This window comes from Streptopelia decaocto, assembly GCF_964273445.1.
Source record: "Streptopelia decaocto genome assembly, chromosome: 3".
Classification (NCBI taxonomy): domain Eukaryota; kingdom Metazoa; phylum Chordata; class Aves; order Columbiformes; family Columbidae; genus Streptopelia; species Streptopelia decaocto.
Genome location: NC_138656.1, coordinates 50,538,332 through 50,681,584, shown reverse-complemented (window position 1 = coordinate 50,681,584; position 143,253 = coordinate 50,538,332). Strand labels below are relative to the sequence as shown.

At 42.5% G+C, this 143,253-nt stretch overlaps 4 protein-coding genes across 4 annotated transcripts; 3 read left to right on the top strand and 1 right to left on the bottom strand.

Annotated features, from left to right (window-relative positions):
• Positions 1-21,138: 21,138 nt before the first annotated feature.
• MAS1 (MAS1 proto-oncogene, G protein-coupled receptor) lies at positions 21,139-22,255 on the top strand (the record flags this gene model as incomplete). Its single annotated transcript, XM_082049013.1, has 1 exon — positions 21,139-22,255. One exon carries the CDS (start codon positions 21,139-21,141, stop codon positions 22,126-22,128), a length of 990 nt encoding a protein of 329 aa, XP_081905139.1. The 3' UTR covers positions 22,129-22,255.
• Positions 22,256-36,403: 14,148 nt separating this feature from the next.
• Positions 36,404-95,041, top strand: IGF2R (insulin like growth factor 2 receptor; the record flags this gene model as incomplete). Its single annotated transcript, XM_082049867.1, is given in 49 exon segments — positions 36,404-36,471; positions 36,473-36,622; positions 44,325-44,458; positions 50,281-50,405; positions 52,058-52,156; positions 52,558-52,687; positions 53,784-53,904; positions 55,762-55,876; positions 57,361-57,523; positions 57,676-57,856; positions 58,674-58,777; positions 59,273-59,437; positions 59,779-59,919; positions 60,285-60,431; positions 61,295-61,426; positions 61,827-61,974; positions 63,164-63,341; positions 63,924-64,039; positions 64,441-64,603; positions 66,144-66,323; positions 67,302-67,403; positions 68,106-68,207; positions 68,835-69,009; positions 70,188-70,355; positions 70,818-70,961; positions 71,670-71,848; positions 72,208-72,295; positions 73,765-73,971; positions 74,359-74,489; positions 75,207-75,304; positions 76,140-76,276; positions 76,850-77,040; positions 77,631-77,757; positions 78,124-78,246; positions 78,698-78,960; positions 80,536-80,748; positions 82,155-82,304; positions 83,494-83,655; positions 84,239-84,446; positions 84,848-84,994; positions 85,428-85,662; positions 86,649-86,785; positions 87,813-87,927; positions 88,830-88,976; positions 90,189-90,373; positions 90,874-91,060; positions 92,095-92,259; positions 92,870-92,939; positions 93,367-95,041. Coding segments are annotated over 49 exon segments (7,518 nt in total). The 3' UTR covers positions 93,769-95,041.
• Positions 95,042-95,179: 138 nt separating this feature from the next.
• Positions 95,180-106,583, top strand: LOC309438467 (solute carrier family 22 member 2-like). The gene is made up of 11 exons (XM_082049868.1): positions 95,180-97,855; positions 98,948-99,051; positions 99,998-100,152; positions 102,232-102,400; positions 103,391-103,505; positions 103,607-103,713; positions 103,826-104,040; positions 104,471-104,579; positions 104,934-105,046; positions 106,084-106,183; positions 106,463-106,583. The coding sequence occupies exons 1-11, from the start codon at positions 97,445-97,447 to the stop codon at positions 106,527-106,529; spliced, it is 1,665 nt and encodes a 554-aa protein (XP_081905994.1). The 5' UTR covers positions 95,180-97,444; the 3' UTR covers positions 106,530-106,583.
• An 870-nt stretch (positions 106,584-107,453) lies between these two features.
• Positions 107,454-126,509, bottom strand: LOC309438232 (solute carrier family 22 member 2-like; the record flags this gene model as incomplete). The annotated part of the gene is given in 15 exon segments (XM_082049308.1): positions 107,454-107,734; positions 107,737-107,792; positions 110,951-110,954; positions 110,957-111,012; positions 112,391-112,490; positions 113,455-113,567; positions 114,217-114,325; positions 116,193-116,407; positions 116,574-116,680; positions 117,235-117,349; positions 117,993-118,161; positions 118,973-119,127; positions 122,258-122,361; positions 123,865-124,206; positions 126,441-126,509. Coding segments are annotated over 15 exon segments (1,923 nt in total). The 3' UTR covers positions 107,454-107,525.
• Positions 126,510-143,253: the final 16,744 nt, after the last annotated feature.

Below are 143,253 nucleotides of genomic sequence, written 5' to 3'. Positions count from 1 at the left end.
TGAGGACAGATACAGATAAGTGGAATTTATCAGCTTCCAATTTGTGGAATATACACAGGTCGGGTGAGTTGGCACACATTTGTTTCTAGCGCACAGCACATGAGCAGTCCTTTATCCAAAACTATCACGAGAGAGGCTTTGTTGATGTGTTTCTCTGATATAGCTGGATTATTTGTCAGTCCAGGAACTGTGGTCTTTATTAATTTCATTCTCTTCTTGAAAACGACCTGCCAATTCATGGTTTCCATATAATGGTCCCTAGATTTCGTCAGTCAGAGTTGGATGGGGCCCTGATCATCCAATACATAGAATCTGCCTTTTAATCGACTGTAAAATCATAGAATGAGCATAGCTGCAGGGGATGAGCAGCAGCAGGAGGACATGGCGGTGTGCCTGGAGGTCACGTGCGCTCTGCTGCCAACAGCTCGTGCTTTGCTGCTCTTCAGGAGAGATGGGCAGCCTCCCTTCAGATGTGGTTCTTGAGATCTGCACAGCTTGTGGTTTACAGCTCTTACTTCATGAGCCACCTCCTAGCCAGACAAATAACTGACTTCTTGATGCCTTTTTTTTTTTTTTATAACCCTTCAGTGACAGGGTTCTCTGTCACAGTGTTTCTTCAAACACCAGTGTAAGTATATCCCTATTTATTCTGTAGTGGTGGGGTTTTTTTGTCATTTGGCATCATTAGACACCCCCCTTGTGTCAAGGAGAGCACAGGCTCTGTGTGTTGTGTAGATTTGGGAAAGCTTTCACTGAGTGTTACACATAGGAGCATTCATTTTCCCATAAAAAGCACTCTTCTTGGTTTATGATCTGGGAAATGTTATACCCTTGTTCTCTGGGGTCCGGATTCAGCTAGCTGCTTAGACATGGGGAAATGCAGCATGCACTTTGAAGGAACAAATAAATTGTTTGTTCTGTGTTAAATTTTTCTCCTTTCCTCCTGTGTTTTTGTCAGAGTGGCACACAGACAAATAATGAATTAGTTCCCTGCAGTACTATTCTCTCTCTCCTGTTTCACCATCTAGAGAAACATACTTGCCTGTGGAAGAAAGCAGAGATCCTTTCACCCCTTTCTGAGAAATTGCCCATGGGTCTGACCGTGCCTTCTCCCTCTCCAAGGGACAGATGTACCTCATGGAGCAACATAGTGTAGCGAATCTGGAGACTATATTAGAGATGGGACAACTTATAAATAGTAATTTCCGTAGATCTACTAGATATTTCTACTATAAATCAGTTAAGTGTATATGTAAATGCATGAAGAAGAAATGAGAGCAGGTTGAGTATATTCTGATGTCTTTCCTAGGGGAGAATTTACAGAAACAAGTTGCTTGTCTGTAATAACCCAGGGTCACTGCTCAGAGCCTTTTAAAGACATCAATGAGATGTACTAGCAGTCAGTTCCCATGAAATGGGTTAGCTGGGGGCTATTCTAACAAATCAGCAACTTTTAGCTATGGGAATAGATTTACAAGTTTTCCTGAGTGGCTGAAGATCAAGACAAAATCTCCCTGAACATGCCAATCTGGCCATTCTGACCTCAGCTATTGCTTTCGCTCCAGACTAGGGAACTATTATTAATTGAAGTTGAAAGTATCAAAAGTAGTTCAGGTGTGCCTGTTCCTGTGTGGCTCCCGCAAGGAGTAAGGCATACTTTTGATTCTTGTGAAGCCAATTCGAAGTGGTGCAACCTGCCTCATTACTCTGGCTCTGAAGAGGTGCCTGTCAAAGTTGCTGAGTGGCCCTGAGGGCTCGCAGCTCAGAAAATCAAAACCATCTTCCTAAGACAGTGATAAAACCACAGCCAAGTCCTAGCAGCAGTTATAGTACATCTGCTTCTCAGCGGTATGAGAAACTTGTACTTTAGCTGTAAGGATTGAAAGGATAATTCCAACCCCCAATGAAAGAAGATCTTAGAATTCAAGTTGTGAAGGTGTGCAGTAAAAGTATAGCCCTGCAAATGGAGCATTGCAGATCAAGATATCAAGAACAATTAGATTTTTGATATATTGGTTTTTGGGTTTTCGTTTGGTTTTTTTTCACATGTTAAAGATTAAATTTGTCTTTTTAAGGTAACATCTCTACTCTGGTGGGAAACCTCTCAGAGCACCTCCTGTTGCTGAACACCCAGAGTGCAAGTCTTGCCGTGGAGGAGCTCAGCATTGTCTCAGATGCCCAGTCCCCTCGGTAAGGCAGGTGTGTTAAGGAGATACAGAGCAGCAATGCTGGGCAGAGCACAAATCTCTCTATCTCTTGGTTTGCTGGAGGTGCCCAAAAGCACCGAATTAGAGCTGCGCTGGAGGTGTGGCATGTCTCCTGGTGGGGATGGCTGACAGCTGAGATGTCTGGCTTGCAGAACCACCACAGTGGCCAGCCCAAACCCCCCCAAGAGTGCTGGTGGAGAGCCACCCATATCAGAACACATAAGCACTGCCTGTTTTGTTATAAAGGCTGTGGCTGAGCAGCAGGGAGGGAGGAAAGCCCTCTCCAAGCCCTACCTGTGCTCCCAGAGACATGGAGCTCACGGGGCAGAAGATGGCTGAGGGTGGCTGTGGGGCACAGGCTGGGGCAGGCAGAAGGGGGAGGCTCAGCAAGGATGGAGACTGGAAGGAGAACATGTGCAGGCAGAGGTGATGGAAAAGGAAGATTTTCTTCCAGATGTCCCCAAGGAGCTGTGAGTTTGTTGCAAGGCAGAAGGCCAGGAAAAGTGGAGGATGCATGGGAGACAAGAGAGGCTTTATGCCCAGTGTCTCACCCAGCTCATCTCTGCTTTCTCTTGCTGCCTTGTTCAAGTTTGTGGTTTTAACCAGTTTCACCAAAACCAGTACTTTAATTGTGTGAGCACCTTTGGACTCAGCTTTAGGGAAAAAACATGGGGCAGTCCCAGCTCTGAGGGGTACCTGGGCTGGGGTTGTTCACTTTTAACAGAGACACTGCAGCCACAAGTGCTCCTGCCTGACATTCAGCCGGATCCTTGGCATGAGAGGATTCTAATGTGCCTTTTGGTATCCTAACACACAGGCAAGTAGTCGAATCTTCTTGCAACTTCTTCCCAGCCAGGTGAGCATATAGAGATGAACAGATGTCTTACCAAAGGCAGTATGAATATGGGCTACTGTGCCCCCTTCTCCCTGTGTAGGACAGCCAAGGACCCCCTCTACTCACAGGAGTGATTGACACTGGTTCTCCTGTTTGTGGAGCAAGTGTGCTCACCCACAGACCTCTACAAGACCTTCTGTAGCCAAGCTTTAAAAGAAAATGGCAATCAGGAAATCAGTTGGCAAAGAACTTAATACCAATGCTGTAAGCTAGGCTTGCTTTTAAAATACCTGTGCGATGGAAATCTGCAAGAGGTAATGGTTACAATACAGGAGAAACACATGACGTCCTAGCAGAAACACATCCAGTTGAAAAAAAGCACTATTTAAAACATGAAAACGTGTTACTCAACACCACCTAGGCACACACAAACTGAGGAAATCCTAAAGTAGTTCTAAGTCTGGACCTGGTCCAACTCACTGACACCCCTGGAGTTCACCTGGGTTTCAAAACAGTGGAAGAATAATCAGTAATCCTTATTCTGTATTTTGAAGTAATACAAAGCTATTTGACTTGTCCCATAAAACCTGGCACTAGAGATTGGACAGAGCTGTGGCATGTTCTGAGTTTGCTCTGAAAGACGCTGCTAGAAATTTCTGCTTTGTGTCCGGCTTTTGGTTACCAAAGGTCACTCTGTCTATAATTTCCCATTGTTTAACAAGCTGCTTGCTTACAATCACAGCCAGCATAACCAAAACAGGCAGTTGTTCACTTACCCACCAGAACTCATCTGTCCTCTGCATGTAACACATACAACAGACTTTGCCATTTCTACATAAATTTAAGGATTTGCAAACCCACAGGCTCCCACAGCTGCCTGCAGTGCTCAAAACTTGCCCCCTCCCCTGGGATGTGGGACTGAAGCAGCCTGATGCAATTGTTCCATAGGGCCATTGGGTCATGGGAACTGATGCCACAGGAGACGTGCTGGGCTCCTGGACCTCCCCTGCGGTCCGGCAGCCTCCAGCAGCTGGCCGGCCTCCAGGGGATGGGCTGGGGCTGGCTGCTCAGCAAGGGGTGTCTGGGGGTTGTCTGCAGCCAGGGACATCCCTGTGGAGGGGGGATGCTCTTTTTCACAGCTTGTATGGATGAATACCCTATGTGTACTGTAACTTAGCACAAGAAAAGAGCATGGTGATGGGGGCAGAAATGCAACCAGGCCTCTTCCTAATCCCATAGGCACCTGTCACCATCTTTAGACTCCAAAATGCTTTGACAGTGTGGCAGACACCTCTGACTCCACACCTGCTCGCTACTGAACAGAAATGTAGGGTAGTGATGTAGAAGTCTGTGTTCCACAGTGCTTGCCAGCCTGACAGGCACAGGAAAGATGACAGCTGCCATCATGGTGACGATGATGGCAAGTTCAAGCCTCATCTGGGGGCCCTGCTGTGGAGAGCTGTTTTGGACAGTGATGAACAAGATCAAACTGGAAAGAACAACAAGAGGGGTAAAAATAAGGTAATTAACGATAGAAGTAAAGATAATTATTGCATTGCTGTTCCTAGAACCCTTGGCAAGCAGAGCCTTTGAGTCCCTCATGTGGTGAAATCCCCCATTCCACTGAGCAGGCAGGACAGGTGCCGAAGAAGAGTATATGTGCAGGATGAGAGGGGCTCAGGCTGACTGTGCTGGTGATGTGTGGGGGACAGGACCCTCAGGCACTGTGCTGCACTGGCAGTTACCAAAAAGAAGGGACCAGCATTGTTCCCAGTGGAGAAAACAATGCCCAGCACCAAGCTCAGATAGCTGAGAAGCCCCTCTGAAACTGCAGGTGACTGCAGGTCCATTAGTATTGCCATGGAAGTCACTTCAGCGATGGCCATATTTAGGACATGCACAGTAACTTTGCTCCTCTTCATCCTGAAGCACAGAAACCAGGTGGTGACACTATTCCCACTTATCCTCAAAGTGGCATTGAAAAGCACTCACCTGACAAAAACTGCCTTCAGAAATAACACACTGTCTTCTCAGCCCTTGGATTCAGTTCATTTGGTTTTGCTGGGTCTGTAATGAGGGATAACACAGTGTTTGACTCTGTTATGGCATCACTTGAATCAAGAGCTGTTTTCTCTGTCAGCAAGCGGGAGATGTTTTGCTATCAGTTTGCATTACTGAAGCTGACTGAAAAATATCGTCATATTATTAAATAGTTTAAAAGTTCACAGGTATTATAATTCAGAGAGATTGCAAACAATTTAATTTGTCATGAGTCCAATGTATTAGGAACAGTATAGTCTCTGAATGTTACTTTTAATAAACAAATTACTTTTACAAATTACTTTGGGTTTATCAAACACCCTAGAGTTAAAGCTGATACACGTTTTGTACTGCATATTCTACTCCAGCTGTTTTACTGAGTGATTCCCAATTCCCCCTTACAGCAGGTTTACAAAGATCCCAGCTCAGGCAGGGAAAGCGGAAGGTAAAAATAGCTTCTTGCTGAGACAAAGATGCCTGTTGGTGAGGGCTTCTGCAAAGGTTAGAAATAAAATTCTGCAAGTTATGCAAACGTCCAAGCGGACAGTGTTGAGCTGATGGCACAGCAGAGATTCTCTTTTAAATAGCACTGCATGCAAAGAAATAACTAGGAAAAAAAAAAATCCAGAGCCCCAAAGCAATGCTTCTCTTATGATAAAGACCCAGCAAATGTGACTATGTTAGCAAATTATCTGCATTAGAATACGCTTCATCAGCTACTAAGTCCTTTTCATGAAAACTAATCTGATAAAATCATAAATACAATGAAAGAAAAAAATCACCACAGCTTGATCAAGTCTTGCTTACGTAACTGAAAAGTTTGTAATTTTTTAGAGCATACTAAGTCATTCATCAAAATTATTTTTTGTCCCTCTGTGTTAAAATGACAATTAATGCATTGTGTTAATAAATAAATATACATAAATATATATACATAGCTCACGATATAATTAGATCTTGCGCCTTTTGCTATCTAGTGTAGTTTGCTCATATTTATATAGGCTTGGAAAAAAAGTACAAAGTAAAAGTACTGAGCACAAAGTACCAAGCATCTTTTACCCCATTTATGCTAATAACAGCTGATGATGTTCAGTGCTTTGTGGGACCAGGGCCTACGTTTTCCACGAGTCCTGAGCTTCATTGTAATTTGTCTCCCAGGATCTAACCAGGGGTGCAATGCCGATCACTCCAGCTCTGGTGTGCTGAGTTCTATTGTTCTCTATGTCCAACAGAAAAGGGGAGAGCTTGTTTGTGGTTTGTTTTTTTTTTTTTATAGCCTTGTGCTCCCTGGGGCTGCGTCTCCATGCTCTGAGACACGGCCTCAATATGTCTGTTGTGAGGAAGGGCTGGGTACTCAGCCCTGTCACCCTGACCTTCCACAGAGAGTGCTGGGTTATCTCCTGTCCACAAAGGCAAAGCACCACCAGATCAGTCTGCTTTTAGAGAGATAACAGGGAATACCCAGGACATCTTAAATAAGAACAAAATCCTACCATCGCTCTTTAAAACCAAGACCATGAAAACTGGGAAAAAAAAATTAAGTTCAGGATGAAATCTTTATTCTAATGCATTTGATCTCTCAGTTTTGAATTAAAATGGCAAAACCCCTTCAGGCTGTTTAAATACTTCTTTGTATACTCCATTAAATAAAAAGAGTCAGAAAAATTTTAGTCCTAAATGGCATTGATTTAAAACAGTAAGACAACCAGTATTACAAGTCAAATTACTTCTTTCGTAAGTAAAGTAGGCAAGGAGGCATGTGCCATAAGGAGTCTTATTTTATGTTTGCTGTGCCCACACCTACCATCCCCATGTCTTCCTTGCTGGGGCAGGACATGGGCCTTGTGGCAGCCTCACTTGCTTTTTCAGCTCCCTTGAAGGAGGAACTGTGGGCACGGTGGCGTACACTGGCTATTGAAATTGTTAAAGGCTGCTCTGGTCTCCAGGGAATGGTAGGAGATGGCCGCCTTCATTCTCAGACAACGCTCTTGTTTGCAAGGCTTGCTAAACAAAGCAAATGGGATGCTGAAGGTTCCACTGGTCATACAGGAATAGGAAGTCCCAGACATACCAATGAACTAGATTAAAGCTAAATAAGCAGACTTTATTAGTACCACTGCTGCAGACACAGCACTTGAATACAGAATTCCCAAGAGCAGAACGTGCAAAGGAAAATATACAGATTTTTTTTTTTTTTTCCCTAAACTGAAGTAAGATCATTAATGTGCTGAAGTAGGTGGGAATTCAGGAGTAGATCAGAGCTCTTACTTTCCAAAGCCCAATTTCTCGAAATTACATTAAAAAAAAAAAAAAAAAATCCCATATTTAAGCTGACCATACTCTTTCCTAAAAATACTCAGGATTTTCTGCCTGTTCTTCTCCCAGCTTGCCGGGAACTGCAGTCCTGTGACAACCAGATCTGTTTCCAGTCCAGATGCACTATCATGCTAGAGGTGATACAATCTTGTCAGCCAGGCCAGGGCACTCTGACACTTTAGGTAACGTTTGACATGAGTAACCATGTAATTTCCTAACTGGAGGGAAAAAAAATGTGCTTCACAGGCAGTTTTCCTCAGTTTTTCAGAACAAAAATATAAATCAGGATTCAAGCAAGTTTCAGGCTTGGGGCCTGTTCCCAGTCAAGCCAAGGGGGGAGCTGTGCTGGAGGTTTTGATGGGAGTTGCTGTGGTAATTAAAATGTTTAAGATACATGCTTAAAAATAATTACTTTTATATTGAATAATGCCAGCATGCTAACTTTTGCAGAAAATGGGTAGTTGTGCATGTGAAGAATTGAACACGTTCAGTGGCAGCCACCACAGTCGTGGCAAAGGGGACCCCGGCTAATGCAGCTCATGACTTCTTTGCCAGGAAGGTTAGTGATGTCCCGTGGTCAGTAGATGAGCTGTATGGGAGGAAAAGCAAAAGGCAAAGCCAAAGCAGGTCACCGTATGTGCTCGAACCAGCTCCAGGGTTGGCATTGTAACTGGAGGGACAGCACAAAGCTTCCAAGCAGGTAACGTTTCCTCAATGCTCAGTGTATCTCAAAGGTTAAGATTAAAGAGAAGGGTTTCTGCCTAAATTAGGAAAGCAAAGAAACTTCTGACATTCCCTGTTTCATGTGTATGTCTGTGTCCTGGAAGACCTCTACCAAATAAAGACTTCGTGTAAACAATTGGACAAAAATAAACCGTCTGTCTGAGGTAGAAGGAGCACATTGTAAGCGGGAGTGATTTTGGAATGAGTGTGTAGAGAGACAAGAGGTTTTATTGATGGTGGTGTGACAGGAGAAAGGCATGAAGCAGGGTATGATGAGACCTGCTGGGTAGAAGTGCAATGATGGGATGTCGCAGGGAGATACTGAAGATGCATGCTCTCCATACTCGTTTTACTTGTGCTTCAAGGGCTCTGTCTGCACTGAAGTAAAAAGTAATATTTTTTTCCTTAGAGTTGTTTTCCTTTCCATCATTCTTCTCTTTTCATTTTTGCAATCTGTCAAGCCTTGTCTGCACTTCAAGTGGCCACAAGAAGGAAGTGAACATCTCAAGGGAGGGCTGCAGAGCATGTAGGTGGTGAGAGAAAGGGCAGAGCAAAAAAAAAATCAAGAAACAGGCATAAAGAATAACAGAGGAAATTAAAAAACAAAAGCTATGGACATTGGAGTGATATGGAGGACACAACAATCATTTTAGCGCTGCTTATTCAGCGTGGTCCAAATCAACTCAGGGCTGAAAGTTTGAAACCAATGCAATGGCAGAAATACTATTTTAAGGTTTGTTTGTTTTCAGATCAGTTGTCAAATAGACTATTTGGCAGATCAGGCCTTTGCCTAGCCCCAGGAGGGTATCTCTGGCTTCTACGTCTATCAGATTGTAAAGTTATCCAAGAGTAAAAGGGACCAGGGCAGAGGCCCAAAAAGGAAATGCTTCCCTTCTTTTCCCCAGTAGTGTTTCCAAATCCTCATCTGAGAGAAACAGCTTGGCTTTGACATATGAGAAAGAAATGACCCTAGAAGGGAGGGGCCACCTGTGCCCATTCCAGAAGGATTTTGACTCTTATGCAACGTTTTGTAAGGAAAGAAAGGCTTTTCAAAGCACAAACACATCATTCACCTTGGTGTTAAAACAGCCATGTCTGAAAGTGACACAAAGGCCTGATCTGCTTGTGATACAAGGGTGTATTTGAGATATGTGAGGAACAAGTGAAAATATGAGTGTTGGTGCTCTGGAAGATAGTGCTGGTTACTGCAGTCAGGGAGTGCTCTCAGCTGTGAATTAGGGCAGAGAATGTATCTCCTGTTGCATTAATGTAAAGGGCTGTTCTTGGAAGCCAGAAGGTGTAATTAGGCTTACTCAATCACATTTCCACCAGGGAAGTCTGTTTCACCACTGACACATGATGCTTGAAAAGCCCGGCCTTGTTTTGCCTGGCACGACATGCCTTCAGGAAACCCACACCTACAGTTTAATGATCATCATGAGAAAGATTTGCAATTGCAATTATGGGACAGACAGTGCTACCCCCTCAGCTCTTTCTTCACAGCTGATGAAAATGTGAAGACTGAAGCATTTCAGCCTTGATTGAATACAGTGCCTGAGCACAGGCTCGAATTTTGGTGATGTAAGTCATGTGCTTACACCATGCTGAATTGAGCTTTCCTTTCAGAGGAGTTAGTGGTTTGTATACCATACAAAGCCTTTGTATTCAGAGGCTCCACCCTGATCCCATCCTCAGGTACACATACCAGCTTGCTTAAGTAGCTGAGAAGATGCAAGAAACCCCTGTAAAACTAGTTAGCTGGGATTGGGAATCACTCCATAGCCTGGGGCTCATTCCCTTTTGTTGGGCTCACAAATTCTGTACTGTTAACTGTGCCAAAACAGCATTAGTAGATGCACATGGAGACTATCACAGGTGACAGGAACAGAAAATGCATGTTTACAGGTCCTGGTCAGCATCCTCCTGTTTTGCCTCCTTTGTCACAGTGCAGTCATTAAACCGATGGTCGTAATCCATAGGACACAAGGACTCCAGTGACTTGTCTGCCACATGAGGGATGAACCCCACTGCCTCATCCTTCTGACATGGTGCTGCATTTAGCTCTCGGGGTAACCAGTTGCTGTCTCCACAGCTCTCCTGGAGATCCCCTTTACGCACAGATCATTGCTGATGTATGGAGGCAGGAGAGCGTAAGTGCCATGACCTCCCTCATCAACACTCTGCAGGGGTATGACTGCTGGTAGACCCTTTAGCACCAGCTTCAGGAATTAATTCATCTGCCCGGTCGCTGGCACCACAGCAAGGCATGGCAGGAGCAAGTAGGGCAGGTGTGCACACAAGGGATGATGCCACAGAGGTTCTGTGTGGGTGATGGACCTCTGCACCCTGTCTGCAGGGTCCATGGGCTGCTGCTGGCCTGGAACCGTGGTGACCTGCCAGCCACTGACAGCTTTGAGACCATTTTTGTGCTCTGTCCCTTTTCAGCTCTGCTCCTCCCCTATTAATTCTAGTATGTAATTTATTTGTAAAGGAGGGGGCAGCCTGTCACCCCTCTAGTGCCTGTTTCAGGGCTCTGTCCGTGGAGTCACCTGGCAGCTCTGAAGAATGGCCCTTGATTTCTACCTGGCGTGAAAAGATAGCTCTGGTTTTGGTCTGCAGCTATCACAATGCCTCCAAAACTTTCCCATGAAAGAGATACCATCCATCTAGTTATTTCACTAACCTATTTACCTGCTTTTTTTTTCTTCTGACCAATATGGTTTCTACACAGTCAGCTGTATTCTAGTCTCTTACTGATTCTTCCTTCCCCCATCCCTGTCCCCAAAAAAGCAACAACTAAGCCTTTCTTCACCTGGGAGAGTAGTAAGTTTAATTGTGGCAAGATGTGTGTATGTGTATAAATACTATGCAAATTATATATTATACAGTCATCAGGACTATTGTTACATTCAGCCTGACAAGGAGGCCCTGTCTGGCTCTGTGACTGACACCCTGTTATCTCCTTCCATCAATCCATATTTGGAGGACTATTAAGGAAATAACTTTGCTGAGAATATATCTCAGATCAGAATCCAGTTTCTTTGTACTACAGCGGAACAGTCCACATGACAACGTAGGCGGAGAAAACTCAGTCTTTTGTGGATATTAAGCATGCCTTGAGTCATGCGTGTAAACTCTGCTCCTAAATGAGAATGCATATTCCCATCAGTGGGAACGTGGGTGCATGTAAACCACAACAAGGTATTAAAAGATTAGGCCAGGAACTGGGAGAAAAAATATAGGACAGTGAGGCAGAGAAACAGGACGGATGAAGCAGAGCTGCCAGCCTTCTGGCTTTTTAACCTAAGTGCCTTGTGAGCAGTTAAAGTGCAGTTAAGTGCTTCCTTGCTAGGGCTATGTCCTGTGATTTTTCTGAGACTCTGTTGGCTAGGTGGCTGGTGGTAACCTCAGCATTTCTGTGCTACCCTGGCTCTCCTCTGCACAGCCAGCCCAGCCCCATTCCATCCCACCCTGGGTGCACAAGCAGACCGCCCACCTGGGCCATGCGCTGGGACCCGACCTGCAGCTGGCAACGCTGTGGCCAGCAGCAGCTATTGCGTGGCCAAGAGCCGCACAGAAATGCTGGTGTGCTGCTCAAAGGGCAAGAAAAATCCTGTGTCCTTGACATCAAAAGATAGAGGGAAAGCATGACAAAGAAGAAAAAGTACAGTTCTAGAAAATGTGTTCAGCAGGAAACAGAGGCAGCAATAGTCCCTGGAGCATCTAAATTCTGAAGAAAATATTTTTTATTAACAAAAGACTGAGACTTCAAGTGCTGGAGGTCCCTGTTAAGGGAAGGGAGAATGCAGTGGTGTCTTTAAATTATCCACCTCAGATGAAGAAGGAATCTGATGTTTTCATGCAGGAAGAAGTGGAATTCCTAAAAAATGCAGAACTTCAGTTTCTTTCTCTCCAGCTGCACTTTGGTTGCTTGTTGTTCACAACCTAACCTCACTGTACCTAACTTATTTTGCATTATCTCAACTCTGCAGAGCAAATGCTGTTATCAAACCAACCTATGAATAGAAGAGAACAATCAATACTGTTTCTGGAAGGAAGAGATGCCACAGCCAATATAGATCTTCATGCTGAAGCTTTGACAAGATGTAGCACCACATCACTATGGGAGCTAGAAATCCTGAACCTGGAGTCCTCAAGATCAGCCTTTCTTCATGTGCAGGGGCTGAATTGCTCCCTGGTTTACTGATACTTATTTCCCTGACTTGGTGATGACTTAAAACAGCTGAGCATCTTGTCCCATTTCTGTCACAGGTACAAAGGAGAAGGCTAGAAAAGGTGGAAACGTAAGAAAAGCCAAGCCACTTGTTTTTACTGTAATAGAATCAAACTCTCTTCTTATTGTGTTAGTGGGGTTGAAGTAGTAGGTGAATTCCTTTTATTTTTAATATTTATATTAATATGCTAATTAAGCATCTCACAGATTTGAAGTTATCCTCTGAGTGCTCCCATTTTGCAGAGGAGGAATTTTGATGAGGAAGTCTGAGACAGAGTAAACAGAGGCCTCATGAGTTTTACCCTCAGAATCATTGGTTTGTACTGTTACTACATTTATCCTTTTGCATAAAATATCATGGCATTTTTTAAATATATTTTAGGATTCTATATCTACTTGAGTCATACACACTTGATAGAAGAGAGAGACAGTTCAGTGTTTTCATTCAGTGACCTTCTGGCTTTACGCGGTAAACCTACTGCATGAGTTTGTTTTGCACTTGTTTTCAAGTTGGATCACCTTGAAAAGTACAAATTATCTCTGAGTCTATATTTTGTCTTTGAAAAGAGACTAGTATTAGAAGCAGTTTAAAATAACAGAAAAACTTTACTCATGGGAAAATGTTTGGCTACTTGAGATTCTTAATTTTAAAAATTCAACATTTGGGAAAAATCCTAGAGCAGAAAGAAGTATTTTCCTTCTGAAATGACGTTTTGATGCACTGTGCTCTGGTTCATCTCTGTCAGCCAGGCTCCCAAATCGGATGGCAAGAGAAAAGAGGATTGTATTACAAAGTCCTATTCCATGGTACATTGTGGAAGGTTCAATCCAATAAAGGAGAAATGAGACATGGGAAAACTGGATTACAGTTTCCCTGCAGAACCACAACGTGGTATCCACAATGAAATTTTGATTTTAAAATACTGAATGAATCCACGGAGTTTTAGACCACTTTCACACAGTTCAGATGGAAATTCCTTTTTTAAATCCCAGCATCATACAGCAATACACAGCTCTTTCAGTCATGTCACTACAAAACTCTTTCTGTTTATTGCTTATTATCTAATTACATCTATACAGAGTAATTACATTTGCAAATATGCTGTTGGATAACTTGTATAGGTGTTGCCCTGAGGAGTCACAGACCTATCCTGGCTGAGTCCAAAGAGTGTTCAGAAAAGGCTGTCAACAATTCCTATGTTGTCTACCTTGATTTTTAGAAGTACAACAGCTTTCATCCTTTTAAATAATTTTCCAATACAAGGCATCCTTAGCACTGTAGCTGTTTCTCTTGTGTGTAGTGACAGAGTGCAGAAAGATAGGTGGACCACCAAACTGTGGCTGAAAAATCATGAATGTTCAGTGAATCCAACCAAAGAAACTAAGGTTTCACGGTAACAAACATCAAGGGTCTTACTTAACCACGTATTCCTGCAGTGCAGAGAGCAAATAAAGAATAATGGCTAACTTCTGTGATGGGTTAGAAATGCATGTATATATGTGATACAGAATAAAAATAAAAAGAGGTGTAAGAGAAAGAAGACAGGCAGACTAGTGCAATCAGGAGTAAAGATTATTTCAGGGCGGTCTTTCTTACTATGGCAGGCACTTCACATAACATAGTCTGACCAGCAACTCTGTTTCAAGAAGGATTTGGACATCTGTTGGCTGGAACCTCCAGAAACAACACAGGTTGAGGGACAGAGCACCATGGCACCAGACCCTTCTTTCTTTATCGGTAATACACGATTTCTTAGCCAATATGAGGCAACTGGATAAAACCAGACCATCTTATCTCAACCTAAACAAAGTAAAAGCTAAGTTTACTGACTACTTGGCACTCAAAGTTTTCCTTCCAACCTTTTATCGTGGAAAGGTCTGACTCACCACTGTCACGAGCCTCATATTTTCTAATCCTGTAACTTCTGCTTTGCACAGCTAAATGTAAAATGATCTAAACTGTCTATACCGGTTAATCATATATGCCAAGTTATTACTTTAATTCTCCTCCTATTCTCTCCCCAATGGGTTCCTGTATTGTCTTACACATTGAAAATGTAGAATGAAAATACTGCTTCCTGTATTGTCTTAACACTGCATAGCACTGGTGGCCCTAATGCTTGGTAGCTGGTGGGGCTGTCAGCAGGCAGGTGACGTGTATTTTCTCTTTTGATGTGTTTGTCTTCTTGGTTTGGTGCTAGCGTTTGTGCCATCAGTGATCGGCCCAAGAGAGAAATAAGACACGGAATGATTTTAGTAAGGGTAGATTTCTACTGGGGACAAACCTCACCATTGCAAGGTAAGAACGACTACCTGCTACACATTAAGACTAAAGGGTAGGTCTACAGAGAAGCTGAAGAGCCTCTGAAACCCAAGGATAGAGGAGACCTCACATTCAGTGTAGCTGAAGATAGCAGCTGTGTCAATAAGCAATGTTTTGTGCGGGTCTCACTGTGATTTTTCATTAAGAGGGAGACAGGGAACAAAATGTTGGTGAGGCTCTGCAGGAGACTGACTGCTACCAACCAAAGTCTCAGACAAAGCATGACCAAGAGTGGATCAGAGTACAGAAAGCTGTGAGGCTGGTTTGTGAAGAAAGAGACGGCTGCTCTGCACTTTATTAAGGCCCAGGTTCCCCCTCTGCATGACACGGTGCGAGGCAGGCAGAGAGTGGGAACACATTTCCACTTGCAAAGGATATTTCTTCTAAACCAATAGATACAGAAATATGTTACAGAAATTCTTTGAGAGGCGAACACCTGTTGGTTTTAGTAAAGATACATATACTCTTTTTCTTGCCCAGGAATACCTTTTCCATTTATAACTTAAAAAATATATATTTTTTCTATTCCCCCCCAAAAACAACAGAGGAAGATGGGCAACAGGAAACCTTATTATTTTATATTTGTTTCTCCCAAGGTCAGAGCATCACTAAGAGCTCGTTGCTTCCCGGTACTCTCCCTCTGCTCCCCACCCCTCTCTGATTTGGGTAACTTCCTGCAATTTCCGTCTGGCTGCTTCCTCACCAGCACCATGACAGGAGACAGGGGTACCAGCTCAGATCCAGAAAATCATGTGTGCTGCACCCAGGCAGGTAAACGCAGCCACCTGGTATGGTGTGGATGCATCTGTACAGCTTCTGTACCCGAACTGGCCGATTTCCCTTCTGGTTGTGGGGCTGAGGGAGCCTGGGGTTGTCCTCCCCTCCAGGATGGCTCACACCTCCCGCTGGCCCTGGGAGCTGGAGCTCTGCCCCTCCAGCCACACACGTGGCCGCTGAGGGCCTTGGCACCTCACCCGAGCTGTGAAAGGGAAAGGAAGGGGCAACTCAAGTCAGGAGCAGGAACATCTCCACATCCTCCCACACTCACACGACAGTCAGTCCATGAAGTTACATGTGAAAAATTCCCCTAACCTGCCACATGTCTGGGCAATGCAGTAACAGGGCAGACACCTCACTTTGCTTCCAAAGATTTCCAGAGCCCTGCACACCGTTTTTGGGCCCATCTACCCCCCAGCTTTCTATCCACTATTAACTACTCTCTTCTCATCAGCCATTTCAGAGAAGAACCTAAAATGCATTAATCATCCAAAACCAGCTCTGACAAAGAGTAGAAAAGTAACCTGAAAACAACTTTACCAAACTATTTTAGTGGCCTTTGTGGTCTCAACAGTAACCATGAACTGCCCATCTCTCACTAGCTGCCTTATTCTTGCCTCAGATAAAGTTCTTCACAGGGTCTCAGAGCACACTTAGTTTTCAGCCCCCCTGCTACAGGCCCTAAATCCACTTTCACAAACAGGCAGCAGGTCTTATCCACCCAGAAAAAAATATGCTTAATTCACCCCTATCAACTTTAGTTGCCAAAATCTCTCAGTAGGGCTTCAGGATTAAGCAGTAATCCTTGTTTTTGGAGTCTCCTATTCCATACCATTCTCATAAAAACACAATCCTATGATTACCATTAACCGGATTATAACAACCGAGCAGCCACCAAGGAGTCTTCATCCTAACCCTGATTCTGTACTTAGTCTTAGTCTTTATCTTCTGTTTTCATGAATCTTAACTTGTACCGTAACCTCACATTTAACTATGAAGAGAGGATCCCTGCTGGCCTCAAAACTAGCTGGTGACATCTCCTTTCACCTTGCTTTGCAGAACCCAGCAATAAATCCAGGTCTCATGCCTGTTGCCTATAAAACACAACCCACCAGCTACCACCTTTTCAGGGAACTGGGCATATGCTAGGTTGATGGCTAATACGAGTGGGATAAAAGATGTCTAGCAAGGTCGGTAGTGTGTTTTGGATTTGGGTTACCTTAACTCTGAGGTTTACCCTAAGCTTAACTGCTACTTGAACAATATTCCAGTATCACCTGTTGAGGAGCAACCATAAGTTATTCTGGCTCTTCTAGTATCTGTTAGTCTTGATGGATCTTAGGAAAGTTAGGTCCTGTGTATTTGTCCCCAGTGTTCCCCAGAGTCCTCTGTTTGCTCTCCATGGCACCACAGAGCGCTCTGGGCTTTGGTCATCTTACAACCCCTCTGTTTTTCAGTGTGCCCCTCAGCCCTCCGTCAGTTTTTTGAGCCCAGCTTCTCCATCCACACGCCTCAACCTAAACCCAACTCCTAACCTTTGTTTGAGTTGAATAATTACGGAATTATTTTCAGCTGGAAAATGGTAATGACTGAATGACCAGCAAGAAAAATTGCACTGCCTGAAAGTGCTGCCAATGCTCGTGCCTTAGGGGTTTTTGTCATGGCTCGTGTAAATGTATAATTAGGAGATCTGACTCTCAGGTGCACAGACTCTTTATATACTGGCACCTGTATCAACCACATAAATCCCTCTAATTTGGTTTATAAATCCTAGGTTGTTGAGTTTTGTTTAATGAATGGATTGTGAGTTCTGTTCAGGTTCCCTTCTGCTTCTGGGAACTGGAGATATAAGAACATGTTATTATTCAAAGACTCAAAGCAAAATGATAAAAAGGTAACACTGCTAGCTTCATATCTGCAAGATACTTGAAAGTGTTACAACATTCAATTTACACCCACTGCAAGGCTGCTCTTGCAGTGCATATACATTGACAAGGCTGTCCCACCAGGTTAGTGTATGACAGAAAGTTTTTAGGATAAAACTTAATTTGTGTCACATCTTGCTGCATTTTCAGTTTAGATTGAAATTAACAGAGTATCCATACTCTCTGTCATGTCTTTACTGTCTATACTATTTTCTAGTCCAAGATCTATTGGGGTTCCATGCTTTGTTATCATAGTCCCCTTGTTCAATCTGTGAATAGTTAAACTGATTCAGAAACAGCCACTCCATCTCTTGGCAGCATCTGATGTAAACACTACAAGGGTCAGTGGGCATGGGGTCCCCCTGTGCTATTCATCTTTCCTGTTATTCCTGAAGTCACCAAAGACAAGCTGTGTCCATGACCTATTCCCCTCAAGACCACATTTAACGCTGCTGCCCAGGCCATGTAGATGATGACTGATGGTGGCCCAGGGAGCAGGCATGAAGGAAACGCTGTGTACATGTGAGAGAGGTGTCACAAGCCACCTGCACCATGGAGACACAGAGGCCAGGGCATCCCCAGTTTTGGGTTATGCTTGCACAGCAGACTGAGTAGGCTACCAACCCAGGTACCTAGTCAATCTTGAAATGTTAACATGTTCCTAGAATGACCCTTGTCATTACTCATATGCACACCTGATTTTATGGGAAAAGAAGAGGTTTTTTTGTTTTTCCAAGGTAGCTTGTAATTTGTGGTCCCATAGCTGTTGAACGTAAGGTGTATTACAGCTTAAGCAAATGAAAAGCAATTAGAAGTTGTTTTTATTTCTTTCCTAACTTTATTCTGACCCTCCCTTTGGGGTCATTTATTTCTCACATTGGTCAGTAGTTTCTCCCATTTGGGGATTTGATAGTTCTAGTGAAACATCTAAAGGAGAAGACCAAGCAAACGGTCTCCTTTTTTGGCTAAGAATGTTTGTTCTGCTAATATCTGAATACAAAAACAACCTAATACTTAGGGCAAAAGCAGGGGACATCCTCATGGGACTTTTCAAAGAGTCTATCTGCTCCTAGGCCTGTTTGAACTTTTCAGGGGAGACTGTTTAAATCTCAAGAACAGATTTTCACTTCATGTGTGTAAAGTTTTTTTGGTAGAAAAATCTCAACATATAGTTTTTACCAAGAGGAATGGATGTATGAGACTAACACAATGGTGTGGCTATCTTCTTTGCTCTGTGGTTTCCCTCCTTCCTTCCTTCCTTCCTTCCTTCCTTCCTTCCTTCCTTCCTTCCTTCCTTCCTTCCTTCCTTCCTTCCTTCCTTCCTTCCTTCCTTCCTTCCTTCCTTCCTTCCTTCCTTCCTTCCTTCCTTCCTTCCTTCCTCCCTCTCTATCTCTTTCCTTCTATTTCTTTTTCTCACCTTCTATCGTTTTTCTCTTTCTTTCTCTTTCTCCCTGTTTTTCTTGCTTTCTTTTCTCATATTAAAAAATAAAAGACAAATTTACGAATCGACTTGTATTTTTTTAGATGCCATTTGGTGGTACAGTTCTAAATTGAGATTTTTCCTTCAGATCTTCTCAGCCCCAAATAGATTCCCTACTCACTTCACATTTGTTTGTTTAAACTATGTCTCTTGGTATTGTAGCAGCTCAGGACTTTCCATATATTGCCATTCAGTTCCCACAAGAGTTAACTCCCCGGCTCTCAGCTAGATGACTTGCCAGTTACTGAGTGATGCCATTTGAAGCACAGCCTCAGTGGATGAGCCTGGGGCCCTTTGCTTGGCATGCCTCAGACATCTGGAGCAATGGGAGAACTGCACACTTCTTTTTGAGGGAGTCATGGCACTGTTTGCTCCCCCTCTTACCAAAGGCAAATGGTTGGAAAGGTAACCTGCAGCTTCTTCAAGAAGTTCTTCAACAACTTGGGGAAATCTGAATAGGCCATGGATGTATCTGGAAGCAGAGGATTTTTTCCATTCTCATCTCTGAATGCTCTCACTTGGGAATGACCTTGGTAAGTCCAGAACGTTTTCCTCTGTTTTACTCTCCAGAGAGAAATGCTCCATTTATACAGATATACGAATCAAGAACTTTTTTGAGTCTTTTCATACTTTGAGTCTTTCTGTCATACTTGAGTCTTTTAATTTTTTTTTTCCTTTCCTATTTGTTTTAACTCTTGAAGCAGATAGCTTCTCCTTTTCTCCTGTGAAGCTTTACTACACTATCCAGCAGCACAGTGTTTGAGCACCTTCCCTCTGCACTTTTTGCAGAACACCGCTTTTGGGAAGCTTGCCACTCACTCTGGTCACTGCATTCATTTGATGCATTCACACTCTTCTCTACCACTTTTTCAGCTATGTTGTTTGTTCCCTCTGACTGTGTCTCTGATGGTGGCGTGGTCAACATGCAGGTGGGATCATCATTAGCATTTTTGTGCAGGTTTAAATGCCAGCAAGGCCTGAGGCTTCCCAGGTTGTTTACTGAATGCTCTTTTTCAGACTGTGATATCCTGTCTTAAGAGGTTGTTGTGAACCCCAGAAACACAGGGTTCATGAGAGAAAATTTATGACTGGGGTCAATGGCTCTGTTTAAATAATCATTGCAAAAGTTGCCTCAGTAAAATTTATTTTATTTTCTTAGGTGCTTGAGGATATGGGTGAATTCTCATTATGGCATGTTAATGGACAGGGCTGCTTATGTGGATGAACCAAGTCAGCTGGGCAAGCTTATTGCCACCAGTCAGTCCCTGCTAACATCAGTAAATCAACAAAGGTCCTGAATGCGACTCTGCATCATCACAGGGGCAGCTGGGAAGTTAACAGGGAGGAGCGCATGAAGTATTTGTCTGAAAGTCAGCTGAAGCCAATGCTGCTAATTCTCTGTTATGATATAAAAAGAGACATACAAAGGATAACTTGTTCTATAACTCGGCAAAATAACAGTTAAAACCATTATAACAATGGCAAGAAACCCAAACAACTAGTTATCCTTGTGATGGGTTGGATTTGTAATGTTTGCAGGATATTTGCAGTTGTGCTAAGTGTTCTGAGTGTGTAAACATGGTTAAATTATATTATGCTATGATAAATGACTCTTAAAACTGGTAAAAATGACTGTCTCAAAATAGTAGCATTTCACCTTTCTTCCACCTCTGTACTTGGAGAGAATAAAATGCTGAGTAACTACATATCATTTTCACTGACTTAAAGACTTTCCTTGAAAAGTGACACTGGTATCAATTTTTTTTTTTAAAGTAAAAATTTATTAGTCAAATTAACTTGAAATACATACATTTAACTTAAATTTGATGTCATTAGCTTCAATGGGAGCTGAATAGACTTGTCTGAGAACAATCTAGGGCTCTAACAAGAGCCACTAATGCTATCTGTGACCAGTAGATCATTAAACTTTGCAATGTGATGGAGGCTTTACTTGTCCAAGAGCTCCTTGAGGGCATCTCTTTAGCTGTGGTTTAGCAGTCATATGCTGAACCCCATAGAGATGAAAGCTCAGGATTCTTGTAGCATGATGAGCTTGGTGATCTTGAACATTGCCAAGAGTAGTTCTAACTGGGTTTCAGCTAGTGTCAGTATATCAAAGCTGATGTTCTTTTTTCTAAGGCTTTCAGATACGACCAGAAATTGAGGGTCCACAGAACAGAAAGAAAAGGGGGAGGGGAGGAGCACACAATGCTCACAGTATATTTTTATACATATTTACAGAAGGAAGAGCTGTGCTATCCAAACTTGAGCTTTCCCCATGGATGAGCCAAACATAACGTTTCATCCCAGTGAAGGCACAGAGAACATCTCAATGCACAGAAACTTTTCAACACAGGAAAGAGTCTGGGAGATATTGACCCCACTTTGGGTAATTATGGTCATCTCCTTCCTGGGTTTTTGTGAAAATGGAATTGTCCTCTGGTGCCTCTGCTTCCAGATCAAAAGAAATCCATTCACTGCGTACATCACACACCTGTCCATTGCTGACATCTCCTTACTGCTTTGTACATTTATTCTGTCCATTGAGTACATTGCTGGCTTTGGATTTGCATATGGTTTTTACTATTATATAACCACCACACTGTCTATTGTCTTCCTTCTCGGATATAATACTGGTCTCTATCTCCTGACAGCCATCAGTATTGAGAGGTGTCTTTCTATTGTTTACCCCATCTGGTACCGATGCCACCGGTCACAGCACCAATCAGCAATTGTGTGTGCAATTCTGTGGACTCTGTCTTTTCTGATGACAGTAGCCGAATACATAACATGCAAAGATGATTCAACAAAGGAACAATTTGACGATGGCAACCATTGCAAAGCACTGCTCATCTTCACATGGATCCTGACTTTCATGATCTTCATTCCTCTAATGATTCTGTCCAGCCTGATCTTAGTTATCAGGATTCACCGTAACTCCCTGAGACCTCATTCGTCAAAGCTCTACATCATCATTGTGGCCACAGTCATTGTCTTCCTCATTTTTGCCATGCCTATGAGGCTGCTGTATCTTCTGAATTACCACCACTGGTCATCTTTGCTCAGCCAGAAGAACCATGTCACCATTGTTCTCTCCACTGTTAATAGTAGCATCAACCCCCTTGTTTACTTCTTCGTAGGAAGCAGCAAGAAGAAGAGATTCAAGGAGAGTCTCAAAGTGGTTCTTAGTCGAGCACTTGCTGATGGGTTGCGGCCGAGAAGCCAGGAAGTTGGCATGAGTTTGGATATAGCTGAAACAATTTTTTAAAGCTTGGGGTGTATGTGTGGGGGGAACTCTAGGGGCAAATAATTGGACTTCGACGGTTTAATAAGCCACTGCAAAGCTAAAAGTATTTTTCTTCCATAGAATGCAAAAAGCAGTGGTGAAATGGTACTGTCATCTTCGGTGACTGAGCAATGGAAAAATATGGACTAGAATAACGATAACTTTTATTTGTATTTTCTTAATTATTCAAACACATGCTACATCCTGATGTGACTATGTCAATCAAAGATACCACAGTGGAAAACAAATGGGCCAACAGAGAATATAAAAAAAGGACACAGAAATATGTTATAAATAGTGTGACATTTATACAAGCACTGAGCACCCATAAATGTTATTGAAGTCATCAGGGCCTGTGTGTATTTGCATTTTTGAAAGTCAAATCCACTAAATGCAGGATTCGCGTTACATACTGGGATTTAGTTTCAATTGTTTCCAGCTTGCTTAAGTGCGCAAAAGAGTTGCTCCCTGGGGGAAACAGAGGAAGAAAACCCTGTATGAGAGTAAGTACCCATACATACCCACAAACATATGGTCTAGTTTTTGTCTAGCAAAACATTTAGGTACATACTAAATAGTCAAGTTCCTCTGTTGTTAAGAGTGTTTTCAAAGTGTGTGTTGCGTAAATTCCAGTGACATCAACATTTCTCTGGGTCCTTGGATAATTCGGTACCTGACACACAGGAGCAGCTGGCAACATAGAGATGTTGTCAAGTCACAGAGGGTTTCTGCCCTAATTATGAAGGGTGGGGCTGGCTTATCCCCAAAATGTCAGTGTTCCTGTAGGTTTTGTTATTGAAGGAGCCTATGAGAAAGTCAGTCCCAACACTTGCTGTCCCAGCCACCTAGTATTTCGTGGTTCCCTGGAGAATATATATTCCCTGTGTGGTCTCCTTGTTTTATAACAGTCAGTTTTAGACAAATAGAAAAAAAGAAAGGTGCTTCACACAACGCATGACTGGGGCTCCACCCCAGCCACACCGTTCCAGCTGACTCCCTCCAGCTGTTGAATGCCAGGGTACCAGGGCTAGTATTTTGTGTCATTTAATTCCCAGGGCCACTTGACGAACTATAGCCAAGCTGCAGAGCACAGAGGAAGACAATAGAAAGGAGAGAGTCTGGACAGAGATCTGTGGCACTTCCAAAGTGATGTCTGGGAGATGCATTTGCTTCTGGCCCCCACGGAGCTCCAAATTCAGCAGGAACTGAGACCTCCTGCCACAGGCAGAAGCAGCATCTTCAGCTTCCCGCCAAGTTTCCATTGGCACACTTAATAGCTAACTGGGGAAAGAAAAATACAACCTACCCCTCCTTTGCTGAAAGATTGCCAGTCCTGGAATAAGGAAGACGGTAGGTTAAGACTGAGGATTGGATGAGAATTCACATAGAGAAGAGATCTCAGAGGGAGAAATATTCCTTCTACGCAAGCGCCCCTTTCTCCTTACATTGAAGTGTTGTAGTATGTCACTGCAGAAAACTCAGGAAAAGGAAGAGGTTACCCTTGTATCTTCCCAATTCCCTCACTCCATCAAAACCTTATCTGTGACAGCCCTTCTGCTTGTCCCAGTTTTTGTCTTTGAAATTCTAGTCCCAGGCTCATCACCTCATCTATCACCTGAATGGTGGCAGATTAGTGCAGTCTGCTCCTCTCCAAGGGCAGTGATCTACTGTACTGCTGGAATGACAAATGAGCAGAGCAGCTCCCCATTGCCAATGGTGAGTGCAAGACATGGCAAGCAGGTCTGTGGACACCCTGTCGGGTCAGAGAGAATGGGTGTGTGTGATGTCCACATGTGGCATCTGTGTGCATGCACCTGCTGGGCGACTGTTGAGGAAACTGTCGACACCGACAAATGCCATAAACTTGAATACTAGGGTAGATCTAGCCCAGAAAAACAAACAAACAAACAAACCAAACCAACTCTTTTCTCTAAGGCCATTCCCTACCCTTACCTCAAGTCTCTTTATAATAATCACATGGAGAGGGGCAGAGTTGCAGTTGCTGTAACCACGCATGTAACCTACTACTCTCAAAGTGATTCAAGTGACATAAGGCATATTATTTACAGTGCTTAAACATACCCAGATTATTTTAACAGGTTGGGGTTGGGGATCACTATGCATGCAGCCAGGGCAGTACATCTGAAGAGGCAATGATATGCATCAGGGCAATCTGGGTACATGTGAGCTGAATAGGTGCTTTAGGACTTTTAGCTTCTTACCCCTTTTCGCTTGTGCCTGGCCACGCCCTCAAATGTTTCAGAGTTTGGACTGCTGCCCATAGATCAGTTCAAAGAGTAGAAAAAATTAACATTCAGCACGAGATGAACATCTAGAAGGGTGAATGAGAATGAACAGTTAACAACTGAAAAATGATTAATATTTCCCAGTCCACAGATAAAAATATCTCAGGACGGTTCTTTCTCCTTTATCACGGCACCTGATGACTCGTCTTCTGCATCAGGCAGACAAGCTGCAGTACAAGCGGAACTTATCAGCACATTATTCCATTATTCAAAAAAAAAAAAAAAAAAAAGGAAAAAAAAACCTCAGGGAAAATGTGACACTTCATTTGTTGCACAACAGGAATGTGATTCTCCAGAAGCTTGCAGTTTAAAAAATTATTTGTATCTGTGGGAAAGGGTGAAATAACCCTGTGCAGATCAGGTGGTGTTAATAAGCACTTTGCAGTGGTGCAGAGCTGGAAAGATTGTCTTGTAAGTAAAGTACTAGCCATGGAGTTTAGAGATGTGGGTTCTGTTTTAAAGCAGTCTTGGCACGTAATTTTTCTGTTCCTCCCTTTCCTGCCTATAAAATGAGGATTATATTATTTTGTTTCCAGTGTTGTGCCTTCACATTTAAACTATAGACATTTCAGAACTGCAGCTATCTCTTGGTTATGTCTTTTAATGCGCAGGCCAATAAGGATTCAATTTCGCTGTGCGGTAAGATGAGGAATCATTCAGGGAAGAAATGCCCAGGATAGTGCTTACTTTATTAAAATTCTCTTTACCAAACTTCTGTTCTACTTGATACTACTGAGTGTTGTGGGATATAAAAGTGTCATCAGAAATGCAGAGAGAAGCGCAGAAATGCACTTCCCTTGGGACTGCACATAGTTTTTTGCTGTGGTAGCTACTCCCTGGCTGGAGAGGACAACATGGGGCAGGTTGCTGTACAGGTTCAGGTCCAAAACTATGCAATCAGTTTATGCAGCAGCTTTCTTCTGTAACTCACAGACTTTGTGAATGATCCTTGTGACAGCAAGGGCAGAGGGGTGAGGAAGAGCTAAGGGAAATTGAAATACTTCCCAGTTGTACTGGTTGCTGATGTAGGGTTTTGCGAACAGAGAGGTTCAGTACAAGGGATCACGTATCACTCCTTGAGTTCCCCGTATCATGGATGCCTGATGAGACAGTGCCCAGAGAGGCCGTTTGAATCTTTAGCTGACTTTCATCTTCCACATTCTGCTGTTCTTTCCCCACACTGCTTTCTGGACCTGCAAATACCCACCGCTCTCAGTCTGTTATGCTAGACCTGGACTGTGTACTCTTGTCCTGGTGGTGGGGTGTCCACCCCTTTGGTAGCCCCAGTGGGTATCAGGGTGGAATCTAGCTGTGTGCCCACCTCTCCTTCCCCGGCACTGCCTGGTTTGCAGCAGAAAGCACAGCTGCTGCCTGTGGCTTGCAGCTACTCCTTTAGTTCAAGCAGTGGCATTCCTGGCTTGCTGATGCTGTAGCAATGATACTGGTCAGCAGAGGTACCATTCTAAGATGGTACCTAGGTCAAGAGAAAGTGGAAAATTGGTGTGAGCTTGTGTGTAGCTGCCATAATATGCTGACTGCCATGTCTGTACTTTGCTGCTTATCTTCCTAACTGCATGCAGAAATCATCTGTTAAGATTCACTACTGGGGGCTTCTAGCTACTTATGCAACAGGAAGGCCACTTTGCTTTCCATTTGGTTGGCCAGGTGCTTTCGTGATATCCACATGGGGTTATTTTGCTTTTCCAGTTGGCTCCTACAAGCCTAAAAGATGAAGCACCAGGGTCCACATTGAAATAAAAGAATTGTAGGTGCAAAATTCAAATAAGAGGTACTGAGATGAGGTGGCATGCATGATCCTAATACTTTTGCCTTGCATGTAGTAATTCCATTTTTAATTATATGACTACAACCTATTTTTTTCAAAACTGGACTCTTACCTTATTATGTACACAGACTGGACCTGCTGCTGGTATAGTTAGTATTTCTAGAAACCTTGCTTCACTTATTCCAGAAAAATGGAGGGTAGGAAAGAAGAGGGAGTGGACATGGCATTGTCCCTCTGGTCCCAAATGCTATCTTCAGCAGTGGTCACAAGCAAATGCCTACAGAGAAGAAGAAACAGGGCAAACACATATCACACTTCCTTCTCATCCCCTCCAAGCCTTCAAGAGCTATTAGCTCAGAAACTTCTCGGACTAGAAATCTTTGTATTTGGTAACTTTCAATAGATTCCCTTCAACAATTACATCTGACCTCCACTGGAGGCCATACAAGTATTTTATGCCATCAACACTGTTTCACAGCTTAATTAAATGTTTCCTGAAAAATATCCTCCTTCAGGTTGTTTTGATCTGCCACTTCCTAGACCTTTTAAGGCCCCTAATTCCTGTATTTGAACAAAAATGTTAACAATCTGTTCCGACCAACCTGTCTGTGTTGCTTGTGATCGAACAGATATCTTTGTACCTCCCAACAGCTATTTCTCCTTTGACTTCTTTATTTTTTTTTTTTTAAAAAAAACCTCTCCTCGCTTTTAAGGAGCTCCTTTCTTGACAATGAGTGCAACTGTCCACAATTTTGTTACTCCTGCAAAGATCTGGCTGTATTATAGTGGCCACTGCACAGCGATGTTTTGACAGTGGCATTTTGAACCAGGTTCTATATGTTACTTAGAAGTCAGAGGATGCTTTCCTCCTCACCAGCCCCTGTGCCAGTTGCTCCTTGGAGAGTTGGTGACTACCTGAACCAGTGTCCTTGGCCCCACGCTCTGATGTGGCCATCACGCTGCCATGGGACAGCTGCTGCCCCGCATCGCTGCCCCATGCTCTGCCTTCACAGCAGCTACAGTCCCCCTCAGCACCTTGGCTGGGCAGCCAGTGAGACAGAAAATAGAAAAAAAGTATTTTTAAAATTCCAACTGGAATTTTAGTCCACAGGTTTGAAATCTAGACTAACATGTTCATCTGTAACAGTGATTTTTATCCTAAACTTTCTCCAATTTGCTGCAATTATTCCATCACTAACACTGTCTATGTATCTTTCCTCTATAGTTTGTACCTTAGTATTTCATGGTCACCCTGAAGATGTGTTCTCAAGAGTAGAAATAAATTCTCACTTGGATTCTATCATTCTAACACCATTAAGCAAGAAATGACACTACACAACTATTTTTTTTTTTTAGAATAGGAATAACTTTAAATTAGGTATTTATCCGCTTAAGAATTTGCTTTTATGACAAATATGGACCTTGAAAATTGGACTTTATAGCAAATAAACATATGATAAAAGGTAAAAGATTGTTGAGGTAAAGAATAAATTAAAATATCTCTAGAAACAAGTATTTTTATGTATAAAGAGTCTACAAAGAGATATAAAACATTTAATAGCTATCTGCAGAAGATGGAGTGAACATCCTGATGTCACTGTTCTATCTCACAAGTAAAAAAACATTTGCTTAAATGTATTGGGGAAGGGTGTTTTATGTTCTATGTTGTCTTTGATCTATCTGGATTTATTTTTTGACTCAAAGAACGACATGTGTTTCAGATATAACTTTAAAATATTATTTATAGGACAAAAGTTCTCTTTATTACAAGCGAAGATTTTCAGATGAACGCATACTCCAAGCTCGCTGAAGATACTCAATTACATACTACAACAAAGTGTAATTATTTTGGTGAAAATAAAGATGAACAACCAGCAATTTTTGTTTTGGCTATTTTTTATATTTTTTTTCCTTGGGTTTGGCCTGGAAGGGACCTGCCTTGAAGAAGGGGACAGGCTGGGCCAGTCAGACCAGTGTCGGAGCAATGAATGATACCTCTATCGCTAACCTTGGCATGGCTGAGGTCCTCTGTAAATATATCTCTATTTACTAACTATATTCTTTGTTATAAGCTCTCTTTTGGTTCATTTATCAGTTACCATGTATCTTTTTGAGCACAAGACTGGCCTCTGTTTCTTAGCAGCCTTCAGTGCTGAGAAACTTTTATCTGTACTTTTCCCCATCTGGATTTGATGTCACCTCCCAAAGCATCATTCAACCATTCCGTGTGCCATCCCGTGGATTCCTCCTTGCCTAATCCTTAGAGCAGAAGACTTCTAAGCCTACAGCACAGCTATTTTAAGTTCTTGGGCAGTCACAGAGAAACATATATACCATGTATCTGTCATCTTTCTATCCATCCCGAGTTTTCCTACTCATACTTCCCTCCAGTTTGATCCTTAGCATAAAACTTATAAAATTCTGCAGAGGTTGGATGACTCCTACCTTGTCTACTCAGAGTCACTGCAGCTATGACCTTCTTCTCTTGGCCATGAGATCATGTACCTCCTGTACCATTAGAGAGACAAAACACTGCCAAGAGGATTGAACAAGCTTTCAGTACCACAGCCTATCATCAAACACAGTGTCAGTCTCCATGTTATTGCTTTGTGTGCAGCAGCAAGAACAAAAGATGAAGAAAATCCCTCCAAGTAGTTTTACCAAAGGTTTCAAATACGAACTACTGCTCGCATATCAAAGCAGCAGCTCCTCCAACACCTGTTTCAGAGCGCAAGCTCTGAGGATGGAGCGCACATTAGAACACTGTGAAGGTGAAAGTTATGCCAAATAATATACAGAGAAAAGTATTTTCTTTCCTGTGTGACGCAAACATTCCATCCTATTTTGGGAGAGAACGTACATGGTATGTCCTAATATTAGTGTATTTCAGCTGCTAAGGAAATAACTGTCTGGAAATATCAATATTTATCACTAGTAAATTTTCCACCGCAGTTTTTATTCACTTCAGTAAGAGTGAACTATAAGATTTTCTTCCCCATGATTGCATTTATCTTATCTGTAAATTTCATGTCAGTACATAAGAAAATACCACAAAACTCTTCAAGACAGTTGTCATTCCATGTTGATCTGATGCATACTTCTTAGCACATTCAGTATCATATTTACATGTGTTCTGTTCACTTAACTGAAAAAAGGTAAGGAAAACCTGGATTACTTTCACTGACTCAGGTGGAGTTATTACAGATTCAAAACAGTGCAGTTTGTAGATCTCTCGTCTTGTGATTGACATGTGCAATATATTATAATCTAATGTGGATCTTTAACTGAACCATTTATACAATCTTTTTATTTGTCATTAATCCTGGAATGGCTTAATTGGGTCTTTGCATGTACATTGCTATTGATATTTTTTCTTTTACCCTAGCTCCTTCAACAACTTGTGAATATAAAACATACAGGTGAACACGACATCTATTATTAAAGAAAAGGATTGTCACTTTTCTTCTAAATGAGTTTATATGTAACCTTATTTCTTATTCTTCTACTTCAGATATCTTAAATGTTTTACAGACAAATGTAATGGAAATAAAATGCATACCGAGAAGACATTTAATATAGGCCTAAACAGATTTATGAATGTGGGTATGAAAACAAATATGGATACATGGACAGAGTATATAAATATACTCTAACAAGACAGGGCAACAGAAGAATCAACTGAATGAATTATACCACATATTTTAGTCCTCCACAAATAGCACATTATGCAAGAAATGTCTTGCATAGCTTCTTTCCCCTGAGAGGAATATGAAGAAAGAAAATGTAGGTTGAGCCTTAATGATTTAAACAAAACTGATCTGTTAATTTTTAAGTGTGATGCTGAAGATGGTGTTTTCATTTTAGTATTCTTCATTTACAAGGGAAAGAAGTCACAGTACACTGAGCCAGGAAAAATGAAATGAAATAAAAAATTATCAGCTGTCTTGCGACAATCAAGGTGGAACAAATGACAACTTATTGCCATGCATAGTACTAATCAATTAGGTGAAGTGACTCCTGAATTAGAAAAAGTTGCTTATTGTGTCAGAATAAAAATACAGCATGATGGGGCAGTAAGTCTTCCAGATGTAAGAAGTTTCATTTATTAACTTCAGCTCCACAAGAGATACCTGCAGGTTTTTGCTGTGGCAAGTGGTCTTTATGTATCTTGTAGCAGCTTGCACTTCTCACAGCAGAGGAACCACCACTGTTTTCAGCTACTGTAGGTGAGGGAGCAGGAGGTTATCTTTTCCCATTATCACATCCTTCTGTCCTGAGCGGCAACTTACACTGAGATAATCATATTACAGATCAGGTCCCAGATACAGGAAAGAGAAACACTTCACCTCTGGAAGTTAAGAAGTGATGGGAAAAATGAAATTACTGGAGAGTAAAAACGATAGGTTATCATATTTGGAAAGAGATGGTGATATTTTTGGAGTACACAGTTAATGGCAACAGATAACAGCCTGGGAGATTGCTGACAAATGTCAGTTGGGAAGGGGATAGAGGGAACTGTCAGAAAATACTTCTGAAATAGTAAATACATTTAGGGACATTTTCATTTCCAAGGCCTGCCTCACAAGTGGGGTCTGTGTTTGCTACCAGCATGCTTACCTCTGCTTGTCTGACAGAATGCTCTCTGGGAACACAGCAAGCTTGGCAAGAGCAGGTTTACGTTGCATGCCCATCTGGTATCAGCATAGGTCACAGAACCAAAGGATGGTGGCCAGCTCAAAGATGGCTGTCAGCAAGAGACCACTGAGACAAAAGCTCCCGGGAGAAGAGCAGACAAAAGTGTGAAGAGTGACACTGAAAGAAGGAGCCCAGGACTGGGTAATGAGGTTTAAAACACTGAAGAGTCTTCCACTCTACATTTACTGCCTCGGTAAGGTGCTCTGAGGTTAAATTTTTTGTGATAAATTTCTAGTGTGTGCTTCAAATGAAAGACGATTAGCAGAGAAATCAAATCGTATTCCTCTAACATAAAAAACTAGGGCCAGTGACATTTCATTGAGTACCAATGAAATACCATAGGTTTACCCTGGTGAAGTAGTTTGTATTTTACAGGTCTTGCTCTGCTTGGTGAAAATCTGCCAAGTAACCTAGGCCCTAGCTGGTGAATCAGATTCTTTGTCACTATAAAATATCGAGTTCTCACCCAAGCATAAATAGCCAAGAGTCATATTCCTACAGCTAGACCAAACATGTGAAAAGAGATGGAGAAATACAGAAAAGCTCTTAAAGATTTGCTCAGGCAATGACCGAAGACTGGCCTTGACTAGTGCCATCTTCTAATCTTCTAAGCCATGGTACGAACCAGTGCCCTTCTCAGCACAAACACCGAGTACAGTATCTAAAGACTTTCTCAAGAAGACAAAGATTTCAAATAAAATCAACACATTTAGACAATGCTGACATTCTTTTACAGTTTCATTAAACAATAACAGCTAGATTAGGAAATGTCATTAATTATCTCTCTAACTTCATGGGCAGCCTAAACCTAAGTTTGTGAAACAAGGTCATCAGTCACAGTTTTCCTCAACAGTCTTATTTTACATTGTTATAAAGCAGGGTAATTCATCATAACAAATCAGGCGGTAACTCTTGTTTTGCTTGCCTTTCAAAAATGCTAAAGAAACAGGGAAGAGTAGAAGTGCAACACAAAAGGAAGGAAAAGGAGTAGAAAGAATTAGAGAAATGGTGAAAGACTGAACAAGCTGCCAAAAGAACAAGGAGCATTCAGAAATAATGGCAATGTTTGTAAGATTGGGAAGACTAAAGTTTAGGTGTAGCGAGCAAGAAAAAGGCAAAAAAGAGAGAAAAACTTGGTGAGTGCTGCCTCTGTGCTTTCTGAAGATCAGCACAGGTCCATGGAAGACCCTTATGAAGAGTTTTCACAAAGCACAAAAATCATTATTTTATTACAGTGTAGCTTATAGACAGCTAGAAATAAACTGTCTAAATGTCACTGAAGAAAGAATTCCCACAATCAAATGTAAAACCAGCTCTGGATTCTGAAAGTTTTTGTTCCTATTTGCTGAAAAGACAGAGATCAGATACGAGGGTTAAAGGGAACTGAGATGGTAACAGTAGAAGCAAGCTGCCTCTCAGCCAGCCTGTGCTGCACAGCAGATACTGGCCACATGAAGCAAGAGTGGGAATCAGAAGAACATTAAATGATGTGACATTTGATACCCGGCAAGCTGCAAGGAAGAATCCTAGAGGACCTGTGTATTCATCACCTATTGATGATACCCTGACTACTGAAAACCACACATAACTTGGAAGTTTCAGCATGAGTTTCAAGTACCCTGGGATTTAGTTCAACATAACTAGCAGTAATTGTGCTGAATCTCCTGAGGAAAAGGAAAAGGTAAGATTATGAGATCACATTTCAGAATATTTTAACACTGTCCCACAGTATCCAGTTAAATGAGATGCCAATATAATTAAACATGGGTGGTAAATATTTAAATTATAATTTATATATTATATTCAGGATGAAACACTCCTGCCTATTTGTAAAACATAGTTTAGGATACAAAAATGACTGACACATAGTTCACATCATTTTTTACGCATGTACTTAGCCTTAAACATGGGAGAAATTCCATGGACCTTCAGAGAACCACTGGATCCCTCAGATTATAAAAGTTAAGGAAAATATACAGGAAATGGAAACAGTCATAGGATTGGAATCTGCAAACTTTTGCTTTATATTTTTACTTTAAAAGTATTTGTATTTACAATGTATATTTCATTATTTATGCAGCTCCATAGCTATCCAGCTTTAATTCACTGTTATGAATATGTAGTAGTACTTCAGATGAAAGTAGAATTCCTGTTTTTCTCCTTTCTAACTGGTATTTTTTCCTGATGTTTCAATTTCTTCCCTTCTTGTAGGGTAGCTGCTCACATACTTTTCTCTGTATGCAAAGAATCCGCTCTGTATTATCTGAGCCTTGTGTAAATATAGGGGCCTACGCATGCAAAGCAGTATGCAGAATGAGAACGTAACTCCGATAAACTTCTTCATTCTTTTGTCAGTAAGCATCTTTGAATTAGCTCTTATCAGATAACTGAAATTAGCTGTTTATACACTGCCAGGGTCTGAAACTGCAGCTCTTTATATGTATTCCTAATGTTAGCAAGGTGAACAGTAAAGTCACTCACATGCTTAAATGTACACAAAGATAATTTCAGGAATAACACTCTATTTGCAGAAAGTCAGGTAGCTAATCAGATGCAAAGTTACAGTATGTCTGCCTGCACTGCTGTCTGCAGTGAGTTTCATCATCAATACATTTTTAATTCAACTTGGTAAGCACAGACAGAATTTACCGGTAAGTCTTACATATTTGCTCTGCTCTGTCTAGTGTGATGCTGGAACTGACAGCAGAGCAGCAAAGTTTAAGAAACATAACCACTGAAACAATAGACTTGGTATTCCTTTTGTTTACTGCTTTTGTCCTCTTTTGAGCCTTTGAGTTCATGCCATCAAGCTCATCTTTAAACTAGACAGGCTGGAGTCTTAAAAGTAGATAACTGGGATTCTTGGATAATCAGATTTGGAGCTTTAAGGAATCCACTGAAGGCTAAAACAAAAGAGCAAGAGTTGGCAATAATTCATCATATAGTAATAGAAAGCTGCCAAGGATAACAGCATTTACGCAGTCCTTTTCATTAATGTTTTTCTTAGGTTCTGAGCCAAGATAGATTGATTATCGCTTAATGTCACAACTCTCTAGCATAAAGATTGAAACGTCTTCCTCTCTTCATCAGCTGAGGACATTGCTATTAGGTTAGGTTGTGATAACTCCAGAAGCTAAGTTGCTACTACAGCTGAACTGACCTACCATTGTGGTCCTCTTTCTGTTTTACCTGCCTCCTCTTCTTCCTCTGCCCTTATACCAGGATTCATCACTTCACTGAGCTGCTAAAAGTGCTGAGCTGGCAGAAAACTATTCCTTTTATTTTTTTTTTTCAGCAGGTGATTTTTTTCTGTTGGACTCATGAGTTAATTCATGAGTTGAGTGGCTTTACACAAGGACCAGCACATCTTGTGCAAGCAGACAGGCAGAGGGGTCTTGGGAGCTGAGGCCACATGTGGCAGTGGAGAACAAATGGCTAGACTTGAGCTGTAACTTCTGGCTGCCCTGGCTGGTTGAAATTTCACGGCAGTTGAAGCTGATATTACTTGGGGCCTCCTTCCCCTGCAGCGCTAGCTTCGCCCTCCTGTCCCCATCTTGAGCTGCTGCCAGTGTTTGTGCAGATACACAGTGAATCACAGAAGTCAGGCAACGGATATTGCTGAAAACTTGAGCAGAATAAGCAAAACTGTCTGATAGCTTTCAGCCAGAGCAGCATCTCTAACCAGCTGACTGCCTTGCTACACAAGAACTGATGTTATGGAAAAGGAGGGAAGTGGAATACGTAACTGAGAGAAAGGAGGAGAAAAGGAGGAGGAAAGGAGCAGATCACGGCAGCTTGGAAGAGGGTTAAACCACCATAGAGGCAGATCTTCAGAGCTGTCTTATTCCTTTGGATGCCAGAGTACGGGGCAAGAAAAATAGAAACAATTTCACTCATAGGCCTGTTACATTTCTTTGTGCAAATGGCTTTTGGAAGGCATTTATCATCAGTGAACAGAATTTCTTCACACAAGTAAGACAGCTATTTAATGAGTGTTTATTTTTCTTTCACTCTCCCTTCCTTTATGCCTCTTACCACACTCAAAGGTGCTTCTTCTCAACAGCAGTTTCATAAAAAATTAAAAGCTATGTCTCTCTTTTGAATCATAAACATCCTAGTTAAAATTTGCTAAATCCTGGAAATGATCTATTGTACAAGCTCTGGGCTGGCTGTCTCTTCTCATTGAGGCAGAGGTGGTAGGAGAACATCTCTTCCACTTCTTCTGGCTAGGCTGCTGCCCAGTGCAAGCCTGCCCTCCCGCACACGGTTTGAAATGGGGGATTCATTTCCACACCAGCTTCCCTTCTGTAGCAACAATTCTTGCAGCCACATAACCAACCACGTTGCTGCTATTGCCTCCTCAGTCTCCATCCCTCACGGGTTTAGTTTTCTCGTCTCTCCCAAGATGTCATGGCACGTTTTGAGCAATCCCATGTCACTTCTCCCAGTGTGTCTCCAACTCAGCCACTATGCCACCCACAGTGCCTTTCACAGGGTGGCTCCCCGCAGACCTACCCCCACCTACAAGCTGGCCAGCAGCCGGCACAGCGCAACACCTCAGGTCCCCCTCCCAACAGCACAAAGTGTGCTGGCCACCCGTCCCCCCTGCGCCCGGTGCTCCGCAAGAGGGATAACTTGTCCCTGGAGCTGCCAGTGGCCGTTATGCACCCGGCCCGGCCCGGCCCGGCCTGACAGATAGACAGACTGACAGACTGACTGCAGTCTGGAATATTGTGTCCGGTTCTGGGCCTCTCAGCTCAAGAAGGACAGGGAACTGCTGGAGAGGGTCCAGCACAGGGCAACAAAGATGATTAAGGGAGTGAAGCATCTCCCTTATGAGGAAAGGCTGAGGGAGCTGGGGCTCTTTAGCTTGGAGAAGACTGAGGGGTGACTTTATTAATGTTTACAAATATATAAAGGGTGAGTGTCACGAGGATGGAGCCAGGCTCTTCTAGGTGACAACCAATGATAGGACAAGCGGAAATGGGTATAAACTGGAACACAGGAGGTTCAATTTAAATTTGAGAAAAAATTTCTCAGGGTAACAGAGCACTGAAACAGGCTGCCCAAGGGAGTTGTGGAGTCTCCTACTCTGGAGACATTCAAAACCTGCCTGGACGCCTTCCTGTGTAACCTCATCTAGGTGTTCCTGCTCCAGCAGGGGGATTGGACTAGATGATCTTTTGAGGTCCCTTCCAATCCCTAACATTCTGAGATTCTGTGACTCACTGCCCACCCGGGCCGCGCCGCAGCGCCAATGCCGCGTAACCGCCACCCCCACGCGCACCGCTGCGAGCCAGTGGCACGCGCTCAGCGCCCACCACGTGCAGGTTCAGAAGGGGGACGGGACGGGGCGCGGCCGCCGGAGTCTCCACCCACTCCACGGCAGGGGAAGGGGCGCATCATGTGAGCGGCGCGCCCGCACATGACGGCGATCACATGACCGGGGAAGTGGGCGGGCAGGAGTCACATGACGTACCGCTGGTCGCCGGCGCCGCCTGACGTCCCGGGGCAGCCGCGTCCGCCCGGCCCGGCCCATGGCACCCGCCGCCCCCCGCATGGCGCCGTCGCGGCTCCGCCACGCCGTGCTCGCCCCGCTCCTCCTCGTCCTCTTGTCGCTGCCCCTGCGGCCGGAGGGAGGCGGCGGGGTCGCTGCGGCCCTGAGCGACAGCTACCGGGACCTGTGCAGGTGGGCAAGCGGGGGGTGGCCAGTGGGACGGGACGGGCGACGGCTCGGGAAGGTCTTCCCGCCGGGAAGGGCTGTAGCCGGCGGGGTGCCGGGCGAGGCGGGTCTCCCGGTGCCCGTGCTTGGTCCTGCACTGCGTGGGGCCGTGTGTGAGCGAGCGGGAAATGCGGGGGCTCGGTGTGTGTGGGGGGCTGTCCCCGGGGCCACCCGAGAGGGTCTTTTGGTTGCCCCTTTCGGTGGGGGTCAGGCCGGGGAGCGCTGGGGGAAGCTGCGGCTGGGCGTGCAGGTATTCCGGGCACAAGAGCAAGCTCGGTCCGTGCCGAAGGCACCGCGGTACTGGTGTGTTAGTGAGGCTGCGGGAGCCGCTGCAGGGCGGACGCCGGGGGTGTCAGTTGGGGCGGGGAGCAGCCCCCGGTGGGACCTCGTCCCGTGGCTCTGTACTTGCAGGTGGGAAGGTGCGGAGACTTGCTCTGTTCAAGTCGCCTGCGGTCAGGGCTGCTGGTTTATGTCGCTGCATCCGTTCTAGCGTGAAAAAAAACAAACCAACCACATACTGTGATACTGTGAAAAAAACCCAAACCAAACTTAAAAGTGGTTTGAAAGTGGAGTCACTTGATAGTCGTCTTTTGACTAAGGGTATTGTCAGATTCCATTAAGTTACTTGCCGGGGAGTAAAGAAAGCTTTGAGAAATGAGATCTACCATGTGGAAATGGCACTATTCATAGTGTTTTGGTGTGTTCCTACTCTGAATTCAGCCATGAATTTATCCTGGGAGCAGCATCTTGCTAGTCTTCATTTCTTCGTTTATTAGCCAGAATATGCAGTGGCACTTACAGGAATACATTATCTCAATCAACGCTACTGGGCAGGCACTGATGTACACAGTAAATGTAGCGCTGAGAGCAGAGGCTGAGTCACTGGAGAGAATGGGGTCTCCGGAGAGAATCTGGGCTATGGTACTGCTAAATGATGAAACAGAGAAAAAGTAGGTTTGTTTGCAAGATTAACCCATGAGGGGGCAAAAATTGGTTTTGTCAGATGACCGCCCTAAGTGTAGAATTGAAACAGAAATGAGAAACTGTTTTTTGGTTGCTGGAGGGAATTTAACTCCTCTGACTCTAACGATTTTTGGAAAAAAAAAAACCCTCTACCCTGAATGACCTGACTCTCAAGTGGTTCCTATTCTGAGAATGGTGTTAAGTCCTATCAATGTCTGTCTTGGTTTTGTTGCATGTCTGTGGCTAGAGGCATATTTGGGAGTGCCATTGGGAGACCTGCAGTCTCTTTTTGGATGCAAATTACTGAAGCTAGTTTCCTTTTATTGCTGGCAAGTGAAAAAGAAGTTGCGAACAGATATCATAATTAGCACTTTTCCTTTTAAGATGGACTGCTTCAGAAATCTGCTCACTGTTGTGCCATGGGAAAAACTGCTTTGAAGGACTCATGCCTAATAATTTAGAATGGGTAAAGGATGAAACAAGAACTTGCAGTCTGGCAGGTGGGAAGACCCCATGGAGGTTGGTGGTGAAGTGTCATCTCAGGCACAGTTGCAGAAAAGATACCAAGTGAGGGATGATGCGTTTAGGTAATGCAAACACTTAAAGTACTGGCTGATGTTTCAGCCAAAAGATACAACATGGGTGTGCAGGGCTAGTTCCTGACCAACCTATTTTTGTACTGCCTTAAGATGAGGTTTTGATTTCTTTTACAACAGTTAAGAAAACTGTCCTGACTTTTGTGTGGCACAACAGGGCTGATGAAGCTGCAGTAGAAGCTCCAGTAGGATCTGTGTCTGGTGTGTGAATGACAGAAGGTGGGCAAGGAAAGAAAATGTTGGGGATTAGAAGAGGCACTGACTCTTCTTTAAGTAAGAGTAGATAGAGTGATACTCAGGTTAGGAAGGTGATCTTTAATGAGGAGGAAGGGTGTCAAAACTGTTTCGCGCAAGAACTGCGGCAAGGGGCCACTTAAAATTGAGCTAGTGGTTTTTATTGTTTGTTTCGTGTAGCCTTAGTGCTGATAAGCTTGGACAGCGTGGGGAAAGAAAAGCTTTAATTCTCTGAAACCTTGTCAAATGTCATGGCTTGTAGTGACTGATTTCATCATGCTTTCGCCTTTGTTCTTGTATGCTCTGATAGCTGACTGTGCTGTCGTGTGACTTGCAATTTGAGTTCTCTTTTTATCCTCTGTGTAGAGATGTCACCAGGACTGCTGCAGTATGAGCACCTGGGAAAGAATATAGGGAGCTGGTTGGATACAGGAAGTTAGTAGCCAGTTTGGTCTGTTTTGCTGTTATTTCCTCTTCCTCTTATCTTTCATGTGACGACACAGCAGAAACAAATTCTGTGAACTGTTCTTTAAATCCATCTGCTTTAAAAACAAAAGAAAACTTGACAGTTTGGCTTCACCTTCTATGTAACATTGGAGAAGTTGCTGTAAAACTTTCCTTCACTTCTGAAAAAAAGAAATGCAAGAAATGTTTATAGTTTTAATGAAGGGCAGCAAATACAAACTGCTTCCTCTATATGTTGTTTTGCCTGATGATCTACCCTGGATGAGAGATGATTTGGTGACAGATTTAATCTCCTGTGCAAAGATAGGAGTTAGTGCATAAATTCTGTAACTTTTAGACTTGTGAGTGAAGGAAAACTCCTTAAACTGCTGTACATCACAGGAGTGCTATTATGCAGAATTTCCAGTTTTGGGGTTGTAACTCAATTCTACTTTACATTTAATGTTATAGTTCTTAATAATGCAACTCCTACACTTTACGTACAGTACTGTTAATTCAGACACTGTCTTTTCAGTTTTTGTTGTGAAACTACAACTCTGCTCTTGTGTGCCACTGAAAGCCCTGGGTTTGGTGTTCAGCTTAGCCTTGGTGAAACAGTGAGTGCTGAGTACAGAGATGTGACCTTTAGGTGAACTTGCTCAGCTCTATTAAGTACTGTGACATATTTAAGTGGGAGATGTCATAAATAAGTAATTACTGGACTTATTTGCATATGAGCATGGTTGCTTCACATGTCTGGGAAGCTACCATTATAATGGCTTAAATATGATTTCTCAGCACATAAGCTTCCTATTGCTCTTGCGTACTTGAACTTCAAATTGCTATACCTTTTCTTATGCATTCTGTAACATGATGTAGTAGATGGAGTTTAGAGTATGGCATGAAAGACCAAATGTCTTTCAGATGGAGAAAGCTGAACAGCTTGTGGTGCAACTGTGAGGCTATGATGCATATGCAAGAAAACTTGCCTGAAGACAAGTACTGTGCATGATGGTTGGAAAAAGTGACAGGTAAGGTAGAGCAGCGCTAAGCATGAGTTGGGATGCATTGAAAAGCTCTTGTGGCAGTGATAGCTTTGTACTGTGTGCCATTCAATGTTTAATTTTCTGTGAGGAGAACTTGCTTTGATATAGAAACAAGTTTCTTTACCATAGATACTTGTGCTAAAATGTTGACCATGTGTAATTAATGGTCATTTCTATGGCAAGTAGTGGATCTGATGTGCTAGCTTCAGATTTGAAATGATCACACTGGAAATAATTCCTGGGCTTGTGTGTCTGCGATCATGCTGGTTGAACCTGCTTGTAAAGAGCTTCAGATACTGGTTTCAACTCTGTGATGTTTTCATGGGTGAGGAGCTGCTGAGCATGAAATTGTGTAGATGCATAATCATGTATTGATCAGCTCTCCAGCTCTGGTTATAGGTTGCCTCGTCTCTCTGTGCCGGGTTGTCCATGTAACACCCCTTCAGCAAAATGAGCCACTTGTGTGCGTTCAACAGAGAGCAAGCATGTGTTTCCTTGTTAACTGTTTTATAGCTGTTAGGAGCAGGGTGTGCTCCTCTTTCTAGTGGTCATCCTCTAGGTCAGAGTTGGGAACCAAAAACTTCAGTGTGGTTAGGAGAACAGTTGCAATGGTCTTGCTGGTGCTCTGTTGGCTTTGAAGTGGTTGAGTAGTGCTGAGACCTCAAAGTGGCTCTGGCATGGGGACGCACGTGCTGTGACAGTTGTTTACCATCTGCGCCTTGTCTGACTTCAATGCCTGGGCTACTGATCTGCAAGGTAAACTAGACTTGCTTTTCCCTTTCTCATTTTTTTCGATCAGCTACTGCTTTGCTTTGTCAAGAAAATGCAGAGCTCTCTTTTGATCTTACACCTTTCTGGAAAGTAGTTTGATTTTCTTTTTTATGCCTTCACTTGAGTGTCTTAAAAACAAAGCTAGGTAGCTGGAAAGGCTGACCTGCAAGGAAGGTTATTCAATATAACTTGCTTGGACCTTGCTTGCACAACTGCTTTCAGCAGTGGCCGGGGTTGGCACTGCCTTCAGAAGGGGATCCTGCCTGCTGCTGCCACTGGTGCACAGCCAGACACCACAGCCAGCCAGAGCGGGAACTGGCTGAGCTCAATCCTCTTTCTGCACACATGCACACACACCTGTTGTTTTTGCAGAGTTAATTTTGAGATAGGGCGGTCCCTGGGTTCAGCTTGTGTCTTGTGCTGGGGCCAGCAACTTGGAGGGGACAGAGAGGAGGAGAGCCTGCGTTTGGGGGTTGGTGAGGGGGTATGCTTCAGAGCTCTAACTGGGTTTATCTAGAAACAGGCATCATGTGATTTCAGCATAAATACTGGACAGTTTTCATCAAGGCAGATGCCAGGTTTGAGCCCAGCTCTTGAACTGCACCAGAAATGGCTGCTGGAATGATGGCATCTGCGAGGCAGCAGCTGTACTGAGCCCCCAGGACAGAGGGTGCATCCACCCCACCTCATCAGCAAAGCTGTTGCTTTTTAAAGCTGTTGGTGTAACAGCTCCCTAAACCAGATCAACTGCATTGAGTCCAGGATAGCTTAAGCCCTTCAAATGAGATAACTTTGGCAGGCCCTGGTGAGGGGGTAATTACATGAGGCATTGTGGCTGGTGGAGGTGAGTGCCAGGCTGGAGGAAGCCTGTCTGCCTGGCTCAGCTGTGGTCAGGATGGGCGATGTGATTGCTAACAGATTGTTTCCATTACGGGATGCAGTGGAGAGGTCAGCTTGTGTCTTATTGGAAAGTAGAGCACATGCAACTTGAAACTATTCCCAGGCACAGATTTACTGCCAGGAGTGTTGTGAGAGAAATAATTCTGGCTTTTACAGTGAAAGTGTGTTTTGCATATCTCTGGTGAGAACAGCTGCTTAGGCTGCATCCAGCCTGCTGTTACTCCCAATGAATAAATCCTGCCCTGCTCCTCCCACCCATTAAAAAAAAAAATCCCTTGAACTTCCTTGAAAGTAATACTACTCTGAAACTGCATTACATTTTCTTTTTTTTTTTTTTTTTTTTTTTTTTTTTTTTTTGCAGCACAGAAGGTGCGGTTTGGAGCATGATCAGGGGCCTGTAAAACGGTGGAGGGAAAGGCTGGCTTCAGTGACAGCTTTGCTTCTGTTCTGTCAGCTGCTCATCTTGTTTCTCTTTTGCTTCTGGCATGTGGGTGAACTGACTTGAAGATGTTGATTTTCTCTGTTTCATAACATGGAACTGGGAAAGCAAAACCCTTAATCTCTCAGAGTGATAATTCTGTTGTGTGAACAGCTTAGATTCTCGTTCAGTTCACAAACAGATTTTAACTTTCACATTCTTAAAAAAAAAAAATCCCACACTGAAGATCACTTTAGCTTGATCAAAAACTTCATGCTTCATGCCTTAGTGATGTATGTTACCTCTATGTTGTCTTCCAAAATCAGTCGAAAAAGAGTACTGGAGCCCTTGGGAATTTTTCAGTGTAGTGGTAACTTTCTGGGTCTTCATTGTGAAGAAATTGAACTTTGATTGAAGTGCATTTCCTTCTGGAGGTAAAACCAGCTTTAGTCTTAATCAAAAGCCAAAAACCTTATAGTCAGTAATTAAATGGAAAAGTATGTGATAACTTACTGCTGAATCTTTGATTAGAGATGGGATGCATTAAATTTGAGAGGAGTTATCATAGGATTTAAAATGTAAAGTAGCTGAACTGCTGTTTACCCTCCTTCACGTAAGGACTGGGCTTCCGAGTGGAACAAGAATGAGTTTTCCTCCTGTGGGATCTGGAGTATGGTAACATCAAGTGGTGAAACACCTATGAGCTAGAGATTAAGGCAGACAAACCTTGTGGCTGAAGCTTTTGGTCAACTTGTAATTTCTTGATAGCTGAGAGGAGGGAGTTGAGCTCCCTTGCTGGATTTGGTACTAATCTGGAGATGAAGACAAATGCTTCTATGAGTCAGACAGATGCATTAAACCCTGTATGAGTTGTAAATAATGGGAATACCTACTAAGTCACTGTGCTGTCCTCAGTTTTCTGATGTGATAACTCTGTATTAAATCCTACTGAAGTTGCCCCTTGTGACAGAGTGGAAGCTGAGGAATCTCTTGTGTTGCAAAAATCAACCCTGTACAGAGGATGCAGGCTGCTACCAGCATCAGAAGAGCTGTAGCTGAGCTAAGCTGACAGCAAATGTTTACTGAACTGTGCCTTTTTAATAGAGCTTGGGCAGAGCACTGTGCCAGCAAGCCAGGCTGCCCTAAGAGCTCCTGACTCCAGACAAGCTGACCTGGGCCTGCCTGGAGACTGGTGCTGTGGTGTCACATCTCGCTGCAGCCCGGTGCTGAGGGAAACGAGGCCTTGCTTTACCCCTGAACTACACTGTGCTTAGTTGCTTTCTTCTGTTGCTCTCATTTATTCCCCATTGTATTTAACCAGAGCTTCATGTTCCTTTACCAGTTTTTAGAGAGCTGAATTTCTGCTATGGCTGTAGCTAGCTGGTGTGTTCTTTCACTGAGTCTCTTGTGGATTACTCTGCTTGTTTTCATAGAGTGGTTTGGGTTGGAAGGGACCTTCAAAGGTCATCTAGTCCACCCCCGCATTGTGATGAACAGGGACATCTTCAACTGGATCAGATTGCTCAGAGCCTCATCCAGCCTAGACTTGAATGTTTCCAGGGTTGGGGCATCTACTACCTCTCTGGGCAACCTGTTCCAGTGTTTCACCACCCTCATCTTCTTAATGTCTAACCTGAATCTCCCCTCTTCTAGTTTAAAACCATTATCCCAGTTTTCCAGCTTTGGACACCACCCTTCAGAAACTGTCCTTTCAATATTGAGATATATATGTATCTAAAATGTATAAATGTGTAGCTAGGCCCTCATAAGCATTATTAGCATCTTGTAGTCTGAATGCTGTGAGAATCTCAACCCCCATTTTGACTCTGAAGCTAGGTGGCTCAGCTGCTGGCAGACAGGGTGAGACTGGCTGCTCTGTTCCTCTTAGACTTAGCACTTCTGCTGCAGTTATTGGGTATTGCTACAGTGCAGTAGTGTGCAGCCTGCCGAAGAGGTTTGAGAAATTTATCAGTCTCTCAAGGGAAAAGGCTCGCCACTTGTCATATGCCTAGTCAGAGGGGCCTTCACAGAGATTTGATGGGCAAGAATGGGCAGTTAGGTGTTCAAGAAAGGGGAAAATGGACCCTATATATGGTCCTTAGGTGGTTAAACCTGTTTTGTTATTGACCCCGACACAATAACAATTATTTCTGGTATTTACAGATATAGAACACAAATAAGAAACTTGAGTTAGTGGTGCTGTCTGCTTTATAACTTGGTTATTTCAGGGACTGACATCTGGATGATGGCAGTGCAGGCAATATGAATACCAAATGATGTGTGTTTTTCCTTTTCAGTTACACATGGGAAGCAATTGATGCAGACAAACAAGTGCTTTATAAAATAAACTTCTGTTTTGGTGTTGAAGAGTGTGGACGATCAAGTGCAGTCTGTGCATATGACATCAATAAGAAGACCTATCTGTCTGTAGGTAAGTAAACAAGAGTCCTTCCTTGTAAGTAGTTCAGAGTAGTCACGTTAATGGATGCACGGATGCAAACTTTGACGTGTTAGCAAAGACTTTTTTTGTCTCAGAACAATGTAAAACTTTATTCTGTCCTAGATTTACCAGGGAAATTTGGGTAAACCTGATCTGATTGCAGATAATCACTTCACAGGACAGTGAAACTTATCTTAAGGTCTAATTAACTGTAATCTAGTGTGAAACCATGCAAGACTATCTCAAGTAGAAATAAGTGCATCTACCCTGTGGTAGGCTATGCTCTGTGCACATTGTTGTTTGGAGCTCGATACTGAACACAGGATAAAATTTGAGTTAGAGCTCTAAACTATACCACAGCCTAGTGTGATGTAACATCAGCTCTTGGTTCAGAGTCAGGTTACTCTCTGTAATGCAGTCTTGGAGTATTGCTGTCTTTAAGTTGTTACACACAGAAAGGAAGTCAATTACATGTGGTCCTCTGTTGTCAGTTACACTTGTCTAATCTGGTGGCTGCTTCAGTAGTTCACAGATGTCCTTGGTATCCTGAGGAGTGATGAATTTCTGCATGCTGATCTAAATATGAAACTGGCCTATTTTTTATACGCATGCTTGCACCTTTTCATCAATCAGAAGCAGCTTGTGCTCTGAACAGTATTTCTGTGCTTATTTTCATGGATGCTTTTTATTTTCAAAGTTGCTTCTGTGCTTCAGCTAATGAAACAGTAATATATGAATACTGATAAAGAGGTTTTCTGGTAGTTGACTGTTACTTCTAATGGAATAAAGCAGTAGCTTTCTGAAGAGTTACATCTCTTCAGACTGCCTCGTAGTCCTGCAGATCTGAAGTCTGAATGCCTGCCAGTCTTGCTTTCCACTGACAGACAGCAGATATGAGAAGCTGTGAGTCTTCAGTAAAAGTGTTTGAGCTTGAAATGCTGGAAGATAGTGAGGAGAAAGATGATTCTTGCCTGTATGCAGACGCACAGCATCTAGTTAGCCTCCATTCTCCCCACCCTTATCCATTAAGTGTAGAGATACTTTGGTTTCAGGCTGTGGTCAGTCAGTGCTTTTCAAACAAATGACCAGTGTTGTGACCCAGGCTTGTAAAATCACCAGGCGCGTGAATAAAGGGTATATCTCAGTTCATGGCTGCACGTGGGTTTTTTTTATGTAGTGTGGTATATGCAAGCTCTGGAATTATCTGGGATGACTGGTTAGGTTGTATTTGAGTTCAGGCTGCAATTGCATGTAGTAGCATCTTCTGCTTTGAGGAAGATGACATCTCAGACAACTTGGTGTGTTTCATTCCTAAAATGGTACAGGAAGAATTTTATTTCCTGCTGATGTGTCTCAACTCATGCGGTTCACACATCAGTTGCCTGTGGATTACCAAAGGAAGCAGCATCTGGGCTCCTGTTCTAACTTGCTTTTTGAGTGAGACTGGAACGGAGTAGGTTGAATGAGCCTAAGGAAGCCTGTTTTCTCCAGGGAAGTGTGAGACCTAGAGGCTTCTGTAGGTTTTGTTCCACCTGTGGAAAGAAGAAGAGAGAACAGAGCTGGGTGATGACTGTGAGCAGTATCGAATATTCCACTGTATGCGAACCTTGAGTGTCTTACTGCCTGACTGCTACTAGATAGAAGAGGATTAGGCAACAATTGTAACTTGGTCTTGGTAGATGCTGTTTGAACCGGCTCTTGAGGGTTAAGCCACAAATCCTGTACAATTAAGATAGGTTTTTAACCATTTTGCAATAAATTGAGCAATCAAGGCAGTGCAGTTAACAAAATTCAATGTCAATGGTTTATTGGTCAAGTTGTCTCTTCTATTCTTGTTCATGGGTAGTCTGAGACTTATTAGTGATCCCTGCTATGCTTCATCATACTGCGTCGAGTTGCATTGGAGCTTCAGCACCATCACAATGAGTTGAGATTGTGCTAATAGGTTATCAAGCTTCTTTATGTTTAAAAAAACAAAAAACAAACAAACAAAACAAACCAAAAAACAAACAAAACCCCACTCTTAATGAGAAAAGAAGAATCTCTTTGATCCAAGTCTAGGCAGGTGTAGACTCCCAGTTTAGATTCCAGTTACTTAAAGCAGCTAAGCTGCATGCTTGTCTTCAAGCTATCAGGCTGATATGAGATTACTTGTATGCCAAAGCTGAGTGCAGCTGAATGGCTTTGATTTGGGGAAAGAAGGGCAATTTGCTGCCTGATAAACTTTGCTAAGTTGTAAGCTTTCTTCAAATATGGGCTTAATCAGATCTCTTCTTCATTCTTTCAGAAAAAAAAAAAAAATCACTGCAAACAATCTTTGCTTTTAAATATCAGCTATGCAAGGAGTGTCAGCTGTGGGGTTGGTTCTGTTTGTTGCTCCCGGCTTTGATGTGTGGTAAGGCCATGTGCTCTGTGACAGTAACCAGTCGGTGTCTGAGGGCAGGCCTGTGACTAACAGGAACTGCGTGTCAGTGAGGTGTACCAGGGCTGGTGCTGAGACCCCAAAGGCTTCTCCTAGAAAAAGCTCTTCAGCTTGATTGGTTGACCTTACAAGTTTTCAAGGTGTAGGCAAATGCTTAGTTCTTGAACATCAACGAGGATGGAAATGGTGTGGTACTTATTTAACTTAGTGTGACACCTGGTGACTTGTGTGCCATTTAGCTGGACTACTACTAAAATGAAAAGTGGAAATATTATTGTAACTGTGTTAAGCTGAGTGGTGAAACATGGGCATTGTCCAGCAGTGATAGAAGGACTGGACATGAAATGATAGCTCCCACCTAAATGCCTCCTCCTTCTGGACAACTGACTGGATGTCTTCCATTATTGCCTTTCTCCTGCCAAACAGCTGAACAGATGAAGGAGTGAATGAGCAAAAGATGTTGTAGATGGTGCCTTTGATACTGATTTAGCACAACTGCATAATGTCAAGTATCTGATGCTAATTTTTGTGAGCTATACTAGTGGATTTGTAGTGTGTTTCTTTGTGGGAGGGACAAGTCTCTAAAGTCAGGAAGAAATGTGAGTGATCATTAAAGAGGGAGCTTGATGTTACGGTAAAGGTAGGTGGTTGCAGTACTGGTGCTTTGGAAGGAAGCCCATGGGAAGCTGATGGTTCATGAGACTGCTTGTTCTGTGAGCAGGGATGAGTCATGTGCTAATTAAGAGATTCTTGCTAAAACTTCCAGCAAGTTCCCAAACTAGTTCTAAGCATGCAAGGGGGAAGAGAGCATGCAAATTGGCCCATAGTAAACAGGATGCGCTGGCCTAACTTGATTTTTCTTGATTATCACTTTAACTGAGGAAATTAGAGTCAGCCCACAAAGTGCCTTTAGCACAATGTGGCGTGTTCTTAGAACTGAGAGAAAACTAGTGATTACAGAGCATTGAAGTAAGTCCTCAGATGGTGCTGCCATAAGCTCTCTGCTAAATTTGGGCTTATAGCTGTTTACATTTATAACTGGAGAGTTTTTAATCATGTGTGCATATTGTTACTATACACAGCTTTTTCCTAGAAAGTTGTGGTGGTTTCCTTCATTCTGCTAATCTAGGGCAGAAAAGAGCACACTTTGCCAGCATCTTCTAAGACATGGTGTGATAAGTAGCACTCTTGCTTTCAAAGTAGTATGGAACTCTTAAGAGAGCTGCATGGTACCTTTACCAGCATCAGTGCTGGAAGTCTTAAAACCTGAAGATAGCCTTTTGATAAGAAGTGTGTCAAGAAATATAAACCACTGTTGGCCTCCAGGTGCCTGGAAGGTGGCTCTGAACTGCAGTGGTGGTGCCACACTTCACTGTTGCAGGTTCTTAACCTGGCACAAATTCTGCACACACATGTGTGTGTCTGTGCTGCCATTCTTCTGTGCTGGCATGTCTCTGCTCTTACCTTCCCTTGAGAAGGCAGAGGGTTATAGAGCAATGAGTAATACTTGTTGCCTTGGTTATACGGAGGATGCTGTGACTAGGTATGAGCATCTTAATGTGCGTTCCTGTAAGTGAGTGTGAGCATATGCAGCATGAACAGGAGAGCCCTGAGCTACTGAGGGGATGCTGTGTCGGTTGGCATCAAGTTTCCATGCTGATTGCCACTGTTTCTGCCTCACCTGCAAGTTCGGTGGCTGTAGTCACTTTCTTTCTGCTGCAGGCTAACAGAATATTTGTGAGGTTCTTGTACCCTCTTCCCGCCCAGTTTGTTTCTGCTGCTTTTGCTCACAAGACTATATTACTTGGGTGTAGTGTAGTTTTGCTTGCCTTGAGTGAGGAGATAACAGACTGGGCGAAGTTCCAGCAAGTGTGTTTTTAAGATGAAACAACATTTGGCCTAGGTGCAAAGCTCCTATCTGCTGTGATAACAGATTTGACTTGCTTTCTCCCTAGTGTAGACATCAACAAAAACAGAAAGGGGGAAGCTGATCAATACTAGCATTTTGTAGCAGTCTCTGTAGTTCAACCAAAACTCTTTGCAGAATTAAAATCTATCTATCAAAAATGCCAGAGGTAGCATGCTAGATCTAAAAGGGCTTGGTGTTTAATGCTAACCAAAATATGTTTGAACAGGGGTGGCCTGAGCTGGTGTTCATCATGACCTGAGATGTGTTCCACCTTTCCTGTCTGTTTTGGGTGCTGGGGAGGGATGTGCAGGGCTGCAGCACTGACCCCAGCCTTCATGCAGCATGTGAGCTGTGCTCAAGGGGATGGGAGATGCAGTGGGTCTGTGTTGGGTTTGTCTGCAGGCAGCACCAGTACAGTAGCTGTGCCCAGGCAATGGTGGCTTCTTCATTAAGTGAACTAGAGCTGCAATGTGTACACACAACCCAGAAAGCTAGGCGTGTCCTGGGCTGCAACAAAAGAAGGGTGACCAGCAGGTTGAAGGAGGTTATTCTTGTCTTCTACCCCACTGTTGTGACACCCCACCTGGAATACTGTGTCCAGCTCTGGGACTCCCAGTATAGGAAGAACATGGTCCTGTTGGAGAGAGTCCAGAGGAGGCCACCAAGATGATCAAAGGCATAGAGCACCTCTCCTATGAAGACAGGTTGAGAGATTTGGGATTGTTTAGCTTGGAGAAGAAAAGGCTCTGGGGAGACCTTATTGCAGCCTTTCAATGCTTAAAGGTGGCTTAATAGGGCCTGTAGCCATAGGACAAGGGGGAATGGTTTTAACTAAGGAAGGGTAGATTTGAACTAGATGTAAGGAAGAAATTTTTTACAATGAGGGTGGTGAAACACTGGCACAGATTGCCCAGAGAGGTGGTAGATGCTCCATCTCTGGAGATATTCAAGGCCAGGCTGGATGGGGCTTTGAGCAACCTGATCTAGTTGAAGATGTCCGTGCTCATTGCAGGGGGTTGTACTAGATGACCTTTACAGGTCCCTTCTGGGCGAAACCATTCTATGATTCTATGAAAGACTCTCTTATAGTATGGATGCTATTTGTATAAATGGCATAAAGGCTGAGAAGCTGATAAATAGAAGCTGGTGGGAGAAAGGAGTGAACTGTGGTACTGGAAACTAGTTGGTAACAGTTTTCTGATAGAATCCTTTAGCCCTTGTTCCTAAGGCAGTCACTAGTTTGTAGTGGCACCTGCTGTTTGGCTTTTTAAGATTCAAAGTGTTTGCTAAAAAACCTTTGAGAAAGTAGAAGAGTGATTAGAGATGTCAAGCACTATCTTAATTTGGGTCCAGTCTTCCAAACTGCAAGAACTGCACAGCTGTACTCTGCTCAAAGATTGGCGGAGACTGTCTGTTGAGCTTCTGTGAAGGTGCTGTATTATGATAACCTCTCTTGTGTGTTTTTGTTATTTTTAATCCTAGGTGACATAGGCTTGCAAAAAGTTTCTAAAACTATTCTGGAGCTCAACACTACACGTAAATGCTTGCAGCAAGGCAGTCAACACCAAATTCAAAGCAACATTAACTTCCTGTGTGGGAAAACACTGGTAAGTCTAAATCTTGTGTTCTTATCTTCAGTGGAAATGGCATGTACCTCCAACTTGCTTTTTAAGGAGACTTGCTGTACTTGATGTACTAATTACTGAGCTTCATAGCTTAAGAAAGAGCCGGTTATGTTTTAGTACCAAGTTAAGGTGGCTTTCAAAATTCATTTCTGGTAGAAAATAATTGCAGATCTGCAGCTTAGCTCTGATCATGGGCTCTTCTGGGTCTTTTATGTTTTTACAGGGATTGCACTGTAGTATTATAGTAGTGTAATATGGAGGAATGAGTCAACAGTGTACAGGGTGCTGTAACAATGAGAGCTATTGTTTAAATGTTGGCTGTGCCCAAGCTGTGGACACAGTGCAGCTGTTTAGTAGAACAGCAGTGAAGAAAATGCCTGACTTCTGTTATGGGTCAGCGTACCTGACAACAGTAAGTGTTAGGCTTTGTCTGCACATAGTTGAACTAACAGTGCTTACAGCTGGGCTTCTGGGAGAGTAGTTGTTCTTGAGAATCTGCATGAAGTGTGAATGGAGATCCCTAAAAAGTTCCTATGGGGGTGTGTGTCTGCACTTTACCTCCACGTGCTTTTGGAGTCACACTTTCCACACACTTAACTGATGCCACAGCTTGGTATTCTGTACAGACTGTGATCAGTTTATGTATCTATGTATCAGACATAAACACTTACTAGTGCCACTGTTGGCACTGGTGATGCTGTTGCACACCCAGTCTTGGAAATCCAGGCAATTCAAACTGAATGCCAGTGCGGCAGCGAGTTAAATGCTTCCTGTTCAGTTTCAGTAGATGACTCTTTAAATTTAAAATTATTGCGCAACTCCCTCTGTAACACCAGATCATAATGATCTTTGAATTTCTACTTAGCATACTTCTGACACCTGTTCTTCATGTGACCTAGGATTTTGTAATAGTGTCTGGAACAACTTGTTTCTAACACTTATGGCAGAGTTAAACATGGCAGGAATCAGTTTAAGTAGGCTAAAGTGCTTCTAACTGACAGGATGGAGGGAGAATGGAAAAATCTGATTGTTGCCTTTCTCTAAGCAGAGACATTCAGTTGAGCGTCCAGCCCTGAATCATGGTATCTTGAAATAGATACAAATGTGTATAACATGAGCCTACAAAACAAGTAACTGAGATCAGAGATATTCTATCTGTGTAGCAGAAGAGATTGCTCATCAGTTTTCTTTGCAGAATAAAAATGAGGGAACTGGTAAACCATGCATTGCCTTGCTGTTCACCTATTTATATGCATTTGTATTGGTGTTTTCCATTCTAGTAACTAGATGTGACTGGTGCTTCTGCCAATATCAATTGGCATAGTGAGCACTTCTAAAAGATGTAGTACAGTTACTGCATATTAGGGCTGACACATGTTAATTTGAGAATCGGTGCATATGCAGACTGAGAAGGATTTGGCACCTTGTATCTTCCGGAGTTTAACAACAAAGCTGTTGAATAACAAACTTGCTTTTAACAAGGGCTCTTAAGAAACTGCATGCCCTTGTTCTGTGACATACTGTATTCTTTTTTTCTTAATCTCTTGAATAACAGAAGAAACTTCTTGCTGTCTACAGATGTAAAATAAAACTGAAGTATGTTCTTCAAACGATTTTTTTTTTCCGTTAAATAGGGTACCCCTGAATTTGTAACAGCAACAGAGTGTGTGCACTATTTTGAATGGAGGACTTTTGTGGCCTGCAAGAAAGATTTATTTAAACCTGCGAAAGAGGTAATGTATGTACTATCCATGCAGAAGTTACTCTTCAAACATCTGACAGTTCTGCTCAAACTGCTTGCCCCCACCCCAAATGAATTCCAACAACCTCTATAAACCTAACTTTTTAATAGACATATAAGGCATCTGTTGGAAGTTGATGGAGCTGAGAATTTTAAATAACTCACCAACATTTTTTGTGATCTGGATGGTTGCTTGTAGTAAAGCTCACCTTAAAAGCTAGAGCAGAACAGGCTAACTCTGGATGCCTCAGTTAACGTGTCTAGCTTTAAGTATTTGAGCTTCCAGAAGGAAAAACCTTTTCCGCTTATTAACTTGGCTTTATATGTGCCTATTGATAACTTCTCCCTAATTGTGTAGCATAGATTGCATGTAACTTTTTGCTGTTGTTCTAGGTCCCTTGTTATGTGTTTGATGAAGATTTGAAGAAACATGACCTGAATCCTCTCATTCAAGTTTCAGGACACTACTTGGTGGATGATTCTGATGATGATTCCTTGTTCATAAACATCTGCAGAGACTTAGGTGTGAACACTTGCTTGTGTCGTGTCGGTGTATGGACTTCTAGTAGCTTGATTCTTTTCCAATGCCTCAGTTGAGGTTTTCCTATTACCAAAGATGGGTATTTTAGGATTTGCATTGTTGTTTCAAGCTACTTTTGATGATTTGAGGACTGGTTTCTGTGAAGCCAAGTCTTACTCTCCAACTATTGAGGTGTTCAGAGATATACCCCTTCTGGACAGGTGGGTGCTGTTAGAAAAGTCAACTTAAACTGGGCTGAGTGGAAGAGCTCGGCTTGTCTTGTAGCTGCTTCTGTTTGCTGCCAAATAGGACCAAGATGGTTCATAGCACTTCATGTGCTCTAAATTTATTACTTTGGGCTCCAGTTCAGGCTGTTACTTGGTTCCAAGTGAATGACCTTAGATGCATCTAAAATAGAGTTTAGGTACTTGGGTAGGTAGTGATGCATAGCTAGCACTTTCGTGTCAGTTGGGAGCTATATATGTAAGGAATTAAACCAGCAAAATCACTCACTTGGAACTTGCTGAAAAGGCTGCTTTAGCTCTATACTCCCACTGTGTTTTTTTTACTCTGCCATTAAATATGTATTTTGTTCCCCTACTAAGGGTTTAATACGTCTAGGTTTAGTGGCAGGTCTATTCTTTTAAAAATCCTACTAGTCTGAAACTTTTTGCTGACAGCTTTGAATAAGATGGTTTACAAGAAACGAAGAAGGGGGAAAAAACCTTCCCTGTGAGGAGAGGTTACCCATTACTTCATATCATTTTGGTGTTGTGGAAAAAAAAAAACCCACACTTCTAGAAGTTCTTAAACCTCTACGTACCCTGCAGCTGTATTAGCAACAGGTAACTAGCTGCAGCTACTTTGGCAGGAAGGATGAATCTGCTGTCCAAAACTGGGGCATCATGAGCTATCACTAAGCACTTCAGGTTTTGTCTTGTCAGTTCCACATTTTCATGTAACCCGTTTTAAAGGTATTTTTAGAAAAGGATAAAGCAATGAATGGTAAGTGAGCCCACAGATAAAATGACAAAATGCTTCAGGTAGAGCAGAGATTAGAAACCAAGTCCTGTCTTCTATTTTGTACATTCTATAACAGGAAGTTCAAGTATAGAGACCATAAACTGCCCAGCTGGCAGTGCTGCTTGCTTGATACATGAAGGTCACGTGTATGATGTTGGCCATCCACAGGAAAAGCTGAAACTTCATGACAAAGACAGGTATGTAATTTTTGCGGTGATACTTCTGTGAACACTTCTCAGTCACCTGGGCTGGAAAAAGCAATCTTGGTTAAAGGTGTGTCTTCTAAAACATAACATCAATACCACTTCAATTCTGAAGCATTGGCGAAAAAAATTCTTCACATACTGGCAAGGCAGAGTCTTTTTCAGGCATCCTGTCATAGTGCCGTAACAGATCGAATTTTCTTCTTCATTGTGAGAGATTCCTTTGCACAGAATTGCAAAACTCTCAGAAGTGAGGGATGATGGCTGCTCTCTGCCCACAAGCAGAAGAGTGAGGTTTGACCATGTCTGCCTACTGTCTAAGGACCCACAGAGTAAATGCACTTGGCTCTCTGTGGGTTTAGGCACTGTATTTGGCTCACTCTACTGCCCAGGAGTACATCAAAAGTAGAGAATAGAGCCAGATGTTACCCTTCTGTATTTTTGCATTAATGAGTTCTTAATAGAAGAAATAGATAAGCAGTGCAAGGCTTATTGTTTCTGGTGGTGACAGAGCTAGGATGAGGGGAGACTGTTTCCTTGATGCTACCTCTGTTCTGTTTGCTGCTGCCTTTTGTGCTGAAAGCATAGCTTGAAAGAAAACAAGCAAACAAAAGACTAAAACAAAACCCACCAAACCCCCATCCAAACCCCCATCCAAACAACCCAGTGTGGCTCAGGGGACTTAACATACTGATCTTTCTGAGCTTCAGGTCACATGAGCCTGCAATTGTACCCTGTTGACTTCTGCAGTACTCCTTCTATCTCCTGCAAGCTGAAGAAAACAAACAAAATAAACCAGGTTAATAACAGGGAGGCCAAAGGTTCTGGCCTATCAGTGATAAGGCTGATGGGTTTGTTTTAGTTTACAAGGGCAGTTGTTAGTCCTCCTTTGCAAGGCTTTTCCCCCAGCATGAAACAAGTGACTGCAGTCTCCTGTACCAAGGCAGAAGCTTGCATCTGGGGAAACACAAGGTTGTTCTTACATTAAAGTGCAACTAGTACTCTATAGAAGTGCTTGGCAGGAAAGTTTATCTTATCCCTGCTAGGACTGAAGAGCTCTTAATTGCTTGGAAAAAAAATAATTTTACGTGCTCAATCAGACCAGGGTGGCCTGAGAGGCGAGTGAGATAATTGTATATCTGTGTCCTATGGTGTTGAGAGGCCGGTCAGAGGTGTGGCTGACCTGAAGCCAGACCATCACCCTTCTGTGAGCTATTGTCTTCTGCCTCTTAGACTGCAAAGAACAGTAATGCTTAGTTGGGAAGTTGTTGATCTCCTTGTTCTCTCATCCAAGTCATCTTGCTGTTTGTTACTCCATGTCAGATAGTTGCTGTGTTTCATTCTCCTGCTCCTGTCTTGTCTGATCTGTCCCAGTTGCCTTGCTTCTGTCCATTTGCTAATTAATTCTGGAGTCAGAGTGGAAAGAGATTGTACGTACAGAGGTTGTAGAGTCTAGAAGTATTGTGAAACATGAGGAGTTACTACGTCCCAAAGTTACAAGTGTTTGTCACATCTGCTTTCCAGCAGTTTATGAGCAAAGCTGAAAGTGTTCTTGTGGCTATCAGCCAAATTCTTTCTACAAATACAGGTTGCAAGGCATTGAGCATAGTCTGAACTGGGGTGCAAAAGGATGCTGTTTTAAGTAATTTTTCTGGGGCTGTTTTTATTTTCGTTAACTGTAAGAATAAGGAAATAAAGACCTCCATAAAAGTCACTTTCATGAGCAGGGCTACTTAGGTATATTCTGCCTGGGTATCTAACAAGCAGTGGATGTTCTTTTAAGAACATACTTTTTCTGTACAGTGCACAGTGTCTTAATTGTATTTTTGGTTTGCCATCTTCTGTTTCTAGGCTGGTATTGAGTTATGAGAAAATATATAGTGATGAAGAAAAGCCGGACTTCTGCCTAGGCCATAACCCAGCAGTGACGATCACTTTTGTTTGCCCATCAAAGAGGGGAGAAGAGGTAACTTTGCTGTTTTAGTTTGTGTTAAATGCTTGATCTTTAACTTTTGTGCGTATTGTCTTTTATTCAGGGCTGAAGAGAACAGAAATGCTAGTTGTTTGCAGCTTGTGAAGAGTGTGAGGTCCTAAATAGACTCTTCAAAAAGCCCTTCTAGAACTTAAGAAATAAACTAGAACTTGAATAAAATTTCCCCAGGGGTGTGTTCTTTCTTGTCTTCATGAATTTGGTTGCCCTTTTCTGGGTTCAAAGCTTTTATCTGATAATAGGATGGAGTTAGTATAGTGTTAATCCTTAGTGTAGAGCATTGCTTGCTAATGAGCACTTTTCCATCATCAGTCAGGCTGAGCATGCTTGTAGCTCTTGTCTGTAACTTGTTTCTTTAGTAATCTAGCCTTCCTCAGGAAAAACATAGCTAGCAAGTGTCCTTGCATGGCAGAATTCTATCACTACTAAGCAGGCTCCAGAACTCCTTTTAACTTTAAGGACACAGTTCTAGCCTAGCTTCAGTGCAGTATGATGATCACTTTGTGATGCTGGGTAATCTCAGCAACCCACACTCCTTGAATTGAGCCAGAGTGGCTATTGCTCATGCTCTGCTATTTTGTATTGTAATGCTTTTGGTTGCAGGTTGGTGAAAAAAGGGACTCTTATCTGGCCAATCTTTGGTTTAATGTTGTGTCCGTCATCTGACCTACATGGGTACCTTACTTCACTCTTATTGCTGCAGAAACAAACCATAGGCCTTTCTCTGCTGTTGCTTTGTACTTCCTCACAGCAGTGATGCACACTTGTAGTATGAGTAGTATTGCTAATGTTACTTATGCCTATAATTTATCTGATACTTACCTGTGTATCTGCCTGTTGTTGTAGTGGGTGGCAGAAATACAGATTTACGAAACAAAGTGAATTTCCAAATATTTTTACCTTGAAGTGTGCAAAACCACAACTACCTCTTCTCCCAGAGGTATGAAAATGTTTCACTACAGAAAACACATCTGACAGAAGTGTTGGCTGAGGAATTCTTTCAATCTTGATTTAATCTGAGGGACTCAAGGTTGCTAAAACACTCGTTCTAAAGAGAATGCTTTGCCTTCAGAGAACACTTGATCTCTGCTCCCCTCTTTGAGTATTCCTCTGCGGCAAACAGAATTCAAGCTCTGCTTAGCGGTTTGGGCTCACATATCTCATCACGTTAAGGAAAAGTGGTTTTTAAAGTACTGTTATTTCAGCTGTCCTTCTGCTAATGCCTGATACTTCACATCTATTTAGGCTTCTAATAGTTTGCCACATGGTTAAGAAAAGTTGTTTTATTTCTTCTCAACGCCTACTTCTGAGATACAAGAAACAATGTTTGACCCTCTTAAGTACTTTACAGGTGAAGTTAGTCATTACTCACCCTCAAGGAATGTGATATTGTTGCTTTAAATATCGTATTTCAAATAAGTGTCTACTTGTAATTTAAATTCTGTTCACTTCTGTATCAGAGTGCAGGTCCCAAACTCACAGCAAAAACAAATTGCCGATATGAAATTGAGTGGGTTACTGAGTATGCCTGTCACAGGGATTACCTGGAGAGTAAGAGCTGTCTTCTGACTAGTGAGCAACATGATATCTCCATTGATTTAAGACCACTTACTCAGTTGCCAGGTAAGCTCACTATTTTGCTTTTGTATGTAGCGTTACCGGCCAGTTTTCCAGTTCCGTGTTTGGAGAGAGGAAAAATATTCTCTGTATTTATCTGGATTTTTACATCTGTTCTGCTGTGTGTTAGAACACTTTTCCTTTTGTTATGCATCCAGATTATGTCACGCCATACTTAGCCAAAGATGACAAAGAGGAATATTACTATTACTTGAATATATGTGGGAAAACCACTGCAGGTAACTGCAAGGATGACACAGGATACACTTCATCTTGCCAAGTAAAATCTTCAAATAACCAGCAAAAAGTGGCAGGAAGATTTGAGAACCAAACCCTAAGGTGTGTAAAGGCTCTTGTTTCTTGCTTTTTTGTCACTTAAGCAATACTTGATACAAAATACAAGTATTTTTGCTCAGTTCTTTGTAGAAAAACTAACAGTATACAAGGATAGCATTAGTGAATGAAGGAGCAGATGAGATTGGTAGAGGCCATTGCCTAGACAGGGAATAAACTTTCACTGATATTATTGTCAGAATTGCAGATTGTGCTCTGCTGCCTCGTGCCCTTGAGTTTTGCATGTAAAGTGGTAGCAGGATCAGATTTTTAGGAGCTGTTCTCAAGGAGAGATCACCTCTGCTTTCTTTGCAAAAGCATGCATCAATCGTATCCAAGACTCCAAGACTGTTGAGGTCTGGGATTTAGTGATTTTTTTTATTTTTTATTTTATTTTATATTTTTTTTTTAAGTTCAGGGTTCCCAAATGGCGTATGGAGACAATTTGCATGAGATTGCAAAGCTGACGTTATTCACCTAGATCTGATCTTCTATTCTGTTTGTAAGCATGTGACAGGCTTGTCAGAGTGATCTTCCAGGAAGTATGATTTCCTCCACCATGCAATAAACTAATAGGAACAGATATTCCACCACAGCTGGAATAGCTTTTAGAACATTCTTTATACAAACTCATGAAAAGTAACCAAAAAAAAAATCAGCGGATGCAAGCCTTTGTTGCAGTAGAGACATCAGTATTAATGTTGAACAAGCATTTGTTTTCCCTTTGAGACAAATAAACAAGAGTATGGCTTCTGTTACACGAAGAACACTGTGTGATTGTGTCTGATCCTATGTTTCTATCTAAAACTGACTTTTTACTCAGATACTCTGACGGGGATCTCACTTTAATTTATCCGAATGGGGATGCATGTAGTTCTGGCTTTCAGAGAATGACTGTCATAAACTTTGAGTGCAACAGAACAGCAGGTGAGTTTAACAAGCTGTGATGACTCTGCTCGGGGTTTGATTTCTGTGCTTGCTAGAAGACCTTATGTTCAAAGGAATGCATGTTTTGAGCTACAGCTAACACAAGGAATTAATATTGGTAGAGTCAGTACTAATTTCCATGGCTGCCAGGATTGTTTTGTGCTGTGTAGTGGCACTGAGATTCTAAATTTACATTGATCAAGAATATTGAGATATAAAAGAGCCTCATTTCCTAGCCAACAGGAAAAAACAAAACCAAAACCACCAACCAAACAAGACCCAACAAAAAACAAACCAAACAAAGCCAGAACCCAAAACCACACAAAAACCCCAAACAAACAAAACCCCCAAACAAACAAACAAAGCACAAATGCAGGTCCTGTGCAGCAAAAGGATTTTTATCTTCCTTGCTCATTACTGGTCCTCAAGTCTCCTTGCTTTTCTCCCCCTCTCCACTGGCAACCTGACATCTGTTTATCCATCTTTGTTGTTAAGGCAATGATGGCAGAGGAACTCCAGTGTTTACGGGTGAAGTGGACTGCACCTATTTTTTCACTTGGCATACAAAATACGCATGTGTTAAAGAAAAAGAAGATCTCCTCTGCAGAGCTGCTGATAAGAGAAAACACTATGACTTGTCACCTCTGACCCGCATTTCAGGTATGGCAATGACAACTAGCTTTCTGTTACTTTTGTCCTGAGTTTACATATCATCTCTAATGCAGTTTTTTAGCTGAACATCGTAGAGGTCTTTTTCCAAGCAAAGCGATTCTGTGATTTATCAGCTTTTGCTTTTCTGTGAATTTCTGGGGTTTGCTTCTCTCATCCCAAAAGGAGTGAGTATCATATGAAAGTAGCTGTATCTGTGACCGCCTTGCTTGCTGTCATCTTAAGTTGTTTTAAATATGGGTTGTTTTTTGTGATAAAAAAGCCATTTTGACATGGAGATGCTAGAACAATTAAACTGGATGACTTGTTCCTAATAACCCCCTGTATTTCAGAGTCAGCCCAGAACTGGGAAGCTGTGGACAGTAGCTTTTCAGAGGCAGGGAGGAAGCATTATTACATCAATGTCTGCCATAAAGTGTTGAAGAGAGGAGGAGCTTCCAGCTGCCCAGATGATGCTGCTATTTGTTCTGTAGGTGAGTAGTTTTGGTGTTGTGTGTGGGGGTGCCTTTTTTTATGTTTGTTTTTTAGGGTTTTTTTTAAGGCTTGGCACTTCTTCTGCAAATGGGTTTGGCTGCCTAGGGTGCCATCAGTTATTTGAGGAAACAGAAGTTAGGAGCATGTTTATCAAGTGTTCCCAAAGACATTAGAAGAATGATGCAAGTTGCCTTTTTTAACTAAAGAACTCCAGGGTTTGTAGCATGGTTTTGTTGAGGTGAAAACAAGCTCCAAGTGGTATGCTTTCTTAAGACTTTCCATTTGGCTAGTTAATATTATCTTATTAGTGTGAACTTCACTTCTTTCTGGGGAAACAAAAGTGATTTATTTACTGTCTTTACAGATAAGCAAAACAGGAGTCAGAATCTTGGAACATTTGTATCTTCTCCTAAGAAGGTTGGAGAAAATATTCAACTTACTTATTCAAATGGAGACAGCTGTGGTGTTAACAAAAGAATCAAAACTGTCATCACTCTTATGTGCAGACCAGGTGAGAATATCCATACCCTGTTCTCTGATCCAGTTAAAAAATGGAGTTTAATATGTCCAGGCATGACTGCTAAATATTAGCATGAGCCTTTGTCTTTTATCTCCTTCTGTGCAAAAGCTGAAGCATTGTGGGTTGTTTTATTAGATGATAACAGTGTAATTGCAGGTATCTAGCTCTGTTCGCCTTTTATACAAGTACTCTTTTAAAGACTCTAAAGTCTCTTGAACTAAGATGCTTCCAAACATGATGAAAGTATGTTTAAGCATTTAAAGCTCCACAAATACTTGGAAGCTATACAAAGCACTTTCTATCCCTAGATTGTCTTGATGGGAAAGACAGGTTCTGAACTGAGATTAGACACTTGAACCTTCTCTTCCAATAAATACATTTTGTGTCTACACTGCTTGCAGTTTACAAAAAGAATCAGCATTTGCAGAATTTGTTAATGTTGTTGTAATAGCCTGCTAGTTTAACCAACTACTGGGGAAATGGGAAACCTGTATTCCTCTACCTCGGTCTGAGGAAGCTGAATCCTCCAAGTGTGCTGGCTGTTAGGAAGTAGTGGATAACCTGATCCTAATAAAGCTGTTGCTTTGTGTACCAAAGCAAACAATTTTTGAAGAGTGTGGTAGTACTCAGGAACAGACTTAGCAGTGCATCTTTACTTCTGGGCTAAACTTCTATTGTGGGGAAGAGGATACAAAGAACCTGTGGTTCTGTTTACTCCTCATTTGCAGAGGAGAGGTACTTTAACAGTTAATCTTGGTCTGCTGTTGGGGAGCAGTTAGTGGTCCTAGGCTTAAATTCCAATTTCCTTTTGGCAGCCTGACTGTACATGTAACACTTTGCTTTTGTGATACCAGGTGACCTAGAAAGTGCTCCAATCCTAATGTCTGAGGGTGACTGTTCATACGCGTTTGATTGGTACACTGCTGCTGCCTGTGTCCTGTCTAAAACTGAAGGGGATAACTGTCAAGTCTCTGATCCTCAGGCAGGTATGTATTTATGTTCAGCAAACTGAAAGGTCATGAGAGTAGAACTTCTGTCACAACTCTGGGTCCTTTTGATGTGCAAGAACAAAGCGAGTTCAGCCTAAGTGTAAGCACCTATTAGAGCACAGCAGTTTTCAGAATGTGTATGGAACGTCAGAGCAGCATGAACTTAATATTCCCCTAGTGTGTGTAGAGGAAAATAGGTGTAATCTATATTTTAAACTAGTAAATCTCTATAAGAAAACATGCTTTTTGTATGTCCAGATAGCTTCTGGAGCAATAATTACCTGGAAGGAGACTTTATATGGGGGGAGGTGAACTAGCCGTATGACTGATAGAATCAACATCTATGAGAGATGGCAGGAAAAAATTAAACTGATGAAGTTTATTCCTTCTTGATTAGGGTTCTCTTTTGATTTATCACCTCTGGCCAAGAAAAATGGGCACTATATAGTTAATACTACTGAATACCTGTTTTACATAAATGTCTGTGGCAGTGTGCCGGATGAGTTGTGTCACACAAAATCAGCAGCATGCCAAGTAGCACAGAGGTGAGTAACTCTACTTCTCTTGTCTGTAATAGAAGATCTCTTGTTGCATGATGTGTTGTCTGTGTGTAACAGTGAACAATTTGCATGTAAAATAATTACTGTGCTGCCTGCAACAGATTCAGGTAATTTGCATGCAAAATATTATTTGGTAGTGCAGTAATTATGCTGCCAGATGTTTCAAGTGAAGTGCACAGCCATGTAATCTTGCTTACAGCTAGCTTTTGAGATTGAATGAGTGTGTCCATTGCTCCTCCTTGTGTTTCCCGTAGGGACTGTAAGCTGTGGGTTAACTGGTGCAGTTCTATTAAGCCAAACCACAATCTGAATTCAGTGTCAGCTGGATTCCAAGAGCTGACCTAAAGAAGCACTGCTGCACTGAGGATAAGCAGTGGCTGCCTTGTGCAGAGGTAGAGCCCAGTGCTTGGAGAGTGTTCTGTATTTCCATTGCTGAAAGTGCTGGACAGGCCCAGTCTCTGCATGTACTTCTACTCTGACAGCATTGTTGGTCTCACCTTTTACAAACCACGTCTGAGATAGTCTCTACAGTTCAGGTTCTGGGTCAGACTGTTGCCAGATACGTGGTACAGTGCAAACACATACAGCTATAGTTGGCTGTATCTCAGTTAACTTCTAGCCAAGGAGAGTTCACTGCAGACACTGAAAACCTTCTGCAGAGCAAGGTGATCAAACTCAGTCTATTAGAGCCAGTGTTAAGTCAGAGTAAAGAAAGGCTCCTGAACTAAAGGTGGTCCTGAGTTAAGAGCTGGTGCAGGCAGTTTTCTTCTCTGAGTGAGAAGACTTGCTGTTGAGCAGTGCTAGGTCTTCTAGGTATTGGTGTGGAACCAGTATGAGCACAGCATTATGGTGTCTGCAGTTTGAATTCTACTCTGGAGAACAGGAACTTGATATTTCTGTCAGTCTTCTAGAGAAGAGAGTGTTAAAGCTATCTAGATATCTAAGCAAGGTACAATTCCCTTTGCTTTTCAAAGAAAGACACCTGTTCATGTTTTAAGTTTCTTTTTGGCAGCATTCTATTCATCCTAGCTTGCTTATGTCTAATCAGTCTTAATGTTTTTGTCTTATGGTGTCTTTTACGAACTCACCTGTGTGCTTACTGCAGATGACTTATCTTAAGAGAGAATTAACTTTGCATTCTGTTCAGTCTCAAACCCCACTTTCTCTTTTCTAGTAAGGATCAGGTTTGGAGTCTTGGATTGCCCAGTTCCAGACTTTCATATTATGATGGTCTGATTCAGTTGACCTACAAAAATGGTACAGCATACAATAATGAGAAGAAAACGCAGCGATCTACCCTTATAACTTTCCTGTGTGACCGTCAGGCTGGAATAGGTCAGCCTGAATACCAGGTAAGAAGTTCTATGTGAAGGACGGAAGGATCTCCATCCGCAAATCCTGACAATAATTGCTGCTAGGCCAGAGCAAACACAGCTTCAAGGACAGAAATATCCATTATCTATAAAGCAGACTAAGATAAGTAGTTATTTCTCTTGATATATCAGCCTCTTGTTGCAGCCATAGAGCTTGACCACTGAACAGTGAGCTCTTCACTTGGATCCAGGTTCTTCATTCTTCTCTAGTCTCTGGGCAATGTAATTACTGGTGCTTTTGATCATCTTGTATTTCTAGCTGAAAAAAAGAAACAAACAAACAAAACCTGACTGAGAAATAACAAGTAGTAGGGCGATGCATCCTGTAGCACAGCAGACAGCAGTTACATTGCTCTAGTTGCTCGGTTCTATGATTTTTGGAAAGAGTATTTTTGACACAGGAAATGAGAGGATCTACAACAAAACAGACCTAGAGATATCAATCTGAGAAGATATATCCCAAAACCAAGGAAATAACAAGATTAACATATAAAGGAGTAGCTGTGATTCACAGACTGTTCTGTGCGGAAAGCCTCACTGATCTATTCTGCTGGTTTTTAGATAGAAGATAAGTATACCTACAACTTCAGGTGGTACACTGAACATGCTTGTCCTGAAATGCCACTGGAATGTGTTGTGACTGATCCCAACACCATGGATCAATATGACTTGTCAAGGTAGGAAGGTAACATATACAATGTAACTTGGCTATTCTGCTTTAGTGTTCTGGCTGATGGTTTAGCACTGGATGAAGTTGGTTTCCTATGTAGACAGCATCAGAAACTTCATCTGTTTTAATGATCGTAACTGCAGGTATCTTGAAATAAAAGACAATATTTTCCTCTAATATACTGACTTGCCTCCTATGACATAAGTTGACTTTTTGGGGTGGTGTTGCTTAATAAAAGCATATTACTTTGTCAACCATACTCTAATTCCAAGAAGTATTCTTTTTAATTGTAACACTTAAATATAAGGGGAAGGGGCTGGTTGCTCTGTTTCTTGAGACTGACAGAGAAAGCTAGGCAGAATCTGTGAAGAAAGTTGTCTTATTATAGAACTTTCTCTTCCTGCTCAGCTTAGCAAAATCGGAGAAGAGAGGTGAAAACTGGTATGCCATGGATAATTCCAGACCAAGCGAGCGCAAGAAGTATTACATAAACGTCTGTCGACCACTGCTCGCTGTCCCAGGATGCGACCGGCGAGCATCTGTCTGTCAGATGGAATATCGGCATGATCAGGTGAGTAGCCTTTCTGTCCCAGCTTGGAGATGGTTTGCCAAGCGAGTGAGATCAAGTGGTATACAAGACAGGCACATGAATTCTGGCTTCTTTGTGCAAAATACTGTGGTATTTGTGGATCTGTAATCTTGGCATAATTATTGCAGAGTGGTAGACCTCCTGTCCGCATCTTCAAAGACAAAAACTTGAATTTTTACAGGTGTTCCAATGTTGCGTTTGACATGCATGATTGTCCTGTGTTGCAGAGGCAGACAAAGTGCATCTCTTCTTTGTAAACTGTTGTGGTCTCAGAGACTGCCAGCATTGCTTTTGGAACAGACTGCTCTCATGGATATTCTGTCTTGCTTCTGGTTTGTTTTAGGTTGATCTGTAGAAGAAATGTGTTTAAAGATTCTTCATCACCCACCCCTCTGAGCTCTCTTTGGCTTTGAGGAACAATCAGGCAGAAATTGCCAAGAAAAAAAAAACAAGGGGTGGTGGTGGTTATGGGCTTCTACTTCTAAGTTTCCTTGAAGTGTAACATGAGACCGTGCTGATAGGCTGGATAGACACTTTGCCCAAGGCATGGCTTCAGTGCTGCTCAAAGCTGTAGGGAATGTTGAACTAGATGCTCACGAACCTGTCCTAATTCCTTCTGTAAAACAGAGAGAACACCTTTGCCTCCATACTGTTGAAGAGCATGTGTGAGTGTACAGCACTGTCATGGCACTTGAGCTAAAATATTACAAGTTCCCCGTGCTCGCATTAGTCAGTGTTGTGTAAGGCTGGTTACTTTACATGTGAAGACACATTAGGGCTTCATTGACTTCATTGCTGAAGACACTGGAGTAGAAAGTGAGCACTTCGGGTCAACCTAAATGCAGAGTTGTTTAAAAAAAAAAAAAGGGAAAGTCTTTGTGGACAGAGCTGCTTTGGAGGGGTATTCTGTTTGTTGCTGTTGCTAAGTTAAAATATAGGGTGTTTCAAAAGGTGGACCAAATTTGAAATCACTATTGCTTTGAAATTGGGTCTATCTCTTTGAATCACTCTGTAGTTTCTTAAAAGTAGGAAACATCAGTTATCTTGTAGAAGTTAAGATTAGTTTGGACCTTGGTGCTAGCAACTACTGTTGTTCTGATGCAGAGTTTCTGCTAGTGCTTTTTAGGCTTTGTTAAGATCAACTCTAAGAATGCCCAGGGGCTTCCACATGCTTGTATTTTAAAGGGCTGTACAAATTAAATCCTACTTATTGTGCATGAGGCACAGACTTCCCTAAATTCCAAAGCTGTGTAGCTGGTGAGATGAGGAAGGTGCACTATGGGCACCTTATTGTACTAAAAATAAAAAGCAAACCACGTGGGCTTGTGAAGCTTGTCTATTAAATATGTGAAACCTAAGTACGGAATGGGGGAGAAATATAGGGGGATCTCTACACCTTTGTTATCTTCAAGGCTCTCAAGATAACCTTCTGTAGACAAGGTTATTGTGGTAGATATTTTCTTTTTGACTGCAGCTCCTCACTTGACTTTAGAATTGCTGACATGCTTTTCTTTGTTTCTAGGTTTCTTACTCTGAAGTCACCTCTATTAGTAACCTTGGTGTTGCCAGCAAAGAACTTGTAGTTGAAAGACCTGGACACATTTTTCTAACCTATGCAAATGGCTCTGTGTGCATTGATGCTGATGGAAAGAAAACTACTTACACCACCACCATCCACTTCATCTGTTCCAGGGGCACTCTTGTAAGGACAAATGATCTTTCAGGTGTTGCTTCATCATAATAGGTTTTCCATCATATAATGTGAAGCTACATGGAGATGTGTAGTGTATAGCAAATGCATGACAAGGGAGACTTCTTGAGGACTTAAAATAGAAATATAAAAACAAAGCCGATTTAGATGCTAAAGAAGAGTGTGCCTCAGACTGAGTATTTTATCATAAGCAAGAACTAGTTATAAAGAAACAGCCTTAGTGGACAGTGGTATTTCAGACTAGTCTAATTAGCATGAAAAATACATGAGGACTTAAGACTGAAGAATTATACATGCAAACATTGCAGACCCTCTTAAGGGAGGGAAAATATTGTAAAGTGCATCTTGCAGGCTTAGATTCCGCATCTTCTGAAGCTTGTTGATTCTAGATACATTCTTCAATCTATAAAGCTTTTGCTGATACAACTGCACATACTGAAGTTTAGGCTGAGGGGATCATTAGACTGAAGCTTGACTAGATTCGTTCTTGCTGATTTGTGAATCTGCAGGTCTTATTCCCTTCACAAATGACACCTTCAGTCCAAGAGGTATGGTGAAAATCTGTGACTTGGAGCAATTATCAACTGTTTGATTTTTGTCTGAGAACACTGAAATGAAGTGTATATAATTAATACTTCTATTACCTTTTATTATAGCGGAAAACTTTTTGAAGCTAAGACTGAAGCAAGTCTGGTTATGCAAGTCTAGATTCAGTATTGAATTTGATCAAAATGGTTGGATGTCCTATTCAGTTCTTTGCTAAAGCTTCATGACATGCTAAGTGTTTAGCTAGGCAAGGTTCTCAGCGGTGACCTTCAAAGAGGAGAGGGAAGCAGGATGGGAATTGTGTGCATTTGTAGTTAAGTCTTTTAGAAAAACCTGACAGTTTCTGATGAAGTGGAATCTCAAACATGAGGAGGTGTTGGCTGTTACACTTACTCTGGTCTTCTCTCTGCAATCTGTTTCCAGAGTAGCAGCCCGCGGTTTATAGCTATTCAGGAATGTGTGGCCACATTCTTATGGGAAACTGAGGCTGCGTGTCCAATCAAGGAAACAAAAGATGATTCTCAGGTGAGAAAGGGAGAGATAATTGTATTCGTAGTCTCAACATACTGGGTTTTTTTCTGTCTCTTCTGGTTGCTGTATTTAAATGACAAAACTAATTACAGTGAAGTCTGAAGTTTATAATGATGGAGCTTTGTCATATTGTATTGCTTTCTCTTTGAAGTGTTCCTGAGATAAGTAACTTCTGACCAAAGTATTCAAGTGCTCTCTTGAGAGAATAACTTACTAGCTGTGGCACTGTTTCATTCTCTTACAAGGTTGCTAGTAAAACAGAGTTCATATGTGAGGATATATGTTATCTTTCTTTGTGCATAGATCATCAAATGAGGCACTTTTTATTTTTTTTACCCTGAGCTACTCAGTTGCTTCTATTACACTTCACAGGTCTCAAGCACATCAGTGTGAAAACAACCCTCAGTTAAAATTTCCTTGCTCTTAGCTAACTTGATAGATGTCATCTGTTAAATTGTATTTTGATATGTTGATATGTGGCTGATGTCAATGGACAACTACGCAAAAGAAGTGAATGAAGTGTTGCTACCGCGAGAGCTGTATTTGGGTTGCCCAAATTAAGTTTCTGATTGATATGCAGTCTAGGAATGTATGTAATTCGCTACTTTGGCTCTTTAAACAAATTAAGAGGTAAAACTTAAGCAGAAGAAATGCAGAAGGAGAAAATAATACTGTTGTAATACTTTTTTTTTCCAGTCCTGTTCTGTGCGAGATCCAAACACTGGTTTTCTGTTCAATCTGCAGCCATTAGCTTCTGAAAAAGGCTATATGGCTTCTGGCATTGGGAAGAAATTCTTGGTAAGGATTCTGACTATACAGCTTCTTGCTTATAGATGCTGTTGTTGCATTTTTTCCAGTCTTAGTGAGCAAGTGGAGGTTTGGCTCAGTCCTTTCATGAAATTTGAGTTGACAGGGAAGTACTGTGCTTGAGAGAAAGAATGAAAGATAACTTGATTCATCTCTGATGGTCTTAAAAGCGTCAAACTTCTGGTTCTTAGCAAACATAAAGTAGCTGCACTTTCGAGGCTGTGCATGTTTTTCCAGTTATGGACTTTGTTGCATAACACCAGTTTATTTGCTGATACTGAAGAAATGGACAGTGGAAGCCTTAATGCAATCTGCATGTATCAGTTGTCCTAGGCTGTCCACAGATACTACTGTAGTGTTTTTTAGTTTAAGAATAAACTTGCTAAACTACATCCTGTACTTCTAGTGGGGAGAATTTGTGGACCCTGTAAACTGAAGATTGAGGATATTGTTCCAGTATTATAGTTGGTTGTCTTGCAATCTAGAAATGACAGACATATCATGCTGTTTGAAATAGTTCATGACAATTGAGTTCTACTGATGTAGAAATGGTTCTGTGGACCTCATTTTTATGATACAGTTAATACAGTGTACACCCACATTTTTCAAAACTTCTAGCTAAACATTTGTGGACCGATGCCGATGTGTGGTAATGTCAATGGCAAAATAGCTGCTGGCTGTGAAGCAGAAAATCTGACATCGGTGAGGACAGTAGAATTGGACAAAACCCTGTATCTTTCTGGTGAAGGGTTTCTGACTCTTACCTACAGAGGTCCTCTTCATGTGCAATCAGGTGAGTTCAGGAAATACGCAGTGGCAATGGATTCTGATATTGTACAAACTTTCTGTGAATAGTCTTAATTCCTCCCTTTGTTCATGTACTAAAACCTACAGGTCTTGGTGTTTAGTCACTTAAATAAGCTAGTTCATATGAAAATTTTAGGGAGAAATCAGATCATGCAGAATGCTGGTGGCTCAGTTTTCGGTAATACAAATGCATTTGTAAACTTCTGGAAAAAGACCAAATACAGTACAGGATTTTGTTTTCCTTACTGAGTAGGTGAAAAATATTTTTTCTTACATGAAGAAATTGATAGTTACATTTGGAAAACAAGCAAAATGAACTCTGGCTCTCTATGTCTGGTCATTACTTTAAGCAGTTTCATTAATAACGCTCTAAAGTTGTTTATATCTTAACAACAAAAGTTTTTTAGGAAAATGGGGTTTTGGCTGCTATGGTGATACATCTTATTTTCCCAGTTGTGACCTTTTTTGTACCTAATATACGATGGGCAACAACTCTCCTGTGTTTTGCTTTGAGAGCTTCTACCATTTTGATAACACTAGATACACTGACAAATACTACTCCTCTCCATAATTCTACTGTTTCTTGTGGGCTGTGGAAAGGAGAACTAAAGAGGACTTAACATATGCTGTTTAAATAGTATCAGTGCAAACATTATGCTGAACTTCTTACAAGCGAACAAAATCTCTGAACCCAAAACTTTGCTATGTGTGATGTAATTTACAGGTTGCTGGTACAGCGGTCTTGGTGTTTTATAAGTTTTCTGTTTTTTCAAATGTATCATGTCAAAGACCTAGGAAGCACAGGTCAATGAAGGTAACTGTGCTCTTGAAATGTGTCAAGGCATTCGGATCTCCCATTTTGAAGGGGCAGTTGTGGCTGCTAGGCAGTTCAGTGAGGTGTCTAAAGAAGGCTTGTATATTTGCAGCTAAAATAAAACAAACAAAACCCAACCAAACAACAAACAAACGAAAAAGCCCAGAAGATACCCACAAAACCTCAACAACCACCAACCTCAAACAAAAACAACCAACGAAACAAAAAAATAAGGTAGTGTTTTTCTTGAAGCAGTTAGTAACAAGAAACTGTTAGAAAATTTTGAAGTGTTAGCTTGAACTTTTAATATTCCTGAGTGAACCAGCAGCAGATAAGTGTGTGTTTTGCAGGAACATCAGACACGTTCACAGTGACTTTCATCTGTAATGATTCATATCCTGGAGAGCTTAAGTTTGTGCGTGAAGAGATAAACAGTGCATTGAACATCCATGATACTTTTTTTGAGTTTCACACAGCTCTAGCCTGTGCTCCTGCTCCTGTAGACTGCCAGGTTACAGGTAAGTACCTGGAGTTTGGGTGGGCTCAGTCCAACAAATCTTGGAGAGGGAGGGGATGTAATTTGTTTGAAGCAGACCTACCTTACAAAGACAGGCAAGAAGCTAATGTGGATCACAGTGGTAAACTTAAGAGAGCTGATAATGGCTGTGAAAACCTTTAATCCTTACCATGACTGGGTGCTGCTTCAGCCCAACTCTGAAGAAAATGGGTCAATTTAGTATTGGGCTCTGGAAAAATGTGCCTTTGAATTGTGGAGTAGTTACTTGTGGGAAGTAACTGCCCAGGGAACTCTGTTCTACATTTGGTGCAGTTACGTTTTATGGCAACAGCACCGTCTCTCAATGACTATCTGATGTGATTCTGAAAATTACTTTGAATTATGTGTGATTTCAAACCCACTACTGCTGCAAGTATCTAATAGGTCATCTTTCAGCTTACTGCATGTACCACATCTCTTTCAGATGCTGCTGGCAATGAGTATGACCTAAGTGACTTGAGCAAAGAAGGTGAACCATGGGTTGCTATAGACACTTCAAGGGAAGCAAAGAAGCGAACATTTTTCTTGAATGTGTGCAAGCCTTTGCCCTATGTGCCTGGATGCCCTGGTAAGCCAAGTGGCAAGCATTTCTTAACTTATGCCTTCTGATGCCTTATATATCTGATATTATCTGATGCCTTAACTTATGCCTTCTATACCTTATATGCCTATATGCCTGTTCAGTCACTGAACTTGCATAGACATGAGTGAGGTATGTCAAGGGTATAATAAAAAGAGTTTCTCAAATTGAGAGTAAACTTAGTGCTCATCAGGACTCTTGTGTTGGGATGTGTGGGAACGCATTTTGGAAAAATGCATTTCAGAAAAATGCATTGAGGGCAGTATTTGCTAGTATGCTTTTTTTTTTCTTTTTTTTTTCTTTTTTTTTTTTTTAAGGAAGGAGGGAAAGTTAAACGTTGAAGCCTCCTAACTGAATCTGGAATGAGAAGCTTATGCCATGTCTCACTGTGCTTTTAGCCAGTTTGATTTATTTAAACTGTTGCTGTAGTCTTCTATCAGTCTGTGGGAGCAGATAACCTAATGCAGTTTTAAAGATTTCAGTGAATGCAGGAGAGTAACTTGTTCTGTTCCTCAAAAGGTTTAGGCACACAATGTCTCTATGAAAACACTTCTGTTGTGTTCTGCTTCAGGAGTCTGAGACAGTCTGCTTTAATGCCCAAAGCTCTCTTAAAGTTACTCCAGTATGTTATTTTACAGGTTAACTCTGGTTGTCAAAGCCTTCAACTAAAATACAAGCTTTTTCTTTTTCCTGTAGGTGGTGCCATAGGATCTTGTGTGAAATACACTGATAAAAGCAATAACCTCGGAGTCATTCAGATAAGCCCACAGGCTGCTACTGATGGGTCATTAAGCATTATTTACTTGAATGGTGACACGTGCAAAGACAAGAAGCGTTATTCGACACGTATAATCTTCCAGTGTGATCAAACAATGGTAATTTTCTGTGCCAGTTGCTATTAATGAGGATTTTAGAGCTTGAACTTATTGTAACAAAAAAGACAGCGTTTATTCCTCTTGGAATGGAGAAGCTAGTTCTAAGAAGTGATATCTTGTGTACAGGCTTTTCCCTTGTCTCTCCTTACAACTGCTTTCCTGAGCCTGTACTACAGTGAACTCTATCATGAAATCCTGTGAGCCACCAAAAGAAGCTCTTTGCTGAAAATGAGTACTGAAATTTGATTATAGAAATCTTGAACTGTGCAACTACAAAAAAAAAAAGCATTCTGCATATATGTTTTGAGACTTGCAGAGTAATTGTTAGTAAACCTTCTTCACGTAGCTCTTTTCTGTAGGGATCACCGGTGTTTGAGCAAGAAGATGACTGTGAGTTCGTATTTGTTTGGAGAACCTTGGCAGCGTGTCCTGTTCACAAAGCAGAAGGTAAATGTAGTTATTTGAGCTTTAAAATATCAAACAAATCTGTGTAAGAAGTGAAGCTGTTTGTTTCTTGCCCTGTGAATCTTTCTGTAAAAGGTGTTGGCATGTGGAGGGATGTCTCTTCTGATCTTTAAGCCAACTAAGAATCATATCTAACATTAAAAGTACATCTTAGGTTGACAGGCAAACGTACTTCCCTGTCTAGGGAAAGAAGATAAAGTAATAGTTCCATCTCTGAATTATAGTACTACCTTGTTAAATCACAGGTAGATTTCCTAGTGTCATGTAAATCTTAAAAATCTGGTTTCATGAGAACGCAGTCGATCCTCTGCCTGGCAAGTCATTCCTTGTTCCCCCACTGATGTCTGGAAGCTGCACTGTAAGTTTGACCCTTGATAGACAATGGTGGAGGAACCAGCGGGGACAGTATCAGGATTTTACAGTTCACTTCAGGACATGCAGGAAGTAATCACAGGTTCTAATTCAAGTACTCAGTTGACTCTTAGATGGGAAGTTGAATGTGCAGGTATCTTTTCTGCCCTTGCAGGCTTTGTTTTGCAACTTGTAGATAATGCCTTGCAAAACATCCAGACTTCCTGTAAAGGATCTGTTGCAACAGTCCTAGATGTTATTGAAACCACCAGTGATCTTGTGTGGCATAAGAGGAATGTTTACAAGCTGTTGCTCTGTAGCACACAGTTACTGTGCAGGTCACTGGTGACAAGAGTTGTGCTTTTGAAGGGAGAGAAAATATCTTTAACTTGGTACCAACTTGTTGGATGGTTGAGGAGAGCATAATAATAATGGGATACAATCTGATAGCTTTTTTTAAAACTTCAGAATATTGAGCAAAGGGTCAGTTTATAAGTGAGGACTCAATCAGCAGCTAAGTTACTGATGTGTATCAGCTGATTAGACTCCTGAAACTAGAATTTTCCCAAACCTTTTCTGTATGCATCTTGATAGACCCGTAAGCTGTAGCTAATGCTTTCTATGATCAATTGTTTCCTAACTTGGCAAACTTCATAGCTGTTAAAAGAAGACGCAAGATTGACCTCTAGGACAACTTTTGCTTTGGCCTTGTGACCTCGCTGTTCTTTCCAGATAATTAAACATGTGCTGGACTTGGTGTCTTGTTCTGTATTTAACTTTCAGCATGGCTGAGGGAAGAACCTGTGAGGCCATTTTGAGGTATATTTTAAACTACAGTGTGACTTCTGCATCTTGCTTTAATGACAGTTATAAAGTCAATGTTCTGTTTGTAGCTTAGTTGCATAGTTCTAGATATTGGTGACTTCCCAAAACAAGCTGCTTAGCTGGACTAAAATGGTTCTTCAGTGTTACTGCTCTGAAGTGCCAGGTACTCATTTTTGTGGCCTCTTTTGTTCCAGTAAGCCTTAATTGTCCTAAGTGTATTTGGCATGGCTCATAGATATTAAATTGTATTTTAAATTCTTAACTTTTCTTTAAAGGAGAGGATTGCAAGGTGAAAGATCCAAGGTACGGTCATGTTTATAACCTGAAGCCACTTTCCAATAAAGACATTAAAGTGAGTACAGATGAGTATGACTACTACTTCAGAGTTTGTGGAGAAATATCAGTACCTTGCAAAAAAGAGGCTCACGGTGTGTCATCGTGTCAAGTTAAGAAGATGGAAAATAATTTCAGAAAAGTAGCAGGTATAGCACTTGATTGGAAAGAAATTACAGAATGGGAATATTAATCAGCATGGGATTGAAGCAACTGTGTGACACAACAGGGGTTCTGGCTGATATTGTAGGGTGCTTCATCTTGTAAGATGTACTGCTTTTGCTTTGTGTGCAGATAAAATGTCATGTATGTAGTTACCTTGACACACAATTAGGAATGGGCTCGAGCCTGCTGTAGTGGAGTAGTACACATTCAGTAACTAGGCCACAAGTTTTAGAGGAAGGTTGAGATCTCTCTATCAATATTTTATTGTGCATGTTATTGCTGTCTTATGTATCCCTGTTGCCAGAAGAGTTACTGCAGTCATGTGTATTTACTGGATTAGCTGTTTACTTTTCTTAACTCTTTGCTTCTAGGCTTGGTTACAGAAAAACTGACTTTCAAAAATGGTTTAATAATGATTAATTACACCCGTGGAGAAAAATGTCATAAAATATATGAACGATCAACTGCCATATTATTCTATTGTGACAAGACTACATCTGAGGTTAGTTTCAAAACATATACTTCCTGTATGTACTGTGTTCCAGGGTTACCTTCTTCGTAACGTGTAGGAGGGTAAGGCGAAGAACGTGATCTAGCTTCCTTCAAGGACTGCCTAATCATTTACAGATTAGGCAGGAGACTGAAACGTACTGTGAGGTAATAGAAATGAGGAATGTTTCCTATTTATGGAAGGTACCTTTGTCATGCCCTAGGAAAGTCAGGGCATGTTGTTCCCTTAAGGGGTGCCTGCTATTAGCAAAGCTCTTGCTGATGTTGGGAGGAGATGTTCTCTCAGAAATAACAGCTATTTCTTTCTGAGAAATAAAAGCTAGGAGGATGAATCTGGAGTAAAGTAGGTATTACATGGCTGGACCAAAATAAGCTGATTACTTGTTTTTAGTATTATGTCTCTCTCTATACTTGTGCTTCCCTTTGTGTTTTTAAAACAATGGTGCCTAGAGTTACTTTTGTTCTTCCCCTTGGTCACGGAGGAGGCACAAGCACCTGATGGCTGCTGCCCTTTATACCAGAAGAGTACATGTGGATAAACTTGGTTTGGGAGAAGCCCTGCTTTGGTCAGGGCAAAGGCATAGTGTGGCTCCTAAGATAATATGTAAATACAAGTTCCTGGATCTTGTTGAAGCAAGAATGAGACAGTTTGGTAGTTTTGGTGTAACTAAATGAGAAAGTAAATTCCTTTTGTATTTTGTTCTTTCAGCCTGTATTTTTGAAGGAAACTCCAGATTGCACCTACATGTTTGAGTGGCATACGCAGTATGCTTGCCCACCTGTTAAATCTACTGAGTGCTCCTACAAGTGAGTTCTTTCCACAAACTTGAAATGGAGCTGTATGATGGCAGAAACAAATACAGCCTTATTGCAGCTCACTGGAATACTGCCACTTCAGCTATTGAGTTTTGACTGAGTCAGTAACCAACTGATGTGGCATTCAATGCCAATGCAATATATTTTAAGTAACTTCTGCAATTTGTACTTCCTAAAACTAATTTCACTGAAGAAAAATGTTTTGAGCTTCTTCTGGGGAATAAGCCTAGTATCAAAGTGAACTGTTTGGCATGCAGTTATTGATGGCTGAAATCTTGAGTATGTTTAGGTTGTTACAAGTGTCTAATTATTATTTAACTATAGCTAATTTAAACAAGAATACAACTGCTGTCTATTTGGAACTTCCAAACAAAGCTCCAGGAAAGAGGTAATCTCTTTCTGTCACAACCAAATACTAGCTCATTAAGATTTGCTAAGTGGAGTCAAATGTGGCTAATAATTTTCCCAGAGTTTTAACATCTGGCATGATGATAGTTTTCTATGCTAAGGTAAAACAATCTGCTTTAATCATGCATTTGTGCTTGCCATGCACTGAAAGCCTGCAGGCTTCAGTGAGAGGTCAGAATTACTCTTGCCTTGGCCAAGGGCTGTGTGCATGTGGAAAGTTACTGGAGGGGTTGGTGGTGCAATGGTATCTCTCTGTACTGAATTAGAGGTTTGTACAGAGTGATGAGTCTGGTGCAGATTTCTTTTCCATCATGATACTCAGCTTAAAAGTTATTGCAGTAACTTAAGAACTGTAACTTAGAATTACTTGATTTTTTTTTAAGTGCCTCTTAACTTGAATAATTTTTCTTTCTTACAGGGATGATGAAGGAAACTTCTATGACTTTTCATCTCTGACACGGCATAGAGAGAATTGGGAGGCAATCACTCTAACTGCTTCTGCACAGAAATACTATATTAATGTCTGCAGACCCTTAGTACCATATGGTGCTGCACGTAAGAGCAAAATAAAAATATATTCTTGCTGTAGCTTGGGGAGACAAGTGTTAGGACAGTACTGCTGGCTGTTGTTCAGAGTGAAAAAATCACTAAGGTATTTGGAGACAGTGATGTAATTTCAGCACCAGAAGGAAAAGTAGATTGTGGGCCTGATTTCCATCTGCTTGGCAGATGAGATCAACTACCAGCTCTTCTTTTGATAATTTCAGCACTCTAGGTCTTCCATCCGTATCCAAAGTCCACTATAGCTCTTAAAGATTAAAATACTGTTTTGGTGCAAGATGTTAACTTCAGAATTTTCTCTATGGCATCTTCTGACTGACTCCACATTTTGTATAGTGGAACACGAGGGGACAGACTCCAACCTTTCATTCTGTAGTAGTCTCCTTCCCCAGTAGCTGTTACTACTTTTGGGAAGAAAACCAGCACCCCAATGAGTATGGTTTGGACAGTGGATTGGAGATAGATCAGCCATGACATACCTGAAAATAGAGGAGTGGAGTTATATTTCAGGCAAGTAAGCTTTAATAACAATGGGAGTTATAATGCAGGTTTTGTTAATCTGTATAGGTTCCTGTCCTGCTGATGCTGCTGCCTCCCTCATGGAGGGCACAAAGTGTACGAGTCTTGGGGAAGTGGCCGATGGTCCCCGGTGGGAAAACGGCATTTCTACTCTGAAATACATTAATGGGGAACAGTGTCCAGATAAAATTCGCAAGAAAACAACAATATTACGCCTCAAGTGTGATGAAAGCAAAATTGTAAGTGGGCTTCTCCTGGTGGAGTTTAATGTTTTTGTGAGTTATTCATATCACTGTATGTGTATGGAGAATTATACACAGTTCTCATCCATTCCCTAATTGTCTGTAATTGGATGTGAACCAATCTTGTAAGCATTAGATGCAATGCAGTTTTTGAGAGATCATTTTGTATGGTTTGCCAGCACAGATTTTTATCATCAGTAATAGCTTCAAATTGTCTCTCTCTGTCTTGAAGCACTTGCCAACCTGCAACACATTTGTATTCAAGTAGTAAATAATGTTACTGGCTGTGTACTTTTTAACTCCTACACATCTGTGCACCTTACCGTTAAGTACTCTTCTCTTTGAGATGCCTTACCCTCACCTGTTGGATTTTCTGTTGCCCAATTAGACTGCCTTTAGCTCTCTTCTCATCAGTTTCATTGCTCCTAATAGTGATTTTGTACTGTCTTGTATATTTGAAATATCCACAGTTAAATACTCTGGCATTCACACTGAGCTCAGCCAGAGGCTCAGGGATAGGGCTGTGGCATGCAATCTTACAGTACCGCTCAGTAGAGACGTCACTCTCTCCCCTGTTTCATGTTTAGGAATCGAAGCCACAACTTATAACGGCCATTGAGGATTGTGACTATACCTTCTTATGGTTCACCGCAGCTGCGTGTCCTCTTAAAAGCAATGTGCAAAATGACTGCCGGGTAACCAATCCTGCAACAGGTAGGGAGGAGGCCTCAGGATTTTGTACGTGGAAGAGGCTGCTGGAAGTGTCACTACTGTGTGTGTGTTCTTGAGGGACTTCTTTAGAAAAGGGCAGTGTGATGTATCCTCTGGAAAGTGACCAGTAAGCTTATTGGTGGATAGAAATGCAATGTCCTTTGGAACATAAATAGTCTATAGTTCTGAAACTAGTTTTACCTCTGATTATTAATATGAAATACTAACTGTTTGCTTTTCTAAGCTAGCAGTCAAGTGGAGACTGGTTGACCTTCCTACTAAATTAAGTTACCAAAGCTTTTAATAGGAACAAATGCCTTGCTTTTCAGTCTAATTAAAAAAATAAATTATTTCCTGATCTGCCTTCAGGCCACCTCTTTGATTTGACATCACTAAAGCGAGAATCTGGCTATACCATCAGTGGTTCACACAACAAAAAAATTGAGTTGAACATTTGTGCTGAAGCTAAAAGTTCATGTGCTAATGGAGCTGGTAAGTAGCTCATCCTTCTGATACTGTAATCACTGACTATAAAAACCCCAAAGGAAATAGTTATGCTCCATTTTACAATAAAATGCAAGGGGCAGGTTTTACTAGTGTAGGAACAGTGAAGAGAACAGCTGTGTGACTGAATTGCCTAGGAAAATATTCTAAAACTGTTTTAAAAAATGAAGTGATGTATTCCTGTAAAACTCCATTCTTAATCTTAAACAGGCTCAGTTCCAGTCCGGTCCTTTTAGGTCTAAATGGATGGGTATTCCTTTGGACATGGGTGTGGGAGGGGAGTGCTTCTAATGCATTTATTGACTATTGTGAAAAGTAAGAGGTAGAAAAAGTGAGACTAAAATATTAAGATTCCCGCTGTTTGTGTTGTAAGGTGCATTTTTGGAGGCAAGTTACATCAGACTTGATCTGTTTTGTTAATTTTTCTTTTTTACTTCAGCCGTCTGTATCACGGGTGGCCCCAAACCAATTAATGCTGGAAAACTGAGTAAAACTTTAACTTATGAAGATCAAGTGTTAAAGCTTGTCTATGAAGATGGAGATCCTTGCCCTGCAGACCCTGACCTGAAGCATAAAAGCCATTTTAGCTTTGTATGCAAGTCTGATGTTGGAGATGACAGCCGGCCTGTTTTTCTGTCTTTCGATGAGCAGACATGCACTAGTTACTTCTCTTGGCATACTTCCTTGGCTTGTGAGGAAGAGGTAAGAATTTAATTCTGTGGAAAACACCTGTGGGACTAAATTTCCTGGGAAGTTAGACATAATAGCAGCATATGTTTTAAATTCCTTGAGGGAAAGTACAGAACACGAGTACATACACATTTTTTTACTGACACGGCAGGGATGAACAATACTTGGTAAACTTCTGGTCTGCATGGTGAACCAAGTTAAAACCTGTAGCACTTCAGAAGAACCTCTCTGTGCAACCTACTTAGCTGTTTTTGTGTACAGCTCAAATGAAAGCCATAGGGCATCTTCTTGGGAATTGATAATTAAGATCCTCCAGTGCAACAGGCCAACAGAGGTTAGGTTGAATTGGGGATGGATAGCATCTCTGTGCATGGGGACAGTCTTTGCTGCTAAGCAAGTAAGTAGCAGCCAGGCAAGTTGTACATCACGATCTGCCTCTGCTGTTTAACATGTGCAGTAATAACTTAATTTGGTTAACTCTAAATGAACTGGTGTTCCAGACAATACTTTGAGCTGGTCTCACTTTAGTTAATTTTAACTAGTTAAATTGTTACCAGCAGTGGGTCCACAGAGTAAAAGCCAGCAATAGTAATGGAAGGCTAAATGAACTATAGCATCAGTTTGGATCTCTTCTTAACACCTGAACATTACCTTTTGTGAATCTGCCTAATCGTTCTCTTTGCTGCCCCGATTACCTCTAGTGTGACCATTATTCTCTGTGACAAGTTATTTTTCCTCCTCATCACTGTCTCAATACTACCATAGCTCTCGCTTCCATTTAGGAAAAACACTTCCTAGTTTTCCCTGACAGGAACTGACACGTCTCCTTCTTTTTGTATGAGTTCTGCTATGTATTGCTCTAGTTTCCTCTTCAGTAGTGTGTACCATGCTGCAATACAAATCAAAAATGCTTAAAACCACTGTGTTTTCCAGCCCATTAACTCTATTCAGTCATCATTTGTGTATTTTTTGATAGCTTTACACAGTGTATCCACAATTGGCCTAACTAGTTCAGTGTGTTGACAGGTAGGTAGCATTGGTAATTATTTGTCCTGAAATTAAATGGTAATTTAGTAGTTGTGCCTTGTCTAATATCTAAAAAAGAATAGACCTCCCAAATTCCAGATAGGTTGTCTTGTAAGCTTATGTCCTTTAAGAACGTATGAAATAGGTTCTGAAGAAATGCAGTGCTCAAGCCATCAACTTGCAATACAATAACTTTACGTTGTTATGACCAGGCTTGTTTACCTAGAGGGGGTCCAATGATGTAGGGGAGATGTGGAGAGGAAGAAACTATAGGATCTACTGATCTTATGAAGACAGTGACTATGTGTGCTGGAGTCTGCATATCAGAGCTTTATACTTTTGTATTGTTCTGATATGGACTCGATTCCGTAAGAGCATTTAAATTATTGAGGTTTTTCACATGCAGCTTGTAGGTGATTAGTGTCTATAGACAAACAGAAAATTGTGATAAATATTGCTTTACTTAAATTTAAAGTTTTTCAGTGCAGCCGTACTTTTGGCCCTATGATGTCCAGGATGATTGTGAATAAATTAGAGCAAGTAAAAAGTACTTTCTTGTAGGTGAAGTGCTCAGTAATGAATGGCAGTTCCCTCATTGACCTGTCTCCTCTGATCCATCGCACTGGGTATTATGAGGCATTTGTGGATGAAGATATAACAGAAGTTTCTCCAGACTTCTACATCAACATTTGTGAGCCTCTCAATCCTATCAAAGGTGTCAGTTGCCCACCTGGAGCAGCCGTTTGCATGGTTCCTGTTAATGAGTCACCAATAGTAAGTACTATGCCTGGAATCACTGAAATGTTCATTTCTCTGCTAGTTTAAAATAGTATCCCTGCTTAGAGACCTGATTTGAACCAGAGGCTTGACAATGAGTTAAAGAAATGGAACACAAAATTTATCCTGCAAAATTCCCTTTCATTGCTTTTTCCTGTGAAGAAGTATTTTCCTATCCTGAACCCCAGTGAATTCATTGGGTGTCAGAAGATTCCATACCATGACAAATATGAAAAATTACCACAGAAATTTTTTTTTCCTGTAGTGCTGTGTGCCAATTATGGAGCTTGGGAAGCAGAATGCCTCTTAAATTGCCCTTCTGTGTCACAGAAATGGTGTGCTTGATCCCATGATAGCCTGTTGCAATATAACTTTATATAACAGTATATGACTGCACCATTCAGCTTGGTGTTATAGACAAACTTGCTGAGGCTGCACTCAATCCCACTGTCCATGTCTCCATCAAAGATGTAAAACAGTGCCAGTCTTAGTACCAACCCAGAGGAGTGCCATTTCTCACTGGTCTCCACCTGGACATTGAACTGTTGACCACAACTCTTTGAGTGCAACCATTCAGCCAATTCCTTATTCACCAAGTGGTCCATCCGTCAAGTCTGTCTCTCTCTAGTTTAGAGACAAGGATGTTGTGTGGGACAATATCAAATGCTTTGCACAAATCCAGGTAGATGATGTCGGTTGCACTTCCCTTATCTACCAGTATTGTAACTCTGTTATAGAAGATCAACACATTTTTTCAGGTTGAATTTGCTCTTAGTGAACCCATGTTGGCTGTCACCAATCACCTCCATATTTTCAGTGTGACTTAGCACAGTTTCCTGGAGGATCTGCTCCATGATCTTGTAGGCACAGACGTGAAGCTGACTACTCTGTAGTTCCCCAGGTCTTCCTTTTTTTCCTTTTTAAAAATGGAGGGTTATGTTTCCATTTTTCCAGTCAGTGGGAAATTCACCGGACTGCCACAGCTTCTCAAATGTGATGGATAGTGGCTTAGCAACTTCCTCTGCCAGTTCCCTCAGGACCTGCAGATGCATCTCATCAGGTCCCATGGGTTTGTGTACCTCAGGTTCTTTAAATGGTCTTAAACCTGATGTTCTCCTGTAGTGGGCAGTTCTTCATTCTCCTGTTTTACCACAATGATTTAAAGAAGAAAATAGCTGTAAGAATCAGAACCTCCCTGGCTTTTTGTTTGAGCCGCCCAATTTGTGTTTTGTTAGGATTGAAAAATAACTGTTCTTTGAATATAGAATGCAGTTTTGAAAGGTGCAATCATTGTGCTTCTGTGTAAAACAAACACATTAGTTTGGATTGATCTGAATCTCTGGGCTGATCTGAACTCTAGATGTGTCCCATATGTGTCTTAATACATGTCTTTGCTTGTGTAGGATATTGGTCGTGTTACTGAACCTCCCAAGTTAAATGAGGCAGTAAATGAAGTTTACATCACTTACAACAGCAGTACTCCTTGTCAGATAAACAACAAATTGAACTATACTTCTCTTATTGTATTTCACTGCAGCCAAGGAACTAGTCTGGTAAGACATCTATTAAACTTCTGTTGATACTGGAGTGCAATGGGAAGTGGGTAGTAACCACTGTTAGCTTTTCTAAAACTAAATCAAGGACTTGTTTCTAGCATGTAAGGATGGACTTGTTTCGACAAGGAATATACGTAATATTTGTATTCTAAACTACCTAAATACTTCATACTTAAGTATTTAGTATTTATATTCTTAACTGGTCAAAGTTTTGTAGAGTGCATGAACTTTAGTCTTGAGAGTAGCAGCTTCTGATGGTTTCAAGGATCAAATTCCACTGAAGTAGTGTAGCGATAACGTATTGCTGGCGTTAAACTTAATGCTATGTTGCACCTTGTCTAGGTCCAAAAGCTTGTACCACAAACTGGCACAAGAACCAGCATAACTGTAAACCTGTTACTGTGAAATGTTTCCACTGTGTTGTAACTCTTTCCATAATCTTACACAGCTTTAAAAATATGCATTTAGTACTTATGTTTTTATTCTGTGGTGACACCTGAACACTGGTGGTGAGAATCTAACACTTTTTTGGATGCTTTAGCAAACTGTAGAGAAGCACTTGGGTATCATGTTCAACAAACTAGAGCAGGGGTGTCAAACTCATTTTTGCCAGGGCCTGTATCAGCCTCACTTCACTACTCCTGCATTTATACAGTCATAAAATTACATTGGGACCTTTGAAGGCAACAGTGAGTAGAGGTTGTTGCAGATACTCAGTGGAACCATTTTCTATCAACATGGGGTGTGAGCTGAAACCCTAGGCATCTCTGAATGTTACACAGGCAATACTTAAATTTTTATTTAATATTTTAACAGAGGACACAGCATTGTTTCTAAACCTTAACTCTGTGAACTTTCTTAATGTTGTCTATTATGGAGAAACACAGTTCCCTCACGCTTTTGTTCCTGCTTGCAACTAAGCCGAACATCAAAATCTTGACCCTAATTAATAAGAAAGTTTGCATACTTCAATTACTGCTTTGATTGTTCTCTGAAGATGGGTAGAATGTACTTCACTTTTGCTTTTTTGATACTGCTTACAGTATGAAGGTGTGGTGTTTGTTCTACAGTCAGTCTGGCCTCAGTAATAACTGAGGTTATCTGTTGGGGTGGTGAAAATATAGAAAGAAGAACAAACTCTCCAAAAACTGAACCTAATGCATCTTGCTGTGTTCTTTGGTAACAGGGCAAGCCAAAGATGATACAGAAACTTGACTGCAGTTTTGTGTTTGAGTGGGAAACTCCGGTTGTATGTCCTGATAGAGTGAAAACTTTAGGCTGCTCTGTGACTGATGAACAGCTACACTATACTTTTAACCTGACCAGCCTTTCTGGAAGATCATTTGAGGTAATGCCTTCTGGTGGCCTGATTTTTTTTTTTTTTTTTTTTTTGTTTGTTTGTTTGTTTTGTTTGTTTGTGGTGGTGGTGCTGTTATTATTTTGTGGTTGTTGTTTTTTTTTTTAATTGCCCAACACAGTGAACATTTAAAAACTGAAGCAGGGGTTTCTTTTGAGCACCCTAGGGTGTGAGTGGAAACTGAAGCATGTGCTGCAGCTGTGATCAGTGTTGATATGTTTGGCCTCTGACAAAGGGAATATTAGACAGAATAACATTAAGTTTTTAATGTTTGAGGGAAATTAATGGATATACTGATGGGGAAAGGAAGAAGTCTTCACCTGTGACAGAATCCTGAACATGAAATCTAGTCTAGTGAACAGACTATATCCTTGGTCCTGTGGGTGTACACTGTCTGCAGTTTTGCCATATTAAGAAAGGCCAGATTTGCAAAATTATCTTATTTTCTTCATTATGCAAGTACTGCATGAGACTTGGTTTATAAGGCACTCTGTTGTTCTTTGTAAGTATTGACTGTAGGCTTTAAGGCAACCTTGTTTGTGATCCTTCTCGGTATTTTCTGGATCCTTCACAGGTATTTTCTGGAGCCAACAGTTACCATGTTGGTGTGTGCAGTAAAGCAGCAGACTTGCCCCAGGGAAAATGCAAAGATGGAGCAGTATGTCTGACATCTGAAAGTGGTGCATCATCTTTTGGAAACATAAAGGAAATGAAAATGGACTATAGCCACCAGGATGAAACTGTCATCTTGCAGTATACAGGAGGTGATTGGTGCCCTCCAGGTGAGGTTGAAGTAGACCCATTCTTTATGCAAAAACTTGTCAGCTTTCTTCTAACTTTTTAAATACAAGGTTTTGTTGTGATAGCAGGGAAGCAACATGGGTTTTGCATACATTAATAGAAACGTGGTTTTGTTAAATCACATGCGCCATATTAATGTGCAACATCAACATGTATCTTCTGGAAAAGAGAGTGCAATTTTTCTGTAGGGATGATCATAGCTAATTGTACACTACATCCTAGTTTTCTAATTGGGTTTAGACTCAATATTTCAGTATTTCTGTTGTCTGCCTCTGCTTACAACTCTTCTTTAGTATTGAAGTGTAGTCTTTGGATATGGTCCTGCATATGTATATACCTGCTATTCTACTTCATGTTAAGAGGATATACCTTTCCTTCCCAGTGACTGAAAAGGGAGAGCTTTGTGTGTTCCCCTTCACGTACAAAGGGAAGAGCTATGAGGAGTGTATTACAGAAGAAAAGAACAGGCCATGGTGTGCTACAACTGAAGACTACCAGGGAGATGGAAAGTGGGGATTTTGTAGTAACGGTGAGAACTTCCTATACTCTGTGTGCAGGGTCTGAGCCAATGCAGGGAGTTGGCCATTATCAGGCTGGGCACAAGACCTCTGATGCAATACAGTGGAAGTAAAGGGGTAGGAGTAGGCAAAATAAGGGCTCTATGGGTCAAATCTGACCTTGAGTGAGTAAAATACTTTTGAAATAAAAAGTTCATGTCTTTAGATCATGACTGTTTGGGTTATAAGTGATGATTCTGCTTTGATGGAAATCATTTGTTTTGGAAGGAACACTACTTTTTAAAAAGCATGGCAGCTAACCCAGGGAATAAAAATGCTAGGGAAAGCATTTGTGCCTCTTTGCTTTCTGAAACAATACCAGATCAAAACTTTTGCTGATACCACAGAATTGCTACACTAAAATCCATACCTGGAATTTTTTAATGCCCACTTTCCCCCTTACAGCAACTGCGAGGAGGGAATCTACCATTATCTTCACATGTGATGAAAATGCTGGTGTTGGGAGACCTTACCTTCTGAGTGAGACACTTGGCTGTGCTGTGACATTTGAATGGAAGACTCAAGCTGTTTGTCCTCCCAAGAAGATGGAGTGCAAGTTTGTCCAAAAACACAGAACTTATGACTTGAGAATGCTTTCTTCCCTGACGGGGTCATGGATCTTCTTCCACAATGGGAACTCGTGAGTAATGAGCAACTCCCAGGGCACAGCTTGCTAATCAGTGCAGTTGAAGTTGTCATGTGGTATAGTACTTCTGTTTTGTCCCTGTTCAGAGTCTGGTTAAATTGCTGGCAGTGTCTTAAAACTGTCGATGCTTAACACTGCATATAGGCAAAAAAAACAAAGGAACCATTTTATCTAAGGAGGATGAATAGTTACCATCTTGTCTATTGGTAACCCTTTTTAAAGGATGAATAAGACTAAACTAAAAGCTTTTTAAAGGCTTTTTTTAAAAAAGCTGCTAACTTAACAAAGTATAATAAATTGTAGTTTAAATGCAATTTTTTAGATTCTTAATCATGTTGAACAAATATCCTAATGACTTAGTTTCTGTCTTTTGACTCAAGTGTGTAACTTTTTAACTAAAGTTTTAAGTAGGTCTTTTTTTCCCCCTCATTCCTCTAAGCATCAACTTAAAGGAAAATATGAATGGCAGGAAGTCATCAAACCCTCCAGCCTCCTTCCTCCAGTTATAAATGAACTGTCAAGGATGAGAGCAACTAATTATAAACTTATGATAAACAGTAGGGTAACAAAACTGTTTCATTCACTCCCTAACTACTAGTTCCTCTGTTTTATTAAAACTTAACTGGTGTATCTCTAAAGAGATGCTGAATTTGGGATAGTACTATAACCTTAAGCTGAAAAAACCTTTTGGGTGTTTCTTGACTCAGTTCCAATTTCTGGTTTTGACCTAGGTCAAAATTAACTAGTGAACTGATCTGGTAAATGATCAATTTTGCTTTGCACAGAGACATTTACTTGAAAATGATAGTTAGAACTAGCCTGCTAAACCTTAGTACATGCTTTATTCTGTCAGCTAATTAAAGTATTTAGTTTATTTCAATCTAGCTAGCTTTCCATGATGATTCTAAAACTTATATCTCACTTTTTCAGTTTAACGTAAATTAATTTGAAAGAACTTTTGTTTACCGTGTTCTCTATAGGTACTATGTGAATCTCTGTCAGAGGGTACATGAGGGACCCACAGGCTGCCCTGAAAGAGCCAGTATTTGCAGGAAGAGCAACAATGGAGATGTTCAAGTTCTTGGACTTGTTCATACACAGAAGCTGAATGTGACAGGTAGCGTTACTTTTATTCCTGTAGAGAGCTAGAGGTGGTTAAATCTTACAACCTAGCTATAGTGTTTCTTATATTACGATGAAGCCTTTATTTTGAAATATCTTTACCAATGAATCTTCTGTTTAAAAACAAAAGCAGTAAACACTACTATTCAAACTTAAAAGTGGTGTTTAAGCTATGAGAAAACATTGAAGCAAGTAAACAATCTTGACACTAAAACTGTAAAAAATGAGTTGTCTATCAAGAAACACTTTTTTACAATGATGGTGGCTGTGCACTGGCGCAGGTTGCCCAGAGAGGTTGTGGAGTCTGCGACCTTGTAGATCCTCAAAAGCTGTCTGGACATGGTCCTGGGCACCCGGCTCAAGGTGACTTGAGCAAGGGCTTTGGACCAGATGGTGTCCAGGAGTCCCTTCCAACCTCAGGCAGTTTGTGATTCTATAATTGTAGGAGGAAGAATTATTTTGTTCATCCTGTATTGAAAGACTTGTTCTATATCCACGATTTTTTTCCATTAAGGCAAGATATGAAAGATGACTAATTGGCTTCACTCTTAAAAGTATTAAAAAAAAAAAATCTCAACCTTACTCAAGTTTTCAGTTTCAAGAATAGTTTTAAAATTGCTGCTGAGTTTGTGAAATTGAGGGAAACTTTCCATCCAGCTACAAAAACAATAGTATGTATTGCATGTATTTATTGCCTGAGTTCATTTATAAATTGGGTATCATCTTCATTTACGTTGAAAAAAAGATATATTAAATGTAAACATTTGTTATGGCCATACTGGTGACCTGAACACACAGTATGATGTAAGTACAGAGATGTTTGAGGAGTGGTTTTTTAAATGATCATAGCGTGAAGGCCTCAAATTACTGAAGTGCTGTAATTGATATATGGTCTGTGCTGGGAGGAAAAAAAAAAATCCCAGAAGCTGATCTGAAGTAATGAAGCCTGGAGAAATGAGCAAAGGGAATTTCTGACAGCTGCTCACGAAAGCCTTGGGTGTCACCATTTTTTTTTCTTCTAGGTGATACAGTGTATATTAGTTATTCCAGTGGGCAGGAATGTAGGAAAAACAAGAAAGTAACAACAATTATAGAACTGAAGTGTGCAACAACAGTTGGCATGCCCACGCTGCAGAGGTGGGTAACCAATTAACATACCACTGCTCTTCATGGTTTATTCCTTTGTCCCTCTCTAGTAAACTCTGTCTTGAGACAGTGACTGTCTGTTCTGTTGGATAGTCCCTAAAATAATCCTTGGTCTGTACTTGTAAGATGTGGATCTGCACCTGTTTGCTTCCATAAATGATTGCATTCTGCATTTATTTTAAAATTTCTGGGCAAAAACTTAAGCGTTCTACTTCCAAATTAGACAGTGCTGGGATGCTCTTGTTTTCAATGTCAGTTGTAGTACAACCACCCTTAACTTTGTTCAAAATCTGTTTAGTAGAGAACACTTACTACATATATGTGATGGAGCTAATAAAATGTGGTTTATTTTTGCCTCATACAGATTACTTAATTAGAAACTGTCCAAAGTGAGGCATATATGTATGATCACAAACACTAAGAAAGCTTGATGACTTTTTGCTTAGTTGTGGTTTGGTTAACTGTATATTGTTTGTAGAATTGGGAAACTCAGCAATATGCTTTGTGTGAGTGAAAGAAATAGGCAGCAAAATCTGACTAGCTTATACTCCTTGTCCTAGTTAAATAATGTGCAGCACATTAAAGCTACCAAGAGAAGCCTGACGTATTTGTTAGCTAAAACACTTTGATAAAACCCTCTGATACACTGTGTGACTCCTGGAACTTCTGAAGGAGGAAGTTCAAGTGCAGCCAGGTCTTTTTAGATCTTGGAACTACAGCAATGATTTGAGTGGGTTTTTTTTGAGTGCTACTTGACTATTTTAGCTTCTTGGCACAATGCTTAGGCAGGACATTCCCATGCATGGATTAGCAGCTGTGTGTTTTCCCTTTCTCAAGATACTAAGTATTTGTTACTGTTTCCTGGAATCATGAGGTGTCTTTTTTTTTGGTAGGATTGATGAAGAAAACTGTGCTTACTACATCACTTGGGACACACGTGCAGCTTGTGCTGTGAAGCAGCAGGAAGTAGAGGTGGTGAATGGAACAGTTATTAATCCTGCAACTGGCAAAAACTTCTCTTTAGGGGATGTTTATTACAAGTAAGTAAAAAAAATAAACCCCCTCAAAAACCCAAAACAACAAAACGCCAACAGCAACCAAAAACCACACCACCTTAATCCTGTAGAACTGTACTGCAGGAAAAGAGAGCTTGGTGTGAATATTCTTTGTTGTCAAGTAGAAATAGCACTGAATTCACTGTGTACTGATGACCGAATTAAAGACCTGTTTAACAGTGTAGCTCACAGCTGGGCTTACAGCTTTGAGCATGTCTGTGTGTACTCAAGACTAGTCTAAAGCCTGCACATACTCACCTTGCTGTTAGATCTCTTTATTGTGATGTATTGCTGTCTTCCATAGGTTATAGACATCAGTGCCAGAGAACTTGATGTTTTTCACCCAGGCTACTTACTCCTTAGCTTTTTAAATAGCACCTGTATTTCTGCTGAGAAGATCCATATGGAAGTAGGAACCCATGCTTCAGAAGCCGTAGAAGTGAGGAGGGACAGCTCTGGAGGAATGGTCGAAGTGTGATTGAACTCAGAAGAGGGAGGGGAAGACCAGCAGTTACACCGTACTACACAGTGTGTGTAACTCTGATCCAGAATCTCTTATAAACTACTATATTTAATGCCAATGCTAGTGTTATGGAAGGAAATCTGCCTATTCTAGTGCTATGGGAAGAATAAACTCTCTGCTTGCAGGGCATAAACCGTATTTGAGCCAGATCAGCCTTTGAGGAGGTGGCAAGAACAAATAGCTGTGAATCTCAGACCATTCTAATTGTAAATAGTGTTTAGGTAACACTTATGGTAGAACTACTTTCCCTTCTGGAGAGAACAGCTAAGCTATGCTATTTATTAATATCATAGCTACAGATCACACAATATGGTTCTTAAGATCAGTAGGCTAGCTTGTGTATGAGCTGCTGAATCATGCTTTTGTCTTCAGTTTATCTTAATCCTGTGGAGGTATTTACATGTTCACATACCCATTGAGGGCATTAAAACCAGAAAAGCTTACTTTTGTGCTTTCTGAAGAAGATTAGATTTATGCTAAATGTAATCCTGATTTGCTATGTTTAGGGAGGAAGCCGCAGTCCTGCATGTTTTCTGGTTTCTGGATCAGTCACTTCAACTTGTTCTGGAATCCCATAGTGGTAGCAGCTACCACTGGTGCCAGTCTTATGTCTTGGCAATAATCTAAATCTGGGAGTTCAGACTTAAGGATAGACCGGCCCTCTGTTTCCACAGGTTGTATACAGCTTCTGGTGACATACGGACAAATGGTGATAAATATGTATATGACATTCAACTTTCTGGTATCAGAAACTCAAGTTTCCCAGAATGCTCTGGAGCAAACATCTGCCAGGTTAAAACTAATGAACATCGCTTTCGGAGAATTGGTTCTGCCACAAATGCTAGGTATTATGTTGACGGTAAGTATTTGCATTACTAACCAGAATTGCTTGATACTCTGTGTGAATTGCTTCATCAGAAAATGGCTCTTGTTTCACAACCTCTGTACTAATCCATTTTGCAAAGGGACGCAGGGTCTGTCTAGCAGAATTTAGGCTATTTTTTTTTCTTGTTGTGTAAGTTCAGTTGCAAATGTGGCCTTAATGGGCTTTGGGCTTGACACTTGTTGAAAGACTTTGGTAGAAACAATGTGATATATAATAGAAGGCTTGGTCCCCTGATTTCCTCTGTGCTTGTGCTGCATAAGCAGTGATCTCCCTTATCTGGCTGCTGCTTCTAGTGAAGTAGCCCACTGTTCCATAGCAACTGATGGGATCAGCTGTGTAAAAGTATAAGCTCACCTGCAGATACTGCAAAGTGTCAGATGTTACTGCAGAACAAATGCAGAACTTTCCAGGGTCTAGTGTTAATAATGTTCTCAAGGACGTAGTTAAACTACAAGATTTTCTTCTCTTTGTAGATGATGACTTGGATGTCATATTTTCATCAGACTCCAGATGCGGGAAAGATAAATCAAAGTTTGTGTCTTCAACCATTTTCTTCCACTGCAGTCCACAAGTAAAGGAAGGCATCCCTGAGTTCCTTCATGAGACAGCAGATTGCCAGTACTTATTTACCTGGTACACAGCTGCTGTGTGTCCATTAATGTGAGTGCTTAACCATTTTCTGAAAGAAGCTCCTGTCAGCACTTTTCAGCTAAAAGGCTTTTTTGTATTTGTTTATCACAGTGATTGTGAAAAAATGAACAGCCAAAAAAGCAGTAGACTCATGGGTAGATGGAATTGGTGTTTATGTATGTAATGTTTGACACCTGAGCACTAAATAAAAGCTTGCCAAGTTGATCTGGACATAAAGCTGCTTGTTTGCACGGGAAATGGAGAGGCAGGGTAGAATTTGATATTGTTGGTCTAAGTAAAACATACTGTAGCTAAGAGAACATGCTGTTTCATCTTATGAAGAGAAGTAACCAGTATTTGGGTAAGGCTTTTTCCCTCCTTGCCTTACTTTCTGGAAGACTTTAAAGTCTTTAGAGGAATAATGAGGTATTTCTGCAATTAATTATGATCATCTTGTGTACAGATCCAGAAAGGAGTAATGAGGTGACAGTGTTAAAAGCAAAGTGACTATATCTAGGTGCTTACCGGCATTCTTGACATGCAGGCAGCCTCACTGAGAAGAATGGAGTGCCTCCTAGGACTGTTCACATTCTGGCTGCTAGCTTCAAGACACAGGGAAACTGTTTATTCTGGTTTAAACAGGCATTTAACTATTGAGGTCTATGTACTGCCATAGTCAGTTGGAAGGTAAATAGTTGCTGTAGCTTTTGCAGCTTGCTCAGGTGCAGGTTTGGTTCTAAAACAGCAGCTTTGTGTGGATAGCTGCTGCTGTGTAAGATCTAGAGTGCCTAATCACGCGCTTCAGTCTTAACCTTAATCAGTTTTATGTGCTGTTGGAAAGCATACCAGGATGTAGGCACAGTGCATAAATTTTTTTTTTTCAGTGATTTTTTTTTTTCCAGTTAGAACGAAATGCCCTGAATTCAGTTTTTTATAGCTGTTAGGTAGGACTAGTAGAATGGTGTAGTGTATTTATTTTCTTTGAATCTGTTGTTTCTAATCCAGTTTGCTGAAAGTGGTCAATAGATCTTATTTGTCCTTTTATTCCCAATTTATGTTATTAGATCAACCAGTGATCCAGGAAGCAATGAGCGCCAGACTGATCAGGAGGCTCAAGTACATAAAGGCCTTTCAAGGAGAAGTCAGGCAGTCGGTGCTGTGCTGAGTGTCCTCCTGGTGATTCTCACTGCATGCCTAATAATCTTACTGTTCTACAAAAAAGAGAGGAGGTAAGAAATGATTGTGAGGCTTTAGAAGTTTCTTCCGTAGGGCTTTCTTCAGTGAAAGGGAAGTAGTGAACTTAGAGATTTAAGTTCTGTTTTTCAGTTGGCAGCATCAGCTGTCAAACCACTGTGTTTTTTTGAATTCCCCATTGCTGCCTGAAGGTCCATGTAAAAGGAGCTGGAGTGCACAATTGCATTGGGTTGTCTCTATTGTGGACAACCGCTAATTAAGGAGGATAAAACAATGTGACCAAATGGTTAGTGTTTATCTATTTCCTTTTGTGGTGTCAAGCTGGAACCATAAAACAGCAACAAGGAACAAAGTGCAAGTCCTGCTGATTCTCTGCTTTCCAGACAAGTTAGTTTTGGTTTGTTTGTTTTTCCTTAGACATATAGGCCAGAGGTGTTTCAGAACAGTAACCCTGAAGCTGTGGTAAGGGAGAAGATGTGCATTGTCGTGGACTGAATTTTGTTAGAGTGATTCAGGGTCAAGTGTCATGATGCGATAGATTGCAGCTTGCTTGGTGAAGTGCTTTATGTAAAAATCCATTGAAGAAAAGTGAGGGCTAATAGGGGGATATGGTCTCCCTAATGCAGTATTTTTCCTCTTCTTTAGGGAAATTGTAATAAACAAGATAACGAACTGCTGCAGGAGAACATCTGGGGTTTCCTACAAATACACAAAGGTAATACAGTGGAAAAATTGAAGGTTTTGTTTCCTGTCAAGTTTTCCTAATATGAAGCTTTTATTAATAAATAAACCTCGGTAATTCCTGGTTGTTTCAGTGTGTGCAAACCATACTGTGTGGATCCAGGGAAGCCATGCAGCTGAGATACCTACATTTATATTGTGAAATGGGTAAGGGGAATAGAGTGGATGAATGAAGAGCAGTCCGTAAATAGCCAAATAACGCATAAATCTGCAGGAAGATAAAGTGAAACTGATAACAACAGTATGCTATTGCAGTATAATAGCCTTATGACTAAGTTAATCCCAAGGCCATGTGTGGTGCAGGGTCCGACAATTGCGGAGATCAGCTTGTGGCAGAGCCTAGAGTGGCATACGCAGTTTCCTCTTGCACTTTTTATTTTATTTTTTGGTTTTTTTTTCAGATAAGCAGTGAAGAAGAAGCTAATGAGAATGAAACAGAGTGGCTTATGGAGGAAGTCGCAGCACCAAATCAAAGAACAGCAAAAGGAGTGCAGGAGAATGGTCACATTACTACCAAGTCTGTTACATCTGGAGCCTTTACCTCTCTCCATGTGGATGACCTGGACAGTGAGGATGAAGTGTTAACCATTCCAGATGTAAAGATTCAGACAGGAAGAGGACTCAACAAGAGCAAGTACCCACAAAAGAAGCCACCCAATCTTGGGAGTGATGACAAAGCTTATTTGCTGAATGGGGGAAAGGAAAGGAAAGCAAAAGCCAAGCCAGGCCAGCAGCAGGCACAGAACTCTACAAATACAGTATCGTTTCATGATGATAGTGATGAGGACTTGTTGAATATTTAATAACCCCTCTTGTGCCTAATCAAGTATATATAGAGAGAATATATATAACAGGACAACATTTCCAACCAAATATGAGGACTTCAGCCTGAAAGATTTTTCTGAATTTTGCCTTTAACAAGAAACCATTGAAAAGGGAAGAAGAGAGAGATTTCTTGGTTGTTTACAATGATCTGTTCAGTAATGACTGGATGTCTAAGATCCAGTTGGCTGAGTTAGGTTGACTCTCTCTAGCCAGGACACTTTTTTCTTTTAAGCCTCAGCATAAGCGTTAAGTGCTTGCTTAAAAAAGAGAAAGCTTTGAAAGGAAAGGATTAAGGTTTAATGAATCCCCTGGCTCCAGAGACTCAAGTTATCTGACTACTAGCATTTTAACTCCTTGTATTTATTGATTCTCACTACTCAGGTTTGCTTAATAGCAACATGTTCTTCCTGCCGGCAGGGTATTATTCCATGGGTTCACCCAGTGTAAGACAAGGAAAAATATAATTTTTGTGTGTTGGGATGATTTGATGTAAATTTTGGAACTGGTCTAATTTATCCTGTAAATTTGAATATCGTTTCTAATTTAAACAGATCATTGGTTCAAAGGTCTTGACTGAAAGGTACAACTCTGTATAGCTTTAGCCTGAAATGATTGCTGTTCTTTGCATGACATTTTTTGGTACTAGTCATATGACTGACTTCATCAGTATTTGCCGAAGCAGCTGAAAAGCACCCAAAGATTTTTTTTTTCCCTAGATTATGGCTGGACTAGGCCAGCTGCACTGACAACCAGGGTTTCCAAGGACGTAGAGGCAGAATTCCTATAATACAATCCGTACTGCCCAGTTTGTCATCACCAAGAAAAGCCCAGAAACTAGAGGAGCCCTAGTTGGCACAATACCTCTCTTGTGTTAATTAAAAAAAAAAAATTGGGCCAATGGTTTTTGATAGCCTAAGTTATAGCTCTTACGCTGTGGTCCTGGCCATGGTAATTGATTTGAAATGTTGCTGGCAATGAATGCAAGTCAAAATTCCTCTAGCAGCCTTGCTTTTCTCCAGGTGTTTCCTAAATTAAGTTATGGGCAATGACAGGGTTTCAAAGCATTGTACAAGTACATGCGTTGGGCAGAATTTTTTGAAACTTTTTGTTGTTCCTTTTGGCTGGCTTACTCAGTTTCAACAATGGTTTCTTTTTATAAAAACTCCATTTTGAATCAAAATAGTGTAAGATAAAGTATTCAGCAATTTCAATAAAAGGTATGAAGTGGGTATTCAAAATCCCACATCTGAAGTCTGGAATCTTTCTTACAGTAGCTGTAATGTTGCTCATCAGTCTGGTGATAGCTAATATTTTAATAGCATCACTCAGATGATAATTGGTGTTTGACAGATATCAGAACATATAGGTAAGCCTAAATGGTATATTTTTTTCTTTTCTGAGACTTGGGTTTTCTTCTTCTTGTATTGTTACCAGTGAAGTTGTAGATCACTTCAGCTAAAGCTGCATCTGGTCATATTTAAAAGCAGCATTTTTCATATTTCACATTAGGTTGATTTTTGGGAACCAAGAGGCTTGACATTGTAGTTTTGATACTGTCAGTTACCATTGCAACAGTTCTCTGAGTGCACATTGAAGAATGCCACTTCCCTAAGTCCTCAAGGCTGGAATCTTGGAGTTGCTTGATCCATGAACTGCTGCATGAAGTGACTTCCCACGTACTAAAGGATAACACTGCATGGTCTCTTCATTGTGACTGTGCATTACAAGGCTTAGGTAAAACATTATTCTCTGCCTGAGGGTGCTTATCTGCACAATATCGATGTATTTCTAAGAGTCAGCTGGTAGCACTGAGTCTTAGTGTATTGTCTTGGAACTGTTGCCTACTTTTTCTCCAGGCATTTGTAGGTAGATCGACTGAATCTTTTCTTTTTTAGAGCTGGGTGCATGACTTGCTTCGCCAGAAGGAGGAACATGCTATGAGAATAGTGGGGACTAGACAAATACATGTAAATGGCTGGGCCAGGTGCAGAGAAGGTGCCAGTCACCGTGTGACTCTCTGTGAGGTGAGCCTCTGAGACCCCCACCTGCATGGCACAGTGCCACCCAGTCTGGACTGTGAAAAGGGTTATGGGAAATCGGGAAAATGATCCCAGTCTGTATCTGACTGTTTTATTTTGTGAGGATCTAGTGTACACCATTACCAACTGTGTAAAACAAACAAGCTAGGAAAGAAGTGATGCGAGGTTTCATTAGTGTGTTTTTAAGATACATGTAAATGGCTTTAAACTTCACCCACTTCCCAGGCAGGCTTTGATTTTTGGTTTCCTTGGCCACTGGTGCCTGTGCACATCCCACTGCCGGGGGTGGCTGTGAGGTCAGGCTTGGAATGTGGTGGCCACAGTGCCCTTGTGTCTCCCTGTCCCCATGCCCAGTTACTCATGGAGCCCCTGCAGCTGTGGAGGTGAGAGTCTGGTGCGATGTGATGTCCCAGGCTTGGTAACACGGCTGTAGGTGGCTGTAGGAGCAGAGTTCTTGTTCCCTTGCTTCAGCTGTTCTGCTGGAGAAGAGGAGGGGACACATCTGTGTGATGCAGGGAATGATCCTGCTCTGCAAAGTGGCTTTCACAGCTGGTTAGACCACTATTGCTCTAATGGCTGCGAGACCAGGTGAATAATGGACTCTATTTCTGTCCCTGGGCAGAGTGGCCTTCTAAGCTGGCTTATTTTTCTGAGTGTCTTGGGAGGAGGTCTTTAATTTCTTTGCATGGTTACCTGAACCGTGCAAATCACTTTCCAGACCATATGTCATTTTTTCCATCTTTAAAATGTTACCTCCACTTATGCTTTTCTTTCTGATGGAAGCAGCTGTTGTCAGCAAAAGGTGATGGAGTAGCTTACTGCCTATCCATAAGCAGCATGAAGAACTTCTGAAGCCTGACATAACTGGATTTTTTGGGGGTGCCCCACAATGAAGTCTACCTAAAGTCTTTTACAGGCCTGTTATGGTAAGAAACAACTGTTTTGGCCAGAAGCATTATATATTATGATTTCCCAAAGCTGTTTGCAGTACATAATTCCTTAGTGAACCCTTTTTCTTTTCTATCACTGCAAAAAATATGGTCAGGTGAAAAGTGTCTTCCCTGATGGCAGCAGCAGAGGATTTCCTTGGAAATGGAAGAGTGTGGAGAGTGAGGGGTGAGACACGTGGTACTGGAATTTGTGGGACAACTGTTCTTTTGCCATGATGTGGCTCAATGTATAGATACTTCTATTTCACAATGTACTTACCTCCTCTTCATAGAGACCAGTTGATAAGCCTTATTCACATGTGAGGCCCAGCAACTGCTACACTAAACTTTTCATTTGCTTGCGTGTTGGTGGAATTTTCCATCTACACATTCTCCTTGAAATGCCTCTACTTTGAGGAGCTGATTTTGCTAATAAAAATACAAAACAAATGAACGTATATGTGCTCTGTTAAGGGTTAAACACAAATTCTCTCTGGGTGAATTAAAGTCCGATTTCAAATGAAAACTAAAAAATAAAGCTTGCAACATGTAGTTTAATAATTTATGGAGTTAGTCTTGACTTTTGGTCAAATGTCTTTGTTACTTAAATACCTTTGCTGCCAACTAAATATATCAGTGCTGCAGAGAAGACCAGATGAGGCTTTTGGGGTAGTTTCTATGCCAAAATGCCAACACTAGATGACATTTTAGAGAATGTTGGAGAATTTGGCAGGTTCCAGAAGCAAACCTTCTTTGTCCTGTGTCTGCTGTCCGCTGCCTTCACCCCTGTGTACGTGGGCATCGTCTTCTTCGGGTTCATCCCCGAGCATCGCTGCTTCAGCCCCGGGGTGGCTGAGCTGAGCCAGCGATGTGGCTGGAGCCTGGAGGAGCAGCTGAATCACACGGTTCCCGAGTGGGGCAGCCATGGGACCGGTTTCAGCAGCCGCTGCAGGAGGTACGAAGTGGACTGGAACACGACGGGCATCAGCTGCACCGACCCCCTCGGCAGCCTCGTGGGCAATTGGAGCTCCGTCCCGCTCAGTCCCTGCCAGGATGGCTGGGTCTATGACTCCCCAGGGACCTCTCTTGTGACTGAGGTAAAAACAAATGTCCTCCTTCCCTTACCTCTCCGTTACAGACAAGCTGAGGAACACAGGAGAGGGTTGATGTAGCTGAATAAATTGAAAATGGTATTCAAGCTACTTAGAGTACTTTAGGGTTTCGGGGGCTTTCACTTTAAAAATAAATTAGGATCTAGGCTGACAAATTTCACATAGAAAGTTCCACCAAATTTTTAGAGACTGTGGCAGTTGGAATTTTTCCTTCCTACATCTGACACAAGAGCAGGTAAACTCAGTGTTCCAGCAACTTCTGCATTTATGGTTTTGTAAGAGGTTGGAGATAGAATTTTAGATGTATAGATATGGTAAGTATGCTTCTTTCCATAAAGTATGGACTGTGTGATATTTAAGTGAGGAATGGAGGCACCAAATCTTTTCAGACTGTCTGATACGCACCCCTCGATGGAAGGTGACCCAGGACTTGAACCAAGCAGCAGCGCAGCAGGCACATCTCACTGCAAAAGGCTAGAGCAGATGCTGTCGTCCAGGTGGCCCTACCATCATCTCTTGAGATTGTCTGAGTCTGAAAAACTTGCAGTCTGTGTGGATTGATAGAGTAATGGTCTCATATCAGTCATCTTCCCTCTTCTTCTGAAGGTGGTACAAAGCCATGCCCATGGGTCGGTTCCTTTGCAGGGTACCCATGAAACGTCACACACCTCTGCATGTACTTTGGCAATGTGTTTTGCTTCTGTAGGTGACGTTTCCATGAAGGCTCTTGGGTTCTGTTATGTTGTCCCTTGCTCTGGCAGCCAAGTGAGGGAAAGGTTAGCATGGAATAAAGCATGTTACTTTGCTCAAAGGAAAAATCGACACATGGAAGAATATCAGTTATGTTCTTTCCAGGAACAGGAGATTACATGAATGGGAAATACCAGGAAACCACTCAAGGCTTGATCCTGGTTTTAATGTTGGACACTTAATGAAGTTGGTAGGGTTTCTGGGTATTGATAAAACAGGCATTGACCCAGAAACAAGTTTAAATCTTTAACTGAAGTGAAGGAGAGTTGTGGATATGAGCCAGCTCTGCATTTCACACTTTTCCTCTAACTGTGGTTGCTCTTTTAGTTTAACCTGGTGTGTGAGGACTCCTGGAAGTTGGACCTCTTTCAGTCTTCTGTGAACGCTGGGTTTTTTGTTGGCTCCATAAACATTGGCTACATAGCAGACAGGTATGTGTGGGCCGACAGTGAAACCCTCTGACCTCCCTTATCAGGATCCAGCAGCTCAGCCTAGGCAATGGCAGTGAAATGTTGTGCAACTGGTATCATCTATGCTCAAAACAAAGTCAGCCACCTGGATCTTCAGTCACAGTGTTAGGAGGAAGTACTCTGTCTCTTACCTGGTGGTTTACACAGATCTCTTATGCTCTGCAAGTCCTGCAGAGCCCGTGATGACTATTTTATAACCACATGCCGAGAACCCCCTAGTGCGCCACACCAGAGCCCTGGCGTGTTGACCCAAGCCAGGAAATGATGATTTAGAGCTTGGAAACATTTCGTTTTCTTTAGAGAAACTTTGAAATAGTAGCTGATATTTGAAAGCTCCTTTCCCCCCTTGTTTCCCTCCTGCCTAGAGACTGTTCGTACAGCAGGCTCTGAGCTGCTCCAGCTGTGAAATGCAGCCCACTCACAGCAACACCCACACGTATAAGATTTTTTGGGGGTTAAGACTGAGGTATATAAGTGTCATCCTAGTGCATGCAGACTTATCAGAATCATAGTATTAAGCCATACTGATTTTTCATCCCATTATAATATAGCCTAAATATAAAGTCAGATTACTAAACTGCCTGTTCTGAAATTTGGAGGTAACAGCCTCAGCCCAAATGCATGTAAATACGGGGCTATTGCTGCTCTTTAACTTGGGAAATTTTGCTTTCTCTGAGACACCTGAAAGCCTTTGTGGAATTGCAGGGCAATTGGCACAGTAAATTTTCATGGAACTGAAAAGCAGATAAGTGAGTAATGGGCTAAGAATAAAAATCAATATGCAGCTATGCCTTGTATAACAAAGTTGGATTTTTTTTTTCCAAAGATGCATGAAGCTCTTAATACTTCAAAATGTCTGTTTTCATGACTACTGTTTGGCTTTACTTGTTATTATCTTCCAATCTAGGTTTGGCCGTAAATTTTGCCTCTTAAGTACAATTCTTGCAAACATTGTCTGTGGAATCCTTCTGGTCTTTGTGCCCACCTACCTGTGGATAGTCATCTTCCGCTTCTTGCAAGGGCTGGTCAGCAAGGGCTGCTGGACCGCAGGCTACATCCTGGGTGAGTTCAGACCTTTCCCAAGAGCAAGACCGGCTGCAGAAGATGACAAAAAAAAAAAGCTCCGAACAAAAGCCATTTAAAAAAAGCTTCCAAGGCTTTTAAAAATCACATATGCAAGCTGCTATCAAGGATTTTTTTGCCTCTTTGACTACTTAGGATTTTTTCAAGCCCTGTTATTAGGGAGAAGCAACAGTAGCCTTCAAAGCTCAAGCAAACAGTGGTATCTTAGAGGTGTTACCTCAAGACAGGCTTTCCCCTACAGTGCAGCTCCCTTTTGCAGATCTGAGCCCCCAGCCCCCCCTACCTCCTCTCGGGCACTGGCTGGGGAAGGCCATGGCCCTGGGACAGACCTCAGCTGCCCCAGCCCAGTTGCAGGTGGAGCCATGACAGAGGAGGCCATTAAAAAAAGCAGGCAGAAGGTGGGGAAAATTGGAGGCATTTTTATGACACAAACACCATTAAAGGGCAAACAGAGCCTTCACAGCCTAAAAATAACTGAAGAACAGCAGGTACTTGCTGAGAAAAATATAAGTTGTTTGCGTATCTGTACACTTGTCTGGGGGACTGTGCAGCACCAGGGTTAGGGCCGGCTCAGGGCCACTTTGTGGTGCATGGTAGAGCCACCTTCTCTGACTTCTCTGGTGTGGCATTCAGGTTCTTGCCAAAAAAAGGCCCAACGGAAAACTCAACACCAAGTTACGACTGAAGCAACAAATAAAAAACTTAAATACTGCCCAGTAGAGCCTTATCTGGAGCAGGATGGCAAGTGCTCTACCAAATGGCTCCAAGTGATCCAGTTAACTGTGATGGTGGTAAAAATGTAAATGTCAACACTCTAAATTGCTGAGTCTTTTTGTGGGGACAGCTTGCTAATGCACTTATCCAGATGTTTGATACAAATAAAATAAAAACATCTAGCCCATAGTCTAGATTGTCTTCTGCCAAGACATGACTGTTCTTTCCTGTGCATATTGTAGACGCTTACTTGGCCTCTGAAAATTTTTCCTGGCACAATTTAAGTCTTCATCACCTCTTCTGGGGAATTTTATGCCATTTCAGAGCAAAAATTCCCTTTCAGGACAATGAATTGCCCTATTCTGTTATTTTCCCTCAATTATACCTTGTTAACTCTAGATTCTCCTTGAAGTTGTCTCAGAGACAAGTCACACAGAATCAGCCCCAAAGCCCCTTTAAACTTGTCTCTTCTCCCTAAGGGTGGCCAATACTGAATGCTCAGGGAAGGGTACAAGGACCAAGCAACCTTGTTATTGTGCTCCCTGGGACACTTGTCTACCCTTCACCTGCTTTTGGCTCAGTCCTACTGAGCCCAAGGAGATGTCTTTGTGCATTGTTTGTCCAAGAAGTGTTAGCTAATCTGTGGCTCCAAAACACAGCACTTCAGTTGGTAAACAACTGCTTTCTGTTCTTTCGCTAATTGGTTTGCTTTCTTCAAATCACACAACTGGTTGCAAAGTTTTGAGTTTGCTTGTGCCTGCCTGCTGGAATAATTAGTTTTAGCTCTGTATTAATAAGACTACTTGTGGAGCTACCCTGTGATGTACAGTTGGGAAGTGTAGATGAGGTAGGAAGCCATCCATCCTGACTGGGAGGCTGCATACCATCCTGTGGTACAAACACTTCTTATACACTTAGAGTGAGAAGCATACTGAAAAGGCACACTTAGAAAAAAAAATAATATTATTTTGTTATTGGGTTGGAGACTTTATGTAGGCTGCCATTAAGTTTTACAACAAAATCCATCTATGCACTTCGAGGAATTTTTTTATTTACTCAGAGATTTCCATGACAGAGGACAGTACTGGATGCCTTAGGTCAGTGTAAGAGCAGGTGCAGTGCTTACTCCTCTGCTGAGGAGTTTGGGTGATAGAAAAACAAACCTTTTTCTGCAAACACTAGGGGACTTTTGTACAGTGCTTTGTGCCAGCAGGCCCAGGATTACCAAGACAGTTTCTTCAGAGCTTCAACACAACGTTGGTCTTCCAGTGTCTCTACAGAACAAGTGACCGCTGCACAGAGCTGTCGTGGCTGTCATTCACCTGTGTCTGTGCATGATTGCAGTGACGGAAGTTGTCGGTCCGAAGTACCGGAGGACGGTGGGCATACTCTACCAGACGGCCTTCTCTGTTGGGCTCCTGCTCTTTGATGCCATCGCTTATGCCATCCCTCACTGGCGGTGGCTGCAGCTCACCGTCACCCTGCCAACCTGCTTCCTCCTGCTCTACTACTGGTAAACTGGCTTTCCTTGTACCTCTGCCCATGACCCCAAACCCAGCTGCCTCTGCCTCCCAAGGCTTGATCCTGAGGGAGATTTGGCACTGCTTTTTGGTTGCGTGTTCCTCTTAGTGCAAAGAGGAGTTACACAGCAAAAAGGAGAGGGAAATAGGACCCCTCAGCAACTGAGGCTTCATTGCGTCTTAGCCTGTGTGCAGCACCTGACTTCTGTTTAGAAGAAAGACCACTTTGCAAAACACTGGAGGAGAGTGGTTTAATATCATATGTTATCTTCATTAAACATTTCTTAAACATAAAGGAAGAATGCCTGGACATAATTTAGTGAATCCCACATGGAAAAGATGGTTATTTAGAGACTGTTGAATGCTAACATAACAGGTTGTTTACATGTTCCTTTGAGGAAAACAGTTGCAGCTTTTTGTGGTTCAACCAGGAGAAGGCATGTGGGATCACCTATATTTTGCATTATCTCCTCTCTTTTGACTGATATTTTTCAGTTGGAGTGCTTTGATTTGAGAAATTGTCTGGATGGTTTGAGAGGTTAGACATAGTAGAAAGATTTGTTGTCTTCTTTTTTCCATATTTTTGAATTGGTAAGCCAGTTCTAGCTTGTTTACTACTTAACCTGTTTACTACAACTGGAAAATGGCTCTCTAAGAGGAGCCAGTTTGTGGTGAAAAGACTGAATAAAATGGTAACACTACTGTCATTCAAAGCCCTTCCCTGATTAATCCTTAGTAAACTCGTTTCTGACTAAAGCCACTACCACACCTGCTCCTCTTCCCATTTCAGAAGCAGCATACACTGCTTTTCTTGATGTGGGTGGGAGATGGGGGTAACATACAAAAACCAAAAAGAAACCAACCAACCAAAAAAATCCACCTGCCTCTATTCAGCCAAAGCCCTCTCTCCACAGTCTACATACACAGGAGCACTATGTGGGCTTTATGTTTTTGGTATATAACAGCACCCATTTTCATTGTAGGTGCCTCCCAGAGTCTCCCAGGTGGCTGATATCTCAAGGAAAAAATGCAAAAGCTATGAATATTGTCAGAGAGATGGCTAAAAAAAATCAGAAAAAGATGCCTTCCCATTTTGAGGTGAGCTCAGGGTTTGCTTGAACTTGTAAGCATCATGATAGTCCCTTCTATCGGTTCCTCTCAGTAGAAACTTACTGTACTTTGTACTGGATCTTCAGCAGGATATTAAATTTGAAGAGGAAGATGGTGGAAAGCAGAGTCCTTCACTCATTGACCTTGTCAGGACACCACAGATGAGGAAAAACACATTCATTTTGATGTACAACTGGTAAGAAGATAAAGTTGGAGGGCTGGTTTTGAAGCTCTGTTTACAAAGGCTCCAATAAGACATAGGCCTCTGTTCTCTGACTAACAAAGCTGGGATGCTCTCCTCTGCCCAGGTTCACAAGCTCCGTCCTCTACCAGGGGCTCATCATGCACATGGGAGTAGCTGCTGGGAACATGTATCTAGATTTCCTCTATTCTGCACTTGTTGAGTTCCCAGCCTCCTTCATCATCATCGTCACCATTGACCGCATCGGCCGTCGCTACCCCTGGGCTGCAGCAAACCTGGTGGCTGGGGCTGCCTGCCTTGTCACAGCCCTAATCCCAGAGGGTGAGTCAGCTGAGCAAGGCCTGGTGGTGGCTTCCCACCCTGGCACTGTCCCTGGGGAACAGCACCCACCTCTTTCTCCCTGAAGTCCAGCCCCAAAGGTCCACAAACCCATGCTCACTATCGGGTGCTGCCTCCCTGATTTTCAGTGGTACTCCTCGTGCTGCAGAAGTGAAATTAGTTGATTTGTAGGACTGCTAATAATAAATCTCAAAGCACTTGAGTGTCCCCCATGCCGCTTTGGGAGGGTTCCCGTGTTGCAGCTCATGTGATGCTGACTCTTCCTATTTCCTCATTCACAGAGGTGAAACAAAGCCCCTTAACATCAAGTGACATGAGATCAGAGGTCCTCCAAAAATAACACCGTTGTATTAACTGACACCCATTAAATCACTGGGATACTTTTAAATGAGTTGGATGTTTTTCTCTGCAGACCTACATTGGCTAAAAGTGATTGCTGCTTGCATTGGGAGAATGGGAATCACAATGGCCTTTGAAATGGTTTGCTTTGTAAACACTGAATTGTATCCAACATACATCAGGTAGGTACATCCTTCTCCCCCTTGGCATTTGGCCTGGAAACAAGTAGTTGAGGCCAAGGTGTATGTTATATTTTATGCTAAATTAAACTACCCTCAAATGCTTCAGAGCTACATAAGTACTGCTGAATATAACATAGGTGGAGTAGAATTAAAATACTTTTAAAAGGTAGTTTAATAAACAGAAAAATTGTACTTCAAGTCAGGAGAAAACTCACGTGACTGAAATAAAGGGCAAAGTGGAGACTACTGGGGTGGATGAGGTATCTTTCTCCTGCACAAGGGTCAGAGTTGTGATCCGTCGTCTTCTGCCTACAGTATTCTGATGCTAATGTGATCTCTTTGCTGTTGAACCAGGAACCTTGGGGTGATGGTCTGCTCCTCCTTGTGTGATATTGGTGGAGTCATTGTCCCATTCATTGTCTACAGACTGGTGGAAATCTGGCACGATCTGCCACTGATAGTCTTCAGTAAGTGTCACCTCACCTCCTTGCTGACCACTCCTGGGGTACAGCAGTGGGGCCCAGGTTACAAAGGGAGGGAAAAGCCACTGAGGCAGTTGCCCCAAGTCCAGCAGAAGCCCCTTGCTGTCTCTACAGAGTACTGCCTTTGGTTTATAACAGCCTGGAGCTTGGTTATATATTCATGTGTTCTCTGCCCTGTTATCATCCCTTGCATTTTAAAGGAAGTTAGAGGTGAACACAGGTTTGACAGATGGCAAAGAGCTGAGAAACATTTTGATGAGATTAATATCTGAAGGATTCAAATCTGCTCTTCCATGAAGTATGTTGTCTCAGTCCAGGAGCCAAAACCCTAGGATTTCACATAATTGCCTATTTAATGGAGTACAAATGTGGCTGTTGCACTTCAGCTCTCCTGACAGTCTGTTAACTGGCTATTGTCCAGCTATTTGGAAAGAGGGTGGTAAATAAATGCAGAATGAGTATTTGCAGACTAGTGACCTGAATTCTTAGGCCAGGGTCTGCAAAGCTTTTCTGAATCTTTAGATCAGCATATTATTTATAGAAAAATATGTCCAATGGCAATACACCATTTTTAACAGACAGGACATTTAGGAGCGTGCTCAGTACTTTTAATGTACAAAGTGGGAAAAAGAAATTATCAATGGATAAGTTAATTGCATTGTGTAGGAGATAATACATTCTGTATGTATTTTCTAATCTTACATTAATAACAGAAAAACTGAATGTTTTTCCTGGCATGGTTTTCTCACACTGGAAAGGGTTCTCTATGAAGAAAGGATTGTGTGTTCAGTCCGAGTTCAGTGCATAACTCACAACTGAACCTGGCTCATTGCTGTCTCCATGTGGCAGCTGCATTGTCCAGAAGTGGCAGGACAGTTTTGCATATAGAGCCTGGATGTACACATCTTGTATGGAAATAAAACACCATTTATGGGTCCTTTGTGTCAGGCAGTAGGAAGTGGTGTCTATGCTGGGAACTGGTATATGCTAACAAGCCCTGTGTGCATCTGTTCGATTTGAAGCTGTTGTTGGTTTGATCGCGGGTGGATTGGTGTTACTTCTACCTGAAACTAAAGGAAGAGTTTTGCCTGAGACTGTTGAAGATGTTGAAAACTTTAACAGGTGAGTCAGGATGATGAATTCTTAGCAGCCTTCATTTGAAATTGTGCAAAATCCTTCCCTGGGGAAGCCCAGGGGTTACTGGTTGCCTCCTGTACTTCCAACAGGTTGCTAATTAATTCCTAGACTCTAGCTGGAGAGATTTTTGAACTCTTTTTACAACTTGCCTACTTAGGCATCTGAAAACAAGCAGCATAGGCCTTTACTGGCCTGTGAATAGCTGCACTAGTCTCTGAATACCTTTATTCGTGGTCTGCTGCTCATGTCTTGCTATTTTTACAGGCAAAGTGCTCCAAAGGCCAAAAAAATCTATCTCCGTGTCCGAATGTCAGAAGTATCACACGACTGAAGATGGCATAACTCTTCCTGGACAGTCTGTTTTAGGGCACCAGCATTGAAAGGCAATTTGGAATAAATACTCTCTTAAAAGTCTTGCCTCTTTTTTTCCCTATCTGTCCTTTAGTTACAATGCTCAGGGTTTGTCCCTATCACTGTATAGCTGCTTCTCTCTCTGTACATTACAACAAATATTTTAGGGCTGGGAAATTTTTATACCAGCTGGGTGGACCTCAACATGGGGACAGATCTTAATGTGGGGATGGTGTAGTCCATCCAAATGAAACTTTATAAACCTCCATGAAGTCTGACTTTGTTGTTTTGTCTTATGAAGAGGCAACATAATATAATTGAGATTTACCTTTGCTGTGGAAATGAGGTGGCTACAAACCTGGTACAATCTTGTTACAACTTGCAACAGATTTGTGCAGGCTTTTTTTTTTTGCTGGCCCTTATGTGTTATCATGTTCATGTGAGTCCATATGCCTATACAGTAGTCCTCACTGGGATCTTATTTGGTATCCCCAGACTCACAAGGGTGGGTATGTAGCAACTTCAGAGTATGAAAAGGAGTGCATGGGAGAAAGGCTCGTAGTCCTTCATTAGGTAATAACCTTGTTTATTTTTCAGTGTGTAACCACTGAATTTTCTTGTCTTGCTAAATAACATCTTCATAGTGGATAATCTATAGTGGGACTTTTTGTTTTTTTAGAAAACTAGTTTACTGTGTCTCCATAGCATCATAAATATGTGAAGGTGCTGGGGGAGAGGTGCAGAGCTGAGAGCCTACCAGCATCCTGCTTCACTGAAGACTTAGGAATGGACTACGGATTCAGCTGGGGGACAACATTGGGTCTGCCAGGAAATACCTTTCACAAATTTCCTAGTCCATCCCATTGAGGAACTGTAATAGACTTGTGGTTGCAGAGGAAAACAGGCACAATGGCACAGTGGCTCCCTGGCACTGTTTGTGTTGCTGATCCCTGGCACTGCTGGTACATGCTGGTTTTCAATAAGGATGCTGTAAGCAGGGCACAGGATACTGATGCCTTTTAATGATCCTCTGCAGAGGGTGAGCTCCCAGCTGAGCAGAGTGTTTCTGGACTCTGGCAGGAAGGGTGAAATTCCCCCAGGATTGCTTCCCGGTGTGGTAGTATGATGATCTTGTCCTTGCTTTCAACTGGCCTGAGCTGCAGTTGATGTTCAGTGTTGCTGTGAGGGCCTCAAAGAGAGGGAAGCATGTTGTCCACTAAAGCAGGGACATGATGAGGTTGCACTGAGAAGAGCGAGGAGGACAGACTGGGATTGACAGTATTTACCCTGGCACTTGCAAAACTAGTATTTGCTTCAAGGTTAGAGGGGAACAAGCTGGTCCTGAGGTGGGCAGGAGGGAGAGTGAGGATGTAATTATGTGTCTTGTGGAGCTGGTGTCCTGCTGTGGTTGCAGAGATGTCTCTGCTCTGGAGAAAAAAAAAAAAAAAGAGAAAAAAAAAAAAAAAGAAAAAAAAAAGAAAAAAAAAAGAAAAAAAAAAGAAAAGAAGAAAAATCTGTCAGAGCAGCTGTCTTTATTACAGTTCATTGATTTGAAACCTGTTGAAAATTCTGCAGAAAGAAAATGAGGGAGGCAGCAAGAAGTTAAGCAAAGCAAATACTGGGATGAATGAGTAACTACAGAAGCTGACTCTCAACACTCTTACCTGTAACTCTGGCATTTCTTTCCATAAGCACTGCTTACTGCCACAGCAGGACCTACCGCCTGAAGGCAGGCTCTGGTATGCCTTCACTTCACAGACACAAGTTATAATAGCATTTGCTTCTGGTGGCACCTTAACTAGCACAAGCACAAATGTGCTTCATTTATTTCCTTGCTGGTAACCTTGTCCATTCATGTTTTGCTTTCTGGAGCTGGGAAGTCAATAAAACATGTCAAACCTAGTTCAGCTCTCTGGCTGCTCTCAAGAGGCAGAGAGCCTTTGTGTCCTGGGCATGTGGTAGGAGTGGATCTCCTCTGGAGTATAAGACAAGTACATATCCTGCCTTAGATAAAACAACAGTTTGCCAGCTTTACTTCCCCTTAATAGCAGCTGAAGTTTGTCTGCTCCTAGGACTGCCGAAGCATCACTAGCTCAGTGGCAGGGCTGTCCATGGCGCTTGGGAAAGAGCTTCAGCCATCATCTGGCTCACACAACCCAGGAAGTGCATGGACAAGGGTTCTTATCTGGGTTAACGAAAGTGGGACTGGCCTTTTAAAAAGACCCTGTCCCTCACCCAACTACTTAAAACTGGACTATATAAGGATTGTGCCTAAAGAGAACATAAAATCTCTATGTTTCAGGGTACCCAACAACATTGAGTTACTGGTTTGGGGAAAGAATTGCTCTTTACTTTTACAAAGTTTCTGGTGTTCTCCCTGCCATCATCTACTGGACAGCCTGGCTGCAGCTGTGGTCCAGGGCAGCACTTTCTAAGCACAGTTCTTGTGCTCTGCTGTTGCTGTCAGCACCAATATCCAAACATCACCACTGCTATTTGGAGACCCCACTGCTAATTTTACCCCATCAAATGTGACCATGGGCTCTGTGGTGTATCAGAGACTTATTAAGGCTTCTTGTCTGCAAGCTGTAATTTTGACGTGGCTGTTTTGTCAAGGTTTTCTTGAATGCATGTGTTCATGAATTGGCAGAAAATCACATCCTACAGGCTAGTACAAAGCTTGCATGCCTTCCAGCTCCCCTGTTTATTGTATGATCAAAGCAATGCATGTCCTAGATTTTATTTGCAACTTGCTCCAATCCCGTCACTACTGTATGGCACTGGGTCATCTTACATTCTGTAAATCTTATAATATATGAAGAAACTGGGCCTTATCCTAGAACTGGGACTGGCCAGGAGACAAACCCAAATCTAGAAAATATATGCAAGTTGATGAATATGATGTCAATTATGTTTTAAGTGCTTTCCAATGGCTATAGAGAGGACTTTTCAAGCTTCAAAAGCACTACAGGAGTGATTTTTTTCCAACGTGTTATTAAGAGAGATCTACTCAGAAAGCCATATCTTCTTTTTTGGCTCATCTACTCCACCCTCCTCTCCTTGCCCCCATCCCTGCCTTGGTCCATGTCTCCTATAACTATTTTGAAGTTTGGCTGTACAAAAACCCAAACTCATGGCATTAGGAAAACAATCAGATGTAAACACAAACAAGAATATGCTTTAATATGCAGGGCATGGTGTCCTGTTGTTGTTCATGCTATTCCCAGTGGGTCACTGTGATGGGTCTTTCTCCCCTCACCCCATCACTGATCGCTAATGATGACACAGTTGCATACAGCCCCTCAGGTTCTGAGGCTTTGCTGCCTCCAACTCCTCTGACTGGAATACCCCAGGCTGCAGACTGCTGGCAGCTGGGAGAGTGCAGTGGAGAAAAGCTTATCGCATTGGCCTGGCTTGTCCCCTGCATGTGGGGTTGAGGTCTGGGCTTGCTACACCTGCTCTGCTGGCCCCCTTCTGCCTCCCTGCCCCAATAACATCAGATGCAGGGCAAAATGGGTCCTTCGAGGTGCTGGAGTGAGTCCAAACAAGGGCAACGAAGCTGGTGAGGGATCTGGAACACAAGTCTTATGAGGAGTGGCTGAGGGAACAGGGGCTGTTTAGCTTGGGGAAAAGGAGGCTGAGAGGAGACCTTATTGCTGTCTACAACTACCTGAAAGGAGGTTGTAGGATGGAGGGTGTCGGTCTCTTCTCCCAAGTAACAAGTGATAGAACAAGAAGAAATGGCCTCAAGTTGTGTCAGGGAGGTTTAGATTGGATATTTGTCCTGGTTTCAGCTGGGATAAAGTTAGTGTTTTTCCTAGTAGCTGGTATAGTGGTCTGGTTTGTATTTAGTGTGAGAATAACGTGGATAACACACTGCTGGTTTAGTTGTTGCCAAGCAGTCAAGGAGTTTTCAACTTTTCATACTGGCCTGCCAACAAGAATGTGGGGAGTGCACAAAAGGCTGGGAGGAGGCACAGCTGGGACAGCTGACCCCAACTAACCAAAGGCATATTCCACATCATATGAGGTCGCTCTCAGTATATGAAGCTGGAGGATGAAGAAAGAAGAGGGGGGAATGTTCAGACTGATGGCATTTGTCTTCCCAAGTAACAGTTATGCCTGATGGGGTCCAGCTGTCCTGGCAATGGCTGAACATCTGCCTGCGCATGTGAAGCGGTGAATGAATCTCTCATTTTGCTTGGCTTATGTGTGCAGCTTTTACTTTACCTGTTAAACTGCCTTTATGTCGACTCATGACTTTCACCCTTCTGATTCTTTCCCCCATCCCAACGGGGGTGAGTGAGTGGGCAGCTGTGTGATGCTTAGTGTAATGGTTGGACTCAATGATCTTAAAGGTCTTTTCCAGCTTAAGCAACTCTATAATTCTATGATTCTTACCTGGGGCAGCTTCAGAAGTCAGAACTTGTAGATAAATCATTTTTTCCTTGCTTTTCTTTTGCCTGTGGAAGGAAAGGGGGAGAGATGATGCTCCTGGTGGCTAACACCATGATCCACCAAATAATCTGTATGTGTATATTCATTGAAAATTAGGTTTAACAGATGTTTCATCACTGACAATTTTTCAAATGAGGTCAGATTATTTTGAAGAGTAGCAGAATAAGGAGTAAATTGGAGAGTTTCTGTGGCCTCATTGTAGCTGCTCTGCTGCCTGGAAATCCTGTCACAATAGTAGCATTAGTAACTTTAACCTGGCATTTCCTGCTGTAAAAACCGTCATTCTATGTGGTTTCTAAAGTAATGGCTGGGTGTGCAGTTGTGTGTATGAACTTCTTAAAATTTTCCTAGAGGCAACCTCTCCATGCTCTACCCTGTGCTGCATTGCCATCCTTCTCTGGCCAGGCTGGATTCTTTCACCCCGATACCTTATTTTTTTTTACCAGGCCGAGTGTCTTTTGGCTCCACATCAGCCTCAGTAAATCTGAGCAGCTCCTTCAGTCCCCGTGCAGCTCTACCCTCACCGTGGGAGCTGCTCTAGCATGTGCGAGTCATGCCAGAGGAGAAAGCACTGAAAACTCAGCACATTCCCTGCATTGCTTCTCCAAATTTAAAACCACACCTCAGCCATTTTTGTCCTGTTGTGTATATCTCCAGCAACACCAGCAGTCCCCTCACTGGCACAGTTGCATACAGGAGGTGAGACCAGGGCGGTGAGCATCCCCAGGTACGAACAGGGTACAGCTGGCAGCCACAGATGCTTAGATGGGATTGCTAACTTTCTGGGAGGTTAGCGTGACTGACGGTTGTGTTCCCTGGCTTCACTTCTCACAGGTACAACAGCCAGCTCAAGTAGGGTTTCTGTGCCATCAACCTGTTCACCTTTCCCCAAGGAGCTGTGCCTTTACCCCTCTGCCTCACCTTCCCTGGGCAGGTAGGACAGCTAAACAAGATGCCAAAAGCTCCTGCCACTGTGCTCTCCTGCTGACGGCAACTGGCTGTGGCAAAGAGGACATGTTTCCCTGTGCTGACAGACACCTCTGATGGCAGAGCAGCTGTACACACTGCCTAAGGAGTCACTGAAGCCCAGATCAATGTTTTTCAGATGGTGCATGAAACCACCCTCCATGCCTTCTCTTACTGTCTGGCTCCCACAAAAGGTATTAGTGGATTCTGGTCAGATAATGCAGGAGAGACCAGAGCCTGGTCTTGCTACTTGGGGATGAGTTACCCACCAGTCATTCACTGTCTGGTCACCCACAGTCATTACATAACAAAACCCAACAGATCCTCAGAGATGTACAATAACTGGTTTTTATTAGCAAATTTTGTGGATGTAAAGGAGAGTAGCTTTGCTCCATGGGAGGTTCCTTAATGTCATACCTCTGCAAATTTTCAGCATCTTCAATGGTCTCAGGCAGAGATTTCCCCCTCATCTCAGGTAGGAGCAAAACCAAGCCACCGTTGATTAAGCCAATCACAGCTGCAAACACAGAACAAGGATCAAAAAGGCAATGCAATAGTCACACCTGAGTTTAATTCCAAGTCACTAATTAATTCTCATTGAGACACAGCTGTCCTAACAATTGAATAAGGACTCCTCAAAGTGGTAATAACACTTGGCTTTTCATCTACATCATTCTCATTTTGTACTAATTGCAGATACTTCCGAAGTGCATCTGAAGCCTGGAAAGCCACCCTGGGCCATGGACCCAGAGGTGGTCTGGCTCCCTTGCTTTGTGCACACTGGCTCTAGTCATCTGGCTGGCATGGGACTGGGGTGACACTAGCTAGCTGTCATCCCTACTTTTGGCTAGGTTAGGACATGCACAGAAGGTTGCTACCAGCCACATGACCAATTTCACCTTCTGGCTAGTTTTAGAGCCTGCTATGACCGTAGTGAGGGCAAATGGTTCATATGGGCACACTGATCTGAACACAGGCAGCAGCATACTTTCAAGGAAGCCCAATTTTTTAGTGTGCTAGTCTTAACATTAGGCCTGACATGCTGCTTTGCCATGCTAAATTGCCATGGGATCCTTGACAGACTGGGCCCCTAAGGTGACAGCAAGAGATGGAGAGTAACATTTTGGTACAGGCAGGAGACTATCCTGCTCAGACCTCAGGTCCTGTAACCATGTGCAGGTGAGAGAGGCAGAACCCAAAGACTTTCCTCCCTTGGGAAGGGCTCAGCAGTAGGAAGACAAACCTTGAAAGAGCTGTCCCAAAAACACAGTGTCCCCTTCACTGCAGGAAGGGCTAAGGGGTGAGTTTGGCACCATTTCCAAACACTCAGATAAAACAGACTTACCAAGCTGTGCCTTACATGTGTCCACACACACATGTATATACATCTCTCTATGGTTTTTTTTAAAGGCAAGAAATAGATCACCAAACTCACTCATTCATCTAGGCTATGGCCAACCAAGCCATCTCACAACTCTTACCAAAGACAACCAGTGGCAGTTCGTGCCAGAGCTCCACCAGTCTGTACACAAGGAAGGGTGTTATGATCCCACCAAGGTCGCACATGGATGAGCAGACGAGGACTCCCAGGTTCCTGGAAGAAGGAATGCAGGCATGCACACACACCATGTCACCAGTTCTGCCTGAAGATGCCTCCCACAGCTTTGCACCCCAGCACCTCAGCAGGTAGGTGGACCAGGAGCCTCAGGGAGGAAAACACAGAGAACAACCTGGGGCTTAAAAAGGTCTCGGCCACTATTGCGGTGAACATAATCAAAAGAGAGCACAGGCAGAGCATTCTCCCAGGGAGTAATACTGCAAGATTAAATGGGTGAGAAGGGAAAGAGTCAGACAAGGCAGGACATTAAGACTAGCCCTGTATTGGAGGAGAGATGTGAACAATCTTTTGACTTCTCCTGATTCACTGAACTGCACTGGAAGGGAAGCTTGGATAGTGTTGGGGAAGGTTTTTTACACATTCCCTCAGAAACCTGCTACGTCAGTGCTGGGCTCAGAAGTGGGGAAGGGGCATGGCTGGGGAAGGTGGTGGGTTTCTGCTGCACCACCCAGCAGCTCTCTTCCACCTTTGCAAGGTGTATTTTACACATGCAAGCTCCTTTTCCAGGGCAGTGCATGAGCCACAGGCTCCTCAGCTGCATACACAGCCTTGAGTTGGCCTCTCCCAGTCTCTTCCAGAGAAACACCCAGTGCTCTATTGAGCTAGCAGAAGACAGTGCACTTACCTGAGAAATGTTGGATACAGCTCAGGATTTACAACACAAATAATTTCGTAGCACATAGTAATTCCCATCCTGGCCAAGAATGCTGGAGTCATTTTAAGCCAATAAAGAGCTGAAAAGACATTGTGCACATTAAGGATGGAATATAAAACTATGTGTTTTTTCTGGCCTTGACATAAAACAACATTAAAGATTTAATGTAAGGAAGCAGTAAGTTTGTTGTCATGAAACGTTAAGAGGACAGCACATGATGGTGTCCCAGTTCACTCAATAAAACATTTATAATGCAATTTGCTTGTGATTCAGGCAAGTAACCAAGACTTGAGACTATGCTATGTTGCTGTCACAGAGAGAAGAAATCAATGATACAAAGTAGTTTGGGTTATCTAGGACATTAACCGAAAGCTTAAGATGTCATTTCTTGCTTGCAATAAAACTAAATGGAGGGCAGCTGCATTGTGTGCTAGTTGAAACCTGTTTATCAGCAAGATATTGTACTTTTGCACAGAGGCTTCTGATGGCTTTCAGGCTGGGAAAAGTTCGTGTTGGTCCCCTGTCTCTCGGTGTGATCTCTACAATTGCTTTCACACCTGGAGCTACAGATGTCTGCTGCAAATAAACAAATATCCCAGCCTTGCATGTAGAGTCAGTCCAGGACACTTGTGTGTCATGTGGGCTTTTAGATCCCAAATTGACCTTGGATGATGGCTTCAGCTATTTTAGCTGTTACCACACTCAAGCATTGTTTCTCCCTTTTAGCCAGCTGAGGGGTGCACCAAGCCCAGGGCAATGTTTTACTGACCCACAGCTGCTGGTGACCCCTGCTAGCAGAGCCTCTGCAGAGCCGAGACACCAACCACTGCTGCATGTGGTTTTCTGAGATTGCAGATGTGGGAGAGTGTCCCTGCAGAGCCAGCCTGCATGAAAAAAACCCTTTTCTGGAAGGCTGGACTTTGGGCTATGGGCTTTGAAGGTGGCTCAGCTCGGGCCTGGCGGAGGCAAGTGGGGAAGGCTGGGGAGTCTATGCTGGTGGGTACCTCTGCCAAGCCCCACGGGGTGTTAAACTGAGCCAGGTTGGCAGCAGCATCTTCACTAGCTGTGCCTGTCCCCGGGGCGAGATGCTGCCCCAGGCACTGCTGCTCCCTGTACCTCAGTACAGGCAGCAGCTGTGGGGCCGCAGGACTCCCACCTCTGTGCTCTCACAGTGAAGCCCAGTGGTCCCTTGCAAAGTCCCTGAACTCCCCAGTCACTTGTTAAAATGAATTTGTATTGTCTGGACACTTGGGGTTTTTTGCCTATGACATTTTTCCTGTAATTTTTTGTGGTTTTGTCTTTGTCCCCTGTGAACTGATAGTTGTTTGGCACTGTTATGTCTGTGGTTTCTGTCTACTTGTATTCTACAAAGAAAAAATGCTTCATTTTGTGGCCCTTAAGGGACACATTGCTTTAAGACTGTGGCCCTGGAGACAATGCTTAGCTAAACAAAAGCCAAGTGCCTGTCACTGTGGTTGCTCAACATCCTACATTTATGGCAGCAACACTGGTCATGTGTAGATGCAGAAAGCACTTATTGTACCCTGATGATGTTTAAGTGTATACATGTGCCCATACATTTTTCCTTTTCAGAAACAGAAATCATAGGGAGTTTTGGATTAAAAAGCTGAACTATGCATTCAAATCCAAATTTTAGGCCAGAAAAAATTGTGGACTTTAACGTGACATCTCTCAGGACCTAACACCTGTGGACTTGTCATCTGATTTGCTGCCCTTTGGAAATTTAGTTTGCCCCATTTCTTCAGCCTCTCATTAGCTGGTATAAATTCTGATGGTGGGACATATTTTAGCTTTTATAGTATTTGTCTTCATTGGATCACAGTACTGACATGGGCCAGGTTAGCAAGGATTCCTGTCCATTTTCTGGGGCAATAACCAAGAGACACGGAGAGAATTCATTGTTGGAAGAGGTTTGCATGACTCACTGTCTGGGACTAAGGCCGTAACAAGGCAAGCACCACCTGCCATCACGCTTGCCGCAGCCCAGGGGTAGCGACGGCCAATCCGATCCAGTGTTAGCATGAGGATGAAGGCGGCTGGGAACTCGACAAGTGCAGAATAGAGGAAATCCAGATACATGTTCCCAGAGGCTATTCCCATGTGCATGATGAGGCCCTGGTAGAGCACGGAGCTTGTGAACCTGGGCAGAGAACAGGATGCAAATGAAGCCTAACCCTTTGGGAGAAAGTTTATGCAAAGAACTGAGATCTGCAGCTGATCAGGAGCAAGACAGGCTTCAGTCAATGACAACAATTTAGGGCACTGAATCACACTTCTTCATTTGGGCTGGAAGAGCCTTCCCTTACCAACTGTACATCAAAATGAACGTGTGTTTTCTAATCTGAGGTGTCCTGACCAGGTCTAGAAATGAAGGTTTCAGCTTTTCTGCATCTTCATCTTCAGACTTGAGATTCTAGGAGCACAAGCAACAAAAGGACAAGAGATTACAGTGGGCAGGCGAGGGAGTAGTGAGCACTGCAATTAATATTTTCCTCTGGGTTAATGGAAGGTTGAGGATTTTCATTTGCCAGTTAAATAACTGAGGGCAAAACAACTTCTCCAGAGTGTTTTGGGGAAAGGAAACATAAAAATTTGTATTGACAGTCTTCATGTCTGTGCAGCCACGTGTATAAGGCTGTTGTATGGCATGAAGCAGCATTTTAAAAAGCCCACAAACAATAAATAAGGATGTTCTGGAATTTTCAGTCATGAGATTCGCAAGTTTACTGTTGACTGATATGACTTAAAGGAAGAATTTTTCTTGTCTACTGGCTATTTTTGCAAGCTTCTTTTTCCCATATATGCTCTGCAAGGGTTCTAGGCAGTCAAAGAGAAGAAAACTCGCTTGCCTTTGCTTGAGGGAACTGCAGTGCTTTTGGTCACCTACTCTAAACCCAGAACAATCCTAAACTTGTAACTTTATTTGTCCCCAGGTTTGCATATTACCAACAAATGCAGTTCAGTCACCTGGAAAGAGAGAGATAACTTCTTCTTATTACCCTTGGCAATGCGCTTAATAACTTCCAGAGCTTTGTCATTTTGCTTTTGAGCTATTAGCCACCTGGGAGACTCAGGCAGACACCTGCAACACATATAAAAGCATGACAGCTCTGGGGAGGGAAAATGCACATTACTGGTATGCAGAAAATGAAAATGGAACTGAGTTTATCAGGCTAAGATGCTGTAGTGTATTGAATATCCACAGGTGGTACTGAACTCAGTGGTAGTTGTGGCTGTCAGTGATTGCACTCTGATCTGTGGTCCACTTGAATGACAACATAGCCTTATTTTTTGTTTGTTTTGTTTTTAAGGCTAAAACCTATTTATTACAGTTTGGAAAAATAAATCTGAGATAATTTCTCTTAAAATGTTTTAGAAATGGCTAATAGTCTGTGGATATAAAAAGGAATAGCTGTAAACCTGACCCATAAGCTCTTCTATGCTAAAAATAACTTTTCAAAAAAAAGACCAGAAAAAAAACCCCTCCCAAATCTGTTCCCTGATCTTGATATGGAATTTTCTAAGGAGCATTTTCACTCAATTTTTCTACAAGTAGCAAACAAAAGCCTGTTTGTTGCTTTTTTTTTTTTTTCTGAAAAGGCAATTTTATTAAACTATTAGAAAAACTTCTCACAGTGGGTAAAATACTGTAGCTCTTGGCTACAATCCCCTGGTTTTATCGGTGTGGCTCAACATTGCTGGGAGTTGTAAGAGCAGACACTTACCAATAATAGAGCAGGAAGAAGAAACTGGGCAGTGTGACCACGAGCTGGAGCCACCTCCAGTGGGGAAGTGCATAAGCCAGGGCAGTGAGGACCAGGAGCCCCAGGCTGAAGGCAAGCTGGTACATGATGCCCACTGTCCTCCGATAGTTTGAGCCAACAAATTCTGCAACTGCAAAGACAGTATGAGCACAAATAAATTGAGTTGAAGAGCTGGGGGAATGTGACTCCTGCCAGCTAAAACCACACGGACCCCCTGTGCTTAGCCTTGTCTTTTCTTTGTGGTGTATGAGCATGGTTTTGGACAGGAAAGCAGAGCAGCTCTGGGTCCCTTGTGTAAATCAGAGGCTAAGTCCCAACCCTTCTCCTCCACCTGTCAGCTGAGGACTTTGCCCCTGCCTTCGAGGGTGTGAGGCCCTCACCCATCAACACAGGGCAAAGGTTGCTTTCTTCCTCCCGCTCCTAGATAAGAACTAAATGGGAAAATAAAATGACAGCTGGCACTCGCTTGACTCTATCTCCCTCCTCCTATATGGCTTTGGGAACACAGCCTCTCTGCCTGCCAAACATGTGAAACAGGACAGCAAAAACCATTTTGGCACCAAGGCCACAAGTGTTATCTCTCACAGCACCACTTGCTACCTGTCCCAGAAAAGTCTCATACGTCTTCACAGTGTTTTCAATCTGTTCTTGTCTCTAGACCTTGCCCTTCATCTTGGCAAGAGCCTCTCCAGGTATGAACGCTCCCTACTTTTCAGAGATGCCCCCTAATTATTCAAATTCTGGCCATGAGCTGGTGCAAGTTTGAATCATAAACACCTGTATTTAAGCAAAGAGGTGCAATTTGGCAGTAAAGAACCCAGTGTAATTGTCTGCTTTTGTTACACACGGTTCCTTAAAAATCGGATGACACCAGCAGGGGTCAGCCCTGCTGTTAAATGTGGGGTTCCTGCCCAGAAAGTGTACTTGCAAGGTGCCGTAACTGAGGACGTAGCCTGTCAGCCAGCCCCCCTTGCTGACCAGTCCCTGTATCAGGCGAAAGATCACTGTCCAGGTGTAGCTGGGCCCAAAGGCCATGAGAACCCCTGAGACCGCATTGATGAGGACTGTGACCAGGAGGCAGAGTTTGCGGCCAAACCTGCAGAGGGAAAGAAGAAAAGGAGGCTCAGCTGACAACAGGGTAGTTAAGGTGGCTAACCAAAGGGTTGGAAGAGGGTGGAGATGGTCCCTGTCTCCCTCTTCTCTACTCATTTTGAATAGGAAAGTGTATCTGCTCTTCCCTTTGCAACAGTTTTCATCTCAGTGGAAGCTCAGGGGACTCCTCTGTCCTATGTTTTCAGGTCATTCCTCACTTCTGGTTAATGACTTAGCTAAAGAGTTTAAGAAATGCTCTGATATGTCTCTTCAGCCCATCTTTCAAAGCTACCACAGATTTTAATGGGAATCTTGTTCTGTAACTGTGATCTTTACTTATTTTCTCAGCAACATTGGCTGACTATTGAGCTCGTCTTGAAGAGGGTTTTGTAGATCTCTGTTATTCGTCATTCTATTTATCACTATGACTCACTGATAGAAAAAAATTGGTCCCAAAAGAAAAAACTTACTGGAATACTGGAAAGACATTTGTTTTCTAGCTGACACATATATATTCAGCTAGAAGTATGATTTATAAAATGCATTAAATTAGTCAATGTCCTCTAACAAAAACAGGATGACAATAAATGCCAGCCAAAACAAATGTCTTCTGTTCTCTGCAGTAACATCAGCAGACCACATCACTCAAACTTTCATGTTGTCATAAGCCTGACATGCAGACATTTTTGAGTTGCCTTAAAGTCCAGCACAAGAGAGCCTCATCAGACCACGAGAGCACCCCTGTCCTGCAATGGCCGTTTCCCAGTGCCCCAGCTCTGAATGGCAGGGGTGCAAGTGCTGTGTGTTAGCACTGACCTCGAGAGCTGTCTAGGGAAACAGGTGTGCCATTTCAAGGCACCTATGACTGTCGAATGTCAAAGTCAGTGCCTGGATGGATGCCCAGAGGCCAATCACGTAAATGAGTAGGTCTAATCCCTCAGAGAGAAGCATGTTTGGTAAGAGCTTATGAAACCTCCTCTGAAGCATCTAAAATGTTTGCAGGAGTTGTCCTGAGTTCAGCAGGTTGCAGCAATCTCGTGCAGGAGAAAACTAGCTCTCCAGCTGCACTCAGGCTCTCTGACAAGAAGAGGCTGAGTATCTCAAATCTAGGAAACACAAGATTCATGGGCCTTTTCCCCATTCCCTCTACTAAATTTGAGGCCTCTGGGATTGTTTTTGCCCTAAGCACAACTCTCTGTGGGTATGGGATTTTGTGTTGCTCCTGGGTGCTTGCAGTGCTTTAGGACCATGGTGAACTGGGGGAGACTGGCAATGAGTAGAGCAGTAGAAAAACCCTCAATGCTATGGCATGCATGTGCGTTACCTTAGCAGCAATGATACCCTACTCCCTCAAGTCTTTTCATGCTTTTGCATGATAATAAGCCTTAGTAAAAAGATCCTCCAGTATTTTGACACGGAGAGAAAGCATTTCAGATAGAATTGGCTGTGGGTTTGGGAGCTCCTGTTTCTCTTGGCTTGCACAGCCATACACTGCCAAGAAATGCCTTTGCTAGTGAACATTATTGCTTAATCCATCTCTGTGCTGAAAAGGTGATTTGGAGAGTGGTGTCTCTGATGGTTACATGATCTGCTTGCTGCTGTTTCATGTCCCGTCATGCCTGGATAAGCAGCTGATACGTATCCCTTCCTTTGCTCTCATGAGCTGTGCATCATTTTCTGATTGTCAATTCTGGGGAAAAAGGGCGGAATACTTTCAAATTCACTAGAAGATTGGACAGAAAACAAGAATTTGGGCTTAGGGGAAAAAGAAGATGAGGAGTTGACATACTTTTCTGATGCAAAAAGAAACCAAGATCTTTCAAGATGTATGTCAAGAAAAGCAAAAATTGGCATGTGTCAAACCTTGTCCTTCCAATCAGTGGACTCTAGCCCAGGACTGAAGACACGATATGTGGCCAGAAATAATTGCTTTGATAAATCACTGTCTTCTGAAGACAAATCTTTTTAAGCAGAAAGCTTCCAACATGGTCTGGTGCACTGGCAGTAAGACAATGGTTTACTGAGGACTGGAAAGTGGTCTGTGCAGTCCATGTATAGGTGAATTTCTTCACAAGCAGGTTTGTTTGTGTGGAGGAACCTGCTGGGGTTAGCCAGGACCGTGGTAGCCACTTTCCACACAAAGGTGTTGTGTACAACCCAACCGATGATGTTTTTGCCTGCAGTGAAACATGGGGGCGGGGACCAGCGAGACAAACACAGTCCCATCCTTACTTTGTGGCATGGCTGTGGGGGATCGCTGTGACCCTTCCTGTAGAGCTTCCCCCGTGGAGGACGGGGGAAGTGAAAAGAAGGGAGAGGTGACAATATCTGTCCAGCAGAGATGTTTCTGAGGCCTGGTCAGCATGGGAGGAAAAGGCTATTGCCTGTCTGTCCTCTTGTATGTTCTCAGAATACAAGGAAAAGAACCCATTTCTCCAAGATAGACTAACTACCCCATGTTACCTCCACCTCCACCTCTTCAAATTCCAGTTTTAGCCTCTCACACCATTCTACTGAAAAATTTGGGAAACACCCACAGGAAGGTCAGCTACAAAGTATTACATTTATTTAGAGTCTAACCTAAAAAAACCCCAGTGGACAGATTTATGGCATGATGACATTTGTGGTGGAAAAGAGGTGAGGGATAATAAAGTCTAGATCCAGCTACATACAGAACCAGCTGACAAAAAGGAGTACTGAAGAATATTTAAGAAGGAGCAACTTCTTTTATTTCTGTATCTGAGAAAAACACTCCTATTTTGAAACTGATTCATGGCCATCTGGATACTGCTAAAACTAACATGAATCTAATTTTTCACAAAGATAGGAAAAAGGGTGTTGGGGTGTGAGTTAGAATTTCATCTCAAACTCCGAGCTCACATTGCAGCAAGCCAGTGTGAAAGAAAACAAAATCTTTTCACTTGTGAACGTGCAGATTCCCCATGGAGCCACTGAGAGGCTGTAAAAGTGAAACACCACCATGGCATTTCTGTGTATCACAAAAGCCTTTGAAAGCCAGGTGCATTTAAGTGCATTAATTTCTCCTTTGAATCATGAGTGTTGACCAGTAATGTGCAGAAAGCAGGTTAACCAGAGGAAACAGTTCATCTCACTCCTGTTGACATACCACCTACCTGTCTGCTATGTAGCCAATGCTTATAGAGCCCATAAAAAACCCAGCGTTCACACATGACTGGAAGAGGTCCAGCTTCCAGGAGTCCTCACACACCAGGTTGAACTGCATGAGCAACCACAGTTAGAAAAGCAGGAATATTCAACAGAAACCATGGCTTTTTGAGGAAGGATAAAGGAACAAAGCCAATGACATACAACTAGAAAACAGGCTCCAGAAAACAAACCCTCTAATCTCTTAAACCAACATCTGCCATACATCTTGTCTAGATTTTCCCAAATGATATGGAAAAGTTGCACCCTAGGAAATTATTGCACAATGACACATAAGGAGAGGGAGAGAGGAGAGAAACTTTAAACAGACAAATTAGAAAGTTCAGAAAAATCTCACCCTCTCCTCCCTACCCATCTGCTTGAAATTTGGAGGACACTTGGAGCATCAGTTCCTTCCCAGATATCAAGGCCTGTCTCTAGCTGTATATTATCTCGCTGTGTGAAAGCAGCACAGGGCGTGAGAAGCATCAGGGCTGCTCTGAGCCCTGCTGGAGGGGAGTTGAGGTGACTGTCCTGCTCCTCAACAGCACTGGCAAAACACCCAGGATTTGGTTGACTTTGCTCTGCAGTGAACCAGTACTCTGTAACTTGCGTTTGATTTACAATTAACAGGTTACCAACCTGCACCCAATGAAAAGAGGAGGGAAAAACAGTGTTAACTTCTCTACAGCTGGGAATATTCATCCAGGTGTAACAAGACTTCGAACCAGAAAGCAGCATTAATGTCTTTGGATGCTTATTTAATCTCTTTCTATCCTGCACAAGTTTACTGGGGTCATCCCAAACAGCTCAGATCGGTTTCCCTGGCTCAACTGACATGGAGTGCTCTTCTCTGCCCCAACCCATCTCTCCCAAGGGAAAATGAGGTGGAGTTGCTTTGTAATGGTAATAATAGCAAAGCAAGGGAATATCAATACCCTACTCAAGGAAGCTGTGAAGTACCCAGTATCACAGTTTTTTAAGAACAGGTTGCAGAACTGTCTGTTAGGTATGGTTTAGATATAATTTATACAGATTTGGGACTGGAGGAGAAGTAAAACAGATCTCTCTTAGGGTCCGTCCTATATTTTAGGTCTCTAAATTTCTTATAGACTGTTTGTACTGGTTTACAGATTTTTGTTTTCTAAACTATCTGTTTTAGACACTGCAAGCTGGAAGAAAACAATGCTGCTGTTGCTAACTCGTTATCTGACAAATTTAGTCCCATCCTCTGCTTCTTGTTCATTGTGAGTATCTGGACTGTCACCCAAATGTGCAGTTCCTCAGTTTGACTATGGGGTGCTAGCCTTAATTTGATGAATGAAATACTGAATTATGAGAATAGTCACTGTCTGATTGATGAGAAACTTACAGTATTATCCTCCCAGGAAAAGCAATAATTTCCCAGTGTTTATCCAAATAAATCTTGGCTCTAAATATCTAGCAAATCCTGATATTCACTATTTATTAGCAGTCAGGCTCAGGCTGTGCACCAAATCAAACTTTACAAATCCAGCATCTTCTAGCTTCAAAGTGTGCAGATAAAAGTGATTTTTCTTGACAAATTGTGTCTTACCTCAGTCACAAGTGAGGTCCCTGGGGAGTCATAGACCCAGCCATCCTGGCAGGGACCAAGAGGGACAGAGCTCCAGTTGCCCATGAGGCTGCCGAGGGGGTCGGTGCAGCTGATGCCCGTCGTGTTCCAGTCCACTTCGTACCTCCTGCAGCGGCTGCTGAAACCGGTCCCATGGCTGCCCCACTCGGGAACCGTGTGATTCAGCTGCTCCTCCAGGCTCCAGCCACATCGCTGGCTCAGCTCAGCCACCCCAGGGCTGAAGCAGCGATGCTCGGGGATGAACCCGAAGAAGACGATGCCCACGTACACAGGGGTGAAGGCAGCGGACAGCAGACACAGGACAAAGAAGGTTTGCTTCTGGAACCTGCCAAATTCTCCAACATTCTCTAAAATGTCATCTAGTGTTGGCATTTTGGCATAGAAACCACCCCAAAAACCTCATTTAGGTCTTTGCAGCACTGATATATTTAGTTGGCAGCAAAGGTATTTAAGTAACAAAGACATTTGACCAAAAGTCAAGACTAACTCCATAAATTATTAAACTACATGTTGCAAGCTTTATTTTTTAGTATTCATTTGAAATCAGACTTTAATTCACCCAGAGAGAATTTGTGTTTAACCCTTAACAGAGCACATATACGTTCATTTGTTTTGTATTTTTATTAGCAAAATCAGCTCCTCAAAGTAGAGGCATTTCAAGGAGAATGTGTAGATGGAAAATTCCACCAACACGCAAGCAAATGAAAAGTTTAGTGTAGCAGTTGCTGGGCATCACATGTGAATAAGGCTTATCAACTGGTCTCTATGAAGAGGAGGTAAGTACATTGTGAAATAGAAGTATCTATACATTGAGCCACATCATGGCAAAAGAACAGTTGTCCCACAAATTCCAGTACCATGTGTCTCACCCCTCACTCTCCACACTCTTCCATTTCCAAGGAAATCCTCTGCTGCTGCCATCAGGGAAGACACTTTTCACCTGACCATATTTTTTGCAGTGATAGAAAAGAAAAAGGGTTCACTAAGGAATTATGTACTGCAAACAGCTTTGGGAAATCATAATATATAATGCTTCTGGCCAAAACAGTTGTTTCTTACCATAACAGGCCTGTAAAAGACTTTAGGTAGACTTCATTGTGGGGCACCCCCAAAAAATCCAGTTATGTCAGGCTCCAGAAGTTCTTCATGCTGCTTATGGATAGGCAGTAAGCTACTCCATCACCTTTTGCTGACAACAGCTGCTTCCATCAGAAAGAAAAGCATAAGTGGAGGTAACATTTTAAAGATGGAAAAAATGACATATGGTCTGGAAAGTGATTTGCACGGTTCAGGTAACCATGCAAAGAAATTAAAGACCTCCTCCCAAGACACGCAGAAAAATAAGCCAGCTTAGAAGGCCACTCTGCCCAGGGACAGAAATAGAGTCCATTATTCACCTGGTCTCGCAGCCATCAGAGCAATAGTGGTCTAACCAGCTGTGAAAGCCACTTTGCAGAGCAGGATCATTCCCTGCATCACACAGATGTGTCCCCTCCTCTTCTCCAGCAGAACAGCTGAAGCAAGGGAACAAGAACTCTGCTCCTGCAGCCACCTACAGCCGTGTTACCAAGCCTGGGACATCACATCGCACCAGACTCTCACCTCCACAGCTGCAGGGGCTCCATGAGTAACTGGGGATGGGGACAGGGAGACACAAGGGCACTGTGGCCACCACATTCCCAGCCTGACCTCACAGCCACCCCTGGCAGTGGGATGTGCACAGACACCAGCGGCCAAGGAAACCAAAAATCAAAGCCTGCCTGGGAAGTGGGTGAAGTTTAAAGCCATTAGGCTGTATCTTAAAAACACACTAATGAAACCTCGCATCACTTCTTTCCTAGCTTGTTTGTTTTACACAGTTGGTAATGGTGTACACTAGATCCTCACAAAATAAAACAGTCAGATACAGACTGGGATCATTTTCCTGATTTCCCATAACCCTTTTCACAGTCCAGACTGGGTGGCACTGTGCCATGCAGGTGGGGGTCTCAGAGGCTCACCTCACAGAGAGTCACACGGTGACTGGCACCTTCTCTGCACCTGGCCCAGCCATTTACATGTATTTGTCTAGTCCCCACTATTCTCATAGCATGTTCCTCCTTCTGGCGAAGCAAGTCATGCACCCAGCTCTAAAAAAGAAAAGATTCAGTCGATCTACCTACAAATGCCTGGAGAAAAAGTAGGCAACAGTTCCAAGACAATACACTAAGACTCAGTGCTACCAGCTGACTCTTAGAAATACATCGATATTGTGCAGATAAGCACCCTCAGGCAGAGAATAATGTTTTACCTAAGCCTTGTAATGCACAGTCACAATGAAGAGACCATGCAGTGTTATCCTTTAGTACGTGGGAAGTCACTTCATGCATGGATCAAGCAACTCCAAGATTCCAGCCTTGAGGACTTAGGGAAGTGGCATTCTTCAACGTGCACTCAGAGAACTGTTGCAATGGTGTGGCAATGGTCCTCGGGGGTAAATCCCAGGAAAAAAATCCCACGTAGATGGGAGGGAAGGTAGCAGAAAGCAGTCATAAGACAAAGAGGACTTGTTTCTGAAAGAAGTCAAATTCTCCGATCTGTTCTAAAACATCATCCAGGGTTGGCATCTTTGTATATTGCAGGTCATTAAATTATCTGAGTCAGTTGCTTTCCAGGGCTTTGCCCTTCACTACATGCTTAAATAACAGTCAAAGTGTTTGATTAAGACTCACAAACAAATAATTAATTAACTTTGTCAATGTTCAAGCCATGCATCACAACCTTTGTTTCTCAAATGCCATGTCTAAACAAACTTTGGCTTTCTTCTTTTAGCCTTTGTTGTTGCTTTGTTTTGTATACAACAGGTTTGAAATAGAAGAGCTGATGTCTTAGGTTATGGCTCTTCCAGTCTGTCACTGAGAGTCAGTCAGTGCACAGTATGGGGTAGGTGATAATTCCTTTGTCCAGTATTTTCAGAAGCCATAAATATTACGAAAGCAATGTTGTCTGCTCCCTCATACGTACATAACTGAAGAACTTTATACTCAAAATTACACTGGATATAGATGACTTCTTGCTTGCTGCTTTGGGTGTGTAGAAGAAGACAATGCAAAGAAGACATAACAGGGCAGATTTCTTTTAGGCACCCAATACCTAAAAAATAGTTTTGTGTCCCAAACAGGAAGCAGACCAGCCACTGCAGTATGAGTCGGTACTGCTGAGACAGAGGTGCCTGTACCAACTTGCAGGGCTTCACACGCAGCTGCCCCACATGCGAGGAGCTAAGGGTGGCTGTGAGACCCCACAGCAGCTCCTGTGTGCCCACTGCCCTCTGTCTCCTGCCATGTTCCCAGGCGGAGGCAATGGGCAGAGGCTGCACCAAACCACAGCCCCATCTCACAAACACTTGACAGCTATTTCATGTGAATTTGTTAGACAATGTTAATGTGTAAATGTGTGTTTAAGCAATGGAGACATCCTCAGCCTCTTTTACTGAGGGGAATGATTTATGCTGTGTTCCTGTAGCCACAATTGAATAAGGTCCTTTCATATTGTTCCCCATTTGCCTGCCTGTAAACAATTAGCTTGTGTCAAATAGTGTAAGCAATGATGGAAGACTGGAAGAGATTCAGCACAGCTAAACATCAAAAATGTGGATATGCACAAAAAAACATCTATGGTCAAAGATTTCTGCCTGCAGATTTTCTGCTGACAAGTTTTATTACCCCTCTTTCAAAGACAAGACTTTGTAGCTTGTTTAGTGCTTACAAAGGGAATCCCTGAGCAGGCTGCTGTCACTTAGGTAATTTCCCCTGCGGGGCACTTGATCTCTGAGTTTTATGAAGCACCAAACTACATGATGAACCTTGGATGAAAAGAGATGTGAAAAGTAATCTGATATTTTAAACAGTTATTAATAACAAATCCTGCTGAGTTACAATGACCAGTATTCCTAAGAACTGTCATGAATCACAAGTGGGACTGCTACTTTGCAATAAACATCCTTCGCAGCTAAGAAAAGACCCCATGTTAGTGTTCTAGGAACTCACTGCAGTAGCAGCTTTTAAACCTTGTACCCACCTGCACACAGACTATTCCTCAGTGCACATATTTGATGCTTTTGTTAACAGCTATAATCTAGGTGAGCCAAAACTGAATCAAATGCAACACGAAATGTATAAAGCATCCTGGAAAGATGCTTTGCTCCCTTGCCTGATTCTTCTTAGTGTAGTTTCATGCTAGGGAGAGCGAGAAGGAAGACTGATGTGAGTATTGTATTCATACACCTGTTATACTGGCAAAAGGTTTTATCCCTGCTTTTGAGGCAGATTAATGTTCTTTTCTCTTGGAAAATCCCCAGTGTTATTTGTGTGTTCTCTTGTATTGCCAATAAGAAAAAGCTTGCCCTACAGTGGGAGTGACCACTCCCACTGAGTAGCTTCAGATGTTGCATGATGTCCAGAGATTTTTGTTATTGACATCTTAGCTGCTCTCACATATCCTGACAAGACTTCCTGCTGTGTGTGGCAACATCAGTCTTAGGGGAACTGAGTGGTCCATCACACCAACATAAGGGCATGTGACTCTTGTCACCTGGATACACCTGTGTTTGTGTGATCTCTTTAAGATGTTTTGGAGCAGGAATTTTTTTCCATTTCACTGAGTACAGGGCAGGGAGTAAGCATGAATGCAGTTCTGCTGATGGATCAGACTGCAAGTGAACGGGGACAGCATGACAGCTTGCCAGGCTGACATCCATACTGAGAACCTAAATGGGACCGTGTATGGACTCAAGCACTGTCCCATATCTACCCTGCTTAATCTTTACCACTCTCCCTGTACTGTTTTGCCCAACTCCTACTGACACAGTCCTCAGAATGCCCAGGCAGGCGTGGGGTGGTGACACCAGACAGGCTGTTTCTGGTAGGCAGAGGTGAAAAGATCGCTCTGACTGGGGATGGTATATACAGATGCCAGCCATGCCATGTCCTGTGCCTCAGCAATAAAAAATGTGCCTGCCCATTTTATTTATTAGCACAGATGCAGCACATTATCAATCAGCACATAAGGTGTAAGGCAGCCAGAGGTGCAAGGTATACAAAGCTGGAGCACCTCTGTTAGCAGGAGGTGGCTGTGCCTCTGACAGAAGATCCATATTGCCCTGCAGTAGCAAGTTCATGAAACAGTGTCATCTGTGACAGGTTTACTGCACACAATCAGTAATCCCTTCAGTTTACAGGAGTGAAGCATTACCATGCCTGCTTTAAAACATATCTGCAATCCAAAACCTCGTGGAAACATTCCTGTACTCTGACCTTCCTGAGCTTTAGATATAAACTTACAAGGTTGAGTGAAATGTGAACAAAGTGAAGGCTAAAACTGCTGAAAAAAAAATATGGATGCAGGACAGGTCTAATCCATCCATACAAACAATGTGCACTCATTATGATAGTCTGTATAACTCTTCGTTGTCAAACAAAATTTCTAATTAAATCACTCCTGAAGACCAAAAAACTGAGGCAGACAGATCTAACAGGCTAGCTCTTTAGAGACATTCATTTTCAGGTCTTTGAGAGTTTAGGCTAAAATGATTTACTAGAGGTGCCTCAGACATTTCCATTCAGGTGCCTCCTGAAATATTCTCTTACAAGCCTTCCTGCATGAGTGAACATTTCTGCACTGAATTCCTTCTAGTGAGTCATTGTTTCATCCACATCATTTAGTAAGGATTTTGGTTACATGCTTACCTATGTGTGTGAACCTTATCACAGCTCTGTTTCCTGTGAGTATAACAAGAGCATAGACGGTTAATAGGGAGCTTTGGGCATGATGCTGTTTGCCGTAATACTGTGCTACCATGGACCTGAGCAGGATGTTCAGACAGATGTGGTGAAAAATCACTGGAAACATCCAAGCCAACAGTGAGTTGTGCTACCACTGGGTTCACTGCCTGTGTATTAGGATGCAGGTACATGAGACAGGGTGAGCCAGCCTGATTTCTTGGTGTGAAGGTCCCACTCACCATCCCCTTTCCTATGGCCCACTCTGGTACCTCTTGGTTTTATACTTCATTAATTAAGTCAACTCACTAAGTAGGCCGAGGCTCATCCCAGCAAATATCTGGGTAGATTCATCCTGCAGTGGTCAGTCATAGGGGCTCAGTGAAGGGACCAGGAAGAACCAGCACAAGGGAAGGGACAGGATCACATTTCTGGGAGCTGCTGGGAGAGAGAAGCTGGAAAGGAGAGAGAAGAAGCAGGATGTCCTTCTTGTAGTGATGAGACCAGCTGTCATGTAGCCTTTGGTAGGACTTTACCTGATCTAACATCAACCTTGTAAAAGCTAAGCATTTAGGCTAGAGCTAGTTGCCCGTATCTGTAGTCCAGACCTGTCCAGTCAACAGGGAAGGACAGGTATCTCCAAATATAAATCCAGATGTATAGCAGGAGCCTGCAGCAGTGGTTAATAGCAGATCTGTGCACCCAGAGCTGTTAACAGCAGTTGGAGCACCACCCAATGCGCAGCTAATCTGGACGAGGTGTTGACACATAGGAACATTTCTGACAAATTAAACAGGTCATAAAGTGCCAAGCACATGATGGGGTTGACTGCGGGTGGCCAGACAACACCTGTTCATGCATGAATTCTGCTGGGAGAAAGGTGTCAGTCAAAAAATGTTCAAGGAAATTTGGACTGCCAAAGAGTCTGTAATATACCAGTGCTTTTCGTCATGGGACAGCTCTTAGAGATAAATATCTAAGAACTGACTATAGAGGGAGCCTACACACCTTGTTTTTAGGCTGCTCAAGTTATTTCAAACAACATGTGTTTGCACTTGGTATTTAATTGCACCATAAGAACGTATTTTATAACTGAGAGAAACAAAGTGTACTTTATGGTTGGCTCAATATGTTATTAACACATTTTTCTTCGATGATAATAGCTGTATTTGGCAAAAAACCTCTAGTTTTTGATTATTTGTGCCTAGATCCAAAAGTCACAGCTTGAGCTCATTTCCCCATTGAACGCTAATTACCACCTAGTATTGTGCAACTTGGGAATATCTCCCTCGGTTACAAAGACAGCTCAGTGCACAGTCCTCACTCCTGGACTTTTGCCACGGCATAGAGCATGACATGTTGCTGGAGTTTGTTCTCTGAATGTTTCGTTTCTACAGTTGAGAGGTGGCACAGCTTTTGCCAAGGGTCAGAGTGCTGCTGAGCCACTGTGCCACTGGCAGTTGGGTGCATGAGCTGCCTGAGAGCTGTATGAGGATGGCAAGGGATGCTTGAGCTGCCTGGGGAAAGGGAATAGGCCCTGGGGCAGCTTGGCTTCTTGTGAACTTCTGTCATGGTCCCCAGGATCCTGCTGCTTTGCTTTGACTCCCAAGGAGACAGCAAGGTCACCCCACAATGTGCCTGGCATTTGCACAGCTGCTCTTATCAAAGGGGGCAGTGATAGCAGGTTACCAAGGGGAGCCAAGAAGTCCTGGAAGCCCTGTAACTACTGGCACAGAGCCTGAAGGGTGTGCTTGGCACTTCAGGAAAAACACACAAGTTTTGTTAAATACTGATCAGACCTTTTTCCTGAGTATAAGAAAGTAATCTTGGAGCTGTCTGGAGGACGTGATGACATCCAGCAGCAGAGCTGATGCTGGACCTGGCTAGACCAGCCTTCCCACCTCTGGAATGGTATGGCAAAGGCACAGTACAAGCTGTTCACAGTCATGCTCATGTCTCAACCCAGCCTGCTGTCACAGCGACTGATGTGACTGGGAAGCACACAGGTCCCAGGGCTTCAGCTTCCTGGTGAGCGACCATGTATGGCTGGAAAGAACAAGCCCCATCCCCAAGACTTGCAACTGAAGTCCTGGGTTTGTTATTTCTTTTGTGTAGGTGAACTGCTGATACCTGCTGTAAGGACAGCAGGACTCGATATGAGACAAACAGTGCAAACAGTGAGGTATTACAAGGCTAGAGCCTACACAAGGGACTTGATAAAAGCGAGGATGGAGTGAATGTGGGTACTGAGGCTGCAGCATAACATATGTTTCTGATGGTGGCGAAGGTAGGCAGGGTCCCACTGGGCCAGGCAGAAGGGGGGGACGGGTGGCTGCATGGAGGAAAGGGTGACTCTCTGGCTTGTCAGAGAATATTGCACTGGAGCAAACTGTCCTGACCCCGGGAAGATGGAAAGGAACAGGAAGCCATGACTGCTTTTGTCCTTCAAGATCATTGGTCCTCTTTGAAGACCCCAAACTCACTTTTTGCCCTGCTTCAACCTGCAGCAGACTCCCCTGACTCCTCCTGCAGTGCCTGCCCCTGGCCTGACTCCTGCTGAAATCCCATTCAATCCTTGAGGCAGCCAAGTACCATTACCTGGAGCTCTGCGTTGTCTCAAGCCAGCCCCAATAGCATAAAAAGTGGTATAAAATTATGCGACCTGATTTTCTGAATTTCTGACAGCCCTGCTCCTTGTGTATCACTATGCAGCTAAAAGGATCACAGGTGTGATTGTGGGCTAATGAGAGGCAATCACACAGTCTCCCATGTACACCATGCCAGAGTCTTCAGCTTCAGTGTCATTATGCAGATTATTCTTGGATTTTCTGTACAGTCCTGCTGCAAGGGAGTAGTTTAGGGTTCTGCTCACTGCAGAACAATCTTTGGATTTCTCAAAGAGAAGTGCGACTTAAAAAGAGTTTGGTGGCAGGTTCACTCTATTATTTACTGCATGGGGGAAATAGGCCAATCCAAATGCTGCTTACCTTCTCTCCAGGTGCCCGTACCCATTCATGAAGCAAACTTTCAGGCGTCTTCCCTCCCTGATAATTATTCACTCCGGAGTCTGTGTCTTGGAGCTCCAGAGGGCAACTTTCAGGTGAGGCCTGTCTCCATCGTGGTGCAAACTTTCAGGATTCTTCTTGCCCTGATAACTGTTCGCTCTGGAGTCTGTATTTTAGAGCTCCAGAGGCAAACTTTCAGGGGAGGCCTGATAACTGTATGCAGAGCAGGCTTTCAGGAAAGAAAATTCTCAAAAAATAAACATTAATGGAGTAGAATAGCAGGAGGGCTGGCTCAAGATGGGTACTTGCACAGAGGTCCAACTCGAGCACAGAAAACCAGAGACTGTTATATTTCTACAGACCACTCATACCATGATTCAGTCCAACAGCAATATTTCACTTTGGGGTCTTCTTGCTTCTCATTGGATCTTTTTCACTGACCTCATATGTGCCTTTGTTTTGTTTAGCTGCAGGCACTGTTTAGAGTCCATAGCCTTGTAGGTGCTGTTTTGTTTGAATAAATCCTTTTCTTCTCAGCGAAGTGAAAAACAGGCCTTATCTTGCAAGCGTTCAATGTCGTTCATAGTTGCTTTTGGTAAATACAATCAGAACTTTACAGCTTAAGATTTCAGAAAATTCAGCTTCCTAAGTAACATGAAGCAGAGAGTATATTAAAAATGACACAACTTTATATTTCTAGGTGATTCATTATATTCAGTATGCATTTACTTCAGATAAATTATTAATGTGAAACTTAAATAGGGCTCATCCACTGACCTGTGAGTAGTAAAACCATTGCCATACAGCCAGCTTATTTGGCAGGGAGAGCTCAAAGAGGCCTCATCTAAGCTGTGATATTTATAGAATAAAGTGGTTGACTTGTAGTCAGATTGCATACAGTGGGAAAGGTATGCACGAGACTCTTTGCACCCACAACTTGTCAGTGTTCAGTGTATCATTCTGCTTCCTTGTGGGTTTCTCAAAAGGAGTTCTTGGCCTGGCTATGGCTCAAGCCTTTATCTCCTCTGGAGCCTGGACCAAACTGCTGCTGGTTTGGCTGGTGGGGTTCAAGTGCATCCACCACAGGTCCTCAGCTAAAGCATCATTTTAGCACTTCTATGAAATGAATGAACACACCCATCTCTTCTGGCATGGTTATAAATTGCTTTTCTCACGACAGAAAGTCTGGAATCAGACACAGCACTCATTAGAAAGAGAAGTGAAACAGTTAAAGCAGACCTAGAAAAATTATAAATAGGGATGAATGAGTGCAACAGATTTAGTGACAGATTTTTGGTCTCTGAGTTTGAGTATATTTTTTCCAAAAGCAAAAGAAGTTCATATATGTTCTGCAAGCATGAATCTTTGGGGAGTTAAGTATCATATGCACACAGCTGTGATGCAGTTTGTCAGTGTTTGTTTACGCAATTGTTATTAGCCCTGATATTTATGCTTCTAAAGGGCTTTCCACTCAGCAGGGTATAAAGCTATTGCTTCTGTTCAAATTTCTCGTAAAACCAGCCCTTTTGTAGCTGAGAAATAGAACATTCGTCTGTGAGCTTCCATGATCAGGTCTGCTGCCTCTGACACCGTTCAGGTGCAAGTGAGATGCTGCCCCAGTAAAGGAGGTGGTATCTAACACTACTTGTCATGCTAGGTGGTCTTAGGTCTTCTCTTCTGGAGATGAGAGCTCCCACTCTTTAGTTTTATTTCCATATCATTTCCATATTTCCAATATATCCATATCATATTTCCATATCCATGTTGGGGTTTTGATGCTTTGTAGTTTGGTTTTATGAACATTTGGGCATCTGTCTACACTTCTGGGAGATCATGAAACATACTGATGGCACAAATCCAGTTGCAGCTACAAATAAGAGAATGCAAACAATCTCTCAGAGTCTGCAAGGATAAAGCAAGCTGCCAAGGAGCAATAGCAAGAAACTATCAGTAGTTTAAGTCCAAACGGAACATATAGACCCAACATTCATGGGCAAGCAGATGGCCTTTGGTAGAGAATTGGGACTGAATGCTGCAGTTTCTTCATAAATGCAGAGAGTCCTGCCTCACTTTATGCCCAGGACTGCTGAAATTTCAGTGGGACTAACTAGATTAAAAGAGGCTGGTCAGAGAATTAAGGGTGGTCAGATTCAAGATCAAGGAAACTAGCTAGAAGGCAAGGTTAAAGCTAAATATATGTCATGTGCTACAGGACTTGGGAAATAGAGACCAATGTTTTCTGGTCGAGTCTTCCCCTGCAGTGGCTAATTAATTGTCCTGCTGTGCTGGCCAGCAGGCTTTGGTGCTCCACTTCCCACTGAAGTAGGTGCCTTCACGACTGCCTCCAGTGTAAGAAATGAGGCAATGGGTAGATGTTGGCAGTGGAAGAAGCAATGAGACAGTGGTGATCACTATTAGATATCCCATTTGGGGCACTGGTAGGTGAGAAGTTGCCCACATGCTTCAGTGAAATCATGCTGTTACCCTTGAGCATCCACAGCATTGGCCACCTCATGAACAAGTAGCTTTGGAAGTGAAATAACCATAGGAAATCCTAGCTGCTATATAGTGAAGGGAGTGGGTGAACAAGATTGTTGGACTTGGCACTTCGTAGGGATAAACCATAAATCCAGCACAGGGGCTCTGGTGGTCCACTCTTGAGTAGGGAGGAATTGGCTATGTGAAGGCAGGGGAGCTCCCTGCAGAAGAGCCCTTCTGGGTGGACTACAACTAAGGCATTGAGTCACTCATGTTAATTGACTGCGGAAGCTCAGCCTCCAAGTCAAAGACAAAAACAAGGACAAAGTGCAGGAAGCATTCACAGATGGAGCCACAAATTCAAGTACAGGAACAGCAGTGTGTCTCTGTGTTTGTGCATGTGGGGTGGTGTGTTTGCAGGGAGAGTCTTGCACTACTCAGTGGGTGATGGACAAACAGCCACCCCACAACCTGTGTTGCCAGCCATGGAAAGAGAGATGGTCCCATTCTGTTTTTTCAAGACTGAGGGGGCAGAGCTGGCAGCACAGGCAGTTTTACAAAGCACAGGTTGTTGTCCAGGAAGGTATTTTGGACAGACTAACCTTGTACGATCTGGCCCTCCTTTGGAGCAAGCTGTTCATTAAGTACAAGAGGTTCTCAATAACTTCTGAATTATTGGGCTGCTCCCATAAATACAAGAGTGAGTGGACCATGAATGCACCAGGTAACTCTGAGTCTAAATCATCATTAAATATAACTCCACGAGTCCCTCAGAGTAGAAGTGGGTGGCAGGGTGGTTAGTCATACCCGTGGGGACCACCCAGGTGAGGGACTATTCTTAATCACATTTATGATGAAGTATTATATAGATTTTTTTGGCCAGGTCATAGCTACATCCCAGCAACATTAATATTTAATTGCATCTGCCCCTCAGTCACAGCAGAAGATGCAGTGATTTCAGCTTTTCCACCTGATTTCAGGGTATGTCTCTGCTGCAACCTGCAACAGATTTATTCCCTCACCAGTAAGACCAGTGCTGGTTCCCAGGGCACAAAACACACAAAACTGAGCTGAATCACCTGGAGCCAAACACGTATTTCTGTTGAATTAGTGCACATGACGCAGGGTCTATGCCAATTTTATGCTTTTACATCAGTTTCAAGGCCAGTCCCGGGATGACAGGTGATGCCGAAGACTGCAGTGATTCACACATGTGCTCTGCTGGGCTGATCTGCACTGCCAACAGACCTCAAAGCCATGCCCAATGCAAAATCAATCCGACAGCTACCAAGCAGGGAAAAAAATATGCTGCAGACTCCCAAACTCTGATCTTATCAAGAACATCCTGTAACACTTGTGTGTCCTTTTAGGTAATTACAGGTGGCAACTGTTAAGGGAAAAGCTTTTAAGCAAGTCAGATGACAGCATGTAAGAACTTTGTTTAAACTTCCGTCAGCGCTGTGATTATCTTGGGGTTTCCTGGCACAGTGTACTCTATGAAAAAATCTTTAAAAAAATAGCCTGTAGATTGGCTAAATCAAACTGATGCATAGCAAGTGGGAAGCTGAAAGACATCTGAAAAATTTCAGGAGCTCCAAAGAAACAAGCCGAGGTTTTCTAAGCAGGCGTCAGGAGTGATCAGTGATGCAGGCTGAATGTGAGACCACAGGAACACCACGTCCCCATGGATGCCCTATGGAGGTGGTGGCAGTATTAGTTTGGCATTAACAATCAACAACACTGATTTTCAGCATTGATAATCTATGCCAGAGAGTGATGAGCAGTTGTGCTTCCCCCCACTCCTGAGACTGCCTTTGGTCCCCTCCTGGGACAAGACCTCCCTGCTCCCACAGCATGGCAGCTGGCAGGAGCCTTCACCCATGCAGTGCCCACAACACTGTGGTGACACCAAGTGATGCAAACCCCTGATCTCACTGTCACAGCTCCCTGTGAGTTCAGAGCATGATGTGGTGAGGGTTTTGCTGTTAGAAAGATGTGACTCAGTGCTGGCTGAGCTGATGCCCATGTGTGTAGGACTCCCCGCAGGGCTTTCCAGCCATCCCTACATGTCCTTGTTTTGCTCCCTGATCCCATGGTCACACTGCCCATGTATCATGTCCCCATTCAAGCTCAGCACTTTGCATTCCTGCTGCTTCTGCAAACACTCCTCATGATCGAGTTTTCTAGCCAGAGACCTTTGCCTCAGGTCTCATCTTGCATCAGACATCTGTGTGCAAACTGTCACCTCGGCTGACCCTCAGCTGGCCTGTGCCATCTTACCATGACCTGGACTCGTCATCGCCTGCTGCCACCACCTGCTGCCACTGCCAGCCACTGGTGTGGCACCACCAGTCCTCATCCAGCCTCAGCCAAAGGCAAATATACACATGTATATGCATACACATAGAGTGTTAATTTATTCCTCTGAGAAAAATGAGGGCTAAAGGAAAACCCACTTCACCAGGAGAGCATCAGCTGCATGCCTGACCTCAGCCACTGTTCCACGGGCACCACAGCAGCAGACTAAGATGCTAGATGCTATCTGGGACAGCATATTCTTTGCCATACCTCGGATGTTGTTTTTCCCTGCATAGGAAGCCAACTTTTTCTGAAATACTGCCTGCAGTGACAGTGCTGGAGAGACCCTGTGGACACTCATGGCTTTGGTGAAGACAGACATTTTCTACCCTGAGGTCATGGATAGGCACGACAACGCTGAGTGAGAGCAGTCTGCTGAGTGTCTCCTGCCTCCTTAGCCCACCAGGAAGCCCTTCTCCCCTCTAGCCCTTTAGTGAGGGTCTAACTCAGGCCCACTGCCTGCTGGAACCCTTCAGAGGTGGCTCCAAACCTCACTCAGCTTCTCTACAGTTACTCTATGGCTGCAAAGCATGGGAGGAGTTGAAGGCTGCAGCAGCAAGGAAAAGAACCTTTGAACCCCAGCATGAGCTGTGTTGGTGAGGATGGAGTCCCCTGTCCTTGCCCTCTGACTGGTTCCAGCTCTTTCATGTCTATCCAGGGCAGGCAGAGCTGTGGGGCCACCAGAGGAGTTCAGCAGCTCTCCCCTGGGGACCTGGCCCTGCATGGTCATTGCACCAGCTAACCTGTTCCCTCTCCTTTCCTCTGTGGATTCTTTGTACACATTTGTGTTTGCCCAGGTCACATGGTTTCACAGTGTTTTCAACAGGTCTTTGTTCCACAAGCCTCTCTTCGCTCTCAGCAAGGCATCCAACAGTCAAACCCACCTGCAGGCAGGGAGAAAGGCAGAGGCAGAAGCAGCTACCAGCCTGGGACAAGAAGAAACTGAGAAGACCTGGTGAGAGTGAGCAGAGCCAGCCAGTGAGCCCAGAGCAAACCAGCAGCAGACAATGACATTCTTCTCCCAGGCTCTTATTTCCATCGTCATCCACTCCCATACAGACTGCCCAGTTTGCTCTTAACCCTCTGCCCCCAATTTTGCTGGTTTTGCAGTAGTATCTGGTATCTGCGGTATGAAAGCATACAGTGTAGCCTCAATATTTTCTACCTGGGTCAGCAGTTCCTTTAAGCTACTGCTTCCTTTTCATCATATGCTGAATACTTCTCTTTTCTGCCATTTCTCATGTTGTTACCTTACAATTTCTCACGCAGTTGTTTTGTTTGTGTAGGTACAGGTCAGGGTTGGACTTTTGCATGCATTCCTCAACAGAGCAAGCTAGCTGTGACAGCATGGAGGCAAACACAGGTCAGTCTAGCTCAGGTGTTGTTAGTGTAAGCATCTCTGCAGGCACTGTGGGGGTTAGACCTAAGGCACGGTGAACAAAACCGGTGTGGTACCACCACAGCATGCAACTGACAGGAATAATTTTGTTACTTGGGCGCTACTATAGTTGTTTGCACATGCACATGGTATTTTCTGACAAAGGCATAAGAAAACAGAGCTGAAGGTACAAAAAATCAGTTTGCCTTTGCTTCCCAGCAGCAGAGAGAGGAATGGCTTTGCACAGGTAAAGTAGGCTGCAGTCGCTTTGAGCTTTGCAGGGAAAAGGAAACTCAGAATCATCATGGACTGGTTGAGGCTAGAAGGGGCCTCTGTAGGTCATCTGTTTCACCCCCCTTGCTCAGGAAAGGCCACCTGGAGCCCAGAACTGTGTCTGGATGGCTTTTGAATACTTCCAAGGATGGAGACTCCACAACATCTCTGGGTAACCTGTGCCAGTGCTAAGTCACCTCACAGTAAAAAAGTTTCCTAGTGTTCAGATGAAACCTTCTGTGTTTCGGTTTGTGAATATTGTCTCTTCAAACATCCGTCCTAAGACTGTGCTTTAATTTCTTCCTGGCAAAAATCTACAGCCTCTGTACATGTAAGGCTGGACACGGCCTGAGTCAGTGAATCTCTAAAACATCTTGTCACAGTACGAACTAACAGCTGGGACAGTTGTTGCAAGGTCCTAAGCCTCCTCATGTAGGTCATGAGGCTGGTGTTTCCCCCTGTACTGATGGCTTTATGGAACAGGAGAGTAACAGGAGGAGGGATTTCTCATATTGTGCACAGTTAATTGATCTATCCAGGAGAAGACTGGAATTTCCTGAAAGGTTAATCCTCAGAGGAGAGAAAATTGAGGCGGAGCAGAATAAAATAAGAACAAAGCATGATGTGATAGGAAAATCAAGTGAGAAACCTCCTTGAATATGGAAAAGTCAGCGAAGGATTAACTGGGGAGACCATAGAGTTCCAGAAGATAAACAAGGGGCTTCCTTGCTGAAAACTGACATATTACTTAGCTAGTGCCACCCCTCTGAGCAAAAGACTTTACCAGGAAAAATGTGAATGACATATTCCTGGTACTTTAGAATAAATTGCCATATTAATCATATTACTGAAAGAAAGGAAGTGAGAGAGAGGGAATTTTTTTTGCATGTTAGTTGTGCCAAGGCTCTGGTCTGATACAAAATTGTCAATCATCCTTTTGCAAAATGACTGTGAAGAGGGCAGAGGTTGGTGAAGGTGTCCTTAAGCCTCCACCAAGCTGTGATGAGGGCTGGGGGAGTGACAGCGAGTACCTTCAAAGCATGAGGTGTGTGACAGACAGCCTTCCTCCTATGCACAAACCGGTCTGACAAGTGTATCACCCTGCACCCTTGCTCCACCAGCCTGGGCTGGATGGGCAGTGGGGCTGGGACAGGCTCAATTCCACCTCAGCCCCATGGGAAGGCAGTGAGGCCTGCAGCCCTGCTGAAGATGAGGAGAGGATGAGGTCCATGCTCATGCCTGCTCACTGTGCAGGAGTGAAACAATCTCCTTGGCTCCGCTGGCACAGGCACAGTTTGTTGTTGTACACAGTGCCGGAGGGGGGTAGTTATTTGAGGGGTCAGGATGGTGCCAGCAGCTGTGCTGATGCATATATGGAAATGATATGGTAACATCACTATTTTCATTTATTAAACAAACCCAAAGTAAATCCCTTTTGCTTTTCTTCAGCTATCATTTTGCTAAAAATACCATATGAACTAATCCTCTAAATAACGTTTTCATAAAGCTCATCTTTGGATTAGTCTCCTAAATCTAAGTTTCAAGGAGCTGGCAGTTAGTTCAGTAACTGCTTGTTCACTGGAAATGCTGGTCCTTTCCCTGTCTCCTCATCTTAGCATGGAAGAGGACATAGGTGGGACTGAAAGTATTGCCCTGCCCTGAAGGACTGATGGTGAGCCTGCCCCCAGGGAAGGCAGAAGATGGCACTGCCTCAGGATTTCCATAACCTCCCCAATTCCTTATTCAACTGCAGGTGGCCAATGTGGAGCTGGAGGGGGGAGCTGTGGTCCCATTCTTTGTCCATCGTTGATCATGTCCCTTCATCATTCGGTAGCCTCAGCTCTTGGCTACTGCATGACTACAAGGGCTGATTGCACAGCTTCTGCTGTGACCAGCTGTCAAGTGGAGAAACCTCATAGTTGGAAGAACAGTCTTTTGCAGATGACATCTTCCAGTTCCTGGTGTCCAGGCCCTTCCACTTGCTGCCATACTTTGCATCGTGGCGACACTGCCAGGGTCCACCTGTCTGAGTTTCCTGATCACTGTTGTCCCCTTACATAAAGTCCTTGGCCAAAGTATGGGCTTGGCATGTAGACTCTGATGACCGAAAGCTCAGCCTAGAAATATAGCAACCATCTCAGGGACTCCTTCTGCCACCTGCATTATTTTGTCTGGTTCAGCTTCCCACGAGTCAAGTGTTAGGCTTTCCATCCAGTCATTGCAGGTCTGTTTCATGGGAAAATGGATACAAATGATGCAGCCTTTTCAGATACACTCAGCTTGAACTGGTCTTTGTTTCAGCTCAACTTGGTGCTCATGATTTGGAGATCTCAGACTAATATAAACAATGCTTTAATTTTCAAATGTTTGTTGAATCATTCCTGCTTTGTGTCTCCACACCAGATATATACATATTTGTATTTTTTTTTCTGACATACACTCAGGAACATTTACCAGGGAAAGGAAAATATAACAAATCCTGTGTAATAAATATACTGACATCTAAAAGCAAATAAGCATTAAAACAACTGAAAGTACTGAGCAATTGAAGTACTCTGTGGTAGGTCCACATATCCAAAAATGCCCATTTTAAGTAGTGTGCTAGGTGCTGGATCGTGAATAGCAAGGGTGCATGCCCAGCTGAACGGCCTGATGAAAGTAGCCCAGTCCCTCTTCCTATTAATAAAGCATGCTAATCAAGCAAGAGGTGCGAAACCAGCTGTAAAGAATTCCTTTGGTTTGGTATTGTGCAGTTAGGACAAAGGACACAATGTTATAGCAGAGATAAACTACAAAAACAGTCAACTATAAATAGATTGTCACCACTAAAGGCTTCCAAAAACAACTACAGAGAGATTATAGAAAGGCGCTGAGGAATTACTGCTTCCCATCCATCCTTCCAGGATGACTCAAACTTTTGCTGGTGCATTTGGAGTGCGCTGGGTCTCTGCTGCAGGTCTGAATTTACCCTGCTCCTTCAGCCTTTTTTATTTGCTGCAGAGCTGTATCTTGGTTCTTTTTCAGTGGCTGTAAAAAAAAAAAAAAAAAATATATATATATATATATATATATATATATATATATCTTGCAAATCCAGAAACAGGAATTTCCTGAGGCTAAATAATTTTTTCATGTAAATACGAGATGTATACTAATTCTCCTAGATGGAATGTGATCAGCTAGATATTCAGGCTCGTGGGTTATTTTGAACCTGAATTGTCTTTTATACTAAGTCAGGCTGCTTCTACCCAAACCTGTCCGTAAGACGGGAAGTGGTGATCTAGAAGAATTGTTCTATTACCTTCTTCTCGCAGGTATGAATGCTAGAATTTTTGTTACGCTGACCAGCTTAGTGGTCTTCAAAGATCCGGAGAGTTCTCAGCAACAGAAATCATCCAAGAGAAAGGCCACAAAAAAGGCTTGTTGGAAATATTTGATATAACAGCAAACTGAGAAATGGCATGAAAAACTAATGTTAGAAACTCTGCAAGGGTTTTTGCAGTTTTTTTTTCTTTCTTTAATCAAAGTCCCACTTCAGAATCAGTGAGAGAAGCAGGCAGCTAGTGAGTGGCACCCCCAGAAACCTTCATTGCACTGACACCTTCTTTGATATGTTTCACCCTTATTCTCACAAAGCTGGGCTGGAAACTTGCATGCAAAGCCCTTTTCTTAGTAATTAGAAATGGTTGCCTTCCAAACTTGATGGAAATTGGGTCATTGGGGAGGGATGTACAACCACAAAAATCACAAACAAAACTGATGTAATTTCCCTCATCTTTCCAGGCAGGACTTGAGGCAGGTGCGGCTGAGAGAGAAAGCAATCCTGCGATTCACAGCTGTTTGATAATACAGGGGGACATTTTTGCTTTTTCATCAGGACTTTACACCCATCTCTGAAAATATTCCTGTTTGTTCCATTGTGTAAAATAGCCTGTGGTAAACTTAGGTTGTCTTATCTTGTGGCTGTAATGCTCGGTTATTCGAAGTCATTAGCAAGGATTCTGACAAACGTGCTGTGGGATTATGGCATATTTATCTGAACAGGAAGGCAGAATGTGGTGCAGACACTTCGCTGACTTCCAGAGTGACCGGGTGAAGA

Excerpts from the sequence above, each read along its gene's own strand:
- LOC309438467 (XM_082049868.1), top strand. The coding sequence starts at position 97,445 with ATGCCAACACTAGATGACATTTTAGAGAATGTTGGAGAATTTGGCAGG. Across the intron at positions 102,401-103,390 it reads TTCCTCCTGCTCTACTACTG|GTGCCTCCCAGAGTCTCCCA; the intron begins GTAAACTGGCTT and ends TTTTCATTGTAG. Across the intron at positions 106,184-106,462 it reads GATGTTGAAAACTTTAACAG|GCAAAGTGCTCCAAAGGCCA; the intron begins GTGAGTCAGGAT and ends CTATTTTTACAG.